The sequence below is a fragment of the Elephas maximus genome, chromosome 1, assembly GCF_024166365.1.
Source record: "Elephas maximus indicus isolate mEleMax1 chromosome 1, mEleMax1 primary haplotype, whole genome shotgun sequence".
In the NCBI taxonomy this organism is placed as follows: domain Eukaryota; kingdom Metazoa; phylum Chordata; class Mammalia; order Proboscidea; family Elephantidae; genus Elephas; species Elephas maximus.
This window is the reverse complement of record NC_064819.1, coordinates 160,678,291-160,822,469: the sequence shown is the minus strand read 5'-3', so window position 1 is coordinate 160,822,469 and position 144,179 is coordinate 160,678,291. Positions and strand designations below refer to the sequence as shown.

Below are 144,179 nucleotides of genomic sequence, written 5' to 3'. Positions count from 1 at the left end.
TAGGTTATTTCTCTTGATAGAGTCCCGCATGATTCTTAAGGTTTCTTCATTTTTTTTTAATTCTTTTATCTGATTTTTCTTCAAATATATTAGTGCCAAGTGATTTATCTTTGAATTCAGAAATTCTGCCTTCTACTTGCTCAATTCTGCTCCTCTGACTTTCTATCGAGTTGTCTAATTCTGTAATTTTATTGTTAATCTTCTGAATTTCTGATTGCTGTCTGTCTACGGATTTTTCAAGCTTATTAAACTTTCCATTATGTTTCTGAATAATCTTTCTAATTGCTTCATTTGCTTTATCTGTGTGTGTTTCTTGGCTTGTTCTGCGTATTGCCTCATTTCCTTCCTGATGTCTTGAAGGGTTCTGTATATTAAACTTTTGTATTCTGCATCTGGTAATTCCAGGAACACACTTTCATCTAAAAGATCCCTGGATTCTTTATTTTGAGAACCTGTTGAGGTGATCATGGCCTGTTTCTTTATGTGACTTGATATTGACTGTTTTCTCTGAGCCATCTATAAGTTATTGTATTAGTTTATGCTTGCTTACTGTGTTGTAGCTGCTTGCTTTATTTTGTTTTGGTATACCCCATGGGTTGCTTGAGTGAGCTAGCTTGATTATTTTCACCTTTGGAGCTCTGATGTCCTGTCCCCAGATGGCTAGAGCTGTTATCAGGTATTATCAGTCTAGGAGTCCATTCAAGTTTCTTGTATGAATTCAGCTCAGGTTTCCAGGTAGCTGATCATCAAGTGTGTGGTACAGGCTCTGTCCTACAGTCTTAGAGGGGCAGGGGTGATTGGTGTATATACCAGTATCTGATTGCAGCATGGGGTAACGCTCTGAGCATAGCAGGGGGCTGAGAACTGACCCCCAAATGTCTCTGAGGAAAACACATCTCTATTCCCTAGAGCATGCAGGTGGGTGGGTTCTGCAGAGGGACCATGGGCACCCAAAGTTTTTGGTTGTAAGGACTGGGAGGTACCATTTATCTTTGGACCCCTGTCACGGGTAGCTGGGTGACCTTAGGTCCCCGATGTGGGTAGGTGAGGACCTTAATAGGCAAAGCAATGTCAAACATCAAACACCTGCTTCTCCATCGCACAGCTGAAATGGTTGGAGTTTGCCAACAAGTGCCTATTCTCCTAAAATAGGCCCACACAGGTTCATGCAGAAGGGAAAGATGCTTGAGGTCCATGGATGGTTTATGCCTAGACAGGAGCTGCTTCTGTCCTGAGCTCCTCCAGTTAATAGAGCTAGCAAATTATCTTTTTCCCCCAATTGCAAATTTTTTCCTTCCTCAAGGCCATGGGGATGGCTCTAGGTGCTCCACAAGGTCCTATCTCAGGCCCAGGGATTCCAGCTTGGGGGCGGAGGAGGGGGGTACGGTAAAATATACGCAAGTACTTAGCTTTTTCTGAGAGCCATTCTTCTCAGGTTCCGGAGGTATGAGTAGGGTGTGTGGCTGGCTGCTTCTCCCTGAGGAAACAGCAGGCAAACGCTAGTACCAGCCCGCCACCGCAGCCACCGCTCCAGGAATGGTGCCTGAGGGCTCCCCACGGTTTGGTCCGGTAACTCCTCTCCACTTCCGAATGGTCTCTTCCTCCCCCGTCTCTCGGTTCATTGTCTAAGCTTGCCTTGGATGCTCAGGGCTCCCAGCTTGTCACAAATATACTCGTTTCCCTTGTTTTTTCAGGTCTTTGTTGTAAAGAGGGCTCACCGGAAGCGTCTGTCTATTCCGCCATCTTGGCTCTGTCTCTCCATCAGCCTTTTGTGTCATGTCTAGTGAATTATGTCCTTCTTGAACTCATCATTAGAGGAGAGAGCAGATGGCTGGGGCTTATTGTAAAATTATGTACCCGTTAAATAGTAACTTGTGCCTTCCTAGTGCCTACTGTCTTCAGTGAGGTGAGCCAACATTGAAATGCACTTGAAAAAATAAAAAGAGACAGAATAAAATACATTTTCTCTTCAGATTAACTTGCCATATACATCAGAATCACTTTACAATTAAGTTTCCAATTATTATGTGCTTACTGTATGAGATCTTTGCTTCAGATCCCTTTAATAGATATTGTGATACAGATATATTTAAAACAAAAGTTCTAAAAATACGGTCAGTGAATTTATCTCTATCCACTTTATTTTCAAACCCTTCCTCTGTGAAGATTATTTTCAAAGGTATTTGACTTACTTCATAGACAACTTAATGGTGCCTCTAAAAAAAGATATATTTGAGCATTTGCTTCTTCAGGGTTTCATCATCAGCTCGTCATTTCTAGATTCTGTTCTAATTCTATCCAGAAGAGGTGTTGAGAGTAACCTGATTCCAGAAGGTGTGTCTATTTCTCCTAATACCATCCACACATTCCAAGTCATTCCTTAGAGGCAGATCAGTGATTCATTCACTCATTCATTCTTACATACACACCACCCTTAAACACTTGTTGAAAGCTGATGTTTACCAGGCACTTTTCTTTCTATGTGCCTTTTGGGATTGCCTCAAGCTAGGGGTAAGTGAAACAAGTCTCCTAATTTTATGAGAAATGAGGTAATAGGGTAGTCAAGTGCAATCCTTTTGCAGAAACATCATTAAACCTTCAGTTTTCAACTTTCAATTGGCACAATTGTTAAATTATGGCTGTGGCATTACAGAGGCTATAACTAGAAGGAAGTTTTTGGAATGAGTCCCACTTTTTCTGCAAATCCAGACAGATTTCAGCTGGTATTGAAGCTCTACTTATTCTCTGCTTAAAATGTTCTTTCAGAGAAACTGTGGGGCCTCACCTGTTGACTGAGTGAGACAGGAATTAAAATCATGAATTCCATTTTTCATACTTGCTCTGTGTTTTCCTGTTAGCTAATTCTCTAACATTGCAATAATTTATTTTTGAAAATATAACCATGTCTTTTGTTGAGATAAAAGTATTTCTGGATTATTTCATGCAAACAATGAAAGTAATACAAAGAACGGTGTGATGTTATGTTTATGAGTAAAGCCTGTCTGGTCCTCATTGGTATTCCTAGTGGTAACAATCCTTAATTTTTTAGGACCACATCCTTAGTGGATCAGCTTTGAAAGCCGATCTACCTGGAGGGCCTCCTAATTGGCCTCAGTCCAGATCTTACAGGCCCTGCTTCACTCTATATGCTCTACATTTTTCACATTTGGAACCTTGAACTTTGGCCTTGAGTGTTTCTTCTATGGTCTCAGATATATGAGTTGGCCAGCACATTCATCTAGGCCTTGATTGATTCTAGGAAACAGCTAAGGATTCAGGATCAGAATTCTCTCCCTCCACACTTCTATGGGATCCTCTTTTAAATAAAGTTTTTAACAGAGTATTTTAGTAGAACTAACACATCCATTTATTGTTATTCTAAATGGGAGCTGTCCTTCTATGAAATGTGCCCCTCTGAACGTCATGACTTTTGTGTTTGTTACGCAAGATTTGGTCCATGAGTTAAAAAGAACCTTGGAAGTCCCTTAGGCATGAAAGAAGGGGGAGATCTGTGGCCTGCAGATCACCAGCAGTAATTGGTGTCCAAGTGAACATGTGAATCAGAAAAATAATTCAGTTGTGCTTTACAATAATTGTATTGACTTGGTAAAGATAAAAATATTTAGTTATCTTCTGCAGTGGGTGAGGTATTGCTCATAGGTTAGACTATATAGAGTATTTATAGTCTATATTAAAGGTGAACTCTTCCATTCTATGTCCCTGCTCGCTCATTCATTGTAATCAGAACATCGTATGATTTGCAATAATGTTTTGGACATTTTTAATTTTACTCTTTACCCTCCCTTGAGATTCTGTGATTTTTTCTTTTTGTTTTTCCATCTTCTTGTTCTAAAAATATACAAAACATGTTTTTATTTCCATAAGTTTCTCTTTAACCGCTCAGATACTACTATTATCTTTTTTTAAAATTCATTGTCTGCAATCAAGTATAATTCTATACATTAAGTTAACCAATATAAAAATGAAATTTATCTTTTCTTTTTACTTTTATTGAAATTGCTCTGGGAATTTATGGAAATTCGAATCTAACAGACATTGTGTGGTAGAAAAGTATATGTAAATTATGTTATTGGGGGATCTTTACTCTTCTAGTATCAAAAACATGGAAATATTCTGGGCTATTGTTGAATACCCGTTGCTGCTGAGTCAATTCTGACTGAGGGAAATTTGATAGCAGCCTCCTGAGGAGAAACCTGAAATATAGACATAAATTTAAATCGCTTTCCACTAGAAACAGCTGGGAATGCTAAGCTAAAACACAAAGGAATTTTACCTAAAGATTAATTTCTAAAATAGGAACATATGTATTTTCACTTGTCAGTTCTAAGCCTTCAGTTTGAGTATTCATTATACAAGCGTTGTTTCTGATAAACTTGTGATTACTACATGAGGCTATACCCCTGACCTTATATACATCAGGGTAAAGGGCTATCCATTTTTATCACTTTGGAAAATATAAATTTATAGAATACATTCATTTAAAAATCAATAACCTGGCCTCTATTCCCCCATGTGTCTGTCAATTTGTCCTACACTGGGGCTTGCATGTTGCTGTGATGCTGGAAGCTATGCCACCAGTATTCAAATACCAACAGGGTCACCCATGGCAGACAGGTTTCAGCTAAGCTTCCAGACTAAGACAGACTAGGGAGAAAGGCCTGGCAGTCTACATCTGAAAAGAATTGGTCAGTGAAAACTTTATGAAAAGCAGCGAAACACGATCTGATATAGTGCTGGAAGATGGGCTGCTCAAGTTGGAAGGCACTCAAAATATGACTGGGGAAGAATGCCTCCTCATAGTAGAGTTGACCTTAATGACGTGGATGGAAGTCAAGCTTTCAGGACCTTCATTTGCTGATGTGTCTAGTGAATTATGTCCTTCTTGAATTCAACATTAGAAGAGAGAGCAGATGGCTGCAAACAACCATTAATAATCGGAAGATGGAATGTACAGAGTATGAACCTAGGAAAATTGGAAATCGTCAAAAATGAAATGGAACACATAATCATTGATATCCTAGGCATTAGTGAGGAGAAATGGACTGACATTGGCCATTTTGAATTGGACAATCATATGGTCTACTATTTGTGGTGTTGGTGAAGAATATTGAATATACTATGGACTGCCAAAAAAACAAACAAATCTCTTGGAAGAAGTGGAACCAGAATGCTCCTTAGAAGCAAGGATGGTGAGACTACATCTCAAATACTTTGGACATGATATCGGGAGGGACCAGTCCCTGGAGAAGAACATCATGCTGGGTAAAGTACAGGGTCAGTGAAGAAGAGGAAGACCCTCAACAGGAGGGATTGACGCAGAGGCTGCAACAATGGGCTGAAGTATAACAACCGTTGTGAGGATGGCACAGAAATGGCAGTGTCTCATTCTGTTGCTATGAGTGGTAACCGATTAGATGGCACTTAACCCACAACAACTGTCTCTACTAGATTTAAAATCTACTAAGATGAATAGCGGAGCCCTGGTGGTGCAGTGGTTAAGAGCTATGGCTGCTAACAAAAAAGTGAGCAATTTGAATCCACCTCCCTGGAAACCCTATAGGACAGTTCTGCTTTGTCCTAGAGGGTCACTTTGAGTGGGAATGGACTCTGCAACAACAGGTTTGGTTTTTTTTGGTAAGAAGAATAGTATGAACTAAAAGCCTGGCTTTTTCTCTGGGAATTTCTGAGCATTTCCATTTCTGGCTTTCCTCCTTGTGCTGGGTACCATTTCAACAAATGACTTCCAGAAGTATATCTTAGAGGCACCCACCTTCCCCCTACAAAAACCATATCCAAGAGCATGAGGACCAAAGCTGGTCCCACCAGAATTATATTTGATTTTCAGTTTTAGGACCTAGCTCTTCTTTAGCAGATCAGTGTTTACTCAAATGCTAGTCAGTTTTGAGGTACATGACTTTTAAAAGTTACTTAAAAAAAACAAAACAACTAAATACAGACCAAAGCCAAAGAGGATATTTATCAAATCCATATAAAAATTAGGAAAAAAAAATACAATGTACCCACCATCTCACATATTTTGACATGTTATCAGGAAGAACCAGTCCCTAGAGAAGGACATCATGCTTGGTAAAGTAGAGGGTCAGCGAAAAAGAGGAAGATTCTCAATGAGATGGACTGACACAGTGGCTGCAACAATGGCTCAAACATAATGCCTGTGAGGAGACGCGGGACCGGGCAGTGTTTCATTCTGTTGTACAAAGGGTCATGATGAGTCAGAACAGACTCAATGGCAACTAACAACAACTTTCATACTTTGGATTTTTTTTTTTTCACTTTGATTTATTTCATATCCACAAACACTAAGTTGCTAAATCTTGAGCAATATTTTAAATTTCCATTTAATTGCCCTTTCTAACGTCATACCTTCCCTGATTCCCTTCTGTCCAGGGCCTCTCTCCATCCCAGGCATACACTTTTCTTGACTGTATATTGAGGCTAAAGAACACGATGCTAGTCAGAAATGAGTGGGGCAATGTGTTGATAATAATAACTTTTAAAATCATTAAAATTTAATTTTTATCAAGAGGCTCTTCTTTTTCAGTTTTACCACATAGTCATTTTAGATAAATGAAATCCCTTATTGATAAGCTATTTCAATTCTCATGGCCTGATGCTCTTTCCACGTACAAGCACACAAAACTTAGATGTTACCATATAATTTCCTGTGGTTGATTTGCCTGGCTGGGAGTACCTGAATTTTATTCTTTGTACCATTCCTATTTAATGGACAAAAATTGCTATTGCCACCGAGAAAGAAAGACAATCAGCAACATTTTCCTTCTCTACTTTCAGTTATTTTCTTAGAAGGGAGTTAATTCCCCTGGGATGATAATACTTTATAAAATGTGTGAGAGCTTATTGTGTGTCAGGGAAATGTAGTGGTGTCGTGGGGAGAAACTGAAGTAAATTTAACGGAGATTAGGAAAAGAGCTGAGATTTTAGCCAAAAGCAGAGGAAGTAATTAACTTCACAGGAGAGATAACACAGATCATATCTTAAAGCGTTATTAAGAATGTAATTTTTTTTTCTCATCGGCTGATTTAGTGCATTATATATGTTTTTTTTTATATGTCAAAAATAAATGGAACAAAGCTTAAAATGAAAATGCCTTACATTGCACACTGAGTAATTTTGATTAACACTTCTATGCTACTTATGTTTTAAAAGTAAAAACATAAGCTTCTTTTAGGAAGCCAAAGACTGTCAAACCCTGTTCTGTGAATCTGTAACTCTGTCCTCTTGTACAATATAGGCTTTGCTTTTGCAGATATTCACATTTCTTTGTAAGAATAAATACAGCAACATTCTAACATTTTACAGAAGAAATACCAGCCTTCCATTTCCACCCACTGCTGATATCATTCTATTATAGTATTACCTCTGTTAAATTTTAATACCTTATAGTGAAAAGCAAGAATTCCTTTTTATGTCCCTGTCCTTGTTTCTGTGACATACTGGGAAATTTCTCTTTGTAAACAAATTTGCAATGTGGTATTGAGAAGTATAGACATGAAAATAGAGTTAATGTATCTACTTCCCTTAAAAAAAAGCCTGGATAATAATTGAATATTCAGACTGGAATGCCATCCATGTCAGTTCATTAATCTTTTGGGCAGTGGGGATTAATCATATTCACAGGAGAAGCTAGTTTGGAAATAGAAAGGGAACATTCGTTGAGGGTGAAAACGCCTTTGTTTGGGCCAGCAGGCCTAAGCAATTGTACAGGGGAACAACATGGTGTAAACCAGATTGATAAGATGCATGGCAATGAAAATGCCCTGACAGCTATGCCACACTACCTGCTGGGTTACTTTGACATTACATTAATAATAACTTCATTTTTTCACTCCTTTTCTGAAAGATGCTGGAAGGTATGCCTGACCATTATACTCGTTGAGCATAGAAATGTATATGAAATATTTTGTGAAATTTTAAATACTATGTTGTTGTTGATGTTAGGTACATCAAGTCAGTTCCAAAAGAAACACTGCCTAGCCCTGTGCCATCCTTACAATTGTTGTTACGCTTGAGCCCATTGTTGCAACCACTGTGTCAATCCATCTCGTTGAGGGTCTTCCTCTTTTTCCCTTCCCCTCTACTTTACCAAGCATGATGCCCTTCTCCAGGGACCAGTCCCTCTTGATAACATGTCCAAAGTATGTGAGACAAAGTCTCACCATCCTTGCTTCTAAGACACATTCTGGTTGTACTTTTCCCAAGACCTGTTTGTTCTTTTGGCAGTCCATCATATATTCAATATTCTTCACCAACACCACAATTCAAAGGCATCAATTATTCTTTTATCATCCTTATTCACTGTCCAGCTTTCAGATGCATGTGAGGTGATTGAAAACACCATGGCTTGGGTCAGGAGCACCTTAGCTCTCAAAGTGACATCTTTGCTTTTCAACACTTTAAAGAGATCTTTTGCAGACGATTTGCCCAATGCAATGCTACTTTTGATTTCTTGACTGCTGCCATCATGGGTGTTGACTGTGGATCCTAGTAAAATGAAATGCTCAACAACTTCAATCTTTTCTCTGTTTATCACAAGATGCTGCTTGTTGGTCCAGTTGTGAGGGTGTTTGTTTTCTTTATATTGAGGTATAAACCATACTGAAACCCGTGGTCTTTGATCTTTATCAGTAAGTGCTTCAAGCCCTCTTCACTTTCAGCAAGCAAGGTTGTGTCATTTGTATAATGCAGGTTGTTAGTGAGTCTTCCTCCAATCCTGATGTCCCATTCTTCTTCATATAGTCCAGCTTCTTGGATTATTTGCTCAGCATACAGATTGAATAGGTATGGTGAAAGGATACAACCTGATGCACAAGTTTTCTAATTTTAAACCATGCAATAGGCTCTTGTTCTGTTTGAATGACTGCCTCTTAATCCATGTACAGATTCCTCATAAGCACAATTAAGTGTTCTGGAATTTCCATTCTCCCAAATGGTATCCATAATTTGTTATGACCCACACAGTCAAGTGCCTTAGCATAGTCAATAAAACACAGGTAAACATCTTTCTGGTATTCTCTGCTTTCATCCAGGACCCATCTGACATCAGCAACGATAACCCTGGTTCCATGTCCTCTTCCAAATCCAGCTTGAATTTCTGGCAGTTCCCTGTTGATGTACTGTTGCAGCCACTTTTGTATGATCTTTAGGAAAATTTTGCTTATATGTGATATTAATGATATTGTTCTATAATTTCTGCATTTGGTTGGATCACCTTTCTTGGGACTAGGCACAAATATGGATCTCTTTCAGTCAGTTGGCCAGGTAGCTGTCTTCCAAATAGACTTCCACAGACAAGCGAGCACTTCTAGTGCTGCATCCGTTTCTTGAAACATCTCAGTTGATATTCTTTCAATTCCCAGAGCCTTGATTTTCATCAATGCCTTCAGTGCAGCTTGGATGTCTTCCTTTAGTACCATCAGTTGCTTTTCATATGTTACCTCCTAAAATGGTTGACAGTTGAATTCTTTTTGGTATAGTGACTCTGTATTCCTTCCATCTTCTTTTGATGCTTCCTGTGTCACTCAATATTTTCCCTGTAGAATCCTTCAGTATTGCAAAAAAAAAAGTCTATGACCTGTTAAACATCATATATTACACTATTAATATAGAGCACTAGATAACTAGTATGACAACTGAGAAGTACAATGGTAAAATTGACTCAAGATAGATTCAGATATTCAAAGATGTGATCTGAGCTGTATCTCTCTTCATTTGCAGCCAATTTCTCCATATCTCTCTTATTCTCAGACTATCTCCATGTGGTGGAAATGATGACCACTGGCAATGTCTGGCTTAAGTAAAATTTACAGCTTATAATTTTAAATGAAAAGAAAGAGCCTTTCTTTCCTCTTACCTTGATAAATAGAATCTCTTTCATGAACTCTGAATAGTACTATTTGTGACATATGTCAACATTTGGACCAATCGCTTTGGACAGAGAGATGGACACCATGATTGGTCAGGCCAATGCCATAGGTTAGATACACTACCACTGAGGAAAAGATTTATGTTATGCACACTACCACTGGAAACATACTGATAACGGTTGGAATTTACCCAAGGAAAAGAGTTCTCGGCACTCAAACAACACATTTCTCACAGGATAGGTATCATGCCACAGAAAATAAAGATTTGTTATTCTGATGCCCTTTGTATTTTTACTAGGATAACAAAAATCTCAGACAGGACAGTTACTTGTCAGGTTGTAGAAACTGAGGGAACAGTGAGTTTTTTCTAAAGCACGGCTTATTATGTGCTACGGTGGGGGGCAACTGTACGTTTTTGATGAGGGCATCTAAAATTCTTTCTTTGTTACAGCATTAAAAATTAGTTTGCAACCAAACATTTTAGTTTGGTGGACAATCAAATCAATTCTATGAAAAAGTGGAATACATTATTTGAATTTATAAATGGTCCAAGGAGATCCTTCAGCCCCCTTACTATTATTCCCTTCCCTCACTGCAGTCTGGAGCACAGTTTGATAGAGGTCCTAGAACCTCATGTACTCTAGAAAATAATTCAGGTCCATGCCCTACTCTGCCACTGCTACAACATTGCTTAAGCATTCAGTCCCTCAAAGAAGAGGCTGTAATTACCACCTGCCTTTAAAAGACCCTCAGAAATAATTCCACCATGCCTGGAGTCACTGTTTACCTCAGTTACTATCAGAAATTCAATTCCCCAAAGGATTCAACACCACAGTACATAAGGCTTGGTTTCTTCTTGGTGTCTTTGGCTCACAACCCACTTCCAGTCTACCAACAAGACCTATAGGAAACACCTTCAAAATGTATCCTAAATTCAACCTCTTCTCACCACTGCCAGTCAATATTCTAGCCTAAGCCACCATCATCACTATCCTGGACTAGGGTGATGGTTTCTTAACTGCTTGTCCTCTTATTTCCCTAGTGCCAGCTTTCATCTAGCAGCAGGACTGCACCTCTAAACTAGTGCGGTTTGCTTATGCTGCCTCTAAACTTGCTATAGAGAACAATTTATATTAATAGGGAAACTGGTGAAATCCAAATAAGGTCTGGAGTTTTGTTAAAAAGAAAGGGGAAAAAAAAAAACCTCACTACTGATGCAAACAACAATTTGGATGCATCTCAAAAAATTAGGCTAAGTGAAAAAATCCAGACAGAAAAGAGTACATAGTGAATAATTTCATTTATATGAAATTCTAAAACACACAAAACTCTTCTACAATGACAGAGAGCAGATTCGTGGTTGCCAGGGTTCAGTGAGTAGCGTGTAGGTTGACTGCAAAGGGTCGAAGGCTTCCAGCAATGGCTGTAAGACTTTCCGTAAAACTATAGGAAAGAAAGACATTTTGGCAAAAGCAATAATCTAGAGACTAGAAGGTCAATTAGAGTTTCCAGAGGGACTCGAACTATACCAGTTTGGAGCAGTTGAGTCAAGGGTCCCAACACTCTTGGGCTGTGCGCTTTAGATGACATTTTGTACAACAAGCACAGAATTTCTGACAAAGAATTTTCATATGAGTTTAGCTATATAAACACTTTTATTTTAGTTTTGAGATATTGGAGCTATCCTTAAACATGAGCCACATTTCTTAATTCAAACCTCTTTATGTTGCAAGGGGAAACTAACTTACTTCAGGACTTCACTTGGAAACATTTGCAGCTATGTTATGTTCATCCTTACTGACATGATTACTTTGTATTTGTTTATGTTTCTGGTCTGCAGTAATTTGGGGAAACCACAATGAAACTGTCAGCATTCCCAGGAACTGAAGTAATTAGAGTGAATCCTGTCAAAGCTGTGCATTGAAATGGAGTTTCTGCTAAAAAGAGAAAAGGTAAAGATTGATACTTTTGTTGGAATTCTCATTTAAGCATTATTTCATGTCAGTGATCATTTTAAAAAATGATTTGCACCTTTGCATTCATCCTTTGTTTTCCATTATTCCAAGAGATTTTTTGATGGAAACCAGTTTCAAAGCAGTTCTTAATCAGCTCTGAAAATTTTATCTGACCTCACCTGTGTATGTTTTTCTGAAGCAGCCTGCCTAATAGTGTGGTGAAAAGTGGGCCAGCTATCAGTGGTTGAGATTGGCTGGTAACCAAAATATTGTTGTTATTGTTAGGTGCTGTTGAGTCGGCTCTGACTCATAGTGACCCTATATACCAAAAAACGAAACACTGCCCGGTCCTGCACCATGCTCACAATCCTTCTTATGCTTGAGCCCATTGTGGCAGCCACTGTGTCAATCCATCTTGTTGAGGGTTTTCCTCTTTTCCGCTGACCGTGTACTTTATCAAGCATGATGCCATTCTCCAGGGACTGATCTCTCCTGACAACATGTCCAAAGCATGTAAGACACAGTCTCACCATCGTTGCTTCTAAGGAGCACCCTGGTTGTACTTCTTCCAAGACAGACCTGTTTGTTCTTTTGGCGTCCCTGGTGTATTCAATATTCTTTGCCAACACCACAGTTCAAAGGTGTCAATTCTTCTTTGGTCTTCCTTATTCACTGTCCAGCTTTTGCACAGATATGAGGTGATTGAAAACACCATGGCTTGAGTCAGGCTAACCTTAGTCTTCAAGGTGACATCTTTAAAGAGGTCCTTTGCAACAGTTTTGCCCAATGCAATGTGTCTTTTAATTTCCTGACTGTTGCTGCCATGGGTGTTGATTGTGGATCCAAGTTAAATGAAATCCTTGATAACTTCAATCTTTTCTCAGTTTATCATTATGTTGCTTTTGGTCCAGTTGTGAGGACTTTTGTTTTTTTTATATTGAGGTGTAATCCAAACTGAAGTCTGTGGTCTTTGGCCTTCATTGGTAAGTGCTTCAAGTCCTCTTCACTTTTAGCAAGTAAGGTTCTGTCATCTGCATAACGCAGGTTGTTAATGCATCTTCCTCCAATCCTGATGCCCTGTTCTTCATATAGTCCAGCTTCTTGGATTATTTTCTCAGCATACAGATTGAATAAGTATGGTGAAAGGATACAACCCTAATGCACACCTTTCCTGACTTGAAACCACACAGTATCATTGCCTCTTGATCTATGTACAGGCTCCTCATGAGCACAATTAAGTGTTCTGGAATTCCCATTCTTCACAATGTTATCCATAATTTCTTATGATCCACATAGTCAAACGCCTTTGCATAGTCAATATAATACAGGTAAACATCTTTCTGGTATTCTCTGCTTTCAGCCAGGACCCATCTGACATCAGCAATAATATCCCTGGTTCCACGTCCTCTTCTGAATCCAGCCTGAATTTCTAGAATTTTCCTGTGGATATACTGCTGCAGCCCCTTTTGAATGATCTTCAGCAAAATTTTACTTGTGTGTGATATTAATGATATTGTTCAATAATTTCTGCATTCAGTTAGATCATCTTTCTTGGGAATAGACATAAATATTGAACTCTTCCCATAGACTGGCCGGGTAGCTATCTTCCAAATTTCTTGGCATAGATGAGTGAGCACTTCCAGTACTGCATCCATTTGTTGAAATAACTCAGTTGGTGTTCTGGCAATTCCTGGAGCCTTGTTTTTCACCAATGCTTTCAGTGCAGCTTGGATTTCTTTCTTCAGTACCATCAGTTGGTACCATCTTGAAATGGATGAACATCTACCAATTCTTTTTGGTATAAAGACTCAGTGTATTCCTTCCACCTTCTTTTGTTGCTTCCTGCAAAGTTTAAAATTTTCCCATAGAATCCTTCAGTATTGCAACTTGAGGCTTCATTTTTTTCTTCAGTTCTTTCACCTTGAGAAGTGCCAAGTGTATTCTTCTCCTTTGGTTTTCTATCCCCAGCTCTTTGCACAAGTCATTATAATACTTCATCTTCTCAAGCTGCGCTTTGAAATCTTCTGTTCAGTTCTTTTACTTCACAATTTCTTCCTTTCGCTTTAGCTGCTCAGCATTCAGAAGGAAGTTTTAGAGTCTCTTCTCACATCCATTTTGGCCTTTTCTTTCTTTCCTGTCTTTTTAATGACCTCTTGCTTTCTTTGTGTATGATGTCCTTGATGTCACTCCACAACTCATCTGGTCTTAGGCCATTAGTGTTCAATGCAGCAAATCTATTCTTGCAATGGTCTCTTAATTCAGATGGGGTACACTCAAGGTCATGCTTTGGCTCTCATGGACTTGTTCTAATTTTCTTCAGTTTCAAACTGAACTTGCATATGAGCAACTGATGGTCAATTCCACAGTCAGCCACTGGCCTTGTTCTGACTGATGATATTGAGCTTTTCCACCATCTCTTTCCATATATGTAGTCAGTTTGATTCCTGTTTATTTCATCTGGTGAGGTCCATGTGTATAGTCAACATTTATGCTGGTGAAAAAAGGTATTTGTAATGAAGAAGTCGTTGGCCTTGCCTAATTCCGTCAGGCAATCTCCAGCATTGTTTCTATCACCAAGGCCGTATTTTCCAACTACCCATACTTCTTCTTTGTTCCCAACTTTTGCATACCAATCACAAGTAATTATCAATGCATCCTGATTGCATGTTTGATCAATTTCAGACTGCAGAAGCTGGTAAAAATCTTCATATTTCTTCATCTTTGGCCTTAGTGGTTGGTGTGTAAATTTGAATAATAGTCGTATTAACTGGTCATCCTTGTAGGTGTATGGATATTAGCCTATCACTGATAGCATTGTACTTCAGGATACATCTTGAAAAGTTCCTTTTGACGGTGAATGGAATGCCATTCCTCTTCAAGTTGTTATTCCCAGCATAGTAGAACATATTATTGTCAGATTCAAAATGGCTAATATCAGTCCATTCCAACTCGCTAATGCCTAGCATATGATGCTTATGTGTTCCATTTCATTTTTGACAATTTCCAATTTTCCTAGATTCATAATTCATACATTCTAGGTTCTGATTACTAATGGATGTTTGCTGCTGTTTCTTCTTATTTTGAGTCATGCCACGTCAGCAAATAAAGGTTCCGAAAGCTTGACTTCATCAACATCATTAAGGCCGACTCTACTTTGAGGAGGCAGCTCTTCCTCAGTCATATTCTGAGTGCCTGCCAACGTAGGGGACTCATCTTCCGGCATTATATCAGACAATTTTCCTCTGCTATTCATAAGATTTTCACTGGCTAATTCTTTTCAGAAGTAGACTGCTGGGTCCTTTTTCCTAGTCTTAGCCTGGAAGCTCAGCTGAAACCTGTCTGCCATGGGTGACCCGGCTAGCATCTGAATATCGGCAGCATAGCTTCCAGCATCGCAGCAATACACAAGCCCCAACAGGGGAAAAAAAAAAACAACAGACACATGGGGGAAACCAAAAGGTAGGCAGTACCAATCCACCAGCCACTCCCTGGAAACCCCATGGGGCAGTTCTACTCTGTCCTCTAGGGCCACTATGAGTCAGAATCAACTGAAAGGCAATGGGTTTTTTTTTTTTTTTTTTTTTCCCCGGGTGAGGCAGACTCAAATTCTACTCTCAGCCCCACTTCGTGTTTCCATGCCTGGATAGACATATTATTTCCATTTTCACAGGACTAAAATGAGGCTAGTAATTTATTCTTCTAAACACATTGTGAGAGTTAATTGAGATTACATATGTTCACAATCTAAGGGAGTTCATGGTTCATAGCAGGACTCAGTATCTATACCTGATCACACAAGTGTTTTCACTCAGCCTCCAGAGTAAAAGGCTTGCCCCAGACTAGCCTTGGTCGCTAGCCTTTTTTTCTGGCTAATTGAAAATGCCTTGTACTCTCCTGTCTCAGGGATGTTGCAAATATCTCTTTCTGAAACTGTATTTTTTTCTGCATAGCTGTTGTAACAATTGGCAATTTCTATTTATTATGTGTCATTGTGAGTTTCTAAACCCTGGTGGTGCAGTGGTTAAAGAGCTTGGTTGCTAACCAAAAGGCCAGCAGTTAAACCTACTGGCCACTCCACTGGAGAAAGATGTGTCTACTTCTATAAAGATCACACCTTGGGAAAATCTATGGGGTAGTTCTTCTCTGTCCTGTGGGGTCGCTGTGAGTCAGAATAGGATTGACAGCTGAGGTTTTTTGGAAACAGTGTAAGAGAATCGGAATCAGGCTTGTTTTCCTCTCCATTTCATTGCCATTCTTTAGTTCTTGTCTGGCACTTTGGAAGCTCAGAAAGTTCTTACTGATCTTATATAAAGTTGAAAAACATAGGCCTTATATCCTAATATGGAGTCCTGCTGGCACAGTGGTTAAGAGCTCAGGCTGTCAACCAAAAGGTCAGCAGTTTGAATCCACCAACCACTCCTTGGAAACCCTATGGGGCAGTTCTACTCTGTCCTACAGGGTTGCTATGAGTTAGAATTGACTTGATGGCAATGGGTTGGGTTTTTTTTTTTTTTTTTTTTTTTTGTGGTTATATACTAATATAAGACACGTCTCTTGTAGAAAGAACCAGCATTGCTTAATGAATAAAGTATTTTCTTGGGGGTAAGATAGAGCTGGATTCTGCTCTGACAGGTAATTATCCAAGTACCTTTAGACAACCTAATTTCTCTGAAACTCAGTTTCTACATCAGAAGAGTGGGGCTTAAATATTCACAACAGGCTTTTTTCTTTTTTTTTCTAGTAATCAAGTAGGCTATTCTAAATAAAAGATTCAGCATAGTGCCTGTCAGGTATGTGCATAATAAGTGATAGTTTTAAATACAGGTAACAATAGTAACACCATACTTAAAATAAACAATATTCTAGATTGAGTATAAAAGCTATATTCTATATTAAAGTTAAATAAAATCTTCTAATAAATACTGAAATTGCATATAGAGCAGTAGCATTTCTGTATGAATAATTCAAGAGAATGCAGCCCAGGATTATCTGTTGAACCAAGTGACCAGTAGAACCAACATTCCCAGTGATTTGGTGGTAATTGACAGAGTGCGATGTCTTAAACATTATGGGGTAAAGAGTATTTGAAGACTAGAACTGAGATTACTTTATAGTGAAAGATTTGAGGATCAACTCCATTTTACTAAAGAGGCTTCTGGGTAATGGGAAAGCAAACTGCAAATGCATTTGAGAGCTGAAGACAGACTCGCTCATTCTCCATATAACCCTGCTCTTTGCAGGTTTATGAAACTTCATGTTCTTAGAAAGGATTCACCTCCTGTATTCTTTTGTCTCTATACTGCAGTCTCTTAGGCAAGAAAGAACCATTGATCAATTTTCTTCTTCTTCCGACTTCTATCAACATCTCTGTCAAGTAGACTGATGTGGCTGACAAAGAAACCTTTTGAGACAGCTTGTAAATAAGCTCATAAAAAATTTTAATAACAGAAAGAATTGTGGGCTGGGCAAGATGTTACAAGTGGAAGGCATAACTGAAAAGCCATCTGGGAAATCCTTGGCCATGCTGTGACTTTGTGTTACTCAGGTAAAAGGGGAAAATGCGTGTAACTCATGTTAGTTACTAACTCCCTAATGATGACAAAACACTCAGTGTAGAAAAGCTGCCAACCAGATAGCACTTTGATACTACTCAGTATGCAGAGCGCCTTACAGTCTTCCATTGGCAGAGAAGCCACATTGGAATTTATTGTATACATTAATTTGATTGCACAGTGATATATTTGTTAGACAAATTACCACAGGTCTAATTAAAAGGCAGTCTTAAAGCCACCTGATTACTGATTTGCATTAGGTTTATTCGATTCCAGCGTATTTGTGGAGATAAATTAGATGTAATTTCCAGGTAATAAAACTTAAGTGGTGCAGAATCTCAAGGTTACTAGATCAAAAATGAATGGAGAAACCCAAGCATGTTTCTGAATAATGAGAGCCATTGAATGGGATTTTGTGTTTTTTTTTTTTTTTTTTTCTGTACGTAAGCAGTGCAGGAGACTACTCTTCGTCTCCTCTTGGCTGTTGATTTGTGAATCCATACGCACTCTCCACAATTTCATTCGAAAATGAGTGATTCAAATTTACTCTTCAGGGTTGTTTTAAGAAAACTAAGATGCAGGTGTACTTTGCATTTCAAGTGATAACAAATAAGAGATGATACATACCATTTCTTCTGATGAGACTGGGTACCACAGGCCATCCTGAGCCAAAGGTTTGCTTTATATATTCTAGAGCAATTCATCGCTTGAGAATGTAGATGTTTCTGGGTTGTTTATCCTTGTCGCCTGCATGTAATGAAAATCTGTAAGCACTTCAATTATTTGAATTTATCATAATACAAATGAACATCTGGCAGAAATACACAATTACTAATTCTAGGATAATAATTAAATTAAACAGTATAAAAATAACCCACTATTTTTACATCTGAAAACATAATTTAAATTCTTTTCCAAATTCAGTAATTTTTGAATTTAGTTATTAATCTTTTTTTTTCAAAGTTAGAAAGAAGTGAGTGACAGAGAGACGTCAGTGTTGATATTGTTCCTTCATTCTGGCTCATTAGTGAAGCTGACTGTTTTACTCCTTTTAATGTTGTGACACTTGGTAGCATTGAACTGGCCTACTGGAACATGGACAAATCCTTAAAACTGTGACTAGTCCATGAGGTGGTGGACTGAAATGGAATGAGGAAGGGGACTAGATTAGGAGGAAGATGGTGAACTTGTTAAGAACTCTAGTAGCAAGAGATCATACTAGGCAACCACCTTCAATTGTTAGAAAAGTGTGTGTGTGTGTATTGTTGTTGTTGTTAGGTGCCATCAAGTCAGTTCCAACTCATAGCAACCCTATGCACAACAGAACAAAACACTGCCTGGTCCTGCGCCATCCTTACAATCATTGTTATGCTTGAGCTCATTGTTGTAGTCCCTGTGTCAATCCACCTTATTGAGGGTCTTCCTCTTTTCCACTGAACCTGTACTCTGCCAAGCATGATGTCCTTCTCCAGGGACTCATCCCTCCTGACAACATGTCCAACGTATGTAAGATGCAGTCTCGCCATCCTTGCTTCTAAGGAGCGTTCTGCTTGCACTTCTTCTAAGACAGATCCGTTCGTTCTTTTGGCAGCCCATGGTATATTCAATATTCTTCACGAACATCACAATGCAAAGGCATCAATTCTTTTTTGGTTTTCCTTATTCATTGTCCAGCTTTCACATGCATATGATGAGATTGAAAATACCATGGCTTGGGTCAGGCGTACCTCAGTCTTCAGGGTGACATCTTCGCTCTTCAACACTTTGAAGAGGTCCTTTGCAGCAGATTTGCCCAATGCAATGTATCTTTTGATTTCTTGACTGCTACTTCCATGGCTGTTGATTGTGGATCCAAGTTAAAAGAAATCCTTGACAACTTCAATTTTTTCTCCGTTTATCATGATGTTGCTTATTGGTCCAGTTGTGAGGATTTTGGTTTTCTTTATGTTGAGGTGTAATCCATACTGAAGGCTGTGGTCTTTGATCTTCATTAGAAAGTTCTTCGAGTCCTCTTCACTTTCAGCAAACAAGGTTGTGTCATCTGCATAACTCAGGTTGTTAATGAGTCTTCCTCCAATCCTGATGCCCCGTTCTTCTTCATATAGTGTGTGTGTGTGTATTTCTAACCTGAGTTGTTTGTAGAAGACCTTTTTTTCCCCTCATCTTGTCTTATCTGTGGTTCTGGGAACCCTAGGTGTATAAAAAGCCCTATGCTTACTGCTTTTGCCATCTGGTGCTTGAATAAAAAGTGACTTTCCTTATCTTTTATTAAAGATATCTTTTTAATCTTCATTTCTCTTTCCCATCAGAGCCTTGAGGCTAATTATATATGTGGAAGAAGATTCTCACTCTCTCTGTGGTTAAATCTTTCTTTGTGTTTTTGTTTCTAGTAAATTATGCTACTTGAGTTTCTCTTTGATTCCTTGCTACCACCCACCTTCATAATATATTTATGCCTTTTTAAAAAATGACTGTTCTATTTCTTACACATCAAGCTTCTCTTTACAAGATTTATTTCTACTTCTCACATTTTTTTATAATCACTCCTTTTTTATTTCAATCATTAGGTTTCTTCTGTCTTCCTGGATGGCACCTGGCTTGTGACACATGTTAATAAATTCAGTAAATATAGCTTAAGATGAAGTGCTGAGATAAGCTCTAGTGCCTGTGCCTAAGATCTTGTTTTATTTATTACATTCTCTAGTGTTAGATTATGAGATGGACTGACATAGTGGCTACAACAATGGGCTCGAGCATAACAATGATTGTAAGGATGGCCTGGACCAAGCAGTGTTTCCTTCTGTGGTACACGGGTTACTATGAGTTAGAATCAACTCAAAGATGCCTAACAACAGCTGTGTTAGATTAAATTTAGTTCCATTCAAAAACATGATCAGTCTACTGTTACGCAGTTAGCAATTTGAGAGCCCAGTCCTGGGGATCCAAATTTTCAAATACGTACATTAAAATATAGTGAGCCATCTTTGGAAAGAATGAGCATGGTCTAAGGATTCTATTTCTATTCTCACCATAATATGTTATGAACAAATCTCTGGGTCATAACTTCTTCATTTGTAAATTAAGATAATAAACTCAGTAATCTATACTATTTCTTCTAGCTCTAAAAGAAAGGTAGTTGGATTAATGTTTTGAACTTATCATTTTATTGTTCAGTTTCTACAGAAGATGTCCTTGTAGTGAGTAACTAACTGAATATTTCCTCATTGAATGAGTGTAAAATACAAATGTAAGACCTAATACTAATTAATAATCGAAGTGTGGAAGATAAATTGATAAATCAATTCACTATTTTGATTGAAATAGCAAATTAAAAAAAAAAAGAATCACTTAGGCATTAATCTTCCATCACAATTATATTCATATGGAAGTTTTGGCCCTGGTGGAGTACTGGTTAAGGGCTTGACTACTAACCAGAAGGTCGACAGTTTAAATCCAGTTCAAGGTGCTCCTTGAAAACCCTACAGGGCAGTTCTACAGGGTCACTGAATTGGAATTGACTCCAGGGCACCTAATAACAACAACAGGCTTAAAAGCAAGAAGAATAATAGTGATTAACATATAATATATGAAATATTTTAATTTGCCACTAGCTATTTATGAATATGGAGCCCTGGCTGTGCAGTGTTGAGAGATCAGCTGCCTACCAAAAGTTGGCTGTTCAAATCCACCAGCTTCTCCTTGGAAACTCTATGGGGCAGTTCTACTTTGTCCTGTAGGATTGCTATGAGTTGGAATCAACTCAACAGTAATGGGTTTGGTTTTGGCTATTCATAAATATAACTAATAAAAAAAAAACTCTTTTGAAATATCATCTGTGCTTTGGCTTATAGCTAATATTTCCCCTTGACCATGGCATACATTTTTAAACCATGCCTCATCTTGTGGTTTTCTTATTTGACATGATACTGAAGGTGAATGGGCACAAAACTAGGAATTAAGATACCTGTACTGATTCTGCCAACCATGAACCATGTAAACTTGAGAGCATCACTTGACTTCTCTGAACTCCAATTTATCTGTAATATGAAGGAAATAATCCTAGATGCTGGCTAAGATTATTTCCACATTTATGAGGCAGTGAATCTATTTCGGTTTTAATGTGATCATTTGGTATGTTATATTACTTATTTTTCTTTCTTTTTGCGTGTTTGTTGCATAATAACTTTTGAAAGCTATAACTTAGTGGAATACATTTGGCATCAAAATAGGCTTTAAGTGTGTCAAGATTCTCCTTAGGTTCTGTTTGTATCAAAGACTCGATTCTTGACTCTAAACTGAAATTGGTCACTGTTAAAATGAAGTTTTTATGTATTCTCAAGTTAGGTTCTCAGCTCATTTTAATAATAATTTTTCTGTGATAACTTTGTGCCAGGTACTAGTTTTTAGGCACTAATGGTAATATTACCTTGCCGTTGAGGCAGTTCTGACTCAGGGCAACCTCACGTGCTGCAGACTAGAACTGTATTCCGTAGGGTTTTCAAGGCTCTGACCTTCTGGAAGCAGATTACCAGGTATTTCTTCTAAGGTGCTTCTAGGTGGGTTTTAACCACCACCCTTTCTGTGAGCAGCAGCTAAGTGCTCCACCATTTGCACTACACAGGGACTCCAATATTAAAGTCTATAAATTCTCCTTAAAGAGCCAACTCCTTCCAAATATTGGAAACAACTGTTGCTTAGTCAGCATTTTTGACAAAGTAAGTTTTAATGATGCCGATAACCAAAATTTAAATTTCATGATAACGCTTTCATCAATCCATACCCAACATGGTAGTGTTTAAAACAACTAGCTAGCTCTGATAGTTTTTTTTCTTTTTTTTTTAATTGTGCTTTAGGTGAAAGTTTACAGCTTAAGTTAGTTTCTCACACAAAAATTTATACACACATTGTTATGTGACCCTACTTGCTATCCCTATAATGTGACCATACATTCCTCCTTTCCACTCTGGATTTCCCGTTTTTTTTTATTCAACCAGCTCCTACCCCTTTCTGCCTTCTCATCTCGCCTCTGGACAGGAGCTGCCCATTTAGTCTCGTGTATCTACCTGGACTAAGAAACACACTCTTCAGGAGTATCATTTTATGTCTTATAGTCCAGCCTATTCTTTGTCTGAAGAGTTGGCTTCAGGAATGGTTTTAGTTCTGGGTCCAGGGGCCATGTCTTCTGGGTTTTGTCCAGTCTCAGTCAGACCATTAAGTCTGGTCTTTTTACTAGAATGTGTTCTGCACCCCACTTTTCTCCCACTCCACTGGGGACTCTCTGTTGTGTTCCCTGTCAGGGAAGTCATTGGTGATAGATAGCCAGGCACCACCTAGTTCTTCTGTCCTCAGGCTGATGGAGTCTCTGGTTTATGCAGCACCTTTTGTCTCTTGGGCTCATATTTTCCTTGTGTGTTTGGTGTTCTTCATTCTCATTTGCTCCACGTGGGTTGGGAACAATTGATGCATCTTAGATGGCCACTTGATAGCTTTTAAAACCATAGATGCCACTCTCCTAAGCAGGATGCAGAAGATTTTCTTAATAAACTTTGTTGTATCAATTGACCTAGATGTCCCCTGAAACCATGGTCCCCAGACCCCTGCCTCTGCTACACTGTCCCTTGAAGTGTTTGGTTGTGTTCAGGAAGCTTCTTAGCTTTTGGTTTAGTCCAGTGGTGCTGACTTCTCCTGTATTGTGTGTTATCTTTCCCTTCACTTAAGATAATTCTTGTCTACTATCTAGTTAGTGAATTCCCCAACCTCGTAACCATCAAAGAATATTTTCTTCTGTGTTTAAAACTCTTCTTGAGTTCTTATAATAGTAGTCTCATACAATATTTGTCCTTTTGCAACTAAGTTCACTCAAAATAATGCCTTCGAGATTCATCCGTGTTATGAAATGTTTTGAGGATTCATCATTGTTCTTTATTGTTGCATAGTATTCCATTGTGTAAATATACCATAATTTGTTTATCCATTTGTCAGTTGATGGGCACCTAGGTTGTTTCCATCTTTATTGTGAACAGTGCTGCAATGAACATGGGTATGCATATATCTATTCATATGATGGCTTTTAATTCTCTAGGATATATTCCAAGGAGTGGGATGGCTGGATTGTGTGGTAGTTCTCTTTCTAGCTTTTTGAGGAAGTCCCAAATCGATTTCCAAAGTGGATGTACCATTTTACATTCCTATCAGCAGTGTATAAGTGTTCCAGTCTCTCCACAACCTCTCCAACATTTATTATTTTGTGTTTTTTGGATTAATGCTAACCTTGTTGGGATGAGGGGGTATCTCACTGTAGTTTTGATTTGCATTTCTCTAATAGCCAGCAATCATGAACATTTTCTCATGCATCTGTTAGCTGCCTGAATGTCTTCTTTGGTGAAGTGCTTATTCATATCCTTTTTTAATTGGGTTATTTGTCTTTTCATGGTTGAAATTTTGTAGTATCTTGTAGACTTTAGAGACTAGACCCTGACTGCAATGTCATAGCCAAATTTTTTTTCCTTGTCTGTAGGTTGTCTTTCTACTCTTTTGGTAAAGTCTTTCGATGAGCATAAGTGTTTGATTTTTAGGAGCTCCCACTTATCTAGTTTCTCCTCTGTTGTTTGTGCCTTGTTAGTTATGTTTTGTATTCCGTTTATGCCATGTATTAGGGCTCCCAATATTGTCCCTATTTTTTCTTCCATTATCTTTATTGTTTTAGATTTTATATTTAGGTCTTTGGTTCATTTTGAGTTAGTTTTTGTGCATGGTGTGAGGTGTGGGTCTTGTTTCATTTTTGCAGATGGATATCCAGTTATGCCAGAACGATTTGTTAGAGACTGTCTTTTTCCCATTTAGCATACTTTGGGTCTTTGTCAGATATCAGCCATTCACAGGTAGATGAATTTACATCTGGATTCTCAATTCTATTCCATTGGTCTATGTATCTGTTATTGTACCAGTACCAGGCTGTTTTGACTACCAGGGTGGTATAACAAGTCCTAAAATCAGCTGGACAATGAATAAGGAAGACCAAAGAAGAGTTGATGCCTTTGAATTGTGGTGCTGGCGAAGAATATTGAATATACCATGGACTGCAAAAGAACGAAAGAATCTGTCTTAGAAGTACAACCAGAATGCTCCTTAGAAGCAAGGATGGTGAGACTGCGTCTTACATACTTTGGACATGTTTTCAGGAGGATTGAGTCCCTGGAGAAGGACACCATGCTTGGCAGAGTACAGGGTCAGTGGGAAAGAGAAAGACCCTCAACGAGGTAGATTGACACAGTGGCTGCAACAATGAGCTCAAGCATAACAACGATTGTAAGGATGGCTCAGGACTGCAGTAGTGTTTCATTCTGTTGTGCATAGGGTCGCTATGAGTCAGAACCAACTTGACAGCACCTAACAACAACAACAACACAATCAGGTAGTGTGAGGTCTCCCACTTTCTTCTTCTTCTTTGGTAATGCTTCATTTATCTGGGGCCTCTTCCCTTTCCATATGAAGTTGGTCATTTGTTTCTCCATATCATTAAAAAATGTCATTGGAATTTTCACAATATTGAGTCTTTCTATCCATGAGCAAGGTATGTTTCCCCATTCATATAGGTCTGTTTTAGCTTCTAGCCATAGTGTCTTGTAGTTTTTTTAGTATAGGTCTTTTACGTCTCTGGTTAGATTTATTCCTAAGTATTTTATCTTCTTGGGGACCTTTGTAAATGGTATTGATTTGGTGATTTCCTCTTCGAATTTGTCTTTGTTGGTCTAGAGAAATCCAACTGATTTTTGTATGCTTATTTTGTATCCTGATATTTTGCCGAAAACTTCTATTAGTTCCAGTAGTTTTATTGTGGATTTTGGGGGGGGTTGTCTGTGTATAAGATCATAACATCTGCAAATAAGGATACTTTTACTTTTTCCTTACCAATTTAGATGCCTTTTTTTTTTTCCCTAGCCTAATTGCTCTGGATAGGACCTCCAGCACAGTATTGGATAAGCGTGGTGATAAAAGGCATCCTTATCTGGTTCCCGTTCTCAAGGGGAATGCTTTCATGCTTTCAGAATCTCTCCATTTAGGATGACATTGACTGTTGGCTTTGTATAAATGCCCTTTATTATGTTGAGGAATTTCCCCTTCTACTCCTATTTTGCTGAGAGCTTTTATCATGAATGGGTGTTGGACTTTGTCAAATGCCTTTTCTGTATCAGTTGATATGATCACGTGGTTCTTGTCTTTTGTTTTATTTATGTGATGGATTACATTGATTGTTTTCTAATGTTGAACCATCCCTGCATACGTAGTATGAATTCCATTTAGTGATGGTGAATTATTTTTTTGATATGTCATTGAATTCTATTGGCTAGGATTTTGTTGAGGATTTTCGTACTTATGTTCATGAGGGATATAGGTCTATAACTGTCTTTTTTGTGGTGTCTTTACCTGGTTTTGGCATCGGGGTTATGCTGGCTTCATAGAATGAGTTTGGGAGTATTCCATCCTTTTCTATGCTCTGAAATATCTTTAGCAGTAGTGGTGTTAACTCTTCTCTGAAAGTTCGATAGAATTCTCCAGTGAAGCTAGCTCTGATAGATTTGGCTTTTCTAGAAATCCATCTTTCCTCTACAGAAGTTAATGATAATGATAACAAATATTTTACTATTCAAAATACTATAAAGACATGTTCCCATGTAGTTTTCATATCAATCCTATGAGGAAGGTGCTAAAGTTTTATATTTTATGTGAATGGAAAAGTTTAAGAGGCTTGTTGTATGAAGTCGGCTAAAGGAGCCATGAACCTATAATGTATTATGGTAAAGCAGGTTGAGACCAATAACCTATTAGAATAGCTGAAGTGATTTCAATGTTTCTGTAATGTACGTTAGGTTATAGGTGATTTGTAGGTAAAAAAAAAAAAAAATTGATGTCAATATAAAAACAGGCAAGTGGGGTTGGTTCCTGATCAATTTTTCCTACTGTGCAAACATGTTTTGAAGCATGCAAGAAAAACGGTCTCACAATTAAAGAAAAAAAAATTGACGATATGCTGAAGTGTAGATGGTTTAGTGGTTTCCAGAACCACTAAGTTCTGTTCAAAGTTAAGCTGTTTGGTGAAGCTGCTCTGAGTGCAGATGAAGAAGCTGCAAAGGTATTTCCCTTAAGGGGAGCAAAAGAGGGAGGGAAGGAGGGAAGAAGAAAGGGAGGATGGAGAGGAGGAGGAAGGGGAAGAGGGAGGAGGGGAGACAGAGAAAGAGAGAGTAAGATATTGAGATTGAAATAAAAACAAACAAAAAGAAATCAAGGACCTACATTTCCAAGGAGGAGGATCAAGTGACTACTATTAGATGCAAATTTCAGTGAGTATTTCACTGTGTGAAGATTTTGCTTAGTATTGTTATGGCTTTTGTTAGTTTTCTCATAAGCCTTATTATTTGTAGTGTACAATGCAGAATGTAACCATCATAGCAGGAACTCCCTCCCCAAGGTCTCCCTGTTGCATTCATATTCATGGCCAGTTAGCTCAGCTGATAAGTGTCATGTTAATGAGATTAAATTCTACTCTGAGGCTTCACACTGTTCTGTGTCTGCAGTTTGTACTTCAGCTCCCTGATGAAATTAGTCAGAAAAAAAAAAAAAAGAATATAGATGAGGTAATGAAAATTAGTCATCACTAACAGAAAACCGGAGTCCCTGGGCAGTGCAAACATTTACGTGCTCAACTGCTAACTGAAGGCTGGAGGTTAAAATTTACCCGGTGGCACCTGGGATGAAAGGCCTAGTGGTCTCCTTCTGAAAAGTCAGCCATTGGAAACCCTATGGAGAACATTGCTACTCTTACACACATGGGGTTGCCAGGGACTGGAATCGACTGAACAGAAACTGGTTATAGAAAATATTTTAAAGATTTCACGATTTTTAAAGAGGGAGAATCTACCTTGTAAGAAAAAGACTGCCTTTTTTTCTATTAAAGCAAATAAACAGCAACATTAAAAAGTTTTTTTATCACCAATATTGTCTCCAGCGTAGCAAAACTATTTTTATTTTGACATATTATATCCAGACTTTGTTGTCTCTCTCATTCATAAACATACATTTAAAAATAGTTTATAATATACCCATAATGTTTTGACATCTGTGTTTTCACTTGTTCAATCGTTTCCTTTTTTTTTTTTTTAACTTCCAAAGAGTTTCATATCAACATACAAATCAGCAGCATGATTTATAAAATGTCTTTTACTGTTTGCTATTTAGATTGTTTCCATTTTTTTTTTTTCTGTTTTACTTAATGAAGTAAACATTTTGATACAGGTAGTTCTTTCTCTACTGTTAAACTCTTAGGACATATGAAATAAGCAAGTTTATTGGATAAATGAGTATAACTGATATATACCACTATATTGTTTTCCATTATGGGTGAAAAGTTTATAATTCTACCAGCAGTATGTAAATATACCAGCATCACAACAGCTTTGTCAGCGTTTACGTGGACTTTTTTTTTCTATATTAGTGACAAGTATAAAGCAATATTTTAATATTGTTTTTATTTCCATTTTCTTACTAAATGCTGAACATGTTCCCATAAAAATTGTCCACTGTCTATTTATTGGGGACATGATTTTTTTTTTTTTACTTTTAAAACAGCTTAATTGAAGTATATGTGACATAAAATAAACTGCATGTATTTACACTACACAATTTTATGTTTTAACATATTAGATACTTGTAAAACCAAAGCCATAGCCATAATCAAGATGATGAATTTATTCTCTTCAATTTCTGAAAGAGTTTGTATGGAATTGGTATTGCTTTTTCCTTAAATGTTTGATAGAATTTGCCAGTAAGCCATCTAGGCCTTTTCAGTTTTGTGGAGAGGTTTTTAACTACAAATTTAATTTTTGAAAATAGATATTGAGCTATTGAGATTATTTATTTCTTTTTGAATGAGCTTTAGCAGATTGTGGCTCTCTAGAAATTTTTCCATTTCATCTAAGTTGTGACTTCTGTTAGCATAAGGTTGTTCATAATATTCCTTTACTAGCCTTTACATGCAGAATCAGTGGTTATATCATTTCTTTGATTTCTGATGGTGGTAATTTACATCTCCTTTCTCTCTCTTTTCCCTTGATCTGTCTAGCCAGAGATTTATTTGATTTTATGAATCATTTTTAAGAACCAGTTTTTGAGTTCATTGAGTTTCTCTTTTAATTTTCCATTTTCTTTAATTTCTACTTTTACATTTATTATTCCCTTTACGCTACTTGGAAACCCTGGTGGTGTAGTGGTTAAGAGCTACGGCTGCTAACCAAGAGGTCAGCAGTTGAAATCCCTCATGTGCTCCTTGGAAACTCTATGGGGAAGTTCTACTCTGTTCTATAGGGTCACTATGAGTTCGAATCAACTCGACGGCAGTGGATTTGGTTTTTTTTTTTTTTTATTCTACTTAATTTGTGTTTAACTTTTTATTGAATACCAAACATTATATATTTTATCTTGTCAGGTAATAGATATTTTTATTGCTATGAAAAATCTTGATCTTTATTTTTTGTTTTGTACACAGTTTAGGTACTTGGAAACGGTTTGAATCTTCCAAGGCTTGCTTTTCAGCTTTGCTAGGCAGAATCAGAGCAGCCTTAGGCCCAAGACTAATTTTTCCCCTCCGTTGTTGTTGTTATTAGGTGCTGTCCAGTCAGTTCCAACTCATTGTGACCCTATGTACAACAGAACAGAACACTGCCTGATCCTACCCCATCCTCACAATCGTTGTTATGCTTGAGCCCATTGTTGCAGCCACTTTGGCAATCGTCTCTTTGAGGGTCTTCCTCTTTTTCGCTGATCCTCTGCTTTACCAAATATGATGCCCTTTTCCAGGGACTGATTCCTCCTGATAATACTTCTAAATATGTGAGACATAGTCTTGCCATCCTTTCTTCTAAGGAGCATTGTGGTTGTACTTCTTCCAAGACAGATTTGCTCATTCTCTTGGCAGTCTATGATATATTCAATGTTCTTCACTAACACCAGAATTCGAAGGCATCAATTTTTCTTTGGACATCCTTATTTGTAGTTCAGCCTTCACATGCGTATTAGGCTATTGAAAATACCTTGGCTTGGTACAGGTGCACCTTAGTCTTCAAGGTGACATCTTTGCTTTTTAAGACTTTAAAGAGGTCTTTTGCAGCAGATTTTCCCAATGCAATAGGTCCTTTGATTTCTTGACTGCTGCTTCTGTGGATGTTGATTGTGGATCCAAGTAAAATGAAATCCTTGACAACTTCGATTTTTTCTCTCTTTATCATGATGTTGCTTATTGCTCCATTTGTGATGATTTCTGTTTTCTTTATGTTGAGGTGCAATCCATAGTGAAGGCTGTGGTCTTTGATCTTCATCAGTAAGAGCTTCAAGTCCTCTTCACTTTCAGTAAACAAGGTTGTGTCATCTGCGTAACGGAGGTTGTTAATGAGTCTTCCTCCAATCCTGATGCCCCATTCTTCCCCATATAGTCCAACTTCTCGGATTATTTGCTCAGTATACAGACTGAATAGGTATGGTGAAAGGATACAACCCTGATGCACACCTTCCCTAACTTCAAACCATGAAGTATCCCCTTGTTCTGTTCCAACAACTCCCTCTTGATCTATGTTCAGCTTCCTCATGAGCACAATTAAGTATTCTGGAATTCCCATTCTCCCCAATGTTATCCGTAATTTATTATGATCCACACAGTCAAATGCCTTTGCTTAGTCAATATACCCCTAATCAGGCAGTACATTTTTAGTACTCTGACATCCTATGAATTTCAAAGTTTTATTTTCTGGCTGGTAGAACACAAACTATTCCCAGCCTTGTTTTCCTCTAATTTTTGCAGGTTTGTTACCTGATCAGGGTCTGTGCCCTGGAGCAATTGAGCCAATGAAACATACTCCAAGTCAGAAAAAGTGAGAAAGTTTATTAAGGAGATGTACACATTACCGGGGAAACCCTGGTGGCATAGTGGTTAGGTGCTACAGCTGCTAACCCAAGGGTCGGCAGCTCAAATCTGCCAGGCGTTCCTTGGAAACTCTACGGGGCAGTTCTACTCTGTCCTATAGGGTCGCTATGAGTTGGAATCGACTCAATGGCACTGGGTTTGGTGTTTGGTTTATACATCACTGGGGACCTGGTAGCAACACGGGCCGTCTCTATGAGGTCCCAAACAGCAATTTTACATTAGAGCTTATATAGAATCTTACAAGGGTTACAAATGTCTTTGTAGTCCCCTGCCAGACATTTCTTTACTAGGCTAGAGCTATACATATCTGATACCTGGGCTCCAACTTTCCTTTTGGGGTTGATAAGATTGTTATGTTTCTCAGTGTACATGGAGAGAGATGAGTCTTGAGTTTACAACTTTTATTCAACCATATATAGTGATTAACTGGCTATTTCCTCCTTAGGGTAACTATCCCTCTTCTAAGTGATGCTCAAAAATAGGAATTAATTGATCTGGGAAGGAATTCCTCAAATGGCTACTACACCGTAATCTCTGTAACTCTTCTCCCAAAGCTTGAATTCCACAGTGTTTGCAATAGTTCTTACTAAAAAATAAGTCCTGTGGTTGAATAAAAATGATAATAATAATAAATATATATTGAAGGCTTTCAGTGAACCAGGCAGTATTCTAAGTATTTCACATGCATTATTTCATTTAATCCTCATAACACTTCTTTTACATCAATTCTACTTTTATCTCTACTTTTCCCAACCAAAAAGTGAGCAAACTCACCCAAATTTATAGTTAGGAAATCGTGGAGCTGGATTTTGAGGCTAGGCGATCTGGCTTCAGAGCCTCAATGATTGACCACTAAATTCTAATGTTTGGAAATACTGAGTTAAACAAGCTTAAATCAATTTATTATGTTTTATTTATTTATTTTTTCTGTAGGATTTGTTACTAACTTCAATACGTTACTGTGAATTATGAATTACCTAGAGCAGAATATAAAATAAAGTTTCCAAAACTTATATAGCAATGGAAATGCCATTGCTATCAAATTACAGTGACTACAAAGAGAGTGTGTCTATGAATTCATCTATTATTTAGGAAACCATAGATGAATACCTGTAAAAGCTGTATAATATTTTCTGAATAATGCAAGTATAATGAATACTATAATATAAAATCAATGGACATTCTTTTTTTTTTTTTGATGGAATGAAAGTTTTCATCTGTATATTTCCCATTGTTTGGTAACTCTTAAGTCTAGAGTGCCAGAATTGAGGGATTTTAAATTTGAGACATTGAAAATTATCGTACTGTAGCTATATTCATTGAAAAATCAGAAGAGTCATTCTATAGTTTTCTAAAACACCAGGTGAGGAATACATTAGCATTTTCATTTCCAGGTCTGATTGAAGATATCTGTTTGATGATTGACCATTTTAGTAAGTAGATTCGGATGGGCACCTTATAGGCTGTGATAATCCGTAGACTTTAAATGTAGAAATGCAACCCTTAGAGGCTGAATTAAGAAGTCAGCACTATTCTGCACTTTCAGTTTCTAAATACACACACTCTACACACACACACACATACAGACATGCATACACACTCAAACACACACATTCATACTCACACTTACACACAGAAAAGAAATAGTTTGGAGTGAATTTACGCTAAAATGATATAGTATTGATGCCCGTTACTTTTTCCCACCGCTGAAGTAAGAAAAACAATTATCTTCGTAATTTATTTCTCTTGCTTAATTTGAATAGAAAGGTTTGTCTTAATATTCTAAAGTTTATTTAATGCAGAGAATAAAAATCGTATGCAAACTTTTAAAGGAACATTTTCTTGGGAAATATTGTAGATTATTTTGCTTTTGATAAAGCATTTTCTGCATATCTAATACGTCGCTACTTGGATAAAAATGTATTTCCAGTAAGTGGATTCTTCTCCAGTAGATAAATACTTGAGAATCTTGAATTTCTTGAGAAACATCTAAACAATTTGATGACGATGTATTTCTCAAAACTACCCTAGCCGTTTGTCTATAGCTTCACAAGAGTAATTCTTTGCAGCCAGGAAGTGTAGGTTACTTTGTCAGATACTTAAACTGGGAAATGTGAGGAAATTTAGAGTTCCTGGTCTTTTCTTGTCTAGGATCTCCTAGAGAATCCTGTACATGCTCTGAATCTTGCCCAAATTGAGGCCAGGTTGATTAAGGAGCTCTGCCAAAGATCAAAGCAGGTATAATCTTTGCTCTCAGTTCTAAACTCCTCGCTTCTGAGTTCTTTCTTTGGGTCCCTGATGTTACATAAGTGCTCGTCTCATAGAATCCACGTCTGCTCTTGATAAGCCATCTTTCAAGTGAATGGAATTCTGTTACTCTTTCTGTGGTGGCTAATTTTATGTGTCAGCTTGGCTAGGTATAGTTCCCAATAGTTTGGCCAATCACTAGACTAGTTGCCATCCTACAATGCAATGCAATGCAATACAATGTAATTACTTCCATAATGTAATTTAATCAATCAGTCCATTGAAATAGGAGTTTCTTTAGGGTGTGTTCTGTCTTCAGATTATAAATAGATATTTCGATCGAACTCACTTGGTCTCTCCAGCCTGTACCCTTTCCGTTGCCTGACCTAAGGATCTTGGGACACAAGCCTGTGGAAGCCTCCAGCCTGCTGCCTGGCCTACAGATTTCAGACTTGCAAGCCCATGCAATCATGTGAGCTAATCCCTTGAAATAAATCTATCTATCTGTCTGTCTGTGTGCTATCTATCCATCCATCCATCCATCTATTTATCTATAACAAATCTATTTATCTCACTGCTTCTGTTTCTCTAAATAACTCTAAGACGCCCTCCCTCAGTCTCTTCTTCCTGGTATCTGCCCGGTATTGAGTAACAGTTGCTCCTGCTTCAGTGTCATGCTCTGCATCCTGTTTCGATAGTCCATTACACACATAGATACAGATATAGTTGTTCCTTATTTCTTCTAATCACTTGTCTGTCCCTCAAATATCCTCTGTTGTTTATTGCCCTAAACTGTGGAAATCACATCATGCTTTTCTTTCTGGAACAAACTTCCTTCTAGCATTCAAAACGTGGGTCTTCCTCTCCAGCTCTGTCCTGTTTCAGCTGGCAGAACTGATTCTAGGTCTCAGCTTTTTCCCATTTGTCCCGTTCACATCAGTTAACTGGACCATATCTGTGAGCTGTTTGAGGCTTGAGATGATCACGGTAGGAAAAAAAGAAACAGGATCAAGAAATTTGCTTAATAGGACTTATCGTGGTTGTACAGTTTGTGCTGAAATCGGGGTTAATGTTATTTCAACTGTCAAAAATCCCAAGATATGAAATGAGCTTTTAGTTCCCTTGGAGATTTCATCTCATGTACTTGGGAGGCAGTTCTATTAGGAAGTTTAATGAGGAGATAGTATGGGCTCAGGTGTTTTGGTGAATAACTAACAGAACTATTGCTAAGTTAGGGTGAATCTTAACTGAGAGTCTGGACTAGAAATCCTGAAGCAGATTGAACGTTGTGAGTATGTACTTCTTTGTAATTTCCTCTAAAAAGACTGTTGATTTCCAAGGTGGGCATGGATTGAGAGTCTGGAGTCACTCCCATTCATAGGTCCAGCTCATACTAGAGTGCATCACAATCCAGTAGTAAAGACAAGCATCAAGATGGGCCTGCCAGACTCCAACGTCTTACCATATTGAACCCAGGTTTCATTAAAGTAAAAAGGAACTGGCCTTAAAGCAGCATTTTTCAAAGAGTGTTTCTCCTCAGACCACTACTTTTTTGGGATGTAAATTAGCATCATGGAAAAATGGAATTTTGCTGGTTTAAATAAAAGTAAACAAACTTCTTGGAGACATGAACATATGAAAGTGTTTTGTGAATCTGCAAAAAAGTAGTATTTTGTGAAGCATTTTTCAAATGTTTTTGACCATTGGTCCAATTTTTATTCAATGAGCACCACAAATAATGAGTGGTTGGCATTAGCTGTATTTGGGACAAAGGAGCTCTGATGGCGCAGTGGTTAACCACTAGGCTGCTAACTTAAAAGTCAGAGGTTTAAACCCACCAGCCATTCTGTGGGAGAAAGATGAGGCAGTCTGCTTCCATAAAGAATACAGCCTTGGAAACTCTATGAGGCAGTTCTGCTCTGTCCTACAGGGTTGCTATGAGTTTAAATCAACTCAGTGGCAGGTTTGGTTTGGTTTGGAATTTGGGACATAGATTTAAGGGACCCCATTTGATGCAGTGCTCAATCTGAGGAAACGTGGTCATTTACTAAAATAAATATTTGACAAACTTAATGAATGGCCAAATGGCCATGCAAATATTTTCTTATTATTCTGCGCTCATAGACCCTAAAGATAGTATTCCTGCTTGAAGCAATTGTATTTGAATAACTAAAATCTTGAGTATTACGTTCTGGCTAAAGCTTTGGGGCTTAATATTTAAACATACAGCAGAATCTCATAATAGCAGAGGCACGATGAACCTTGAAGAATAATCTCTGTTCTCTTTTACTAAACCGTGTTCTGTAGGGATACAGATGCCGGCTGGCTTCTGAGAATTGGGCTTATTTTCCTGCTGATTTATGACAACATGAACATTGTTAAAGTATTCAAAAAAAATATATATATATATATTTTAAACTCATCTTCAAAGTGTATGGTGGAGAGAAAAAAAAGATAAGGAGAGGTTTACGGTACTCAAAACTCCACTGTTCATTTGTAAAGGAGTTTTCAGTTTTTCCTAAGCAAGTTCTATGCTCAAGAAAAATTGTCAGACTGCTCACAATATAATAAATTCTGAGTTACCACTATCACCAGCTTACTTTAGATATGACAGTACCCAAAGCACAGTCTGCTCTACATGAATTTTTTTTGTTTGTTTTAGAGTACCTGAGCACTGCGAGTGGGTTATGAAAAATTCAGTGTTATTCCAGTTTGTAGGGTACATCCAGTCACAGCCAGTCATGTTCTCTGGCTCTGCTCGGTGATCAACCCTTCCCCCAAGTCCCTTCTCTGTGTACCCAGTAACATAAAAATAATTTGGAGATCTACATTTTTAACAAAAACAGTATTTTTTTTAGAAGATAGTTTAGTGGAGACCGGAGAATTGAAGAAAGTATGTATTAGGAAACTTTTTGTGTTGATTTTTAAAGTAATAAGCCAGTTGTTGTTCAGTCAACTCTGATCCAAGACGAGCCCATGTGTGTCAGGGTAGAAGTGTGCTCAGTAGGGTTTGCAACAGTTGATTTTTCAGAAGTAGATCGCCTAAGTTCTTCCAAGTTGTCTTTGAGTGGACTCTGTCTACCTCCAACCTTTTATTTAGCAGTCAAGCGAGTTAACTCTTCGTACTGCCCATATCGAATGCTTACTGTGACAGGCACTATTGTAAATTTTCTATGTGTACCAACATATTAAATTCTTACAGCAATCGTATAAGTGTTGTTATTATTCCTGTCTTCCATACAAGGAAACTGAGGTGAAAAGAGATTCTGAATTCTCTCTTCTCACCTTTTTCCTATTTCTCTCACTAGCGCCAGTTATCGCTTTAGGAAGTTATTGCTTTAGTCTAGGTAAGAAATGTCGAAGCCTTCATTGAATGAACAGGACAATATCAATAGACTAGAGAGAAGGGGACAAATTTAAGAGACATTTGATGGCCAACTGGATATGGGAAAAAGAGGAAGAATCAAAGATGACAATTTTTTACTTATGCATCATGTGTTATAAAACTGTCATTAAGTGGATAAAAGATTACAGGGGAATCTTTGGCTACTTTGTTTCTAAAATTCCCCCTCAGTGGGTTATCCAAGTCAGCAGGTCTATAGAAGACAAGCAATGGAAGGCAATTGTAAGACAGAGGCATATGGCTAAAGACAGAAGTCTATAATGGACATATACACTTGGAGCCTTAACCTATTGGTAATTATCAGTTCTACAAGTCTGAATCTGAACAATCAGAAGAGTATGTAGAGCACATATTTGAATTGAAAATGCAAGGTGAGTCATCCTCAAAGCTAGGATCAAAGTGGGCTGAAAAGGGTTGGGTGAATTATTTACGTCCCCCAGCACACAAGCCCAAATCATAAAGGGTCTAATTGGAGCTGTGAGTCCATTAAAACAAAATGAGATTAAGGAAACCAACTATTGTAGGACAGTTTACATATGCAGACTGACTGTCAGTTTTTCATTTGGTATCTTTAATGAATGTATAATATGTAAAAGCTATTTATTTAGTTTTTCAATTTCGATTTAATATACACAAGGGAATCCAGATTTGCATGTAAGTGAAAATAAATTTTCTCAACTGAATGATTTTGAATATAAACATTGTAAATAACCAGCACTAATTATTGTACATTTAAGTTGTATTATTTTATTTTAAATATTCACATTACAGGAATTCATTAGGCCTGAATAAAACATCATTATTTACACACCCAAGGAATAACTCCAGTGCTAAATCAGTGAGTTGCTTACACTGAATATAGAAAATGCCTCAAGAAAGAGATTTCTTCTTACACATACAAGCTCAAATCCTTTAAACATTTATTTCTGCCTTGGGACCTTAGCACAGATAGTAGAAGTCACTACTAATTGCTGAACAAAATTTCACAAAATTGTAGCTATAGCAATAACAACATGTATTTATAAGCCCAGAAAGACATCAATGAGCGGTAATCCATATTTTGACGGCATTTTTAAAGGAAAGAAATTTCAAATGACATCTCCAGTTCAATTTTTGGAAAACACAATTATCCAAATAGCTGAATATACAAATTTCCTATGGCATTTTTCTTTCCCTGGCTTATTAAAATATTTGCTTAATGCCATATCATACAGTGTTATGTTATCTACAAGTTGAGTCAATAAGGGAACAACATAGTGGCAAACTAAGAGCCCAGATCAGTGCTTGCTGAATGTTGTACACATTCAACATCCTGTTAGATAAACTTGACTTCTTCAATGCTAGGACTGACTACTAGTCATTTGGATTAATGCTTTATTCCCATGCTGCAGCAAGACTTGGTTGCATGATTTTCACTTGGAATAGTACCTAGATTAACTTTTTTACCATTGTACTAACTTCACTGAAGCTGTTAAAATTGAGCTTGAAGGAACCAATCTTCTGTAAATAAATAAATCGATGTGTAAGTAGGAACCCCATTGTTTTAATAGCACAGCAATGAAATTACCTTCCCACAGTGTAAATGCTTACACTGGAGTTTTCAGTCACCAAGGGCCATGTTCTAGACTTAATATATTTTGATGAATGACTAATTTCATTAGGAGTGGATGGTTGGCCCATACATATTACCTGTTTGAAATTAAGCTCTTTTAAAACCACAAGTATATTTTTTAAAAATAAAATCTTCACAGAAGTAATCATTCCTGTTATTGGCAAAGGCTATTGAAAATTGTCACCATAAAAACTTGGTCTCTGCAGCCAAAATTCGTTTCTTACACAGTCATTGCTTTTTGGGTTTTGGTTTTTTAATTACCCAGGTTAATAAGAAAAAGGCTGAGTCCACTTTTCCCCTGCTAATTACACTGATTGGCTGTCCACACTGCCTGGCTGTTCTACATTATTGCCCAATTTAGTGTTATGCAGACCTGGTCTCAAATGTGTTTTTTTCCTCCCTGGCAGTGATTTTGGCAGTGGAAAAAAAAAAAAAAAATACTTGCCATTCTTGATTGTAGAAAAAGCTGCCGAATATTGCATTCATAGTTTGGAATTGGCTAAGATTATTTTTTCGCATCATCATACCATATAATATTAAGTTGCTATGCAGCAAATTGTATCATTTGCCAACAAATGATTTTATTTGTTGTATTTTATTGCCAACAATCAACTCCAAGAAGAAAATTGGGGGGAAAATTTACCACAATATGCTGCAAAGTTAGAAAAAAGCAAAGCAGTGTTGCCTATTGGCTCCTTGGCACTAAGAATAACATTTGCACTTTATCAAATGTTTAAAAAAGGATGTTTAAAAGGATGTGAATCATGCACAAGAACTGAGACAAAGCCTTTGTGTGAGCTGGCAGTGTATATCCCCCGGAGTTGCGTGATTCACCAGTCACATGCAGTTTGTTCACCTAATATAAACATGACCTTAATATCTTCATATAATTTCTAACACATCTTATTTCAAACATGCATAAGGTTTTTAAAGAAAAGCTGATGTCTGATATAAAATAAATGTGTTTTTTTCAAGTGTGGAAAAATACTCTACAAAAAAATAAGTAGAAAAGTGATTTCTGATCAATGTGTGATTTTATCTATAAAAATCCAGATGACTCATTAGTGTGCTTACAACAATCCTATCAGGACTACATGGCAATAACACACACAGAGAAAGTTAACAGTATTAAACAACTATTAGTACAATGCAATTAAATTCTTATCAGAAATAACATGAACCTATGAACTGTACATTTGGCATGTAGGTTTCATGGTGTTTTTAAGTTTGCTTAAATATGATGATACAATAGTGCAAAATTACATTACATTAATAAAACATACAATTATTATCCAAGTGGTTTATGAATTACAGTACTGAGCCTTACAATTCACATATTGGCTTAGAATTGCCATATTTTGTTTCAGCATGGTAGTGTTGACCTTCTTTACTTGAGTGTACATCAAGTTTTATTCAAAGTTACACTTGAACTATGAAAAGAGTATTGGCATATGTGTGTCTAGGTGTATTGAGGGAATGAGGTCAAGGGGAAGCATGTAAAATCCCCATTCTGCATTTGTAGAACTTCTTTGCAGCTTTCTTCATCAGCAGACTTTTAACCAAAGCTCCTAGTAAGTGACTAGATGAAATTGTGTTTTGACTTCTTTCACCTCTTTGTTGTTCATAGAGCAGCAACATGGCCACACGGAAGAGAGCAGAAAGAACAAAAATTCTAGAGGAAGAGATGGCAGCCCATGTCCTGTGCCAGGCTAAACCAGAATTTCGAATCAGGATTTAGTATGAGCTTTTCAAGTGGTTCTATTGTACAGTCCATCATAGTTCTTTTATCCATGAGAAACTGGCAGCCCTGAAAAGCTAGTGAATTACACAGCAAATTATTAAAACTTGGACTCTGATTCTTAGTTTACTCTTTTCTTTGTCTCTCCTTTTTTTTTTTTTTTATCCTTTTTCTAATTTCTGCAGCTCTGTGAACCTGAATCTAGTGACAAACTTGTTAACTTTACTTTTTCCCGTTAAATACTTCTATCACGCACACATGTTGTTTTGGATTCAGAATAAACATCACATTATTTCAATGAAGATGATTCATCATAGTAATTTCATTCAAATAATTTTGATCGGTGGCATTTTCTCAAGCAAACACTTTTTCACATTCTTCTTAGGGACTATATAGAAATGCTATTTTTCATATTTTCACAATTACTCCATTAACCCTGACTCTTACCAAGCTCAAATTAAAAAAACAAACAAAAAAAAAGATATAAAGAAAGGAGACAAAAATCAAATGACAATTATCAGTTAGCATGGCACATAAATGCTTTGGCACAACCAATGTTTCTGAAGGCTGCCATCATGATAATGGATCTAGAGAATTAAATTCTTATTTGGGCGGAGTGCATCATTATTTTCACTAATTTTTCCTATCTCCATTTCCAATGGCACATAACCTGTTAATTTTTCATAGCAAGAGCTCTCACTGGTTTGAATGCAGGGCTTCGGACTGGTTGGCTCCTGTTGGAAACCCCTGCTGAGAATTTGAATTTCTAGCAAGTTCCCGGACATGCTGTTGCTGCTGGTTAGAGACCAATTCTGAGAATCACTAGTACAGCAGTGTTTCTCAAAATGTGTTATACCTAAGAGTCACCTGGGGATCTTGGTAAAATGTAGATTCTGATTTAGTGTATATCTGGGGATGAAAATGCAAATTCTCAGCAGGGCTTCGAACCAGAACCAACTGGTTTCAAGCCCTGTTTGAATGTAGAGCATCTAGAAGCTGACTTTTTTTTCCCCCTCATAAATAAACTCTTGGTTTCAAGTATGATAGTCTTTGTCCTTTGATTAATTATTCTATACTATAGTATATAAAATATTCAAGATAGGTCATCTGTTATTTGAAAAGTGGACTGCTCTCACTTTTAAATAGACAATCAGATATTCTTAGTTTGCTCAAGGGCTCTTAAAGAAAAAAAGACCTGATCTCATTACATTCTCTGGCCCTAGATGATTTTGAGCCCTTCTCCTGCAATCTCTCCTTGGGTGAGGATGGCATCTTCAGGATTGTCCCCTTTGAGAGTCTGAAGGTGGCTAACGAGGCCAAGCCGAGATTGCAGGATGCGCTGTGGTAGCCCCGGCACATATTTCTCACATAATGAGCAGTCCCAGGTTGTTAATTTAGTCTGTGGGCACCGTTTTTTGCCAAGCCGGCTTTTCTGTCTCCTCATTAATCAAAATGGAATGCAGCCTTGTGTAGAAAGAGTTACCACAGTTAACTTACCTCTATAGAAATCGTCAGAAAATTTTTTCAGATAAAACCCTTTTTTTCCCCACAATGAAATTCTAGCTAGCTCTAAGTTAACATACTTTACAGGTACAACTAATTCAACAATTAACTGGTTGCCAGAGAACTTACAAAAACAACTTAGTTTAATTTTTGACATTTTTAATGTTGTAACTGAAATAATAAACATTTCTAATGTTCCTTAAAGGAGCATAATTAAGAAATACTTAAAAATACTACTTTGAATATCATTCTTTTTTTCACAATTAACAGTAGTTTTTCCTTAAGTCTACCTTCTTGTTCTACCACAATATAACTTAAAAAATCATGCTTATAAACAGGACAAATTATTCATATCAAAATTCTATTTATTGTGCAATGAATTGGCTAATATCACTAAGAATTATTTTATTTCTGCACCACTAAACAAATACATTCTTGTTTGTTGAATGTTGAAGCCTAACATTTTAAAGTAACTTTTGTCATTTTTTTTTAACTTTAGAAAAAGTAGATTTGCTTCTGCTTCCTAACTTGTATCACTAATGAGCTCTACATCCGAGCTAGTGGACCAGATGAAGTGATGGATTAAGTCAAGTTGCTGATCTATCTAGGCCTCTTTTCTTTTCTTACCAGAAAATGATCTTTGAGAAGCTTCCTGCTAATCCATTCTGTAACTTGAGCTACACCAACAGATAATAAGCTAAATTAACTGTTAATTTACTGATCACTCATAACAGTGAAAAGAAATTAGGCCTGCTTGGGTTCTAATTATTTTAAGAAATAATGTATGTGTTTAGTAATGCAAACAATGCCTATTAAATATCACTGCCAGCTCCACACACCCCTTTCATTACTTAGGAATTAAAGAAGTGAATACATGCTTCCACATACCATATGTATATTTTGTTTCCCTCTCCTGAAGATTATTCCTTTGGCTCGCTGAAATTTGAGATGATTCTTAAAAGCTGTCTGCTTAACATTATCGAAGATTTTTAAGACAAAAATTAAGTAAAGAAAAGTAAATATCTTCATAAAAGATAACAATTGAACACTTTCTATCTAGTCCCTTATGTGTCATTTTATTTAGCCCTCAAAACAAACATCAGGGATATGCCACCTCCACTTACAGATGCCAAGTCTGAGTCTAAGAGAAATCAGGTAACTTGCACACAGCATGTGAGAGGCAGAGCTGGGATTTCATTCTAAATCTTATGCCCTCCAAAATCCGTGTGCTATAACTAATTGCCATAACCCAATTGCAAACTATCTTTCCACCCATTAAGCAAGGACTTTGGGACACAGGGGGAAGGAAAGTCTTTTCAAAACGTACAGCAGATAAGCAGATTACAGATGCAGAACGTTTAATGGTTGTAAAAGATCCTGGTAATTGTCTAGTCCAGTCTTTCACTCTATAAAGGATAAACAGGCAGTGAGAAACTAAAAAGAAAGGAAAAAATTTTTTTTCAAGGAATATAAACTTTTCTTTCCCTAACAGTTCCTCCAGGCCAAGAACTGCTCATGATTTTGTGTAGACTGGTGGTTCCCAGGGCTGGCCCCCCATTAGAATCACCTGTGGAGCTTTTCCAACTGTTCTCTAGCTGGGCCCTGCCTCAAACCAGTTAAGTCAGAGTCCCTGCAGGTGGGGCCTGGGCAGCAGCCAATTTAAAGTCTCTCTAGGTTTTTTTTTTGGTTTTTAGGTGATTCTAATGTACTTCCAAACTTGAGGACTACTGGTATAACCCACTCATGACTTGAAAAGTCTGGACACTGTATAAAACCTGCCCTAAAACTATGAGATTAGTTAGTGAGTTCACTGTTCATGCATGAAGCAATTAGGCATAAAGAACACCTTGAATCTTAAGGCCGGGGGCGTACTCTACTGAGAGAGTCAGGAAGAGAACAGTTGCATTGAAGAATGGCAATCATTGCTATCAATTGAGTAATAGAACACTTCATGCTTTAACAGGTGGGTAAAACTGCAGACCTCAAACCTGACAGCATAACAGAACCACCTGGGATGGCTTTTAAAATACAGACTCCAAGTCCCATCTCAGACTCAGAGAATCGGAAGCTGTAGGCAAGGACTCAAGAATTTGCATCACTAACAGTCCTTCAAATGACTCTTGTGCAGCTAACTGCTGGCCTAGAATGGTTTACAGACTGTAGCCTGGAATGGAATAACTTGGGAAATGTATAAAAAGCATGACTTCCCCCCGTCCCCACTTTGGTCTACTTAAAGAGATTCCAATTGCCTGGGGCACAGCCCAGGAATCAGTATTTTTAATAAAAAGCCCTGGAAATTCTGGGTCAGGGGATCTGGGAATGGTGCTTTGAGGGATACTGACAAAAGGTGGCTGGTATCAGAGAGGTGCTTTTTAAATCAAACTGTTTTCAAAGTAAATCAAATGCAAAAATATATAAACCCTGTTAAAAAATATTCAGATGTATTCAATCTGGTTTACTCGAATTATACTCACCATCTTATTATCTATTGGAAATTGAATGTGTGCCTCCGTTGCCTCCCTGAAAATTTTCATCAATAAATAACTTAGATAATTCTTATAAGAATATGGATGGTACAGAAAAATATTTAAAAAAAAAAATTTTAATGCCCTGTATGTGGCTGATTTTCTGCAGGCTAGCAAGGCCTCAGTAAACGTTTAGTACATGAATTGAAAAGGACACAGGTAGAGAACTAGGGGTGGGGTGAAAAGATAGAGGAGGGACATTAGTTAATTGAGCACTTGCTATATTCTAAGCACTGGATTAGGTTGCACGTTATTAGTTTAAATAATCAGTTTCACACTTTAAATACTCATACAGAGAAATGAGAGAGAAGTCTGTTTGGAATATTTACTTTGAAAAAAATTATTTTGAGATGGTCATTGAAATTTCATTTGTAAATGCATGCATGTATCAATTTAGATTCCGTACTAGAAAAGTAATAGTGCCAGAAGGAACCTTACAAACACCAAGGTCCAAAGAGGTTAAGTAACCCTTTCAAAATTAAAGTTTGTTGAATTAATAACCCAGGTAGCATTATTCATATTTCTGGTTTAGCAGGCTCTCTCTCATTTATGTTCTGTTAAGTATTTAATATAATGTGTATGAGTATGGATACATTAAATGTGAATTACTGAGAGAGAGGTAATTTCGGATAGTAGTAAAGCTTACTCATTGGCAAAATGCTACAAAACCTCTAGATGAGAGACATCCAAAAAAAGTATCACCTTAGTTGACTGATGTTTGCAGTACAAAAATGGAAAGAAACTTTATTTCTCTCCACACACAGTTTGCTAATAAATACCTGCCCTTCACAGTGCTTGCACTTTATATTCTCCTTAAACACTAATTTCCTTTCCTGTTAGAAACAGTTGGTATATTAATATTTTAATAGAAATTTAACATGTTTCAAATCCTCTTTAGTCTTTCTTGCAAGGTTGTGAGGGAGTGGAGTTTAGAGTTTAAAATGACTGAAAGGACTTAATCTGACTTCCTTCTACATCCAGGAAGCAAACTGACCAATTAAATAAATACAAAATATCATCCCCAATTTGTACCAATAGGCTGGAACTGTCACTTCATTAAAAAACATATTTTGTATGACCTCTAATGCTATTCCTTTATTCATTCAACAAATATTTTTTGAGACCTTCCTCTGCATTAGGTACTATGCTTATTTTTAGTTCTATTTGTTAATTAAACTGTTTACTTATAATTAATCTGTAAAGAGGAACCCTGGTGGCACAGTGTTTAAGAGCTATGGCTGCTAACCAACAGGTCCGCAGTTCAAATCCACCAGCTGCTTCTTGGAAACCCTACGAGGCAGTACAACTCTGTTCTATAGGGTCACTACGAGTTGGAAGCTACTCGATGACACCACCACCAACAACAATCTGTAAAGAAGCTGTCGTGAATGTGATCAAAGTTCAAGGAAATTTTACCATGTGGTCAAGCACGTACTCATAATATAAGGGCCTAACACTGGTTTGGATGAACCCTGGTGGTACTGTTGTTAAACCACTCGGCTGCTAACAGAAAGGTCGGCGGTCGAACTCACCCATTGCCCCATGGGAGAAGGATGTGGTAATCTGCTTCCATAAAGATTTACAGCCTTGGAAGCCTGAAAGGATAGTTCTACTCTGTCCTAAAGGGTTGCTATGAATCGGAGTTGACTAGAGGGCAATGAGTTTTAACACTAGTTTTGATAACGTTAATTCATAGAAAGACATTTCCAGGTGATTATCTTTAGACTCATGGAATCTAGTTTGAAAGCAGGCAGGCAAAAAATATCAATCCCAAAGTTTCCTAAACTTTTCATATTTAGCCTCCAATTGGAGGTGGGAAGCTAAAGGCTCAGCAAAGACTTCCAAAATATGATGCCACTTTACACCAAATGGAAACCCTGGCAGCGTAGTGGTTAAGTGTTACGGCTGCTAACCAAGAAGATGGCAGTTCAAACCTGCCAGGCGCTCCTTGGAAACTCTGTGGGCAGTTCTACTCTGTCCTATAGGGTCACTATGAGTTGCAATCTACTCGACGGCAGTGGGTTTGGTTTTTTTTTTGGTTACACCAAATACTCTAAGCTTTCTAAGCCCCCCCAAAAGAAAACATTTTTGCATATTCTAGGACATTTATAGTGAATATGTCAGGACTTTATAGTAAATATAAAAAAAATTAAGCTGACACTAGTTTTCTATTGAGATACATTTTTTCAGTCTCTACTTCATATTGTCAAATTTATGGCTATCATAAAATATATGACTGTCAAGTTTTTTTCAGAAAGTAATACTTTTGTGTATGGGCAAGTCAGTATATATTATCACTAATAAGGGCTATAATAATTAGTATTTAAATATTCATACCATTGAAGTTAATAGATTTTAGATATTTTGAAATAAAAAGATTTTAAATTTAAAATTGTTCTCCTTTTATATCCACAATTTATCCCCTGGCATAGTTATTTATTTTTATAACCAGCAGCAAGCAAATTTTGTTAAATCTTTCACCAGATATTCTTAATAAGAACTGCAATCCACAAGATTTATTAAATGAGTATCTGAGAGCCTTATACAACCTTGAGAGTGGCATTTTGCTTAGACTGATAGGGTAGGACATGCAATTTGAAGAGCCCAAGGAAATGACTCAACTGAACTCTAGGAAAGAGTCCACACAAACTTACTATATCTTGATGCACTGTAGTTAGAAGAGATAATATGGAGGGGAACTATGTCAAAGCAAATGAACAGAGAAAGTTTGAAGCTGAGAAGAAAACCAGCTCAGAAACATGTCAAATGTCTAAGCAACCAGGAAAATTTGCTTTCTTTTTTTCATTAAATCAGTAGTCACCCATATAAACTCTATCAAAAGTAGCACATGCATAAACACCGACTCAGGCTGGAATATGTGTCTTATATGTGTCTCTCCACTTAATTATAAACTCTTTGAGGACAGTGATAATACTTTGTTCATCTGTATCTTTGTGGTGGTTAGGGCATTGTCTGACACAGAGTTCAATCACGAATAAAGCAGTGATTTGGGGGATCAAACAAACTTCCATCTAAAGCTGGCGTGTACCATGGTCATTTAGCTTCTGCTTAAATCTTCCCAGTGCTATGGAGAACTCATTCCTTCACAAGGCAGTCTTCATTGTTGGGCCTATCTCCTTAACCACCCCCCCACCCCAAAAAACACTGCTCTTGAGTCAATTCCAACTCATAGTGACCCTAAAGGACAGAGTAGAACTGCCCCATAGACTTTCCAAGGAGCGCCTGGCGGATTTGAACTCCTGACCCTTTGGCTAGCAGCCGTAGCACTTAGCCACTACGCCACCAGGGTTTCCATCTCCTTCCTATGGAATTGAAATTTGTCTCTTTCTCTAATTTCCATCTGTTTGAGAAGATTTATGGGTTTGGTTCTGCTCATGTCAACATGTATAAAATGATTATTAGACTAACTCACAAATAGACCCAAATGGATGTCTTCAGAACATGCTAATTCTGTTGATAGGCTTTTGGCCTGAATGGCACAGTCATTAAAGATTCTTCTGGGGAATGCTTTCCTTGAACAATCCTTAGCATCCCATCTTTTTTCACCTACTGTTGTAAACTGCCATCGAGTTAGCTCTGACTCATGGAGCCCTTATGTATAACAGAATGAAACATTGCCGAATCCTGTCCATTTGCATGATCTTTGACATGTTTGAGCCCATTTTGGAGGCTATTGTGTCAATCCATCTCGTTAAGGGTTTTCCTTTGTTTTGCTGACCCTCTAGTTTTCCAAACATGATACCTTTTTGTAGCAACTGGACCAATTTCACTCACACTCTCTTATATCCAGCTCTCCCCTTCTCTAACCTTAGAGAGGAGAAACGGTGTGTGGCAACTGCAAGTTCAGGGGTGAATTCTCTTAAAAAGTAGGGTATTAATGGGTTTATTTTCATTTTATAAGTCCGATGAAATCCATGGTCATCTGTGCTGTGTATATATAATTACTAAAATGGAATATAAAACATCATCTCCAATTAGTATCTATTGGCTAGAACTGTCATTTCATTGAAACAAACAAAAAATTTCCATGACCTTCCATGCCATTCATTTATTCATTCAACAAATATGCATTGAGACCTTACCCTGTGTCAGGCACTGTGTGTTTCCTATAGATCTCCTTTTTATTGTATTTAACATGTTATATTTAACACCTTGATGATAATTTTATTTAGGTTCTCTTGATGATAAGATAAACTGCTCAAATGTTATATCTATTTACTTCTCTGTATGAAAAAAATCAAGCTGTTTAAAATATTGGGCCTTCAGAAAGATATTTTAAATTGATATGTTATTAAAAATTGGACATAAATAGTATCATTCATAAACATGATTTGGATCTATAGATACTATTTTTTTGTTGGTATTTGAGGAAATTATTTATTATAACAATGAGTATCATCAGAATCAGGAAGAGATTCTTAGTTTTCCTTAAGCATTATTAGGATTATTTCTCAGGTATTGAAAATCTCAACAAATTGGATATTTAAAAATATTCAAATATTTTATCTTAAGATCATGAGAATAAATGCCTATACTTGCAAGTCAGCTTAATTAAAATAAATGGGAAGTTTAATACCTTCCTGAATAGAATAGTTATGCTTCACTGTCTTTCTTATTCACTACATGAATAATTCTGCCTTCATAAATGTAGCAAAGAAGTAAGAAATAAAGCAAATAGAGACAGTTATATACTCTGTTCAACTTTGAAGTCAAAGAGGTTAGAATTCAATTACTATACACTCTTCCTTTGTTATATTATGCCAACTTGAAACCAGAGATTATAGTATTTAGTGAAAATCCTTTGTGGTATTTTAAGAAGTTCATCTTCATTTCCCATAATAAAGATATGATCAATGTAGAAACACAAGAATCAAATCACAAACTTAGGTTACAGACAACTACAAAAATGTGAGGGAAAAACAATGTTTAAAAATGATAGCGAAGAATAAATTATTTTCAATACACATAATTAGGTATATACAGGATAATTTAAAACCAAATGGAATGATTGCTAATGCTGAGCTCTTAAAAATCTCCATCAAAATATACATGTTAATCCAACAGAGGGTGGTAAAAATAAGTTGTGACAGAAAAGCAGAATGCTTTCTTCTTATCCTGAAAATTTGGATCACATCTCAACAAAATATTTTAGCAAGTGTGAAAATTATGGAAAAGTTTAATTCCAAAACCATTTCTCCAAGTTACCAACAGACTTATACTCTTGATGCCTTTTTACATGATCACAAGCCAAGCATGCATGTGATTCCCAAAATCGTGGAAGATTCACAGTGAAGTCCTTCCTCCAGTTAAAGTAACTAAGGTATAACTTATTGTTTTTGTCAACTTCCTTCAGGTACCTTGCTAGCTCACTGGGAGAGTTATAATCTTCCACATGAATGAATGAATCTGCTGGAATATAATTCTCGTAGTTTTCCCTAGATGGCCCCAGCACAACAGGTACAGAGCCAGCCAGAAAAGCATTGTAGAGCTTTTCAGTGATGTAATCTTTGTGAATTGAGTTTTCAAAGGAAAGATAAAATTTGCAAGTAGATATGGTAGGAATCAAATTTTTATCATTCACATACTCTCCAAATGCTTGCCCATAGGTATGGATTTCAATGCTTTTGCTTAGTTCATTGTAATACTTGACTCTGGCATGCTCAGGGTTCCAGTTACTTACAACCCAACACACCAACTTCTCTTTGCTTGGCACTTCAAACACAAAGGGGTTTGTGCTCACCGTCAAGAAGCCATAAGGCACTTGGATATCTGAGTCTCGGCGGTAAGTCAGAGTCAGGTTGAATAGGTGCTCGATACCACTCTTTTGGGGAGTGTGAGTTGGTGATTCCAAATTCATCCAAATCCATTTCTGGAATGGGGGCCTAGCCTGCTGAGGTAAATTAGTCAGATCCCAACTAATATCTCGATGATGGATCAGGACAGCATGGGATTTGTTGTAGAAGGAACGGTCAGTTGTGAGATGGCATCCCTGGATGTTGAACATTGCTTGACAGGATGTAAGATCAAAGGTCTGCCCAAATGGCCACACCCAAATCAGAATAGTAGTTTCATTAAAATAGTCAGTTTTGGTGGAGAAGAAATTTTTCATTTTCAGCACTGAGCTGGCTGACTCCATTGGGCTGAAGATCCAGCTGTTGGTGGGCTTGATGTAAATGAGCAGACAGGCCATGAAGCAGCCCAGGATAATGCAGACGATTAAAAATGGGCGGAGAATTCCTTTAGATGCTGAGGTCATAATTTTTTCCTGTGAAACAGAGAAAGTTACAGGAGTAAGTTGGGGATAGGGATGGAGAGACAATCATTAACACAATTTCAAGTAAACAGGTAGTACATCGTCATATATATTTAATTGTAAAATCAACTGCATTTTTCCATTCGGTGTTATAAACCATTGCGAGAAACAGAGCTTTCCTTTAAGCCATGAAACTGATTTTAGAAAATTTCCCATAAATTCTTCTCTACATATAATGATTCGGAATTTGTTCTAAGAGTACCAGCATATCTTCATGCCAAGTTGCATTTTTTCAGTGCCGTCCTTACCTATTATATTTTTATTTGCTTGTAGAAAATTGGCACAATGTTGACTGTCCTCACCAAAGCCATGATTAAAATTTTTAGTACATTTAAACCATATCAGATCAATGAATATTTCCCAGCTGATATATCCATTTATTTATTAGCTTATTGAGACTGTAATATAATTTTGCTTTCAGATGGAATTCAATAGGACATAAAAACTTTTTAAAGGAAAATGTTGTGTTTTGTTTCCTGGTACAAATAAATCTTCATTGTTTACAAATGTATCAGGGTAGTCATCTGGTAAAAAATGGCATCTCTTGAGATATATATATATATACTGGTGCAAAAGTTTGATAAATTTAAACCCCTCATTGATTTATTTTTAAATTTTTTTCTTACAATTTTCTTTGTTTACTTTTAGTAATCTGTTAGTAAGCACAGTATCTACCAGGATGCGATGACCAAAAGTCCCATTGGCATTAGAACAATATTCTCACTTGTTTGGTATTGGGGTATTAAAAAGTGTGATTTTCTTGGCATTAAAATTAGTATTATAAAAATCTAAATAAATGGATTCTTAAAAGAAAAAAAAAAAGAAACCTTGAACAGAGTTATAATTCATAAAGAACAATCTTGACCTTGTAAACTTTTGCAGACTGTGGCTAAAAAGATGAGTCAGTGCTTGGATTTTTTACAAGTGTCTTCAAGGTTCTTCCTCTTTTACATTCACGCCTCCTTGTGAATTTGATCACAAATATATAACAGATTTGCATGGTCAAATTCTTACCCTCTGAAACTCAAATTGTTCTTCTCACCAAAACAATATGGTCTATCAATTTCATATTCATCAAAGTATTTTAGAATCCTGTTCTAAACTGGTGTGAAAACATTAGACGTTTCCATCCAGAAAAGGGAAAATTATCTTTCAATTAATTACCTAAAAAAAACCCTAAAAAACAAACCCATTGCCATTGAGTTGATTCCCACTCACAGTGACACTATAGCACAGAGTAGAGCTGTCCCATAGGGTTTCCAAGGAGTGGCTAGTAGATTTGAACTGCCAACCTTTTGTTTAGTAGCCGAGCTCTTAACCACTGAGTCACCAGGGCTCCATTAATTACCTATATTTATGTAAATGTTTAGAAATTACACCATGGTTGTTATGTATTTTTTCTTAAAGTATATGACATTCTCTTAGTAGTAAAGTTTAGTTTTGTGAATACAAATATTCTAGAGATTTAATTTTAGAACACAACCAGAATTATTGTAATCAAAAACTGCAGTTTACCATCAAAATTAGCTCTAGGCCTGTCCATTCAATAGCAAAACAGTATATTTTAAATATGTCCAGGAACTAAATTAACTCTGGGGTTACGGAGAAATTAGGAAGGAATTATGAAGGAAAGCTAAACATTTAGAACTAAGCGACGCTGAGAGTACTGTATGCCAAATTTTGTGGTATGTGTTTAAAGTTGTATTTAGAAGGAAATTTGCAACTTTGCACAGTTTTCAGAAAATTAATTGAAAAATTATTTCATTCAAGAAACTGGAAAAAGAAGCTTGGTAGAAAGCTAAAGAAATAAGAAGGGAAAACTACCTAAATTAAGGTAAGGACAGAAATCATTGAAAATGAGAGCAAATATTTGAGATGATTAATAACACTACAAGTTTCAAAAATACCAAAGCAATGGTAATCAATAAAAATAAACTGAAATTGTAAATTAAGCATCAAAAAGGATAAATAACTGTTCATTTAACATAAATAAATTAGAAATGAATACTTTGAAAAATTTTATGTTAATAAATTTGAAAAACTTGATGAAATAAATGGTTTTATTTCTGCACAAATAGAAAAATACCAATACTGGCACAAGAAGAAATAGGAATTCTGATTAGACAAATAATAATTAAAGAAATGGAATTCATAAGCAAACAAACAAAAGAAATACTAGGCCTAGATCGTTTTGCGGGAGTGAAATCTGCAACTCAAGGGATAGAGAATACTACTCCACCCCCCCTTTTGTTTTTTTAACAGATTGTTCTAGACTATAGAAAATAAGAAGTTTAACTCATTTTACAAGGCCAATTATAATCTCATTACCCAAACTAAATATGGACAGTTAAAAATAGAAGCCTATTTCATTTATAAGCACAAGGTAACATTTCAAAAAATTTAGCAATAAAGAGCATTGTAACTATATCCAGATGCAATTACCAAGTATGTATATAGAAGATTTGGAGGCCCTGGTGGCTCAGTGCTCAGCTGCTAACCAAAAGGTCAGCAGTTCAAATCCACCAGCCACTCCTTAGAAACCTTATGGGTCAGTTCTACTCTGTCCCATAGGGTCACAATGAGTCAGTCAGAATGGACTCAGTGGCTATGGGTTTGGTTTGGTTTTTTGTTATATGGAAGTTTAGTTACACTTGGTCAGATAAATCTTAGTTCTTTCTGGGCCTGCGGATCATGTGTCTACAGACTGAGCAAGCTTAACTGGAAGGATCTCCTCTTCACTGGAACAATAGTAAACTTTCATATACATGACTCGACTGAGAGCCACAATGGTTTCTTTCTATGAGACCAATGCTTAATGGCTTGTAGAAACTCTCCCTTTGAAAGTTTTTTAAACCCTTTTTTGAATTGAGATGAGATAGCATTTATTATCTAAATAAATGCTATCAATTCAATAGAATCTGGTAACAATGTAGAGCCACTATTTGATAAATCCTCACTCTCAGCTAGGTCTTATGCCAAACACTTTGCACAAATCACTTACTCACAGATGCTCACAGAACATCTATGAAGGGAGGTCCTTTATCATCCCTTCCTCAGAGATGAGGAAATGGTCAGAGATGTACGTAGCTTAACCTCTGGGTTATGCTTTCTCTTACCAACCACAAATGTCTTTGAACAAATAATACAAACATCAGTAATTTATTTGCATCTGGCATCTTTTTTTGTTGTCTTGATTTTCCTGATTTCCACCCTTTACTCTGTAATTAGACTAGTTACCCACAAGTGCAATTAGATCAATTTCTCTTAAAAAGAATAATGCTTGACACTTATATAGTGCTTATTAGTGCCAAGAAATCTAAGCATTTTATATATATATAAATCAATTATATTCTCATTTTATTGATGAAGAAACTGAGGCACAAAATGGTTAAGAAGCTTTCCCAAAGGTTACGCTGCTAGTAGGTGATAGAGCACACTTTCAAAGCTGGGTCATCTGGGTCCAAACTTTGGGCACTTGATGACTACATTTTATGCTGACCGATTCTCTAAGTGTGGAGCTAGAGAATGTAATCATCTTGGTGATACTGGAATGCAAGCTGCACAGGGGGATTTGTTTTCTTCACTGCTGTAACTTCATCACCAGAATATAAACAAAACAAAACAAACCCCATGCGTGTCAGAGTGGAATTGTGATCCATGGATTTTTCAATGGCTAATTTTTCAGCAGTACATTGACAGGCCTTTCTTCTGAGGCACCTTTGGGTGGACTCAAACCTGCAACCTTTTGTTAGCAGATGAGTACGTTAACTATTATACCAGAATATGTTGTTGTTGTTGTTAGGTGCCATTGAGACAGTTCCAAGTCATAGCAAACCTATGGACAGCAGAACAAATACGGCCTGGTCTTGAGCTATCCTCACAATTGTTGCCATATTTCAGTCAATTGTCCCAGTCACTGTGTCAATCCACCTTGTTGAGGGTCTTCCTCTTTTTTGCTGACCCTCTGCTTTACCAAGCATGATGTCCTTCTCCAGGGTCTGGTCCTTCCTGGTAATGTGTCCAAAGTATGTGAGACAAAGTCTCACCATCCTCCCATCTAAGGAGCATTCTGGCTGTACTTCTTCCAAGACAGATTTGTTTGTTTTTCTGGCAGTCCATGGTATATTCAATATCCTTCAAAACACCATAATCCAAATGCATCAATTCTTCTTCGGTCTTCCTTGTTCTTTGTCCAGCTTTCCCATGTATATGAGGTGACTGAAAATAACACACCTTGGGTCAGGTATACCTTAGACCTCAAGGTGACATCTCTGCTTTTTAACACTTTAAAGAGGTCTTTTGCAGCAGATTTGCCCAATGCAATGCGTCTTTTGAATTCTTGGCTGCTGTTTTCACGGGCATTGACAATGGATCCAAGTAAAGTGAAATTTTTAACTTCAATATTTTTTCCATTTATCATGATGTTGCTTATTAGTCCGGGTATGAGGATTTTGTTTTCTTTATATTGAGGTAAAATCCGTACTGAAGGCTGTAGTCTTTGATTTTCATCAGTAAGTGCCTCAAGTCCTCTTTGCTTTCAGCAAGAATGGGTATGTCATTTGCATACTGCAGATTGTTAATGAGTCTTTTCCTCTAATCCTGATGCTGTGTTTTTCTTCATACAGGCTAGCTTCTTAGAGTATTTGCACAGCATACAGAATGAATAAGTATGGTGAAAGGATATAACGCTGACACACACCTTTTCTGATTTTAAGCCATGCAGTATCTCCCTTGTTCTGTTTGAATGACTGCCTCTTATCTATGCACAGATTCCTCATGAGCATAATTATATGTTCTAGAATTTCCATTCCTCCCAATGTTATCTATAACTTGTCATGATCCACACAGTCAAACGCCTTTGTATAGGCAATAAAACACAGGTAAACATCTTTCTGGTATTCTCTGCTTTAAGCCAAGATCCATCGGACATCACCAATGATATCCCTCGTTGCACGTCTCCTGAACCCAGCTTGAATTTTTGGCAATTCCCTGTCAATGTACTGCTGTAACAGTTTTTGAATGCTCTTCAGCAAAATTTTACTTGTGTGTGATATTAATAATATTGTTTGATAATTTCTGCAGTCTGTTGGATCACCTTTCTTTGGAATGGACATAAATATGGGATCTCTTCCACTTGGTTGGCCAGGTAACTGTCTTCCAAATTTTTGGGGCATAGATGAGTGAGCGCTTCCAGCATTGCAACCTTTTGGTGAAACATCTCAGTTGGATTCTGTCAAATCCTGGATCCTTGTTTTTCGCCAATGTCTTTAGTGCAGCTTGGACTTCTTCCTCTAATACCATCGGTTCTTGATCATACGCTGCCTCCTGAAATGGTTGACCATTGACCAATGCTTTTTGATACAGTGACTCTGTGTATGCCTTCCATCTTCTCTTGATGCTTTCTGCATTGTTCAACATTTTGCCTATAGAATCCTTCAATGTGGCAAATTGAAGCTTGGATTTTTTTCTTCAGTTCTTTCAGCTTGAGAAATGCCGAGCATGTTCTCTTTTTGTTTTCTAACTCCAGGTCTTTACACCTTTCATTATAATACTTTACTTTGTCTTCTTGAGCCACCCTTTGAAATCTTCTGTTCAGCTGTTTTACTTCATTTCTTCCATTCACTTTAGCTACTCTATGTTCAAGGGCAAATTTCAGAGTCTATTCTGACATCCATTTTGGTCTTTTCTTGTCTTTTTAATGACTTTTTGTTTTCTTCACATATGATATCATACCATAACTCCTCTGGTCTTCAAGCATTAGTCTCTAAATTCAGGTGGGACATATTCAAGGTCATACTTTGGTTCTCGTGGACTTGTTTTAATTTTCCTCAGCTTCAACTTGAACTTGCATTTGAGTAATTGATGGTGTTCCTCAGTAAGCCCTTGGCCATGTTCTCCATCAACTCTTTCCATAGATGTAGTCAGTTTAACTCCTGTGTATTCCATCTGGCAAGGTCCATATGTACAGTTGTCATTTATATTGTTGAAAAAAGGTGTTTCAGATGAGTAAGTTGTTGGATTTGCAAAATTCTATCATGCGATCTCCAGTGTTGTTCCTGTCACCAAGGACATACTTTCTAACCATTGGTCCTTCTTCTTTGTTTCCAACTCTTGCATTCCAATCACCAGTAATTACCAATGCATGTTGATTGCATGTTTGATCAATTTTAGACTGCAGAAGTTGGTAAAAATTTTCAGTTTCTTCATCTTTGGCATTAGTGATTGGTGTATAAATTTGAATAATAGTTGTATTAACAGGTCTTCTAGAAAAAGTTGCATACCGGCATATAGTAGGTGCTTAATAAATGCTGTATGTGTCACATGAATGAATGGTGAGTTATTGCTGATTCCCTACTATATGTGAGGTGCTGTGAATGGATCTGTGAACCAGGTGTGAATGAGTGAATAAATACTTCTTGGTGTATTTAACATATATCTCTCGAAGGAATAACTGTCATTAATTTTGCCATACAGGTTTCACCACTACATGAAAGAAATCTCCCAGTTTTGCCTCTTTTTATGGTGTCCCAAAGTTGGCATCTGTGCAATACATTTTAGTCCTCTGAATCTTTTTCAGCTAACTCAGGAAGAATTGGCTGCTAAGCATAAACAATGTTCCTTCTACTGTATGCTTTACAGTTTTCCTACTTCCTGGACATTTTTTATTACCTGAGGTACTTCTTGTTAACTTTCTGCACACCTTTTCCCTCATCTTTTCATTGCTGTCGGGGTCAATTACTAAACAACAGGGGCAGTTACTGGTACCCCCTGCTTTATACAGAAGCTGTCAGAAAAACTGCCTCCTGGAGCAAAATTGATATCCTGTTGACAGGAACCTTTTCACCTCTTGCTTATAACCAAATTCAATTGGATACCCAACATGTCTTGAACTGTTTTTTTTTTTTGTTTTTGTTTTTTGTTAATCAATACAGTCTATTTTTAAAGAACCTGCAGTGGTGTTACTATAGCTATAGTTCTCACCAGAGATAGCAATTAATTTATAGCATAAAGTAAATTATAATATTAAATAAAAAATTAAACTTTTTCAGCAAAATGTTTTAATAATTTCAAATAGCATAACACAATGAATTTAAAGAATTAACCATTAAAAACAGCAGAATCTTTATACTATTTGATAAAACTTGGAATGTAGATGATTCCATTTTGCATTAAGAAACTACCTTCAGTCATTCTTTAAGAATGCACTACTGGGAGGCGGGGCCAAGATGGCTGACTAGGTAGAAGCTACCTCGGATCCCTCCTGCAACAAAGACTTGGAAAAACAAGTGAATCGATCACATACTTGACAACCTATGAACCCTGACCATCAAACACAGATATAGAGATGACCTGAGTGACAGAGACTGAGAACGAACAACCACGGGGAAGCAGCGACTGTTTTTGGAGCCTGGAGCCAGCATCCCAGTCAGGAAAACTTGGTGCCAGGCTTTGGACTGGGCACAGGGGAGCTGACCATGGCATCCTGAGACGGCACAAACATGGGACACAACCCTAGCCCCCAGAAGTGACCTTGGGGGAAGCCCAGCCAGTGCACGCAGACAGCGCAGTGATGTGGCTGACAGGAGGAGAAGTCACCAGGAGGCAGCGACTGGTTTTGGAGCCTGGAGAGTGGCATCCCAGCCGGAGAAACTTGGTGCTGGGCTTTGGACTGGGAGTGGAGGAACTGACCACGGCTTCTGAGACAGCGCAAGCCCGGGAAGCGGGCCTGACCCTCGGGGGCAATCTCTACCCAGCCAGCACACACAGCCAATGCGACCCTTGGGAATCTCAGATAACACAGTCATCCCAAGCAGGATGAGTAACTTTGTCTATATATTTCTTTCCTTTTTTTTTTTTTTTTTTGATCTTTTCCTAACCCATTCTCCTGGCCTGAGCGAAGCAGCTACAAAAAACCCAGGGACCAAAAATCCTTCCCTAATTGGACTAAAAACACAGAACCAGCTCCAGCCAAACATATGTGATCCACAGTCTTGGGCTTTCATCCCTACAGGGAACAAGGTGGCTATTATAACACAAAGACATTTCTGATAGGGATCTGACTGTAATTGTTTTAGCGGATTACTGGCAAGACAAGTTTCCCAGGTCTGATATCTCTGCATATTCAACAGAGCCCTCACTGACCCACAACAGGGAACTGAGGGCTGAAGCTCCCTCCAGACCACCTAGCCTCCTGCCTTAGGGGTCTAAGGAGGGTGACACCTACCAATCTGTAGAGGTACTTGCATTGGGGGCCTAAGGTACAGCTGCAGAGCCCACCCACCAAAGTGCTTTAGGAATAGAGACACACCTACCTCATTGGCACTTGGGGGAAGCCTGTCAGCATCCTGCCCCCCACCCCGGAGTGTGAAACCCTGCCACTACTAGAATCTGGTGCACACAACTATCACAACTACTTCTCTAGGTGGATAGGTGACAGTCTGCACCACACACTTGGTGACCCAAAATCAGATTCTGCTCAAGAATAGTGAACAGACTCTTAGGCTTATATATCTGGTAACAGCCCAAACAGCTGGTAATAGGACATAAGTGATTCAAGGGCTACAACAATCAAGGCAGCGCAATCTAGTAGCCCATCTATGTATATTGAAAGAAAACAAAACAAGATAAGACTCAGTGAGCAAATATAGAATAAATCACTACAATATCTTATAGATGGCTCAGAGACAGCAGTCGATATCAAACCACATAAAGAAGCAGACAATGATTGCTTCTACAACTCCCCAAACTAAAGAATCAAAATCTTTCCCAAATGAAGATACAATCCTGGAATTGCCAGATACAGAATATAAAAAACTAATTTACAGACTGCTTCAAGACATCAGGGATGACCTCAGAAATGAAATAAGGCAATCTACAGAAAAGGCCAAGGAACACACTGATAAAGCAGTTGAAGAAATCAAAAAGATTATTCAAGAACATAGTGGAAAAATTAATAAGCTGCAAGAATCCATAGAGAGACAGCATTGAGAAATCCAAAGTTTTAATAATAAAATTACAGAATTGGGGGCTACAGAATTAGACAACGCAATAGGAAGTCAGAGGAGCAGACTCGAACAGTTGGAATGCAGGGTGGGGGATCTGGAGGACCAGGGAATTGACACCAATATAGCTGGAAAAAAATCAGATAAAAGAATTAAAAATAATGAAGAAACCCTAAGAATCACGTGGGACTCTATCAAGAAGAATAACTTGCGTGTGATTGGAGTCCCAGAGCAGGGAGGGATAACAGAAAATACAGAGAGAATAGTTGAAGATCTGCTGGCAGAAAACTTCCCTGACATCATGAAAGACAAAAGGATATCTATCCAAGATGCTCATCGAACCCCATTTAAGATTGATCCAAAAAGAAAATCACCAAGACATATTATCATCAAACTTGCCAAAACCAAAGATAAAGAGAAAATTTTAAAAGCAGCCAGGGATAAAAGAAAGGTCTCCTACAAAGGAGAATCAATAAGAATAAGTTCAGACTACTCAGCAGAAACCATGCAGTCAAGAAGGCAATGGGATGACATATCGAGAGCACTGAAGGAGAAAAACTGCCAGCCAAGGATCATATATCCAGCAAAATTCTGTCTAAAATATAAAGGCAAAATTAAAACATTTACAGATAAACACAAGCTTAGAGAATTTGCAAAAACCAAACCAAAGCTACAAGAAATACTAAAGGAAATTGGTCAGAAAACTAATAATATCAGATACCAGCACAACACAAGGTCACAGAACAGAACATCCTGATATCAACTCAAATAGGGAAATCACAAACACAAATTAAGATTAATTTTAAAAAGAAAAAAATGCTCAAAACAGGGAATCATTGAAATCATTATGTAAAAGATCACAATAATCAAATAGAGGGACTAAATAGAGGTGGCATAGAACTGCCATACGGAGAGGGATACAAGGCAATATAGGACAATACAAGTTAGGTTTTTACTTAGAAAAATAGGGGTAAATATTAAGGTAACCACAAAGAGGTATAACAACTCCATAACTCAAAATAAAAACCAAGAGAAACATAACGACTCAGTAAAGATAAAGTCAAATACTATGAAAATGAGGAACAAACAATTTCCAAAGAAAAACGTCTCCGCACAAAAAAGTAAGTGGAAAAATGAAATTGTCAACAACACACATGAAAAACCATGACAATGACAGCACTAAACACATACTTATCTATAATTACGCTGAATGTAAATGGACTAAACACACCAATAAAGAGAGAGTCTCAGACTGGATAAAGAAACATGATCCGTCTATATGCTGCTTACAAGAGACACACCTTAGACTTAGAGACACAAACAAACTAAAACTCAAAGGATGGAAAAAAATATGTCAAGTAAACAATAAGCAAAAAAGAGCAGGAGTGGCAATATTAATTTCTGACAAAATAGACTTTAAAGTTAAATCCACCACAAAGGATAAAGAAGGACGCTACATAACAATTAAAGGGACAATTGACCAGGAAGATATAACCATATTAAATATTTATGCACCCTATGACAGGGCTGCAAGATACATAAAACAAGCTTTAACAGAACTGAAAAGTGAGATAGACACCTCCACAATTATAGTAGGAGACTTCAACACACCACTTTCGGAGAAAGACAGAACTTCCAGTAAGAAGCTCAATAGAGACACGGAAGGCCTAATTGCTACAATCAACCAACTTGACCTCATAGACTTATACAGAACACTCCACCCAACAGCTGCAAAGTATACTTTTTTTTCTAGCACACATGGAACATTCTCTAGAATAGACCACATATTAGGTCATAAAACAAACCTTTGCAGAATCCAAAACATCAAAATATTACAAAGCATCTTCTCAGACCACAAGGCCATAAAAGTGGAAATCAATAACAGAAAAATTAGGGAAAAGAAATCAAATACTTGGAAACTGAACAATACCCTGCTGAAAAAAGACTGGGTTATAGAAGACATTAAGGAGGGAATAAAGAAATTCATAGAATGCAACGAGAATGAAAACACTTCCTATCAAAACCTCTGGGACATAGCAAAAGCAGTGCTCAGAGGTCAATTTGTATCGACAAATGCACACATACAAAAAGAAGAAAGAGCCAAAAGCAGAGAACTGTCCCTACAACTTGAACAAATAGAAAGTGAGCAACAAAAGAATCCATCAGGCACCAGAAGAAAACAAATAATAAAAATCAGAGCTGAAGTAAATGAATTAGAGAACAGAAAAACAATTGAAAGAATTAACAAAGCCAAAAGCTGGTTCTTTGAAAAAATTAACAAAATTGATAAACCATTGGCCAGACTGACTAAAGAAATACAGGAAAGGAAACAAATAACTCGAGTAAGAAACGAGATGGGCCACATCACAACAGACCCAACTGAAATTAAAAGAATCATATCAGATTATTACAAAAAATTGTACTCTAACAAATTTGAAAACCTAGAAGAAATGCATGAATTCCTAGAAAAACACTACCTACTTAAACTAACACAATCAGAAGTAGAACAACTAAATAGACCCAAAACAAAAAAAAGAGATTGAAACGGTAATCAAAAAACTCCCAACAAAAAAAAGCCCTGGCCCGGACAGCTTCACTGCAGAGTTCTACCAAACTTTCAGAGAAGAGTTAACACCACTACTGCTAAAGGTATTTCAAAGCATAGAAAATGATGGAATACTACCTAACTCATTCTATGAAGCCACCATATCCCTGATACCAAAACCTGGTAAAGACATCACAAAAAAAGAAAATTATAGACCTATATCCCTCATGAACATAGATGCAAAAATCATCAACAAAATTCTAGCCAATAGAATTCAACAACATATCAAAAAAATAATCCACCATGACCAAGTGGGATTTATACCAAGTGTGCAAGGCTGGTTTAATATTAGAAAAACCATTAATGTAATCCACCATATAAATAAAACAAAAGACAAAAACCACATGATCTTATCAATTGGTACAGAAAAGGCATTTGACAAAGTCCAACACCCATTTATGATAAAAAGTCTCACCAAAATAGGAATTGAAGGAAAATTCCTCAACATAATAAAGGGCATCTACACAAAGGCAACAGCCAACATCACTCTAAATGGAGAGAGCCTGAAAGCATTTCCCTTGAGAACGGGAACCAGTCAAGGATGCTCTTTATCACCGCTCTTATTCAACATTGTGCTAGAGGTCCTAGTCAGAGCAATTATGCTAGACAAAGAAATAAAGGGCATCTGGATTGGCAAGGAGGAAGTAAAATTATCTCTATTTGCAGATGACATGATCTTATACACAGAAAACCCTAAGGAATCCTCCAGAAAACTACTGAAACTAATTGAAGAGTTTGGCAGAGTCTCAGGTTATAAGATAACATACAAAAATCACTTGGATTCCTCTACATCAACAAAAAGAACACCGAAGAGGAAATCACCAAATCCATACCATTCACAGTAGCCCCCAAGAAGATAAAATACTTAGGAATAAATCTTACCAAAGATGTAAAAGACCTATACAAAGAAAACTACAACGTACTACTGCAAGAAAGTAAAAGGGACCTACATAAGTGGAAAAACATACCTTGCTCATGGAGAGAAAGACTTAACATAGTAAAAATATCTATTCTACCAAAAGCCATCTATATATACAATGCACTTCCGATCCAAATTCCAATGATATTTTTTCATGTGATGGAAAAACAAATCACCAACTTCGTATGGAAGGGAAAGAAGCCCCGGATAAGTAAAACATTACTGAAAAAGAAGAAGAAAGTGGGAGGCCTCACTCTACCTGATTTTAGAACATATTATACAGCCACAGTAGTCAAAACAGCCTGGTAGTGGTACAACAACAGGCACATAGACCAATGGAACAGAACTGAGAACCCAGATATAAATCCATCCACATATGAGTAGCTGATATTTGACAAAGGCCCTGTGTCAGTTAACTGGGGAAAAGATAGTCTTTTAAACAAATGGTGCTGGCATAACTGGATATCCATTTGCAAAAAAATGAAACAGGGCCCATACCTCACACCATGCATAAAAACTAACTCCAAGTGAATCGAAGACCTAAACATAAAGACTAAAACGATAAAGATCATGGAAGAAAAAATAGGGACAACGTTAGGAGCCCTAATACAAGGCATAAACAGAATACAAAACATTACCAAAAATGACAAAGAGAAACCAGATAACTGGGAGCTCCTAAAAATCAAACACCTATGCTCATCCAAAGAGTTCACCAAAAGAGTAAAAAGACCACCTACAGATTAGGAAAGAATTTTCAGCTATGACATCTCCAACCAGCGCCTGATCTCTAAAATCTATATGATTCTGTTAAAACTCAACCACAAAAAGACAAACAACCCAATCAAAAAGTGGGCAAAGGATATGAACACGCACTTCACTAAAGAAGATATTCAGGCAGCTAGCAGATACATGAGAAAATGCTCTTGATCATTAGCCATTAGAGAAATGCAAATTAAAACTACAATGAGATTCCATCTCACTCCAACAAGGCTGGCATTAATCCAAAAACACAAAATAATAAATGTTGGAGAGGCTGTGGAGAGATTGGAACTCTTATACACTGCTGGTGGGAATGTAAAATGGTACAACCACTTTGGAAATCTATCTGGCGTTTTCTTAAAAATTTAAAAATAGAACTACCATACAACCCAGAAATCCCACTCCTCGCAATATACCCTAGAGAAATAAGAGCCTTCACACGAACAGATATATGCACACCCATGTTTATTGCAGCTCTGTTTACAATAGCAAAAAGCTGGAAGCAACCAAGGTGTCCATCAACGGATGAATGGTTAAATAAATTGTGGTATATTCACACAATGGAATACTACGCATCGATAAAGAACAGTGACATATCTGTGAAACATTTCGTAACATGGAGGAACCTGGAAGGCATTATGCTGAGTAAAATTAGTCAGAGGCAAAAGGACAAATATTGTATAAGACCACTATTATAAGATCTTGAGAAATAGTATAAACTGAGAAGAACACATACTTTTGTGGTTACGAGGCGGGGAGGGAGGGAGGGTGGGAGAGGGTTATTTACTGATTAGTTAGTAGATAACTACTTTAGGTGAAGGGAAGGACAATACTCAATACACGGAAGGTCAGCTCAACTGGACTGGACCAAAAGCAAAGAAGTTTCCGGGTTAAACTGAATGCTTCAAAGGTCAGCGGAGCAAGGGCGGGGGTGTGGGGACTATGGCCTAAGGGGACTTCTAAGTCAATTGGCAAAATAATTCTATTATGAAAACATTTTGCATTCCATTTTGAAGTGTGGCATCTGGGATCTTAAATGCTAACAAGCTGCCATCTAAGATGTATCAATTGATCTCAACCCACCTGGATCAAAGGAGAATGAAGAACACCAAGGTCACAAGATAACTATGAGCCCATGAGACAGAAAGGGCCACATGAACCAGAGACTTACATCATCGTGAGACCAGAAGAACTAGATGGTGCCCGGCTACAACCGATGACTGCCCTGACAGGGAGCACAACAGAGAACCTCTGAGGGAGCAGGAGATCAGTGGGATGCAGACCCCAAATTCTCATAAAAAGACCATACTTAATGTCTGACTGAGACTAGAGGAATCCCGGCGGTCATGGTCCCCAAACCTTCTATTGGCTCAGGACAGGAACCATTCCAGAAGACAACGTATCAGACATGGAAGGGACTGGCCAATGGGTTGGAGAGAGATGCTGACGAAGAGTGAGCTACTTGTGTCAGGTGGACACTCGAGACTGTGTCGGCATCTTCTGTCTGGAGGGGAGATAGGAGGGTAGAGAGGGTTAGAAACAGGCAAAATTGTCACGAAAGGAGAGACTGGAAGGAGGGAACGGGTTGACTCATTAGGGGGAGAGTAAGTGGGAGTATGGAGTAAGGTGTGTATAAGCTTATCTGTGACAGACTGACTTAATTTGTAAACGTTCGTTTAAAGCTCAATAAAAATTATTAAAAAAAGAGGCAAACAAGTGGCAAACGAAACAAAATAAAAAAAAAAAGAATGCACTACTGAATGTTAAAGAAAGGAAGAAAGCTTCAAATAAAAAAGAAGGCTGGAGCTGTATTCTCAAGCCATAGATATATTTCAAGGTGTTGGAACAGAAGTGTGAAACCAAGGAGAATAGGAGGTTGCCCAAGGACTGGTAATTTTACTCTGTTTGCTGAGAATGGGAAAGAAAAGTTTTATCCTTCTTTTAAAGTCAAAGAAACAGCCTTATACTATAGATTTGTGTTTGTAATTTGCCACTTGGAGCTTGATTCCTAGGTTAAAGCTATCACCCTATCCCTTCGTACACTACCAGGATTGTGGGGTGGGAAGAGGCATTCCTGTATTCTACTAGGAGTTCTTAGATCAACACATTGGACAATCACTATGTAGTACACTTATTCTATATTTGTTGATTAGATGCACAATCAAACCATTCCTGATAAGGTAAGATTGTTTTCATCCTTGGTAAAAATACGTACAAGGCATAGACTGTTTGAATATAACTTTTGATCAACTTGGGGATCTTCAGATCAACTGAGACCAACTTCAAAGACAAGAAATGGATCAATGACAAAATCAATATAAATAGTTTTAAAAAAATGAATTGCCACATATAGCCCATTGACTTCTTCCCTGTTAAAAAAATTGTTAAGTTTCAGATAGTGCCTGGAACATCATAAGCATTATATAAGTGTTTGATATTATGATTATCATTCCCTGATGAATAATCAGGAATCAGAATTCTTAGCACACCTGCAGATCTTTGGGAATAAAAGATTCCTTCTGATTTCAATGCAAATTATTATAATTTTTAAGCACACACACACAATTCTCAGCTAAATAAAAATACAACTCATTACTATGATTTCTGGATAAAATGTAAAAGAAAAAAATTCTTAAGAAATATAAGCAGGATCTTTTAACAGTTCATAGAAGCATCCCTTTTAAGAATGGTTACTATATAAGCAAAGATCCCTAGATAGCTCCAATGGTGTGCACTCGACTGCTAACCTAAAGGTTGGTGGCTCAAACCCACCAGGTGGTACTGCAGAAGAAAATGCCTGGAGAAGATTACAGCCAACAAAACCCTATGGAGTAGTTCTACTCTGTGACAGGCGGGGTCACCATGACATGGAGCTGAATCGATGGCAACTAACAATAACTAAGCATATTATGCTTAAAGTAGTCTAGTTTTAAGCACCTGGCAGTCACTCCCCCTTCTTCTGATACTAGCACTCCAGTTTCCTCTCGGGATATAACATCTCCCGTCCTGTGCGCAATCTTTGAAACTGACGAGTAAGAGGCTCTACTTTTTTCCTAACCCAAAGTTGGGCAGGAAATCCTGGATAGGCCAGTCGAACATTCTTTATGACTTTGTAACTTGAGTGAAGGGTGCCAAAGCTGGAAACAACAATATTGGCGTTGATTCATCACAGTGGTGTTCCCTGGAAAGATAATTTTGTAAACCCTGCCACCTGGGTCCACAGAATACCTCTAGATTTGGCCTTTTCTGGGCTTGGTTCTTTAGTTACTCCTTCATTCCAAGAGCTACTCCATTACCTTCCAATAATTTCTTTCTTGCTTGCACTAGGTTTACTTGATTTTGTTATTTGAAACAAACTCAAACAAAAAACAAACTCTAACCAAATCAAAACCAAGAAGCAAAAATCCCAACTGATGCGCTCTCCCCTTCTTTTTTTCCCCCTTCGGGATCTAAAGTATATAACTTGAATCTTTCACAATATGGCCGTTCTTTTCTGGATTAAAAAATGAAACAAATATACAGGCAAAAAATCCGAAAATAAAAACAAAAGAACAACAACAAAATCCTAATGTATAAATCCTCAAAGCTGCAAACAAATCTCTTTGTTTTGTGTCCGCAGCCACTGACTGCACTCAGAGTTTACACGGCTGTGGTGTTCGGCTTCAGGCAGGCTCAGAGAGCAATTTACGTATTCTCCCATAGGTGTTTAATTGCGTGGGATTAGTATGCAATTTTTCAAAGCCTTCTAAATGCTACATTGTTCATAATTTTAATTGCCTGGTTTTTACGATTTTTTATTTTTTGGTTATTTGTTTTTGTTTTGTTTTGTGTTTACTTTTCTCTACAATTTTTATTCCAAGATTCCCTATGCAAGAGTAAAAATGAAAGCCTTATATTTTTCCAGACTAAGTCATCCTTTGGAGTAGTGTAAAATTTTATATATTCATTACCTTGCTTTCAAAGGTATCCTCTGAAACTTCAAATTTCGTTGAACCTTTCTTATGGGCATTTCTGCCCTAAGTTCCCACAATTCTGTCCGTTAGATACTAAAGAAAATGCCTCCCGCCTCCGGGAGACACGCCATTCACTTTTTGGCAAAAAAACACTGCTTGATCTCTGGAACGCTATCAAATTTGTATTTAAAGAACCTTTTCAAAGACCCTTGGATAGAGTCTCTGGTATTACTGTGGGTGTCTAACTTCCTACCATGTAGAAACTGCCACCAGAATATACCAGTTTTGGTCACCAGCAATTTTCTCGATTTCTTTTTCTGAATATCCCTTGGAATATTCTCCAGTACATACCTAAAATTCCCCGGCTTATTGCTTCAGTGTCTTCATCTTTAGGCAGCCCAATGAATGTCTTTTTTTGCCTTCATTTTTGTCTCAGACATTTGCTTCCTTTGGCGTGAGAGCTGCCAACTGCCACTTTTCCTACACTGCAAGCTCCTTTATCTTGGCAGCTTCTATATTCACTCCCTTTGAAATTTCCTTTTCAATTCAGGGATTAACCTTTTTCAGCTTGATCTTTCATCTGTTCTCTCCTCTCTGTACTCAATCACTAGTTCTTAATCGCTGTCTTTATTCACTTTAAGAAGCTCTATTTACTGGCTTCAGCTGCGGCTAGAGCAATCAGATCTGACACTGAGCCCAAATGTAATCCGGTCCATGCGCCACCCACCCATAGGAAATGCCACAGACAGGGCCAGTGGGTGCCTTTCTGGCATTTTCCCAGAATATGCTTTCTGGCTCCCCTTGAGGCCAGCAGTATTTCTTAACTTGGGTATCCAGCCCAGAGCTTTCCATGAATATTGTCAGATTTTAGCCCATAGCAACCAATCAATGAAAGTCAGGATAACCTTTTTTAAAAAAAAAAAAAAAAAAAAAAAATTTGGGCTGATACATTACTATCTCCTCCTGACTCTGAAGATGAGAGTTTCTCTCAGATGACAACGTAGAGCAATTAACTCAGTGGATTTTTCTTGACATAGCTCTGTCCTTCATATCCTGAGCCAATCCAACACCAAATCCTGCCAACTTTACCTGTAAATATTCCTTAGGTTAGCTGACTCCTCTAAGTTTCTTTAGGTCAAACTTCTACCATCTCTTATACAGACTACTGGCATTGCTGTCTAACTGGTCCATTGGCATCCACTTTTGATCCTTCCAATTCATTTACTATAAAGCAGGAGATCAATGGCTTTTTTCAAACTGTGGTCCTCAGACCAGCGTCAGCATCACCTGTTGTGATGCAAAGGGGGCCAGAGCCAGATAAGGAAAGCCACGGAGAGAAACAGAGAACAAACACAGCCATGCTACATCTCACCTGACCTGACAACATACCTGCTGAGAGAGAGAGACATCTACTGACATCTGGTCCATGGTGTGCCCACTGAGTGACACAGAAATGGACATGGGCAATTTGAGAAGTCAGTGATAGGATAATATCCATACGTCTACAAGGAAGACCAGTTAATATGACTATTATTCAAATTTATGCACCAATCACTCAGGCCAAAGATGAAGAAATTGAAGATTTTTATCAGCTTCTGCAATCTGAAATTGATGAACATGCAATCAGAATGCACTGATAATTACTGGTGATTGGAATGAGAAAGTTGGAAAAGAAAAAGTATCGTTGGTTGGAAAATACAGCCTTGGTGATAGAAATGATGCTGAAGATCCAAAGGTAGAACTTTGCAAGACCAACAACTTGTTCACTGCAAATACCTTTTTTCACCAACATAAACAGCGAGTAAAAAAAAAAAAAAAAAAATTTTTTTTTTTTTTTATATACATGGACCTCGCCAGATGGAATACACAGGAATCAAACCGACTACATCTGTAGAAAGAGGCGATGGAAAAGTTCAATATCATCTGTCAGAACTAGGCCAGGAGCCAACTGTGGAACAGACCATCAATTGCTCATATGTAAGTTCAAGTTGAAACTGAAAAAAATCAGAGCAAGTCCACAAGAGCCAAAATACGACCTTGAGTACATCCCACCTGAATTTAGAGACCATCTCAAGAATAGATTTGACACGTTGAACATTAATAACAGAAGACCAGATGAGTTGTGGAATGACATCAAGGACATCATACATGAAGAAAGCAAGAGGTCATTGAAAAGACAGGAAAGAAAGAAAAGACCAAGATGGATGTCAGAGGAGACTCTGAAACTTGCTCTTGAACATCGAGCAGCTAAAGCAAAAAGAAGAAATGATGAAGTAAAAGAACTGAACAGAAGATTTCAAAGCGTGGCTCAAGAAGGCAAAGTAAAGTATTATAACGACATGTGCAAAGAGCTGGAGATAGAAAACCAAAAGGGAAGAACACACTCGGCATTTCTCAGGCTGTAAGAACTGAAGAAAAGATACAAGCCTCTTGTTGCCTTAGTGAAGGATTCTATGGGAAAATATTAAATTACGCCGGAAGCATCAAAAGAAGATGGAAGGAGTACACAGAGTCATTACACCAAAAAGAATTAGTCAATGTTCAACCATTTCAAGAGGTAGCATATGATCAGGAACCAATGGTGCTGAGGCAGGAAGTCCAAGCTGCACCAAAGGCACTGGAGAAGAACAAGGCTCCAGGAATTGACAGAATATCAACTGAGATGTTTCAACAAATGGATGCAGTGCTGGAAGTGCTCATTCATCTATGCCAAGAAATTTGGAAGACAGTTACCTGGCCAACCGACTGGAAGAGATCCATATTTATGCCTATTCCCAAGAAAGGGTATCAAACCGAATATGGAAATTATTGAACAATATCATTAATATCACACTCAAGCAAAATTTTGCTGAAGATCATTCAAAAGCGGCTGCAGCAGTATATCTACGGGCAACTGCCAGAAATTTGGGCTGGGTTCAGAAGAGGACATGGAACCAGGGATATCATTGCTGAGTCAGATGGATCCTGGCTGAAAGCAGAGAACGGCAGAAGGATGTTTACCTGTGTTTTATGGACTATGCAAAGACATTCGACTGTGTGGATCATAAGAAATTATGGATAACATTGGGGAGAATGGGAATTCCAGAATACTTAATTGTGCTCATGAGGAACCTTTACATAGATTGAGAGGCAGTTGTTCAAACAGAACAAGGGGATATGAGTGGTTTAAAGTCAGGAAAGATGTGAATCAGGGTTGTATCTTCTCACCATACCTATTCAATCTGTATGCTAAGCAAATAATCCGAGAATCTGGACTATATGAAGAAGAATGGGGCATCAGGATTGGAGGAAGACTCATTAGCAACCTGCATTATGCAGATGACACAACCTTGCTTGCTGAAAGTGACGAGGACTTGAAGAACTTACTAATGAAGATCAAAGACCACAGCCTTCAGTATGGATTACACCTCAACATAAAGTAAACAAAAATCCTCACAACTGGAGCAATAAGCAACATCATGATAAACAGAGAAAAGACTGAAGTTGTCGATGGTTTCATTCCACTTGGATCTACAATCAACGGCCATGGAAGCAGCAGTCAAGAAATCAAAAGATGCACTGCATTGGGCGAATCTGCTGCAAAGGACTTCTTTAAAGTGTTGAAAAGCAAAGATGTCACCTTGAAGACTAAGGTGCACCTGACCCAAGCCATGGTATTTTCAATTGCATCATATGCATGTGAAAGCTGGCCAATGAATAAGGAAGACCGAAGAATTGACGCCTTTGAATTATAGTGTTGTCAAAGAATATTGGATATACCATGGACTGCAAAAGAATGGACAAATCCGTCTTGGAAGAAGTACAACCAGAATGCTCCTTTTTGAAGCAAGGATGGTGACACTGCATCTTACATACTTTGGACATGTTGTCAGGAGGGATCAGTCCCTTGAGAAGGACATCATGCTTGGTAAGTACCGGGTCAATGGAAAAGAGGAAGACGCTCAACAAGATGGATTGACACAGTGGCTGTAACAATGGGCTCAAGCATAACAAGGATTACAAGGATGGCACAAGACCAGGCAATGTTTTGTTCTGTGGTACATAGGTTCGCTATTAGTTGGAACCGACTCTACAGCACATGGCAACGACAACAATTTGGGAAGAGTGAGTGGGTCCCCTGTTAGACTTAAGTGGGTTCGCCCCTACAATGCTAAGTATGGTACTCCTAGAGGGAGAAGAATCAGTTCACGTGAAATCTGTCCCTGTTGTTTACTGTTTGCTTTCTATAAGTAATCTGTTCTTGTTGTTTACTCTTTAAATAATAACAATAGCTTTCAATGGCTAACACTGTATAAGTGTCACATGTGTACAACCCAATCAGACTGGATAGCAGAGTTCCCCTACAAGCAATCTTATCACTGCTAGTAATTTTGGGCAACTGGTGTTTATGCACACAGTTCACCTGGGATCTTGATAGCAGTGCACACTTTCTCACCCTACCCCAGACGTATGGATCAGAACCTCTAGGGTAGGGCCCAGTAATTTGTTTTAACAAGCCCTCAGGTGGTTATGATGAACACCAAAATTTGAGTGATCTTTTCAACCCACACTTTACTCACATGTCACTCTTCTGTTTAAAACCCTTCAATTAATTCCGATTGCTTTTAGGATAACCAAAAATGTCTTAATGTGGCTTAAACAGTCCTAGATGATGGGGACCCTGCCTCTGTCTCCAGCCTCAATGCATACCAAACTCGCCTTTGCATTCCCTAAATGGCCATGCTTATCCCTCTTGTGCAAAGTCACTGCACCAGCTCTTCCCTTTCCCTGGAACTGTTTACCTCTTCTCTTTGCTGAGTTACTCTTTCTTACTTGTCATGTCTTGGCTCCACTGGCAGGTGCTTAAGTTTTCCTGACAACAACTCAAACCCTTTCCACACATTAAATCAAAACTGCCAATACATGTCTCATAGTACCATGTGCCATTTTTGCATAGTGCTACCACAGTGGCAATTTTCCTTATATTTGTGTGAGTATTTGACGAATGTTGTCTTCCCTGTTAGATTGTAACTAGGCTCACAAGGCAGAGACTGGGTGTTCATTCCCTAGGGCTTAAGTCATACGTAACATATACGTACCTTCAACAAAACTTCTGGGTGACCATATAGCTAAAAATTATGGAGCATTTATAATGTTTCTAGCACCGGTCTAAAGCCTTTATATAGATTATATCATTTAATCATCAGAATTTCTTTCTATTCATTTAAAAAATACGTATGTAGTACTTCCTATGTACCAAGAAGGGTTCTAAATACTTTATATATCTTAACTCTTTTAAATCTCATAACAACCAGATGAAATACACAATACAATCATATCCAGTTTTGCAGATGAGGAAACTGATATGCATCTATTTGCCTAACTCAGAGTTGTAAGTGGTCAACCAAGATTTGGACACTGGTGGCCTGACTCCAAAATGTTTTGCATTAAAAAATATTAAAATATATTAAAAAATATATGTTAAGATTCCAGCTTCTAATTGCATATTTTATATATATATATATATATAATTTGAATTATATGAATAAAGGCTTATTTTATGGCTTATCCGCTACTAATGGAGCCACTTTTACCATTTCCATCATTAAAACAAGCTAGATTCACCAACACTCCCCTCTTTGCTCCTACTTTGGGAACCAATGACCAGGAAAAGTGGCTTTGGAATATTAGATGTTTGGGGTAATGCTTTCTCCCAACCCCAAGCAGGTATAGCAAGGTGAATCAGAACAGGGCAGGAGGCTAAGCTTTGTTTTATTTTTTGGGCATTTATAAAACAATTCAAGGAATACCAAGGATTATTGACATATCTGCAATAGCAATTGCACCTCAAAGGCGCCTCTCGTAGTTGTATTCCCTGCTAACCCATTCTCTTTCAAATGGATTCCGTATTTGCTGCTTTGTTGAGTCCGCTATGAAAATTAAACTCAAAGAGCCAGGTTGCAAAAAAAGCGTAAGTGTGGAGAAGAGGAAACATTTAAATAATAATTTCACTTATGCCCTAGAGTTTGTCCACACAGTGTCATTAGTTAATATCTTTAAAGATTTACAAGTATTTAATCTGTTACTTAAGAGAAAATAAATAATTCCTTCTCAATAAATTTTTATATTCCAAATGCCCTGGATCCTACCTGGATTAGACTCGAAGGTAATGGGTTTAGTCTGGGAATCGAAAGGAGCTCTGGTGGCACAGTGGTTAAAGTGCTCAGCTGCTAACCAAAAGTTTGGTGGTTGGAACCACGGGAGAAAGATGTGGCAGTCTGCTTCCGTAAAGAGGTACAGCCTTGGAAACCCTATGGGACAGTTCTACTTGATCCTACAGGGTCGCTATGAGCTGGAATCAACGTGAGGCAACAGGTTTACTAGTTTGGTTTTAGTCTGGGAATCAAGGAGTCCTTTTGGTGCAATGGTTAAACCTAGGCTGCTAACCAAAAGATCAGCAGTTTGAACTGAGCAGTAGCTCCTCCGGAGAAAAGACCTGGCGATTCTACCCTGTCCTTTAGGATTGCTATGGGTTGAAATTGATTAGATGGCAGACTACAACAACAAAGTCTGAGAATTCACTCGATGCAACACCACTTCTGTTCCTATCCGTGTAACGTAAGGGCCTAGAGACCTAAATTCAGCTGATCCCAAACCTCTATAATCCTCTAGGTGCCAGGGTTTCAGGGTTCATGTTGTGGTTGGGAAGCTGGCTCTCTGAATCCAACTCTGTCACTGACTCCTAGCAGCACTGGATTTGCCCAGACACTCAGAACCTTTCTCCCAGAACGTTTCCTTTAATTTCTGGTCCTCTGTGTTTTTAGTCTGCTAACAATAGAGGCTTAAATACAGTTTACAGTGCAAGGGAGTGAATCCATGAGAAATCAACCACTTTAATCTCTTTGGCTCCTTTCTACAATCCTTTCCCACATAAAACACTTGCTCTTTCAGTTACAAATTAAACACCATCATGCATGCCAAAGAATGTTAACATGTATTAGGAAGAAGGATGCTGGAGTAAAAGAGAAAATATCTACCTACAAAGGTAAACACTTTATTAGATGTGGCATTGCCATGACAACAGTTTCTGGATCAGACCAAATTTTACAGGCTGATCATCTTTTGAAGTCCTCTGAAGCTAATTAGCACCAGCTTTACTGAGATTAAATAAAAACACATTACTGTAGTTAATGAGGAGCCCCTGAAACTTCAAGTTAAATCTACAATAAGAGATCAAACCAGTAAGTACCAAAATAAAAAAAATACAAGCCACAAAGGAGTCAACGGCCTACAAGACAGTGTGATAGAAGTGCAGCTAAAGAGATCTTACGGAAAAAAGCAAGTTTAGCCAACTTGCAAGTGAATAATTTGAAAATGAACTAATTGATTAACATACTTAAAATTGTATTAATAGAAGAGAGTGAAAAGGGAAAGTTCAGAAATAAAAATATAAGGGTGAGAAACCTTTAATCCTACAGATAAAAATACTCTGGGGGAAGACTTTTCTTGTATCAGGGTAATTCATCTGGTTCCTTAGTCTTTTTTTTCGCCATGGTCTGAATGAAACATCCTTAAGGGTCACATAACCCTTCTGCTCTCATTTCATTGACAATAAGGAATCTTTGACTATTGAATTTATCAAGTAGTTGTATACTCAGAAGAAAGTGCCACACTTGGTGAACACAAAAGAGAAAATATACCAAAAAAAGACCCATTGCCGTCAAGTCAATTCCGACTCATAGTGACCTTACAGGGGAGAATAGAACTGCCCCATGGGGTTTCCAAGGAGCAGCTGATGGATTCCAAATGTCGACCTTTTGGTTAGCAGCCGAATACTTAACCACTGCACCTCCAGGGCTCCATTCTTAAAAGAGAATGCTCCACCACAGTGGAAAAGACAACTGTCCTGGTACCTGTCTTAGTTACTTAGTGCTGCTGTGGCAGAAATACTACAAGTAGGTGGCTTTAAAGAACAGACATTTACTTTCTCACAGTTCAGCAGGCTAGAAGTCTGAATTCAGGGCACCAGCTCTATGGAAGTCTCTCTGTTGGCTCTGGGGGAAGATTCTTTTTTCTTTTAGTTTTTAGAAGCCCTGTCAGCATTCTTTGGTGATCTTCATGTAGCATATTTCTTTTCCCATTACTGCCTGCTTCTGATTCTAATCTCCTCTTTTTATAAGTCAGAAACAACTAGGTTTAGGACACACCCTACACTGATATGGCTTCATTAACATAACAAAGACAACCCTATTTCCAAATAGGATTATACTCACAAGTAAAAGTAGGGGTTAAGATTTCAACACATATTTTTGTGGGACAAAATTCAATCTATAACAGTCTTCTCAAACTTGAAATCAAACAGACTCTAGTTTTTCTTTTTTTTTTTAATTAATTGCTTTTTTCATCTACTAAGAGTATCCTATGATTTTTCTTATTAAGTTTTAGATGTGTTATATTATCAATAGATTTTCTTATTTAAACCTTCTTTAAATTTTTTTTTTTTAAATTACTGGCATAACATAATTTGGGGGGGGTAAAAATTAATGCTGATATTTATTTAGGTCATTTTGCATACATGCCCAGATGTGACTGCATATTTTTGTTTTGAGGACACTCTTAATTAAGTTTTGGTATTAGGGCTAGGCTATCTATACAAAGGGCAAGGTGAAATAATACAGGCAATACCCTATACCTAGCAAATTATAAGTGTAAAATAAATGTTAATTGTTGTCATTAATATTTATTCCATGCATTAGATGGGTGTTAGGGTTGTATCATTTCACCATACTTATTCAATCTGTGTGCTGAACAAATAATCTGAGAAGCTGGACTATATGAAGAAGCATTTGGCTACAGGATTTGAGGAAGACTCATTAGCAACCTGCAAATGCAGACGGCACAATCTTGCTTGTTGAAAGCAAAGAGGACTTGAAGCACTTATTGATGAAGATCAAAGACCGTAGCTTTCAGGATGGATTATACTTCAACATAAAGAAAACATAAAAATCCTCACAACTGGGCCAATAAGCAACATCACGATAAATGGAGAAAAGATTGAAGTTGTCAAGGATTCGTTTTACTTGGATCCACAATCAAGGCCCATGGAAGCAGCAGTCAAGAAATCAAACAATGTATTTCATTGGGCAAATCTGCTTCCAAAGACCTCTTTACAGTGTTAAAAAGCAAAGGTGTTACTTTAAGGACTAACCTGTGCCTGACTCAAGCGACAGTATTTTCAATTGCCTCATATACATGGGAAAGCTGGACAATGAATAAAGAAAACTGAAAAAAAAATTATATCTTTGATTTATGCTGTTGGTAAAGAATATTGAATACACCATGGACTGCCAAAAGAACGAACAAATCTGTCTTGGAAAAAGTACACCCAGAATGTGCCTTAGAAGTAAGGATGGCAAGACTTTGTCTCATGTACTTTAGACATGTTGTCAGGAAGGACCAGTCCTTGGAGAAGGCCATCATGCTTGGTAACTAGAGGGTCAGTGAAAAAGAGGAAGACTTTCAAGGAGATGAACTGACACAGTGGCTACAACAATGGGTTCAAACATAGCAAAGACTGTGAGGATGGCGCAGGACCTGGCAATCTTTCGTTTCTTTGTACATAGGGTTGCTATGAGTCAGAATGGACTCGAGGGCACCTAATGAAAAATAACATGATGATTATCTTTTCTTAAGAGTTTGAAGCTAATTTGTATCCTGAACATTTTTCAGAAAGTTATTTGATATCATTTCGAATTTGTTTAGATATATAATTTTTTTATTACTTAATTTTGATCATTTATATTTTCCCAGAATTGCACATGACACAAAGATTTTCACATATATTAACATCACACTGCTTATAGTGATCTGCTCCTTGAGATTAAAAAACTCATTTTAATAACAACAGCAAAAACAACTATTATTACCTCGTCTGATTTTGTTCTTACGCCACTTCCCCTGGGTCTAATTTTGCTCATTTTTCTTAAAAGAATCAGTAGCGGCATTCTTCCCTCCTAGAAGTCTTCTACACCTCCACATCCCTGTTTTCAGGAAAGTCTGTTATAGCACTTACTACACTGCCTTTCTCAATAAATATTTGTGTAAAAATGAAATCAACAGTCATATCTACCTTTCTAGATGAATAAACTAATTGTTCAATTACCTGTGTCCAGTTACCTGTGTGTGTATGTTGATATGAGTTTTTCTTCAAGACCTGATTACTGCTACACAAAATCTATTTCCTGAGCTTGGAAAGCAGACAAGTAAACCCTAATTATCTTCCTTTTGGTGCCTGGGGTACCAGGAGGCCTTCTCCAAAGACATCTATTTGTCTATCACGAACTTTAAAAAGAAGTGTAAGTATACTAGAGAAAGACATAAGTAACTTGTTTGCTCAGTAGCCAGATGTTCATCTACCACAAAAAACAATACTTTGTCTTTACTTATATGCTATGTGGAGCCCTGGTGGTGCAGTGGTTAAGAGCTTGGTTGCGAATCAAAAGGTTGGCAGTTCGAATCCACCAGCTATTCCTTGGAAACATTATGAGGCAGTTTTATTCTGTCCTGTAGGGTAGGGTCATTTATTATGATAAATGGAGAAAAGACTGAAGTTGTGAAGGATTTGATTTTACTTGGATCCACAATCAACACCCATCGAAGCAGCAGTCAAGAAACAAAAGACGCATTGCATTGGGCAAATCTGCTACAAAGGACCTCTTTAAAGTGTTAAAAAGCAAAGATGTCACCTTGAAAACTAAGGTGCGCCTGACCAAAGCCATGGTATTTTTAATTGCATCATATGCATATGAAAGCTGGTCAACGAATGAGGAAGAGACCGAAGAAGAACTGATGCCTTTGAATTGTGGTGTTGGTGAAGAATACTGAATATACCATGAGCTGCCAAAAAAACGAACAAATCTGTCTTGGAAGAAGTACAGCCAGAATGCTCCTTAGAAGCAAGGATGGTGAGACTGTGTCTTACATACTTCAGACATGTTGTCAGAAGGGAGCAGTCCCTGGAGGAGGACATCACTCTTGGTAAAGTACAGGGTTGGCAGAAAAGAGGAAGACCCTCAATGAGGTGGCTGCGACAAGGGGCTCAAGCATAACAACAATTGTAAAGATGGTGCAGGACCAGGCAGTGTTTCGTTCTGTTGTGCACAGGGTTGCTATGAGTCGGAACCAACTCGACGGCACCTAACAACAGCAACAGAGGGTCGTCATGAGTTGGAATAGACTCAACAGGTTTTATGCTATGTGAAATAAGTGCTAGATGGTATCCTAAGAAATACAAAAAGGAAGAGGACCCACTGGTCTCTGGGCTATGTGGGGCACAGCACACTGTTCAGTAACAGAATAACTGATCTCAGTACAGCATGACTGGGTTCAAATCCTGGACCTATCTCTGGCTCTCAGTGAAACTTTTGGCACCATCCTTCAACTCTCTATATCTCAGTTATACATCTAAGAAATAGGGAGAATGCCTACCTGGTTGATTTGTGTATGTAAAATGAAGTGATGTAAATCACCTGAAACAGTCCTTGGCACATAGCAAGCACTCAGTAAATGTGAACTCTAGTAACAAGTGTTCATGTGTATGGCTTAAAGGGTACACCTTTTTCAATACTGAATATGAGATTTCCATATATTGCAGTAGCAGTCATAAACTTTGCACTTTGAGAGATAGGGTTGCAGAAGACTTTACATGGGGTTAACCTAGTTAGTTCACTACCAAGCTATCAGTCACCTCTCACAAAAAGAAAATGGTATTTTGCAGCATGAATGTGACACTACTTGTCATTGGCCACAATACAAAAAGCAGTTTGCTCCATTTTAATTTGATTTTGTTCCATCTTTTAGAGTAATTACTGGACAATTATTTTGTCATAAGCTATATGCTCAATTGGCGAATCTGGATTCTTGAGATTAGGAAACTCATTTTCTCTAATGTGGTTGGCTCCTCTTTGACCTTCAGTTTTTGAAAACATGTTTTTCAGGTGTTCTCCTCTTGGAGTACATGACTTTTCACTCAGTTTCACTTTCTTAATTTTCATTGTTTTTCGGTGCTGAAATTACATTCTTTCTTTTAAGTCAGAAAAGTAACCAACCCAGTGCTTTCCATATAACAGATGTTCATTCAATATTTTTTAAGTTACGGTGTTTAAGTGGTGTAATTTTATAAATGGACATTACAAGAATATAAACTCCCTTAAAGAACTCATAAACAAAAATGAAGTGGTAAAGCATGATACAAATCCTGCTGAATATTAGGTATTTTAAAGGATTTAATCTTAACAAGATGCTCCTTCTCTGTGGTCCTAAAGCTGCTGTGTGCCTCTCTGATACAGCGCTTGCATTATGATGAGACTGTAGTTGATCTGTCTGTGTTCCTCTACTATTATACCCTAAGCTTCATGGTGGCATGAGCCAAGTTTATTTTGATTTTTCATTCTTAGTACTCGGCACAATTTCCTGTACATGATAGGCATACATGTCTCTTCAATGAGAAAATGAATAAATACATAAATGAGTGAAAGTTCAAGTAACATTCTGACCATATGGCTTTCTTTGTTTGGAGTGGAGAGAGGCAATTCCTCTATGGTCATATGCTATATGGTATGAAGATACCCAAGTTCCCAGTATCTGGAAATTTCCAACCATAACAATTTCAATGTGTTGACAGAGTAGAGTTTCTACTCCTTGTGGTATGGAATAAGCCATGGAATAGGCCCAGGTCCTATGGAAATCTCAGAGCTAGGGCAACTACAGAAGTTATTTTTCAATGTTAACTGTGAATTCCAAATATAAATGAGATCCTTGAAGCAAAAGAATCTAATATCGTGAGTCCTTTTTTTTCCACCACACGATTCTATGAACTGCTAATAGTAGACGCTGATATAAAGTAAACTTAGGCACAGCTCAAAGGTCAAATTACATGTAGCAGTAAGAAGAGATTTATGGACTTTCACTGAGTTTATTATATTAAATCATTAACATATTGATAAAGGTCCCTATGTGATGCAGTTTGCACATGACTACTAACCCAAAGACTAGAAGTCTGAAGCCACCCTGGAGTTCCATAGAAGACAAGGCCTGGTGATCTGCTTCCTTTAAGATTACAGCCAGGGAAGCCCTGTGGAGTAGTTCTACTCTAACATATGCGGTTACCACGAGGTGGAATTGATTTGATGGCAACCAGCAACAACAACAGCATACTCATAGGCTTGGAAGACCCTTAAATATTGTAGTTCATATTCCTTCCATTTATATTTCAGTTAAATAATAAATAAAATAAGGAATTGAGACCCATAAATATATATATATATATATTTTTTTTTTTTTTCAAAAAATGATAGCATTATTTAAAGCCTAGAGATACATGGGAAACCCTGGTGGCGTAGTGGTTAAGTGCTACGGCTGCTAACCAAAAGATCGGCAGTTTGAATCCACGAGGTGCTCCATGGAAACTCTAAGGGGCAGTTCTGTTCTGTCTTACAGGGTTGCTATGAGTCAGAATCGACTCGATGGCAATGGAACGGGAAGAGATAAATGCTTTTTAATTAATGATTGTCAAGTGGTTGGCAATAGAGGAGAGTCCTTAGCATTTGTGTTGATGGCAATAAAAAATACTTAAACAATTTTTTAGTGATCATCTCATCTTACATTCTCATTATATAGCTTGATCAAATTACGAAGTTAGGTAAGTAAAGATGAAATTATATAACTAATGTCACATAGTGAAACAATGAGAAATACAACTCATGTATTTTGGCTTCTGGTCCAGGACTGTTTCCATAATACAATCTCTTTGTTTTTATGATATGGGGACATATTATTGTGATACTAAAAGTTTTTTTTTAAAAAAAAGTCCAAATTCAGTTCATCACATGGATTAGGATTAAAACAAACCAAACAGAAACCTAAATTCTAAAAGGAAAAGCCTTGTCTGGATATTTAATCAACCAGCACTGGTCATGGACATCCTGGGACACATCTTTTCACCTCCTCCTCCTTTAGGACACTAGCCCTTTGTCCTGGATCCCTGGATACTGGGAGGTCCAGAAGCAAAGGAGTCGAGTAGAATGTCATTGTAGGTAGACGTAGTCTTCTCTTCTTGATTCTGACACTCTTTTAGTACTTTTAAAAATGGGGTGCCTTGCATTGTGAGCACACAGTCTGCTATCAAGAATTGCTTCTGTTGTGGGGAAATGTCTACATAAATTTTCTTGGTTGGTATGATCTGATAAAATAATAATAAATAAGATAATAACTAGTACTACTGAGTTTTACTATGTGGGAGACACTATGCTGAGGACCTTATATTCATAGTCTATAAAGCGGGAATACTTTTAATACTCATAGGGTTGTTTTGAGGGTTAATGATATAGTCAAAGTGCTTAAAAACTGCCTGCACAGAATTAGGGCTCAGTGAAAAACAGCTGTTACTATGGTTATTTTATTTAATCCCAATGATTGTACTAAAAGGGCTGAGAGTTTATTAATTTGGTCAAGTGGTCAGAACTAACATTTGGAGGCTTTGGGGCTGGAACCCAGACCCATACTCTTAACCACTAGTCGTCTCTCTGCATCCTTCAGGGACTGCAATTGAAAAAGAAAGGGCATCAGAGTCAGAAACCTGGGTGTGTCTCCTGCTGTCTTACTTAGTAGTTGGGCAAACTTCAGCATGTCCTCTGAGCCTCAGTTATTTATCTCTAGATCAGAATAACAATACCTAGAAGAGTTGTTGTGTCAGAAATATAAGGTAACCTGTAGCAGAGTAGTAGTCTGAGAACTACTCACATACATGTTTTCCTTTCTGAATGAGTGACTTTTCTCCTGACCTGTTTCCCTGATCTATCTTGGGAGTGAGGAAGGGTAGATAAATTAGGATATATTAGAGAAGAAATAAAACAGAAAGGAGAATAGCATATAATATAAGATATAAGCTCAGTTACTATTTTGAGGGGGATTTTTCAAGTGCCTTTATTCCCTTTTTGATACATCAAGGTCTAAGATTGAGGGAAGCTCTCCGGGCTTTGGCCAAATGGGAGGTGTAAACTAAATGAGGGCAATATGAAAAGCAGAGGGGAGCAAGGAGGCCCCTTAACGACTTCAGGAGCAGCTGAAGTAAACTTGGGCCAGTGTGGTCTGACACCGGAGATCTTGAGAGACAGCTTCCGGGGCTGCCTTTGGTTTACATGTGAGATGTGTGGGAGGAAGATGTGCCTGAGAAGCTTGTCTGAGGGGACTGCCATAAAGCATTGAGGAGGCTCAGTGGGGCTGCAGAGCTGATCTTGTCCTGAGGTGGGTGGCAGCCACAGCCAGAACCCTGAAGAGAGAGGCCCAAGGCAACCAGGTAACTCCACTTAATCAGTGCCCAGGGTGGTAAATCTCAGACTACAAATTATGCTGGCTTCAGAATTTAAGCTAGCCTTGCCAACAGAGCAAGCCCAATCAATGTGGGCAGGTAAGCCGACGCAGTCCTGAGGTTAGCAGGTTGGCCAAGAACATGATTCCCTGAAATTTCTCTGACTTTATCTTGGGGAGAAAATCAGAGACTGTCTCAGAGAATAAGAAATTTTAAAATTACTAAAATGGACTTTTTAAATTAGGGGTCAGCAAACTATGGCTAGTGGCCAAATTCAGCCTACAGCCCATTTTTGTACATGAGGTTTTATTGGAAAACATCCACTCTCATTCATTTACATATTGTCTATGGCTGCTATTGTGCTACAGTGGCAGAGTTGAGTCCATGGCAGAGACTATATAGCCCTCAAATTTAAAATATTTACAACCTGGACCTTTACAGAAAAAGTCTGCGATCCCTGCTTTAAAGCATCAGAGAGAACTAATTTTAAACTGTAATGTCCATGCATTTATTTATTTTTCTTTATACTTGATAGATCAGTGAAAGGCAGAGAAGTTTTAAACAAGGAAATCTACACTTTTTCTTCACATGACAGCTTAGATAGATGCCCCACTGAAAACAAAACAAAACAAAAACCATTGCTGTTGAGTTGATTCCAACTCATAGCAATCCTACAGGACAGAGTAAAACTGTACCGCAGGGTTTCCAAGGAGCGACTAGTGGATTTGAACCACCAACCTTTTGCTTAGCAGCCATAGCTTGCCGTAGCTCTTAACCACTGTGCCACCAGGGCTCCCTGATGGCCTACTATATCTCTACAAATAACCTATCAGTGCTAACCACGGTGTAGGTGCAATATTTGATGACTGAATTTATATACTGAGCATCCAGTCCACTAATTTTTCTGTTTATTTATTTCCAAAGTGACCATATTTCTTAGCAGACAATGTAGAATTGTAGACACACTTAGTTGATACAAAAGGGGAGAGTGCAGAGAGGAAATAAACACACAATTCCTTTCACTTACTCAGTAACCACAGAGCTCAATGTGCTAGCTGGGAAAGAGAACCAGTGAGGGGGCTGTGGCCTCGGAGAGGCACTGTTTCTTTCCTTTTAATGAAATCTAAGACTTACCTCCTAAACTGTAATGTCACGAAAGGACATTCCTTTCCCTTTAAATAGTTCCTGAGAGAGTCTTGATACCTTGTAGAGAACACATTCTCAGTCCAGCTCCAGGAAGGAAGTCCTGCAACCTAGTTAATTTTTAATTGATAAGGCAAAGGAGTGATTTGCATAGCAATATGATTAGTCTATGGCAATGTCTTGTCTAAGATCCTAAAATGTTTTGGGGTCAACCACCTCTACAAGAACAGACTCTCACTCTGCAAAAATAAATAAATAATAATAAAAATGCACGTACATGACATGGTTTGTATTAAATTTCAAGGAGCTTTTGTTGGGGATGTTTTCTAGGTCATCTTTTCAGGCTTTCAGACTGGGTATGTATAGAAAATGTCCTTGAGTTTCCTACTATTCTAGGATCACTTTCTAACTGTACATTCTTATTACCTTCCCTCATTTATTTCCATCTTCCTTAGCCTCTCTAACTTGGTCACACTTCTGGTATTCACTTTGTCATTTTTTTCTTTCTGATTTTAAGTAAAAGCATAACAATAAGGTGAGGGGGGTGGAATCATAACACATATATGTTGTTATCGTGGTAGTGGTCATCCTCTTGTATTAGCAGATCCTGTGTCTACTTCTGACAGGAGGAAAACCTTGGCAGATACCATCTTGTTCATCCTTTGCCTCCAAGTAGAACTATACTTAACCAGTGAAAACCTACTCTACTCCTATAGCCTCTTCCAATGAAGTAGCTTTTTTAGGTATAATATGCATCATTCTTATTGTAATTTGTAACTATTTAATTTGATTCTGCTTGCCATGTACATGGAAAACATCTGGTCAACCTTTTAACAGAATTTTTTTATATGCTAGAAAACAGTTATTAACAACCCTCAGCTTTTCTTTAATAGTAATCTAAGTTTTGTTTGTTTGTTTTTAACATTTCTTCTTAATGATATGCTGCTCCTTAAAAGCTGAAATGGTTAGGACATCAATGTTGCATTGTTTCATGCACGTGGTAAAGAGTCTGCACGTAGCCAATCACACCTCTTTCACTTCAATTCCCAATATGTTGCTTGTGCTTCTATCAGGTGGCCAACCAGGGCAAGAAGTGAGAGTGAGAGATTTACTGTGCCAAAGGATTCCAGGTTTTATGTCTCAACCAGTGGAGGAAATTCCTCATCTTAGAAGTTCTAAAAGTACTTCTACCCCTTTTAATCTTGATTCACAGAATAAAACTTCACATTTCCCTTTAAACAATCATCATCACAAATAAATTATTAAGTACATTGTCATGCAAAAGGGTTTTTTAAAAGAAATTTTAATGACAGTAATATGGCAAACACATTTATTTAAAAACTTAAATTCTTTCAGCAGTGCAGATAGTAGATTTGATGAAATAGTATGAAAAAAAACAAAAGACATTCTGTAAGAATTTTCTTTTTAGATGTCCACAATACATGTTAAATTACTCTATTATAAATATAAAAGACCAGGTGTTGCATGTTACCAAATTCACACTTTTAAATGGCAGATGCAAGAATATTTTTATCTCATAAAATATTCACCAATTTCCTTTCTTTTGTTTTTATCGAATAGACTTTAAGTGAAGTAAGAATATGAATTAAGAAAACCTTTTTTTTTTTTCTAGTGAACACAAGGCCTTTGAGAGAAGGACATGCTCCAGTCCCACTTCCCACTAGAAAAAAGGTAAAGTCATGTGATGACTATCTGTGGTAGATTCATCAAGTCATTCAATAAATACGATTGATTACCTGCTTCATGTTGAGCACTGTTCGAGTTGCTGTAGATGTGGCGGGTAAAGAAGATATTAAGTCTCCCTCAGTCACGTAACTAACGTTTTAGTGGTGGATGACAGACAATGCAATAAAGACAAGTATATAGAGAAGACACTATCAGTTAAGGCAAGTTTTTTGAAGAAGATAAAATAAAGTATAGTGCTAGACAGTGACTGATGCCTACACAAATAAGATGATATGGAGATATTTAAGGGAGATACAGCAACAAGAGTGAAAAAGCCACGCAAGTATCTGGGACAAAAGCCACAGAGAAGTGGGGGAAATGGAAAAATACCATTGTGATTGGAAGAATGCTCATGTACAACTCCTCACAAGGAAGATATTTTGTGCTCTTCTCTACCAGATCAAACTCAAACCTCCCATTTTCTAGATGTCTGCCCCCAAATCCCTGAAGTCATCATTTTCACTCTAGCCCAGAATGGTCTTTCCCTGCTTTAGTTTTCTTTCAGTGGAACGGGGAAACTTCACACCTAATTATGTATAATGATTTGTGCCTGATTCTCCTATGTTTTCAGAGTGTCTAACTCTTTAAGAAAGAGAATCATATCTATTTATTTTGACTTCCATAGTTACAATCTTAGACGAACAGTATTGAAAAAAAAAGAATCTTGAGGTTTGTTAAAGATGTATTTGGACTCGTGACTGGAGGCTGGAATTGTGACTCACTAATTATACTTTCTACCTATAAAAAGGATCTTATAAAAAGAAAGTAAAATTCCCCCTGTGGATAATAACCACAGCACTTTGCACAATATTGACTAAAATATGTTAAATAAGAGCAAAGCAGTTGAAGTTTCCCAGATCAAACTCTTTTACCAAAGTAGGGACTTAATCCTTACTTTGCTGAATAACCTGCTTGTTCGCTGCTACTTGTCAGTTGTTAACCTTAAAAGTTCAGTGCCTGTTCATTTTTTTGTAATAACAGGAGTCCTTTCTCTCTTGCCTTGATTTTTGTCCTGATCTATGAATATTAGTGGTATGATACAGAAACCTACATATTGAGACTGTAGTGTTCAAGAAAGGGGGTGAAAGATCTTAAGAGTCAAGTAGCTAATAAGCTAACTATGACTCAGGCATGTAGTGTTGCCTCCCAAAAAAGAGAGACAAAGCAATCACTTAAAATTATATTCAGACCCCTAACAAGCATTTTGCAGGAATAAACTAAGGCATATGGTGGGGAATGGCAGTGTCCCCAAAGAACATGGTAAAGGAAATTTTTCATTCAAGTTAGCTCACACTGATGTTCAGAGGGACTATTTTCTACCTTTATAATTATAAATGATAGTAAAAGTGGCCTAAAGTATTAGAAAGACTATTTATTCTCCTCGAAGTTCTGGGGCAGTATCTCACAACAGTGTTTTAGAAAGTTTGCCTAGAATTTTTTTTTTTTTTTTTTAAGGGCTGGGATGAATAGAGCGAAACCAAGAATGAGACGCTGTAAGTTAAGGTAGAAGGTTTCACAGATTTGCTGCATGGGGCCCTCTTTGAAGTCGCTTTTTAGATTTCTTAGTTATTTAATGTTGAAGACGTCTCTATTTTGCTCATTTCCAACTCCAGACAAATATGAGTTATGCATCCCAGATAAAATCACCTTGGGGTGCACAGAGAGTGGCAACAAGAACAAAATGTTTGGGAGCCCTAACTGTGGAGTTTGGGGAAGAAAACGGGGAAGAAAAGTGTCTCGGACACTTCTTGTACCTCACCTCACCACATTCTCAGTCCCACCTCACAGTCCGCTCACTGTTGTGGTGAGGTGACAGGCTCCAGTTAGACTTTTATCAGCTATTGCAGACACAACACTGCCTTTCCTCATACAACATACTGCCCTCAGACATCTCTGACACAGTGAGTTTGGGATATCCTTGGGATCCAGGAAAGCACTCATGCATGAACACCCAAAGGTGCTGTGCAGTTAATATCGGAGGAGCCAGTTTTATCCAAATGGAGGGTGAGGGAGGAGTGGGGACAGAGAGATAAATGCTATTCCCTTTCATTCCTCAAGTAAACAGCTCTGAGATACATATCATAAAGCTCCTCGGAAGGAGCGGTGGGCTTGAGTGCCAGTCACCTGTTTGGTGATGAGCTTGATAAAGCCTCCTAGAAATTTTTGCTTCTCTCCTCTTTTGCTCATCCTGTTAGGTCCTTCTCTTCCCTGGGATCACATTCCCCCTAACATACTGGCAATCAAGGCTTTGTCTCAGGCTCTGTTTTCAGGGGGACTGAAGCTAAATAAATGAGAATTTGGGGGCAGAAAGGAGAAGTAAACCACGTGTTGTCCACAAAGCAGTAGACGGTCACTTCACTTTTTTCCTAAATCATTTCTCTCAGTAATTTAAAGAAAGAGAGAGCACTAAGGAGAGAATTTTTCAGATAACTGGAATTTTCTTTGAGTACCTTCTTGACTAGGGCATAAGTCCTGAGTGGCACAATCCCGAAATACCCCGCTCTCTAGGGTTTCAAAAGTGTGGTCTGAATGGAGAGCTAGAAAAAAAATGTCTTTCCTTCTAAGGCCAGGTCAGTGGCTCTTTTGTCATTGTTACAAACTTTATGGACTTTTACTAACAACAGAAATCATAGGAAAACCATTTTCTTCAACCACTAAGGAAATGATCCTAAGTGACAGTACTATTATTTTCTTATTTTTTTCCTATTCAAAAGCATATATATAAGAGAGATGTTGTTCCAATTTGACTTGTTTTTACTAGTTCAGTTCATTGGCTATTCTTTTGCAAGAAAGAAAGGACGGTCTGATTTTGATATAATATAGTTCATCATCTTAACAAACATACGAATGAGGGTTATTTTCACTTTATGGTTAGCATAAATCTCTGCTCTAACATTAAATCTAATTTATATCCTATTTTAAACTTTTGCCAGAGGCAATCATGGATTTCTGCATCTATCAAATAACACATTTCATTCTCAGGGATCACAATATCAATTCAACCTACTGTGCACATTGTAAACCACTTATACTCAATCCTGTGAAACTTAGTATCACTATGAGATTTGGGTAGAAACTCAGTTTTCCTACAAAAGTCTCCTTCTCTGAGCAAAGCATTTATTCTTATTCTTTGAAATAGTATACTTGTAATTTCATTAGACATTTCAAAACACATCAGAATGCAAGTGTTTTTTTGGTATCTAATTTAGTTGGAAATGCAAATGAGTCCCATTTGTTTTCTGTATTGGTTTTATTTCATTAAGTCAGAATTACTTGTTTTATAATTACATGTGAAAATAAATAGCATTTTACAGGCTAATGAAAAAAAAAAAACACTCACTCAACTTTATTCCAAATTTATTTGTTTGGTAAAAGGAAAGTAATCTCTCATTCATCTTTACCATAAGAAATCAATTCTCTTTTCTCATTACAATAAAAACATTGTTTGAAACTTTCCCAAATGAGTCAAAATCATAAACAATTTTAAACAGCAAAAAAGGGAGATTTAATAAACATATAGCATTAAAAAGAAATTTGAATATAAGAGAAAAGATTTCATTTAAATGCCTACTCGTTTTAGAATAGTTCTTCAATTAAAAAGGAGAAAATAGACTGCCTAAATTTAAAGTGATTGGGCACTACATGCACACCCCTGTTCATCGCAGCACTGTTTACAATAGCAAAAAGATGGAAGCAACCAAGGTGCCCATCAATGGATGAATGGATAAATAAATTATGGTATATTCACACAATGGAATACTACACATCAATTAAGAACAATGATGAATCCGTGAAACATTTCATAACATGGAGGAATCTGGAAGGCATTATGCTGAGTAAAATTAGTCAGTTGCAAAAGGACAAATATTGTATAAGACCACTATTGTAAGAACTCAAGAAAGAGTTTAAACACAGAAGAAAATATTCTTTGATGGTTATGAGAGTGGGGAGGGATGGAGGGAGGAATGGGGTATTCACTAATTAGATAGTAGACGAGAACTATTTTATGTGAAGGAAAAGACAACACGCAATACAGGCGAGGTCAGCACAACTGGACTAAACCAAAAGCAAAGAAGTTTCCTGAATAAACCGAATGCTTTAAAGGCCAGAGTAGCAGGGGCGGGGGTCTGGGGACCATGGTTTCAGAGGACATCTAGGTCAACTGGCATAATAAAATCTGTTAAAAAAACATTCTGCATCCCACTTTGGTGAGCAGCATCTGGGGTCTTAAACACTACCAAGCAGCCATCTAAGATGCATCAATCGGTCTCAAACCATCTGGAGCAACGTAGAATGAAGAACACCAAAGACACAAGGTAATTATGAGCCCAGGTGACAGGAAGGGCCACATAAATCAGAGACTACATCAGCCTGAGACCAGATGAACTAGATGGTGCCCAGCTACAACCTTCGAAAAAAAAACTAGTGTTTTTTTTTAAGCGTTGGGTTTATTCAGGAAACTTCGTTTTTGGTTTAGTCCAGTTGTGCTGACCTCTCCCGTATTGTGTGTTGTCTTTCCCTTCACCTAAAATAGTTCTTGTCTACTATCTAATTAGTGAATACCCCTCTCCCTCCCTCCAACCCCACTCTCATAACCATCAAAGAATATTTTCTTCTGTGTTTAAACTCTTTCTTGAGTTCTTTTAATAATGATATCATACAATATTTGTCATTTTGCAAATACTGACAGTCCTGACAGGGAACACAACAGAGAATCCCTGATGGAGCAGGAGAGCAGTGGAATGCAGACCTCATATTCTTGTAAAAAGACCAGACTTAATGGTCTGACTGAGACTAGAAGGACCCAGAAGTCATGGTCCCCAGACCTTCTGTTAGCCCAAGACTGGAACCATTCCCAAAGCCAACTCTTCGGACAGGGATTGGACTGTGCTATAAAATAGAAAACAATACTGGTGAGGAGTGGGTTTCTTGGCCCAAGTAGACACATAAGACTATGTGTGCAGCTCCTGTCTGGAGGGGAGATGAGAAGGTAGAAGGGGACAGAAGCAGGCTGAATGGGCACGGGGAATACAGGGTGGAGAGAAGGAGTATGCTATCTCACTGTGGGTACGGCAACTAGGAGTACATAAAAAAACCATAGCAAGGTGCATATAAATTTTTCCATGAGGTTCTGACTTGATTGGTAAACTTTCACTTAAAGCACAACTAAAAAAAAAAAAAGAAGAAGATAAAGTGATCTGCCACGTCAATAAATAAAACTTCCTGAGAATTAGATGTCTAATTCTAATCTTCACTAGATAAAACAAAGACCGAAAATGAAGTACAAAAACAAAACACAAAGCACAATAAAACCAAACACACACACACACAACCTAGCAACAATAAAAAAGAAATTATGACTTTTTACGAGCTATAATGCTTAAACTTACAAAATGGATGGCATTTATAAAGTATTTATTATATGCCATAACTGTTATGAGTACTTTCTTCACTATTTCATTGAATCCTTAAAATAGCTGTATTGAGCTGTAAAACTGATTTTATAGAAAAGAAAACTTTAAGAGTTCAAATATTTAGTGATCTTAATAAATAAATGGCATGTTTAGAACTCAAACCCAGATTTGTCTATTCAACCCCGTTTGTTTTTATATTGTCTCTTGCCTTTTGGTTGAAGTTTATAATAAACCAAATATTATGGTGACCAGAAAACCAAGCACCCTCCACCACAATAATTACATTACTTTATTACATTTAACTGTGGGTAAATTTTAAAATGCAACTGAAACCACAAACACAGCTTAACTTCAAGTTAAAATTTAAATGACCATATTTGCTACTTATTCATCAGAATTTCCACATGCAGTACTAAGTTGTCTATCAGCAGATCAGTTATTCACTACTAAGTGGAGCACTCTAGTGGGCGCTGTGGGGCACCACCCAGTTGCCTCTCTCAGGATCTTCGCACTCCCTTATTCCCCCAGCTCCTGGGGTTGGGATGGGGAGTGGTTGGCTGCTGCCAGCTCATAGCTGAGTCCCTTGGTAGCTGAGTGACTCACCCAAGTTTGCTCTCCCACCTAAGGAGCTCTCCACACCCACTGTCTTGTAAAGGTGAGGGTACAAAGGCCCTGCCCCCTTGCCTTACTGTAGGGCATCTCTGAAGGGCCATATCTTCTCGGAAGCTCCCTGTGGGTTCAGCTGACACCTCCAGAGTGACTGCATTGCCGATCCACCTCTCACTCTACCCAGTCTGGCTTCACTTACTCCTTATGAGCACTATCAAGAACACTCCCCAACAGAGCTCTGCACAGTAGAGGCTTGTCAGTAGAGGGAAGTGAGCTCACTGTTTCCTTCTTCATATCCCTGCTCATTCCCGACTTTATTGACTCCTCCACAGGTTTATTGACTCATGCTACCAGCTTCTCTAGGCATTTGATTTAAGAACGGTCAAGATCTGTCATTTTTATCCTCAATTTTTAAAACCAAAGAATACACAGTTTATTGGGGATCAAGGAGCACATCCCATAATTTCTAGTTCCAAAAATAGTCTTTAAATTCTTATTCATTTTGTCTCCCTCAAATTTAAAAGCAACCACTTTACATTTTCAGGAATTTTGTTTTACAGACCCAGTAATTAAAGCATTTAAACAGGGAGTAAAAAGGTCACAGGTATTTCTCAGATATTAGCTCAAATATCACATTTTAAAAAATTAATAGTACAGGAAATATTTTATTGTCATTCCAGGGTTCATGCTTCTTATTTACTGATAAAAATAAAACAAAAGATAGAAAAGCAATAAGCCTTACATTAAAAAACAAATAAACAAAAACAGATTACTAAAAGTAAACACTATGACTCCTACAAGGAACCCAGAGTGGCCTGTCAGAAATTTTCAGTCAAATGTGACATTACTTAGAAAACAATATGAAAAGCTATTTTAAACTGCTGTTATACTAGTAAGATAATTTTTGAACAACTGACAATGTACAAAATATGCCAACATCACTATTATTCACCAGTGTAATATTATATTGTCATGCTTAACTGTCCCAGGAAGTATAACTGCAGCCCTAGTGGTGCACTGGTTAAGAGCTTGGCTGCTAACCAAAAGGTTAGCCGTTTGAATCCACCAGCAGCTCTTTGGAAACCTTATGGGGCAGTTCTACTCTGTCCTATAGGGTCATTATGAGTTGGAATCCACTCAATGGCAACAGGTTGATTTTTTTTTTTTTATGGGTAGTATAATTACTTCAAATGTTTGATTCATTAAATCTGTCACTTACATTCTTTAAAATGAAAAGTATTGAAGCTATTTTTTTTTTTCCCAGTGTTTCACAGCTAAGCAGACTGTGTAGTTTTTTTTTTTTTTTTAGATTGTATGCTTTTGAAAATAATTCCTAAATGGTTCATGGGACCAAATCATCATATGCCCTTGAGGCCTTTTTTTTACACTCTCAAAATTATAAGCCGTATCTAAATTCTTTTTTATCTTTTTTAAATTTTAAATTTTATCTAAAATTTAGTAGCTAATTAAAAGTTCTGAAAAGAAAAATATGCAAAATTGTACAAAGACAGTTTTAAATCCACATGTGACAGCCACTTATAGATAATTAAATTTCAGTTCTTGCTATATTGTAGAAATGATAAAAGTCTTTAGCTCAGGGTGGGTCTTTTTTTGTGTCAAGTATTCTTGGATCTTAATTCAGATTTTTAACCTTAACCTCATTGCCCAATCAAGTATAGATCATTTCTTATCTTGGTTACCATAGACTATTGTGATTACCGTCAGTTTGCTACACTGTGGTGGCTTATGTGTTGGGTACTAGAAGCTATGCCACTAGTATTTCAAACAGTAGCAGGGCCACCCATGGTGGACAGGCTTCAACAGAGCTTCCAGACTAAGAAAGACTTGGAAGAAAGGCCTGGCAATCAACTTCTGAAAATTAATTAATGAAGACCCTATGGATAATAACAGAATATGGTCTTACAAAAAAAAAAAAAAAAAAAAAAGAAAGAAAACAAACCTGTTGCCATTGAGTTGATTCTGACTCAAAGTGACCCTATAGGACAGAGTAGAACTGCCCCATAGTGTTTCCAAGGAGCAGTTGGTGGATTTGAACTGCTGATCTCTTAGTTAGCAGATGAGCTTTTAGCCATTTCACCACCAGGAGCCCCCTAGGATGGAAGGCACACAAAAAACACAGTGGCTACAACAATGGACTCATATCAGTGATTGTGAAGATGGCATAAGAAACATTTCATTCTGTTGTGTACTGGGCTACCACGAGTTAGTGCTGACTCAATAGCAAGTAACAACAATAGTGGGTCAATTCTTTAGCTATCTCCTATTGTGACTTTTTTTCTCATTGTCTAGTGATTGTTCAAGGTGAACTTGAGACAAAGAGCTACAGCTCCATCCTAAAAGATCTTACTTTACACTCATGCATTTTGTCTCAGGAGATTTCCTTACAGGATTTCTCTAGACCAGCCTTGTCTAATAGAACTTCCTGTGATGATAGAAATAAATGTTCTATATCTATGCTGTCTAATATAGTAGCCACTAGTCTTAGTCACACATGACTTCTGAGCACTTGAAATGTGTTTGGTATAACTGAGTGACAGAATTTTAAATTTTACTCAATATGTTTAGTTCAAATTTAAATTTAAATAACTACAGGTGGAACTTCTGGTTTCAGCTACAACCTATAAAGAGCTTGGAAGCTGTCATTACTGCCCTTACAACAAGGAAAATGTTGAACAAACTGAAAAACAATGATTTTTCTTGGACCCACAAGAGAACTGAGGTCACAAGGAAAACTGCCACCCCAAAATCTGGAGGAATAGGCAAATCCAGAGAATTACAGCTGATATGTTCTTACCTGGAACAGAAGATATGGGCTCCATCAACTGGTGGAAACGCTTAAATGATAATTTTGATGAATTGCTGAAGACTGAGTGTAGACCAGCATGAGAATGAGAAACTTGTGAGGGACGCAGACTGAGGGAGAGCCCACACACTTTCATGGATTTTACCTCAACGAACCTACCAGGTTATCACAAATGATAAGCAAAGACACCCTCCTGGGTCTGGCAGGTGGAGGGGAAAATTAACCCTTGTGGAATACACCTAGAACATTCTCCATAGCAAAGGCTATCTAGTAAAAGACTACTAGAGCCTTCTCTGATCTGAGGAAAGAGCATTTTCCCAGTTCCAGCCCCTCTAGCCTTCCTGTGTCACCTAAGAGGGGGAAAGGGGAAGGCTAAGAAACACGTCTAATGGCGACAACCTAGGAGCATAGACCTACTGAAAGACTGAGATTTAGTCATGAGATTATAGAATACTTCCCCTTCATCCACATTTTACCACCATGTTAATAGGCTCTAGTATAATTTCAGCTGAAAGAGACAGAAGACCCAGGCTCCATATAAGGAGTTGCACTTAGAGAAACCCAAAGACAACAACAAAGACAAACGGACACTAGAAAAATGTAAAGTCCCTGGCAATGCAATTACAGCAAACTTTAAAAACAGACCAGCTCCCGAACAGATTAACATGAACACTCACGCTAAAGACTTATTTATCTCATAATGTCCAGCTTGCATCAAAAAATTAGAAAAGTACAAAGATTTTGTCATATCAAAAAGATTTTGAAATTATCAGAAAGGGGATTTAAAATAACTATGATTAGTATGTTAATGAATTCTAATAAAGAAATGGACAGTATGCAAGAACAGATGGATAATTTAAGCAGAGAAATGAAAACTCTAAGCAACAATAAAAAGAAAATGCTAGAAATCAAAATAATTATAACATAAATGAAAAAAGCCTTTGATAGGCTCATCAGTACACTGAATAGGGATGAGGAAAGAATCAATGAGTTTGATGATATGTGAATAGAAGCTTCCCAAAGTGAAATGCAAAAGGAAAAGAGGATGAGAAAAACAAACAGAATATTCAAGAACTACAGGACAATTTCAAAAGGTACAATATATGCATAATGGGAATACCAGAAGAAGAAGAAGAGAGAATTGAGCAGAACAAACATTTGAAGTGATAAAATTGAAAATTTTCCAAACTCCTGACAGACACTAAACCACAGATGAGGAAAGCTCAGAGAACACCAAGTAGGATAAAATGCCAAAAAATCGACATGTGAGCAAATCAAATTCAAACTGCAGAAAATCTTGAAAGAAGTGGGGTGGGGGTGGGGGAGGAGAATCTTCTTACTTATACAGAAATAAACATAAGAATTACATCAGAATTCTCATCTAAAAGTATGCAAGCCCTAAAACAGCAAAGTATTTAACGAGAGAAAAAGAAGAAAAACACTACACACTAAAATTCTATACCAAGCAAAATTATAACCCAAAGTAAAGGAAAAATACAGATTTTCTTAGATAAACAAAAACTGAAGGAATTCATTGCCAGAAATCTCGCCCTACAAAAAAATATTAAAAGAAGTTTTACAAGAAGAAGAAAAATGAGAAGTTCGGAAATTTAGATCTACATTAAGAAAGGAATTGTGTCACAGAAAGAACAAATTAAGGTAAAACAATATATTTTATTTGCTTATTCTTAGTAATTAATTCATCTAAAGATTTATCTACTTTTGTTTAAAGTAATAATAAGAACGATATATTGGGTAATTATAGCATATGGATAAGTGAAATAATGACAAAAGTGGCATAATGGATGGGAGGAAGGAATTGGAAATAATCTTACAAGGTATCTACACTACTCATGAGCAGTATAGCATTATTTGAAGGTGGGCTTAAATTAGTTAAAAATGTACATTACAAGATCTAGGGCAACCACTAAAGCAATTTTTAAAAAGAAGCATAATTGATATATTAAAAGAGGAGAAAAAAAAAATGAAATCCTACATGTAATACAATATAATGCTCCAAAAAGAAAAAAAAAAAAAAAGCTGAATGGAAGATTTCAAAGGGCAGCTCGAGAAGGCAAAGTATTATAATGACATGTGCAAAGAGCTGGAGCTAGAAAGCCAAAAGGGAAGAACATGCTCGACATTTCTCAAGCTGAAAGAACTGAACAAAAAATTCAAGCCTCGAGTTGCAATAGTGAAGGGTTCTATGGTGAAAATATTAAATGACACAGGAAGCATCAAAAGAAGATGGAAGGAATACACACAGTCACTATATCAAAGAGAATTTGTCGATGTCCAACCATTTCAGGAGGTAGCATATGATCAGAATGGATAGCACTGAAGGAAGAAGTCCAAGCTGCCCTAAAGGCATTGGCAAAAAACAAGGCTCCAGGAATTGACAGAATACCAACTGAGATGTTTCAACAAACGGATGCAGCGCTGGAAGTGCTCATTCATCTATGCTAAGAAATTTGGAAGACAGGTGCCTGGCCAACTGACTGGAAGAGATCCATATTTATGCCTATTCCCAAGAGTGGTGATCCAATGGGATGTGGAAATTACCAAACAATATCATTAATATGACATGCAAGCAAAATTTTGCTGAAGATCATTCAAAAGTGGCTGTAACAATACCTCAACAGGGAACTGCCAGAAATTCAAGCCAGATTCAGAAGAGGACGTGGAATGAGGGATATCATTGCTGATGTAAGATGGGTCCTGGCTGAAAAAAGAGAATACAAGAAAGATGTTTACCTGTATTTTATGGACTATGCAAAGGCATTTGAATGTGTGGATCATAACAAATTATGGTTAACATTGTGAAGAATGGGAATTCCTGGCACTTAATTATGATCATGAGGAACCTGTACATAGATCAAGAGGTAGTCGTTCAAAAATAACAAGGGGATACTGCATGGTTTAAAGTCACGAAAAGTGTGCATCAGGGTCATGTCTTTTCACCATGCCTATTCAAACTGTATGCTCAGCAAGTAATCCAAGAAGCTGGACTGTATGAAGGAGAATGGGGCATCAGTATTGGAGGACGACTCATTAACAACCTGCATTAAACAGATGTCCCAAACTTGCTTGCTGAAACTGAAGAGGACTTGAAGCACTAACTGATGAAGATCAAAGACCACACCCTTCAGTATGGATTACACCTCAACATAAAGAAAATAAAAATCCTCACAACTGGACCACTAAGCAACATCATCATGAACAAAGAAAAGATTGAAGTTGTCAAGGGTTTCATTTTACTTGGATCCACAATCAACACCCATGGAAGCAACAGGCAAGAAATCAAAAGGTACATGCATTGGACAAATCTGCTGCAAAAGACCTCTTTTTAAAGTGTTGAAAAGCAAAGATGCCACCTTGAAGACTAAGGTGCACCTGACCCAAGCCATGGTGTTTTCAATTGCCTCATATGCTTGTGAAAGCTGGACAGTGAATAAGGAAGACCAAAGAAGAACTGACGCCTTTGAATTGTGGTGTTGGCAAAGAATATTGAATATACTATGGACTGCCAAAGAACAAACAAACCTGTCTTGGAAGAAGTATAACCAGAATGTTCCTTAGAAGCAAGGATGGTGAGACTATGTCTCACATACTTTGGACATGTTACCAGGAGGGATTAGTCCCTGGATAAGAACATCACGCTTGGTAAAGTAGGCTGGGGGGCAAAAAAGAGGAAGACCCTCAATGAGATGGATTGAGACAGTGACTGCAACAACGGGCTCAAGCATAAAAATGATTGTGAGGATGGCCCAGGACTGGGCAGTGTTTCATTCTGTTGTACACAGAACGGACTCCGCTATGAGTCAGAATCAACTCGACAGCACCTAACAACAATATTATGCTCATTTCAAGCTAGAGAAGGCAAGAAAAAAGGGGATCAAAAAAAATGAACACCATAAGTCAGATAGAAAATAGTCACACAAATATGGAAAATATTAATTCAATTATATTGACAATTATTCAATTATTTTCACTGTGAATGGTTCAAATACACAAGTACAAACAGAGATTGTAAGACTGGATTAAAAAAGAAAAATACACTACTATATGTTGCCTAATACATCGAATGCTGCAGGATGCATCAAAAGAAGATGGAAGGAATATACAGAATCAGTGAACCAAAAAGAATTGGTCGAGGTTCAGCCATTTCATGAGGTAGCATATGATTAAGAACTGATCATACTGAATAAAGAAGCCCAAGCTGCACTGGACGCATTGGCAAAAATAAGACTCCAGTAATTGACGGAATATCAATTGAGATGTTTCAACAAACAGATGCAGCTCTGCAGGTGCTCACTTGTCTATGCCAAGAAATTTGCAAGCTAGTTCCCTGGACTACTGAATGGAAGAGATCCATATTTGTGTCCATTCCAAAGAACAGTGATTCAATAGAACATGGAAATTATCGAACAATATCATTAGTATCACATGCAAGTAAAATTTTGCTGAAGATAATTCAAAAATGGTTGTAGCAGTGCATTGATAGGGAACTGCCAGAAATTCAAGCTGGATTCAGAAAAGGATGTGGAATGAGGGATATCATTGCTGATGTCAAATAGATCTTGGCTGAAAGCAGAGAATACCAGAAAGATGAATCAGAACTGACTTGACAGCACCTAACAATATATGTTGCCTCAAAGAAAGACCACTTCAAATATTATGACTCAGGTTAAAAGTAAAGAGATGGAGAAAGATACACTGTATCAACATTAATGAAAATAAGACAAAGCAGACTTCAGAAAAAGGAAAATTACATAATGACAAATGGGTCATTTATCCAAAAAGACATTAAAATCTATAACATGTATGCAACTAACAATAAATAGAGTATCAAAATACATGAGGCAAAAACTGAGAACTGCAAGGAGAAATGGACAAATACGTGTTTATAGTTGGAGACTCCAAACACCTCTGTTTCTGTAACTGATCGATCAAGCAGGCAGAATATCAGTAAGGATATAGTTGATCTGAACAGCATTACAATTAGACATCTGTGGCTAGTGGCTACTGTGTTGAAGAGTGCAACTCTTGTCTCTTACTACCCAAAATGTTGTTGTTGGGCCAACAGCATTTCTTTAGCCCGGGAACTTGTTAGAAATGCACACTTTCAGGCCACATCGTAGAGCTACTGGATAAGAATTTTCATCTTCATCATAATACTCTGGTGATTGTATGCATATATATGCATTGGACTAAACAATCAGCAAAAATTATGTGGAGTGTTTCACCTGAATATTTCACATACCCAGAGTGGTACCAGAGTCAGAGAAGAAGCTTAGGGATTAGGGTTTGGAGTTGATAAAAACAGCCACCAGTTTACAAGAGATTAAGGAGCCCTGGTGGAGCAATGATTAAGCATTTGGCTGCTAACTGAAAAGTCGGTGGTTCAAACACACCAGCAACCTATTTCTGTAAAGATTACAGCCTTAAAAACTCTATGAGGCAGTTCTTCCCTGTCCTGTAGGTTCGCTATGAGTTAGAATTGACTTGATGGCAACAGGTTTAATTTTTTGCTTTATTCATATAATTGAGAATTGTGGAAGAGTAGATAGCCCAAGTAATATCTGTAATATGCTATCGATGATCACTTTCCCAAATAAAAAGAAAAAGGATACTTTCAGTGACTGGTTATGACTAAAATGCCAAGCCCCGCAGTAAGAAGAACCAAGAAAAAGTGCAATCGTAAGAGATAAGGAATGGGGAAAAAGTGAAGAACTGTGGCATTTGGCCCTTATTTATTGGTACAATTACAGCAAGAACAGACAGAGCACACTCGGAAGAAAAGAGCTGAGAGGAGCAGGAGAGAAGTTGAAAAGTTCTGTGGTAAATGAAATTGCCCAGAAGACCTCAGTACCCTCAGGGGAGTCACAGAGTCATAGGCTTATACTGAGACTATTTGATGAGATAAGCAAACTAGATCTTTTTACTCCATGTCCCTCAGAGAATATCACTACTTTCAGGAATGGGCATGCTGAAAACTGCTCTCATTACTGATTTCCAGGCTGGGTGCATCAAAATGGTGCAGCCCCAGTGACACTGTGATTTATCAAGCACACCGTCTGTACCTGCAGTGGCACCTGCACATATGACACAGCCCACCTATTTGCCAGTGATGCCACAGGTTTATGACTTTTTTCCTAGTGTATGTATCAAAGGGTACCCTACCCTCTGGGCATGATGTTAAAATGTTTGCAAAATATTTTAATAACCACATGATGTTGAACTAAGCCATGAGCCTCTTCTGCTGGGTTTCAATGACTTTTTTGTTTTACATTGAGACTTCCTTTTAGTTGTTGGATGAACCTGCTAAGAAACCATCAGCAAATCATGATACTACAGAATTATATTGCAGCTCTTTAAAGAAAACTAATTTCTAAATACAATGTCCCCTGAATAGTGTTAGACTGCCAAAGTATCCAGTCTGCAAAAAATGTTTAAACATTTTACCCTAGGAAGAATTTCTGAGTCAACTGCTGTAAGCGTAAGCAAAAGGACAGATTGACTTCTTGGATATACTAACACTGCTGTTTGCCTTCAAGTAAGACATTTATTGACTGAAAACATTTTGTCATCCTGAATTTTTGGCACATTTTACTTGAGGTGTACTAAAAAACCAAAAAAAAAAAAAAAAACCCATTGTCATCGAGTCGATTCCAACTCATAGAGGTGTGCTGGATGCAAACAAATGTTTCAAAAGCCAAAGACATTGTGTTCTAGCTGGTACTGCCAATTGCTTGTGCCCCAAATAAAAATTCTGTCAGTATAATGTTCTTATTTCAGTTCAGCAAGGCCACTCTTTTGCTGCATCAGCTGAAGAGCTTGGCCGAGGAGGCAGTGCTAGTACTTTGTGATATGTCACTATCTTGCTGCATCACCTCATTGTTCAGCCTGTGGAACTGAACGTTACTGAATATACAAAGTTAGTACAAAAGATATTTAATGAGACATTTAACTCATTATGCAGACAACATATAATCATTTGAAATGTTAAAGGTACAATCTTCAAATATTGCCTGAACTTGAATTCTCTTTAAAGTCACAAATTAAGAAAAACTTGGAGAATCTTGTGACCTGCTAGGATATCAACAGAATTGTCACTTTTAGGATTACAAGATGAACAAAATGAATGAAAAGGTGCAGAATTTCAACAATTGGAATATATAAGAAAATAATCAAATGAACATTCTAGAACTCAAAATAAAAAAAAAAATACTGTCTGAAATTAGGAACTCATTTGGTATGCTTAAGAGCAGACTCTGCTTGGAGAAGTGTTTGGAGTAAGCAATTGAGAAAATCCACTAGCATAAATTCTTGGAAAGGTGAACTCCCCTCCTTCACATCCCATGATAAAAAGCATATTAAAGTAGGAGCACTTTTTGAAGCTGTCTGTCATTTGCTGTATTAGTAATATAGAAGCTATGAAACTGCTTTTTTATCTACACAATGCTGTTTTTTTTTTAAAAAAAAAAAAACAGAAAATGTTAAATACATAGTATAGCTAAAGGTCTGAGGCTGTGTTCTAAATTCCACAGAGATTTGTGTGTCCATAGATTTACTTTATCGTACATGGAAAGCATAGTAAATAGTTTCAATAGTAGAAGTGCCTACACGAATGTGGGCATGAATGCTCACAGATTCACAAATCTCTATGGGATCTAGTACACAGCCTCACACCTTTAGCTATACTGTGAATTTCACATACTTTCCATTTTCTATGTTTGTGTCTCTACTACTCATCAGTTTGTTGTACTGTGGTGGCTTGCATGTTGCTGTGATGCTGGAAGCTATGCCACCAGTATTTCAAAAACCAATAGGTTCATCCATGGTGGACAGGTTTCAGCAGAGCCTCCAGAATAAGACAAAGAAGAAGTATCTGGCAGGCTACTTCTGAAAAAACTGTCCAGTGAAAACAATAGCAGCAGAACATCATCTTCTATAGCGTCAGATGATGAGTCCCTTGGGTTGGAAGACACTAAAAAATATGATTAGGGAAGAGCTGCCTCCTCAAAGTAGAGTTGACTTTAATGATGTGGATGGAGTAAAGCTTTGGGGCCCTTTATTTACTGATGTGGCATGATTCAAAATGAGAAGAAACAGCTGGAAGTATCCATTAATACTCAGAAGGTAGAATATACAAAGAATCAATCTAGGAAAACCAGAAGTTGTCAAAAATGAAATGGAAGGCTTGAAGACCAATATAGGCATTAGGGAGCTGAAATGGAGTATTACTGGCCATTTTTAATTGGATAAGCAAATGGCCTACTATGCTACCAATGACAAATTGAAGAGAAATGGTGTCAAATTCATTGTCAAAAAGAGTATTTCAAGATCAATCATGAAGTGCAATGCTGTTAGTGGCAGGATAATATCCATAATGCCTACAAGGAAGACAAGTTAATATGACTATTATTCAAATTTATGTACCAATCACTAATGTCAATGATGGAGAAATTAAAGATTTTTCCCAAATTCTGCATCAGTATTTCAAACACCAACAGTCTGAAATTGATCAAACATGCAATCATGATGCATTGATGATTACTGGTGATTGGAATGTGAAAGCTGGAAATAAAGAAGAATGATCAGTAGATGGAAAATATGGTTTTGGTGATAGAAACAAAGCTGGAGATCACATGACAGAATTTTGCAGAGCAACCACTTCTTCATTGCAAATACTTTTTTTTTTCAACAATATACAGAGCAGCTCTATGCATGGACATTGTCAGATGGAATACACAGGAATCAAACCGACTACATCTGTGGAAAGAGATGACAGAAGCTCAATTTCATTAGTCAGAGCAAGGCCAGGGTCTGACTGCAGATCAAACCATAAATTGCTCATATGTAAGTTCAAGTTGAAGCTGAAGAAAATTAGAACAAGTCAACGAGAGCTAAAGTTCGGCCTTGAGTATATCCACCTGAATTTAGAAACCATCTCAAAAATAGATTTGGCCCACTGAATACCAATGACTGAATACCATATAAGTTGTGGAATGACATCAAAGACATCACACATGAACAAAGCAAGGGGTCATTAAAAAGACAGGAAAGAAAGAAAAGACCAAAATGGATGTGAGAAGAGATTCTGAAACTTGCTGTCAAATGTTGAGTAGCTAAAGCAAAAGGAAGAAATGATGAAGTAAAAGAACTGAACATAAGATTTCAAAAGCAGTTCGAGAAGACAAAGTAAAGTAGTATAATGATATGTGAAAAGACATGGAGTTAGAAAACCAAAAGGGAATAACACTCTGGGCATTTCTAAAGCTGAAGGAACTGAAGAAAAAATTCAAGTCTCAAGTCACACTCTTAAAGGATTCTACATGGAAAATATTAAATGACAGAGGGAGCATCAAAAGAAGATGGAAGGAATATACAAAGATGCTATGCCAAAAAGAATTGGTCAGCATTCAACTATTTCAAGAGGTAGCATATAATCAGAAACCAATGGTACTGAAGCTGCACTGAAGGCATTGACAAAAAACAACGTTCCAGGAATTGAAGGAATGCCAATTGAGATGCTTCAACAAACAGATGTACAGCTGAAAGTCCTCACTTATTTATGCCAAAAAATTTGGAAGACAGCTACCTGGCCAACCGACTGGAAAAGATCCATATTTATGCCTGTTCCAATGAAAGGCGATCCAACTGAATGTGGAAATTATCAAACACTGTCATTAATATCACACACAAGTCAAATTTTGCTGAAGATCATTCAAAAGTGGTTGCAGCAGTACATCGACAAGCAACTGCCAGAAATTCAAGCTGGATTCAGAAGAGGACGTGGGACAAAGATATCATTGCTGATGTCAGATGGATCTTGGCTGAAAGCAGAGAATTCCGGAAAGGTGTTTACCTGTGTTTTATTGACTATGCAAAGGCATTCGAATGTGTGGATCATAACAAATTATGGATAACATTGTGAAGAATGGAAATTCCAGAACACTTAGTTGTACCCATGAGGAACCTGTACATAGATCACGAGGCAGTTGTTTGAACAGAACAAGGGGATACTGCATGGCTTAAAGTCAGGAAAGGTATGTGTCAGGGTTGTATCCTTTCACCACACTTATTCAATCTGTATGCTGGGCAAATAGTCTGGGAAACTGGACTGTATAAAGAAGAACACGGCATCAGGACTGGAGGAAGACTCATTAACAATCTGCTTTATGGAGATGACACAACCTTGCTTGCTGAAAAGTAAGAGGATTTGAAGCACTTACTGATGATCACGGACCACAGCCTCCAGTATGGCTTATGCCTCAACATAAAGAAAACAAACATCCTCACAACTAGACCAATAAGCAACATCATGATAAATGGAGAAAAGTTTGAAGTTGTCAAGGATTTTGTTTTACTTGGATTCACAATCAACACCTATGTAAGCAGAAGTCACGAAAACAAGTGACCCATTGCATTGGGCAAATCTGCTGCAAAAGACCTCTTCAAAGTGTTAAAAAGCAAAGATGTCACCTTGAAGACTAAGGTGTGCCTGACTCAAGCTATGGTGTTTTCAAGTACCCTTATATACATGCGAAAGCTGGACAATGAATAAGGAAGACCAAAGAAGAACTAACGTCTTTGAATTGTGGTGTTGTGAAGAATATTGAGTATACCATGGGCTAGCCAAAAGGATGAACAAATCTGTCGTGGAAGAAGTGCAACCAGAATGCTCCTTAGAGGCAAGGATGGCAAGACTATGTCTCAGATACTTTGGACAATGTTATTAGGAGTGATCAGTTCCTGGAGAAGGACTTTATGCTTGGTAAAGTGGAGAGTCAGCAAAAAAGAGGAAGACCCTCAATGAGATAGATTGACATAGTGGCTGCAACAATGGGCTCAAGCATAAGCAAGACTGTGAGGGTGGCATAGGACCAGAGAGTGTTTCATTTTGTTGTACACAGGGTCGCTATGAGTCAGAGCCAACTCAACAACACCTACCAACAGCAAGAAAAACACTAGCAAAATATCAAATGATGCAGGAAGCATCAAAAGAAGATGGAAGGAATACATATTCACTGTACCAAATGGAATTGGTTCATGTTCAATAATTTCAGGTGGTAGCATATGGTTAAGAACCAACAGTATTGAAGGAAGAAGTCCAACCTGCACTGAACTCAATGGCAAAAAGCAAGGCTCCAGTAACTGAGGGGATACCAATTGAGATGTTTCAAAACACAGATGCAAAGCTTGAAGCACTCACACTTATATGTCAAGAAATTTGGAAGACAGCTGCCTGGCAAATGAACTGGAGGAGATCCATATTTGTGCCCATTCCAAAGAAATGTGATCCAACAGAATGAGGAAATTATCAAATAATAACATCAATATTGAACACAAGTAAAATTTTGTTAAAGATAATTCAAAAATGGTTGCAGCAATACATGGACAGGGAACTGCCAGAAATTCAAGTGGGATTCAGAAGAGGATGTGGATTAAGGGATATCATTGCTGATGTCAGATGGATCTTAACAGAAAGCAGAGACTACCAAGATGTTTCCCTGTGTTTTATTGACAATGCATAGATCAAGAGACAGTTTGAACAGAACAAGGAGATATTTCGTGCTTTAAAGTCAAGGAAGGTGTGCATCAGGGTTGTATCATTTCACCATACTTATTCAATCTGTATGCTGGGCAAACAATCTGAGAAGCTGGACTATATGCAGAAGAACACAGCATCAGGACTGGAGGAAGGGACTCATTAACCACCTGTTATATGCAGATGACAACCTTGCTACCTGAAAAGGAAGAGGACTTGACATACTTACCGATGAAGATCAAAGGGTACAGCGATCAGTATGGATTACAGCTCAACATAAAGACAACAAAAATATTCACAACTAGTCTAACAAGCAATAACATGATAAAGGGAGAAAATATTGAAGTTGTCGAGGATTTCATTTTACTTGGACCCACAGTCAATGCCCGTGGATGCAAGAGTGAAGAAATGAACTGACATACTGCATTGGGCTAATCTGCTGCCAAAGACCTCTTTAAAGCGTTCAAAAGCAAAAATGTCACTTTGAGGACTAAAGCGCACCTGACCCAAGCCATGGTATTTTCAATTGTGTCATATGCATGTGAAAGCTGGACAATGAATAAGTAAGATCCAAGAAAAATTGATGTATTTGAATTATGGTGTTGACAAAGAACACTGAATATACCATGGACTACCAGAAGAACAAGTCTGTCTTTAAGAAGTAAAGCCAGAATGTTCTTTAGGAGCGAGTACGAGGAGACTTCATCACATGTACTTTCAGCATGTTATCAGGGGGACCAGTCCCTGGAGATGGACATCATGCTTGGTAAAGTAGAGGGTCAGCAAAAAAGAGGAAGACCCTCAATGAATTAGATTGACGCAGTGGCTACAAAGGTGGGCTCAAACATAGGAGTGATTGTGAGGATGGCACCAGACCATGCAGTGTTTTGTTTTGTTCTTCATGGGGTCAGTGTGAGTCAGAACTGACTCGATGGCACCTAACAACAAAAACAACATGTCTACATCAAAGCATGTGTATATATGTATATCTATCCATAAAGTTTCTCCCTTGAGACTTTGTTTTGAAATCTTTGTTTCTACTCTGTTACAAAGTTAAACTAGTCCTGCTTCCTCTACTGAATGAATATCTCTCTCTTAATTTACCCTATAGAAAAAAAAAGTAGATGCAAATTATCCAGTGTTGATAATTTGCCTTTCATAATTTAGAAACAGAATATTTTGCTTCTCCGTCTGTGTGCCCATCTCTCTGTTTTTCTCTCTGTAACTTGCCCATACACACTAATGACTATCATCATTTTCATCATTATTGTTATGTCTACCACATTAAATACATACGCACAAGTAGGGAAGCATCTAAATGTACTAATTTTGCCATTGAAAAAGACAATTTTTAAATGCAAATGCATTTAAAGATATATCTGCACTTTCATTTTCCAATGCTGTCACCAAACCTCATTTCTACAGATAATTAAGAGCTAGCTATATATAATAAGTAACTCTGATGGCACAGTGGTTAAAATGTTCAGCTGCTAACCAAAAGGTCATTGGTTAGAACCTACCAGCCTGCTCTTTGGGAGAAAGATGTGGCAATCTGCTTCTGTAAAGATTAACAAACCACCAAACCCTATGCCACTGAGTCATTTCTGACTCACAGTGACCCTACAGGAACTGCCCCATACAGTTTCCAAGGAGCAGCTGGTGGATTTGAACTGCCAACCTTTCAGTTAGCGGCCATACTTTTAACCACTGCACCACCAGGGGTCCTCTGTAAAGATTACATACAGCCTTAAAAACACTATGTGGCAATTCTTTCTGTCCTGTAGGGTCTCTGTAAGTTGGAATCAGCTAGACAGCAATGGGTTCTATATACAATAATACAGTTATTAAAAATCATTATGCATTGTTATCTTTTCTACATTTTTAAATTGACTTGGGACAATTCAGTGAATCAGCAAGTTGGACAAATTTTTATTATTACATATGAACAATCTAATAAAGAATGCCTTGAAAGTTTATAGCCCTTTATACTTTTTAAAAAATAACTTCATATACATTATTCCAACTACAATGACAAATTATTTCACTGCGTTGACCTGAGTCAAGGTACTGGGTCATCCAGAACCTTTTTCAAAGATCCTTTCCCATTCAAAAATACCACTTTTATAGAACCACAATCCCACCATTGACACAGGTTTCAGAACTCCCAATTTTAATTCAGTGTGTGAAAAACTAAATTAATAGTGCTCACAGCATTTTTCAGCTTTCAGCCATCTTTTAAATTGGAAACACAGGACACGGCAGCACTTTAAAGAGCTTAGTCAGAAAGACTATATGGGCAAACTCCTGAATAGACCTTTTATGTCTATGTAACTAAGAAGTGTCCTGATAACTCTTCTACCCTTCTCTGATTTTATCTGATATTTAGCCTAATTAATCATTTCTCTTTTATAAAATAAATTTAAACCAGTGGAAAAAATTATATCCAAGGAATAACCAGTAGATATAAAGTAGGACAGTGAAAAATAGCTGTGGTATTTCTAAAAAATATATATGCTGATTTTATCACTAATAAATCATGAATTAGTAATTGACAATTTACCAAGACTAACCATGACTTCTGGAGTTCCTGAGTGTTGTAAAAGGCTAATATCCTTGGTGGCCAACCTAAGGTTGGATGTTCGAGTCTACGCAGAGGTGTCTCAGGAGACAGGCCTGGTGATCTGCTTCCAAAAACAAATCAGCCATTGAAAACCCTATGAAGTACAGTTCTACTTTCAGACACTTGTGTCACCATGAGTCAGAAATGCCTGGAAACCTGTTCATATGAGACTCACTTCAGACACTGTAACTCTTGATTCATCCAATTATTCATTCAACAAATACTGTCCTCCTAGTATGCCCTACATTAAGGTACTTTGCTAGGGACTGAGATGATGCAAGGATTAATGGAACTTGGGTTGGATCTTGGCCCAAAAGAATGCTGTAGCAGACAGTTTAAACACAAAAGATAAATTGAAATACCATGGATAGATCTTAGATGAGTGATAGAGAACAAATCAAAAAGATTTCACCAGTGTAATTAGCCTGACTCTGAAAGCCTGTTTCAGGAGAAATTTCTACAAATTATAAATTTTTAAATCATCTTACAGACATGTAGGTCTATCAATGCATTTGGTCATGTAAACTCCATCTTGATCCTTCTCTAATTTTTCATGCCTTATTCCATTCTATAATTTTTTGGAAGGGAGTTCTAGAGAAGAGTTGCTTTTAATGATTCCCTCCCCCACCCCGCCCCTTTGGCTCAAATTAATGGTTAATATATCATTATCCAGAGTACAAAGCCAGGGACACAGCAGATAATAAATGAGCAAGTGCTTAAAAATAAATTTAAAAAATGATGAAATTCTGAGGATTCAAGCCTGGTTGGCTGATACAGGAAACAGGAGGGAGAACTTGAATTTTAGTCATTAATGGTGCAAAATGAACTCATGGGCACTTGGGATGATGACCCAGCAGATCTAGTGTTTTGGGAGCATTAGAGATAGTTAGCAATTCTTTAAGTCTCCCCAGAGTGTTTTGTCTCTAATTCCTTAATCACTCCTGTGACTCTAGGAACAGACACTCATTAATCAACTCTCAGACCAAAACCTTGCTTTTTTCTTTGATGATCAATCTCTTTTGTCTTACTGTAAAAATGGTTTCCACTTGAGAGGAGTTAATAACGTCCCTTGCCAGATCATGAATTGACATAGATTAATATTTGACACCTAATAAAATGCTCCTCAGAAATAATTTCTTATTAAAATATTGCTTAAGGTCTTAAGTAAGATACATGTGACAAAGTTTAACTTACATTGTACAATGTAGTGTTTACTGTGTGAATATCACACACCTACACAGTGGGGCAAATCCTTCTTTCCAGCCTGTCTATATATGAGGATGATTAAAGGGCATTAAGCCGTCGTCACCTTGTTTTGAAAATATGCATTAGAAATGGAGTCAGTGAAATTGTATCTGCTTATGTTATTTAAAACATGACACAAGGATTATAAAATTATAAAACAACATTGTGGAAATCATGGTAAATATTCATCATATTTTCTTGATCAGCAGATTTCAAAAGTACTAGATATAAGTCATCACTGTTGAGCCTATATCTAATTATTTCTTCTAAAAATGTTTGCTCAAAAAATCAAACCCACTGTAACCGGGTTTGATTATACTGGTGGTCATATAGACTTGTGATACTAAAAGACTAGAATATTGATATAAATAAAATTTCAGGGTTTGAGAGAAAATATTTATGGAAATCATATTTATTACAAATATATTTATTTTACTTTCATCATATTGTTCCGGAAAACTATATATTTTTTTATGAGCATGTGGCTAAAAAGAAGGGAGTAGTAAGTTTTAAGACAAAATCTTGGAATTATCAACAGAGAAAAAATATAGGGCAGGGTTGCTCTATGTTGATATGTCAGTGGTTCGAATTATAATTGTAGGACTGAGCAGTTTTCACTAAAAAGGGGACTCATTTCCTGTTTTGGAAAATATGTATATGAAAGTAAGTTCTATGAGATTTTAAAATAAGTAGCTGAATTAGCTTCACAGTTCTCACTGGCATTTTTGAGATTTAAACATTTAATTAAATCCTTCCACATTGCTTTTACATAAGCAAAAGAAATGTTAAAACCTCGGTCGATTTTTAAATGTCATTATTTTTCAAGGAAAATTTCTAAACTAGATCTTTTCTTATGACATCTTCACAATCCTTGCTATGTTTGAGCCCCTTGTTGCAGCCACTGTGTCATTCCGTCTCGTTCAGGGTCTTCCTCTTTTTTGCTAATCGTCTATTTTACCAAGCATGATGTGCTTCTCCAGGGACTGGCCCCTTCTAATAACATGTCCAAAGTACATGAGACTAAATATCGCCCTCCTCGCTTCTAAGGAGCATTCTGGCTGTACTCCTTCCAAGACAGATCTGTTAATCCTTCTGGCAGTTCATAATATATTCAGTATTCTTTGCCAACACCATAATCCAAAGGCATCAATTCTTCTTCAGTCTTTTGTATTCACTGTCCAGCTTTTGCATGCATATGAGGCAACTGAAAATACTATGGCTTGGGTCAGGTGCACCTTAGTCTTCATACTGACAGCTTTGCTTTTCAACACTTTAAAGAGGTCTTTTGCAGCAGATTTGTCCAATGCAATACATCATTTGACTTTTTGACTGCTGCTTCCATGGGCATTGATTATGGATCCAAGTAAAATGAAATCCTTGACAATTTCCATCTTTTCTCCATTTATCTTGAAGCTGCTTATTGGTCCAATTGTGAGGATTTTTTTTTATTTTTCCTTTATGTTAAGGTGTAATCCATACTGAAGGTTGCAGTCTTTGATCCTCATTGGTGTTTCAAGTCCTCTTCACTTTTGGCAAGCAACGTTGTGTCATCTGCATAAAACAGGTTGTTAGTTTTCCTCTAATCCTGATGCTAAATTCTTCTCCATATAGTCCAGCTTTTCAGATTATTTGCTCAGTATAGAGACTGAATAAGTATGGTGAAAGGATACAACCCTGATGCACACCTTTTCTGATTTTAAACCAACACAGTATCCTCTTGTTCTGTTCGAATGATCGCCTTTTGGTCTATATACAGGTTCCTCAGGAATACAACTAAGTGTTCTGGAATTCCCATTCTTTGAAATATTATCCGTAATTTGTTATGATAATATAAACACCCCCAAATCTAGGAGTATTGTTCATTCTGTTTCAGTACACATTCCTCAAGTAGTTTTATTAGGCACTCATTTCCAAGAACTGAGGTGTAAAGCTTAATTCAGGGAAAAAGACAAAAAGAAATACATCAGAATAATAGATTATGGAAAGACTCAAGCATCTTTACATTTTACCTTACTTAATGTTTATTTTACATATTTTAAGGCACTCACAGCCCTCCTCTGTAATATCCTTAGTGATTTAGATAACAGAGTATATGGTAGAATTGTTACACCCATTTCACAGCTACATGAGGAAATGAAGATGAATGTAATGATTCTATTATATATCACGAAAGGGCTAATAGCAGAACTCCTAGAAGTTACTAGCACTCATTTAAACTTTTTAGCCAGTCATGATTTCATAATGCCTTTCTCTTGGGCTATGTATAGTTAGCCCAGTTCCTTTGGGGACAGGTTCTAGGCAAAGGCTTTTCCTTCTGTCTCTCACTTTTCTATAACAATGAACTAACCTAACTTTTTTTTTTTTTTTAATAACTTTTATTAAGCTTCAAGTGAACGTTTACAAATCCAATCAGTTTGTCACATATAAGTTTACATACATCTCACTCCCTACTCCCACTTGCTCTCCCCCTCTTGAGTCAGCCCTTTCAGTCTCTCCTTTCTTGACAATTTTGCCGGCTTCCCTCTCTCTCTATCCTCCCATCCACCCTCCAGACAAGAGTTGCCAACACAATCTCAAGTGTCCACCTAATATAATTAGCTCACTCTTCATCAGCGTCTCTCTCCCACCCGCTGACCAGTCCCTTTCATTTCTGATGAGTTGTCTTCAGGGATGGTTCCTGTCCTGTGTCAACTAAAGGTCTGGGGAGCATGGCCGCCGGGATTCCTCTAGTCTCAGTCAGACCATTAAGTTTGGTCTTTTTATGAGAATTTGGGGTCTGTATCCCACTGATCTCCTGCTCCCTCAGGGGTCCTCTGTTGTGCTCCCTGTCAGGGCAGTCATCAATTGTGGCCGGGCACCAACTAGTTCTTCTGGTCTCAGGATGATGTAGGTCTCTGGTTCATGTGGCCCTTTCTGTCTCTTGGGCTCTTAGTTGTCGTGTGGCCTTGGTGTTCTTCATTTTCCTTTGCTCCAGGTGGGTTGAGACCAATTGCTGCATCTTAGATGGCCGCTTGTTAGCATTTAAGACCCCAGACGCCACATTTCAAAGTGGGATGCAGAATGATTTCATAATAGAATTATTTTGCCAATTGACTTAGAAGTCCCCGCAAACCATGTTCCCCAGACCCCCGCACTTGCTCCCCTGACCTTTGAAGCATTCATTTTATCCCGGAAACTTCTTTGCTTTTGGTCCAGTCCAATTGAGCTGACCTTCCATGTATTGAGTGTTGTCTTTCCCTTCGCCTAAAGCAGTTCTTATCTACTGATTAATCAATAAAAAACCCTCTCCCACCCTCCCTCCCTCCCCCCCTCGTAACCACAAAAGTATGTGTTCTTCTCAGGTTTACTATTTCTCAAGATCTTATAATAGTGGTCTTATACAATACTTGTCCTTTTGCCTCTGACTAATTTCGCTCAGCATTATGCCTTCCAGGTTCCTCCATGTTATGAAATGTTTCAGAGATTTGTCACTGTTCTTTATTGATGCGTAGTATTCCATTGTGTGAATATACCACAATTTATTCACCCATTCATCCGTTGATGGACACCTTGGTTGCTTCCAGCTTTTTGCTATTGTAAACAGAGCTGCAATAAACATGGGTGTGCATATATCTGTTTGTATGAAGGCTCTTGTATCTCTAGGGTATATTCCTAGGAGTGGGATTTCTGGGTTGTATGGTAGTTCTATTTCTAACTGTTTAAGATAACGCCAGATAGATTTCCAAAGTGGTTGTACCATTTTACATTCCCACCAGCAGTGTATGAGAGTTCCAATCTCTCCGCAGCCTCTCCAACATTTATTATTTTGTGTTTTTTGGATTAATGCCAGCCTTGCTGGTGTGAGATGGAATCTCATCGTAGTTTTAATTTGCATTTCTCTAATGGCTAATGATCGAGAGCATTTTCTCATGTATCTGTTGGCTGCCTGAATATCTTCTTTAGTGAAATGTGTGTTCATATCCTTTGCCCACTTCTTGATTGGGTTGTTTGTCTTTTTGTGGTTGAGTTTTGACAGAATCACGTAGATTTTAGAGATCAGGTGCTGGTCGGAGATGTCATAGCTGAAAATTCTTTCCCAGTCTGTAGGTGGTCTTTTTACTCTTTTGGAGAAGTCTCTAGATGAGCATAGGTGTTTGATTTTTAGGAGCTCCCAGTTATCGGGTTTCTCTTCATCATTTTTGGTAATGTTTTGTATTCTGTTTATACCTTGTATTAGGGCTCCTAGGGTTGTCCCAATTTTTTCTTCCATGATCTTTATCGTTTTAGTCTTTATGTTTAGGTCTTTGATCCACTTGGAGTTAGTTTTTGTGCATGGTGTGAGGTATGGGTCCTGTTTCATTTTTTTGCAAATGGATACCCAGTTATGCCAGCACCATTTGTTAAAAAGGCTATCTTTTCCCCAGTTAATTGACACTGGTCCTTTGTCAAATATCAGCTGCTCATACGTGGATGGATCTATGTCTGGGTTCTCAATTCTGTTCCATTGGTCTATGTGTCTGTTGTTGTACCAATCCCAGGCTGTTTTGACTACTGTGGCTGTATAGTAGGTTCTGAAGTCAGGTAAGGTGAGGCCTCCCACTTTCTTCTTCTTTTTCAGTAGTGCTTTGCTTATCCGGGGCTTCTTTCCCTTCCATATGAAATTGGTGATTTGTTTCTCTATCCCCTTAAAATATGACATTGGAATTTGGATCGGAAGTGCGTTAAATGTATAGATGGCTTTTGGTAGAATAGACATTTTTACTATGTTAAGTCTTCCTATCCATGAGCAGGGTATGTTTTTCCACTTAAGTATGTCCTTTTGAATTTCTTGTAGTAGAGCTTTGTAGTTTTCTTTGTATAGGTCTTTTACATCCTTGGTAAGATTTATTCCTAAGTATCTTATCTTCTTGGGGGCTACTGTGAATGGTATTGATTTGGTTATTTCCTCTTCGGTGTTCTTTTTGTTGATGTAGAGGAATCCAAGTGATTTTTGTATGTTTATTTTATAACCTGAGACTCTGCCAAACTCTTTTATTAGTTTCAGTAGTTTTCCGGAGGATTCCTTAGGGTTTTCTGTGTATATAATCATGTCATCTGCAAATAGTGATAACTTTACTTCTTCCTTGCCAATCCGGATACCTTTTATTTCTTTGTCTAGCCTAATTGCCCTGGCTAAGTCTTCCAACACGATATTGAATAAGAGCGGTGATAAAGGGCATCCTTGTCTGGTTCCCGTTCTCAAGGGAAATGCTTTCAGGTTCTCTCCATTTAGAGTGATATTGGCTGTTGGCTTTGCATAGATGCCCTTTATTATGTTGAGGAATTTTCCTTCAATTCCTATTTTGGTAAGAGTTTTTATCATGAATGGGTGTTGGACTTTGTCAAATGCCTTTTCTGCATCAATTGATAAGATCATGTGGTTTTTGTCTTTTGTTTTATTTATGTGGTGGATTACATTAATGGTTTTTCTGATATTAAACCAGCCTTGCATACCTGGTATAAATCCCACTTGATCAGGGTGAATTATTTTTTTGATGTGTTGTTGGATTCTATTGGCTAGAATTTTGTTGAGGATTTTTGCATCAATGTTCATGAGGGATATAGGTCTATAATTTTCTTTTTTTGGTAATGTCTTTACCTGGTTTTGGTATCAGGGAGATGGTGGCTTCATAGAATGAGTTGGGTAGTATTCCGTCATTTTCTATGCTTTGGAATACCTTTAGTAGTAGTGGTGTTAACTCTTCTCTGAAAGTTTGGTAGAACTCTGCAGTGAAGCCGTCCGGGCCAGGGCTTTTTTTTGTTGGGAGTTTTTTGATTACCGTTTCAATCTCTTTTTTTGTTATGGGTCTATTTAGTTGTTCTACTTCTGAATGTGTTAGTTTAGGTAGGTAGTGTTTTTCCAGGAATTCATCCATTTCTTCTAGGTTTTCAAATTTGTTAGAGTACAATTTTTCATAATAATCTGAAATGATTCTTTTAATTTCATTTGGTTCTGTTGTGATGTGGTCCTTCTCATTTCTTATTTGGGTTATTTGTTTCCTTTCCTGTATTTCTTTAGTCAGTCTAGCCAATGGTTTATCAATTTTGTTAATTTTTTCAAAGAACCACCTTTTGGCTTTGTTAATTCTTTCAATTGTTTTTCTGTTCTCTAATTCATTTCGTTCAGCTCTAATTTTTATTATTTGTTTTCTTCTGGTGCCTGATGGATTCTTTTGTTGCTCAGTTTCTATTTGTTCAAGTTGTCGGGACAGTTCTCTGATTTTGGCTCTTTCTTCTTTTTGTATGTGTGCATTTATTGATATAAATTGGCCTCTGAGCACTGCTTTTGCTGTGTCCCAGAGGTTTTGATAGGAAGTATTTTCATTCTCGTTGCTTTCTATGAATTTCCTTATTCCCTCCTTGATGTCTTGTATAACCCAGTCTTTTTTCAGGAGGGTATTGTTCATTTTCCAAGTATTTGATTTCTTTTCCCTAGTTTTTCTGTTATTGATCTGTAGTTTTATTGCCTTGTGGTCTGAGAAGATGCTTTGCAAAATTTCGATGTTTTGGACTCTGCAAAGGTTTGTTTTATGACCTAATATGTGGTCTATTCTAGAGAATGTTCCATGTGCGCTAGAAAAAAAAGTATATTTTGCAGCAGTTGGGTGGAGAGTTCTGTATAAGTCAATGAGGTCAAGTTGGTTGATTGTTGTAATTAGATCTTCCGTGTCTCTGTTGAGCTTCTTACTGGATGTCCTGTCCTTCTCCGAAAGTGGTGTGTTGAAGTCTCCTACTATAATTGTGGAGGTATCTATCTCGCTTTTCAATTCTGTTAAAATTTGATTTATGTATCTTGCAGCCCTGTCATTGGGTGCATAAATATAATATGGTTATGTCTTCCTGATCAATTGTCCCTTTTATCATTATATAGTGTCCTTCTTTATCCTTTGTGGTGGATTTAAGTCTAAAGTCTATTTTGTCAGAAATTAATATTGCTACTCCTCTTCTTTTTTGCTTATTGTTTGCTTGATATACTTTTTTCCATCCTTTGAGTTTTAGTGTGTTTGTGTCTCTAAGTCTAAGGTGTGTCTCTTGTAGGCAGCATATAGATGGATCGTGTTTCTTTATCCAGTCTGTGACTCTCTGTCTCTTTATTGGTGCATTTAGTCCATTTACATTCAGGGTAATTATAGATAAATAAGTTTTTAGTGCTGTCATTTTGATGCCTTTTTATGTGTGTTGTTGACAATTTCATTTCTCCACATACTTTTTTGTGCTGAGGCGTTTTTCTTAGTAAATTGTGAGATCCTCATTTTCATAGTGCTTGACTTTATGTTGGTTGAGTCGTTACGTTTTTCTTGGTTTTTATCTTGAGTTATAGAGTTGTTATACTTTTTTGTGGTTACCTTATTATTTACCTCTATTTTACTAAGTAAAAACCTAACTTGTATTGTTCTGTATCGCCTTGTATCACTCTCCATATGGCAGTTCAATGCCTCCTGTATTTAGTCCCTCTTTTTGATTATTGTGATCTTTTACCTATTGACTTCCATGATTCCCTGTTGTGTGTATTTTTTTTTTTAAATTAATCTTAATTTGTTTGTTTTTGTGATTTCCCTATTTGAGTTGATATCAGGACGTTCTGTTTTGTGACCTTGTGTTGTGCTGATATCTGATATTGTTGGTTCTCTGACCAAACAATATCCTTTAGTATTTCTTGTAGCTTTGGTTTGGTTTTTGCAAATTCTCTAAACTTGTGTTTGTCTGTAAATATCTTAATTTCTCCTTCATATTTCAGAGAGAGTTTTGCTGGATATATGATCCTTGGCTGGCAGTTTTTCTCCTTCAGTGTTCTGTATATGTCGTCCCATTCCCTTCTTGCCTGCATGGTTTCAGCTGAGTAGTCAGAACATATTCTTATTGATTCTCCCTTGAAGGAAACCTTTCATTTCTCCCTGGCTGCTTTTAAAATTTTCTGTTTATCTTTGGTTTTGGTGAGTTTGATGATAATGTGTCTTGGTGTTTTTCTTTTTGGATAAATCTTAAATGGGGTTCGATGAGCATCTTGGATAGATATCCTTTCGTCTTTCATGATGCCAGGGAAGTTTTCTGTCAGGAGTTCTTCAACTATTTTCTCTGTGTTTTCTGTCCCCCCTCCCTGTTCTGGGACTCCAATCACCCGCAGGTTATCCTTCTTGATAGAGTCCCACATAATTCTTAGGGTTTCTTCATTTTTTTAAATTCTTTTATCTGATTTTTTTTCAGCTATGTTGGTGATGATTCCCTGGTCCTCCAGATGTCTCAGTCTGCATTCTAATTGCTCGAGTCTGCTCCTCTGACTTCCTAGTGCATTGTCTAATTCTGTAATTTTATTGTTAATCTTTTGGATTTCTACATGTTGTCTCTCTATGGATTCTTGCAACTTATTAATTTTTCCAGTATGTTCTTGAATAATCTTTTTGAGTTCTTCAACAGTTTTATCAGTGTGTTCCTTGGCTTTTTCTGCAGTTATCCTAATTTCATTTGTGATATCATTAAGCATTCTGTAAATTAGTTTTTTATATTCTGTATCTGATAATTCCAAGATTGTATCTTCATTTGGGAAAGATTTTGATTCTTTTGTTTGGGGGGTTGGAGAAGCTGTCATGGTCTGCTCCTTTAAGTGGTTTGATATGGATTGTTGTCTCCGAGCCATCACTGGGAAACTAGTTTTTCCAGAAAATTCGCTAAAAAAAAATGCAGTCAGATCCCTATCAGAGTTCTCCCTCTGGCTCAGGCTCATCAGATGTTAATGAAGCCGCCTGGGGAGGGTGGGGGAGGGAACAGAGAGATAGGAGAGTAGCACCTCAGAATATAGCCAGAGTTGCTTGTCTTGCTTGGAATGACTATTATATCTGAGATTCCCGCGGGCGCCTCGCCTATGTGTGCTGGCTGTGTGGAGATTGCCCCCGGGGGGGTCTGGCCCGCTGGAGTCACGGTCAGATCCTCCGCTTCCAGCCCCACGCCCAGCGTCAAGGCTCCCCTACTGGGACGGTGCACTCTCGACTCCAAAATCAGTTGCTTCCTCCCGGGGACTTCTCGTCCCTCCAGCCGCGTGGCCGTGCCACACCCAAGAGCCAGTTGGGCCTCCTCCTGGGGTTAGTTCAGATGGGTGGAGCAGCTCCCCGTGCTTGTGCCGTGACCGAGTGTCCCGGCTGGGACGCTGTTCTCCCCGCTCCAATACCAATCGCTGCCTCCCGGGGACTTCTCCTACCGGCTGCGTCCCACGCCGCCCGTGGAACCGGCTGGTCCCCCTCCCAGGGTTAGTTCAGGGGGGTGGAGTAGCTCTCTGTGCTTGTGCCGTACCTGACTGGTACGCTGGCTCCAGGCTCTAGAAACAATCACTGCTTCCCCGTATTAGTTCGTTCTCTGTCTCTAAATCTGTGTTTGTTGTTCAGGGTTTGTAGATTGTTATGTATGTGATCGATTCACTTGTTTTTCCGTGTCTTTGTTCTAAGAGGGATCCGAGGTAGCGTCTGCCTAGTCCGCCATCTTGGCTCCGCCTCATGAACTAACCTAACTTTAATGGGAATGGGGAAAAAAGAATGTTTCAAATTAACATTTCCTGTCCTTTTTTTTTTGTTTTTAGTTTAATGGTAACATACTTCAACTCTTTAGATATAAGCAGTCATAATTTATACATTCAAGACCCAAAATTCTTAGCTTACTTTAAAATACTGAGTAAATATTTTATCTATATTTTATGAGAACTGGGTTTATGGTGAGATGAAATGAAAAGAGATACAGTGCTTAAAAAAAAAAAAAATGCTTCCAAGGCCCTATCAGGTAGAAGTGAATTAATAAACAACTACAACAAATAAGAAAGAGACTCATTGTGATAGGTATGCTGGTTCATAGATCTGATCCTCAAAGTACTTGCAGGCTGGAAGGAAAAAAATCACTAGTCTTGGAGTAGTGTAAAAAACTTAAAAACTTTCTAGTAGCATCCCATAATCCTTTGGTGAGGAGAAATACATCAGCCTCACCAAGTACACACCCTTTGAGCACCCAGAAAGTAATTATTTCCATCTGTGAAATCGGTTCTCCTTACTGCAACCGCAAAACCCAAAATTAAAAGGCTGGAAGAGGCAGATTTGTTTTATAGCTTCCAAAGGGATACAACTATTTCAAAAGATGTTACTAGCTGCAGGAGGAAGTCTTGGAACAGAAATAGTTAAAACATGCAGAACAAAGGCAAGTTAAAAAAGAAAACCAATTGCTTCAACAATCTGATATTTAATGGCACAAAAAGCAAACAACCCCCCTCCCAACAAAGAAAATAAAAGAAAGATCTCTTACAATAAATCATTTGACACCATGTCTTTTCTTTTTCTTCCTAAATCACATAATCTATAACTTTCTAGATTTGAAAGAAATCTAGAAATTAGGTTTTAAAATCCTTATAGGCTTGCTAAGAGTGTTACAAAAAAAGACAGGTGCTATAGAGACACAATCCCAACTGCTATAGAATTGAGAGACCCTTTGTTGTGTTGACTGTGGGCCATTTTCTTATATAATGGAAAGAAAGTTTTTGCTATTTAAAAAAGAGCCTATAATCTCTATGTTAACTATTGATTTTTTTTTTCCCTGTTGGAAGAAGCATGCAGGAAAAGAAAAGCCAAAGGTGAAATAACTTGCTAAAGTTTGCTTAATATGTTTTGAGAATTATGAACAAAAGTTTGACTTCCTTTCTAAAAACAAAATGTTAAGAAAGTTTGAGTGAGTGTTGGGATTGTCACTGCCTTCTCAGCATGCATCCCATACCTCTTTTGGTATAGCAGGAATGCACTTTGGAAGACTGAACCCACTGGTGAGAGAGTTCTCATTGACCTATGCCTATCTTCCAATTTGCATATATAGCAGTTGTCTAGCTACAGTGATTGGTTCAGTAGTGGTCACATGAACTAATTTGGTTCAATCAGAAGGAAGAGCAAAATTTTTGGTATGTGGAAAAAGAAACACTATCTTTTCTTCCAATGTGGCAGTAGATATGATGCCTGCAACTGCAACAGCCATTTTGCAACCATGAGAGAAGTAAGTCTAAGAATAAAGCTTTTCATGAAAAAAGGAAGAGCTGATAGAATTGTAAAGAAATTAGGTGAGACTTGATCAAGCTGTATGCAAATTCCACATAACCTCTGGACTTCTAAATTGTGTAAGCCAATAAACTGCTTTTATGTAAAGAGAATTCAAGATGTGCATTGTATGATTTACAACTGAAAGGATTTTTACTAATACACTTTATCATTTGCAACAAACAACCTAAGTACTGTTTGTTTGCTTTGTTATTACTGTTGCAATCCAAGAAAAGGAATAATTTTTAAAAACAGAACTGGGCCAGTTAATTGTGGCTATGTAGACCACTACAGGGAATTAGAAGAACTGAAAACTCAGCATTAACAATGGATTGTCATTTGGGAAAATGATTCACTACTGTGCGTCCTTACATTCCTTTCATTTTTTGCTAATATTCAATTCCAAGAAGCATGATGAAGATTATTAATGTGATAATTATAAAGCACTTTGAGCTCTGATTTAGAGAGTAATATCAAGTACCATCATTATTACGTGGAAGTAAATGTTGTGCCAAACAAGATTAACCATCAGATTAAAAGCAGCTATTCTACTTTCTCCTATCACTCAGACTGAAAACTAATCCTGAAATAAGGTTAATATGGCAGAATCATACTGTCTGATAATCAAATCCAAAAATAAAAGATACATGTAGTAGCATCCCCTCCAGAAGAATTAAGAATTCAATCATTCGCATTTCCAGGTTGAAATTGGCTACTGGTCATTGCTAGAAAAATGTTTCTAGAAGGGGCAGGGAATTAGAATGCAAATGTTATATAGGAATAGATTCTTTTTACTTTTGATGACAGCAGTGTTTGTAGCATTCATAATTGAAAGATATGAAGAAGCTCTGAGGAAGTGAGACTCAAGCCACAACGATAAATGAGAGACTTCAGGAGGTAGATAGGAGTCCCAAATTCTCATTTAACAAGTTACTTTTTTTTTAAAAACATATGAAAGCTGGACAATAAAAAAGGAAGACGGGAAACGAATTGATGCATTCGAATTTTGGTGCTGGCAAAGGACACTGAGTATACTGCCAGAAGAATTAAAAAATCAGGTTTAGAAGAACTAAAACCAGAATGATCCTTAGAAGCAAGGATGGCAAGACTTTGGCTCACTTATTTTCGGTGCATCATCAGAAAGATCAGTTGCTAAAAAAAATGACATCATGTTTAGTAGAGAGTCTTGTCTGAGCAAAGAAACTTGTAGAGATCTGAGATGCAATGGTCATTATCAGGATACAGGGATGTTTCTAGAGGAAATCAGATGACTTTGCTTTTTCTTAGCTTAATTCATCTTAATACCCCATTTTTTCTGAATATTCCTCAATTTCATACTTAGAAGGATATTCATAAAGTATTCATAACTCTTTCTCACATTGCCTACTCATAGAGAATCCAGCACAGTTAGAAGAAATGATAAGACATCTGTTTTCCCAGCAATTCCAAAATGCAGATTAATGTGAGATACCAATTTATGCTTAACATCCTTTTGTGCTTCTAAAGAAAAGAGAGCAGGGAGAATTGAAGCAGCATGCTTTTATAGGACACAGGGCTACATCATGGATGAGTTGAAAGGAATCAAGTCTCTGACGGTCCGATACGATGCTTTTCAAAAATTGTTTACATATGTTTCTTTACAGAATTTTGATCCTTGAAAATTTACCTTGCAATTGCCTATGCCAGTTAAATACTTTTTTAAGTGCCCCAGTTTTTTGGTATCCACTTATTAGAGAGGAAAAAATGACTGGCTTGCTTTAAGGCTCTCACTTCCCTTTAATGGTGAGAAGAATGATCTCTCTGTCATACCTAAAAATTCTGTGTCCATTCAGTGACGTTCCTTATTAGACGTCTCCAACTTCCCCAGAAGGTACTCAGATGCAGCTTGCCTGCTCTCTGTGAGGCAGAGCCCAGTTTTCACCAAACTGTGCACGTAGAAGTGAAAACACTTCTTTATATTATGCTCTTAAGGTAGTGCTTTAAATGCATGAGCATTTTTAGCAACTTTTTTTTCTGAAAGGTAATAATTCTACACTTTTAGCTCTATTAGCTGAATGGTCAGTAATATTAAATTACTTGTACTTGACAGAATATAGGCAAAATCGAACAGGAAATCACAGTCTAAAAGGACAGGATACAGTGAATCAGCACGCGGTGACCCCTAAGTAGACAAGCACTTAGACAAGTCCTAATGCAGTTCTTTCATCCTAAATGGCAGAAGCTGGATGGAGAACAGCTCACTTAGGAAGCACATTTTATGAAAGTTTGATTATCCAGAATAATTCTAGCCCTGGTCCATTGATTCATTTATTCAAGGAATACTTATTGAACAGGTACTGTGTACCAGGAGTCAGGCCTCCAAGGATGAACAAAATAGACATAGCCTAGCCCTCCAAGGGCTTCTGGTCCAGTGAGAGAGACAGGCAGTGAAAGATACACTCTCTGCAAGGAGTGTTACCAGAGGTGATAGTACTGTAGAAGACAGGGTGGGCAGAAGATGCCTCTGGTAGGGACATCCATGTATAAATCTAGGAAACTTCAAATCTGAACCTTAGGGATTAGGTCTGGGTAGAGCCTATAGACTTGGGTGTCACTAGCATTTACAGTGTATAATTACTAAATAATGACAGAGGAAGAGATGATCCACCGAAAGGCCAATGGCCAAGGACAGACTCCTGGGTAGTGCTAGTCTTTATAGGACAGGCTCCTTCCCTGTGATTTCTCGAAATTTAATGTTGATCTCCGCGTATGGAATGATGGTAAAAGTTTCAATGTCATTAGATAATATCTGTAAACTTTTTCTTCTACAAGTGGACCTGTGAATAATAGTGTCCTCTGATCCCTTTGGAAACCCTGGTGGCATAGTGGTTAAGTGCTACGGCTGCTAACCAAAAGGTCAGCAGTTCGAATCCGCCAGGCACTCCTTGGAAACTCTATGGGGCAGTTCTACTGTGTCCTATAGGGTCGCTATGAGTCAGAATCGAACTCGACGGCAGTGGGCTTTTTTTTTTTGGTCTGATCCCTTTTGGAATGTTTTCCAATTTCATCTCTCTAATTCATTGTTTGTCTTTCTTAGAGAAATTACAGAGTTTGAGAGATCGCCTTATGATAAGAGGCAGGTTCTGGGAGATTAAAAAGTTTTTTTTTTCAAAACTCACAGTTATGTCTCCATTATATGATTCCTTTTATATTGGATGGTTGGTTCCTGGAGAAAGAGAAAGGATAAAATATTCCATAGGTCCAAAATATCCTAGTTGGATCTCAAAGATCATGAGAGGTGGGAATAGTGTATCTGTATCCAACAGACCCGTACTCATAGCTTTGTGTAACCAGTCTCTTGACAATTTAGGAAAGTTTTGCTCTGCATAACTTCACGATATGATTCTTCTTAAGTAAACTAGCGTACAAACGTGCTCTGAGGTTATTTGCTGTGCCCTTAAGCAAGTAAGAAGTCAGGAACGATGTTTTTAGTTGATAAAATCATTAAGAAAGGCTGGTCTCCTTAACGAGTCCCTGGGTGGAGCAAAGGGTTAAGTGCTTGACTACTAACTGAAATGTTGGCATTTGAACCCAACCAGAGGCTTAGAAAAAAGGCTCGTAATCTGCTTCCCAAAGGTCAGGGCCAGAAAAACCCTATGGAACAGAGCTCTATTCTGAATCACATGGCATTGCCATAAGTTGGAATCAACAGAACAGCAACTGGTTTGGTTTCATTTGGTCTCATTAAAGTATGTGTATCATTGGCCTGATAGCAGGCAAACAATTTCACTTCACCTTAAGCAACAAAACAAGAAAGGCAAGTAAAATTTCTTCCACTCTCTTTTGACAGATTTTTTTTCCTCTCTCTGGTAAAATGAGATTGTCTTTCAGGCACTGTAATGTATTTTAGGGGAAAAAAGTATCTATTATAGATAATCTACAGTGGTCTAGCTCATGGAATGAGGCTCATGCTGCAAGTAAGTGTCTCCCTCAGGATAACTTGAAATCTAGTTTAATCAAACATTTAAGCCTCAAGGAAGCAGGGCTCTCCTGCTGTTCCTTCAGTCTAAATTTAACATCTATTTTAGCCTTCAAAACGACTTTTAGGTTAAACATTTTCTTGCTGTTACCAAAATCATATTTCCTAAATATCATTTGGCATTCTAATTTGATATCTGCAAATCATGATATCACACTCTTCCTTTATGAAGCCACATTGATAAAGATAATTAAAAAGCTGATATCTGTGGCATAGCTCAAGTCTCAGGAGGAATAAGTACTCTGTTATTATAAAACTTCAAAACCTAATATAGGAACAAAGTTGGAGTGCTAGAATATTATCTTGTCCCCTACCTTGAACCGTAGGGAATGATATGTGCACTAAAAAAAAAAAAAAAAAAAAAAATATTATTACCAGACCAGCTCTACACAGCTCATGTGAAGAAAAGGTTTCAATTGTTAGCAGATGGGGTATATTCTGGAAAGAGGTTGTTGCTGTCTGCCGTCCAGTCAATTCTAACTCATAGCAACCCTTTAGGACAGAGTGGGACTGTCCTGTAGGATTTCCTAGGCTGTAACATTTATAGGAGCATGTTGACAGGTCTGCTCTCCCGAGGATCCGCTGGTGGGTTGGAAGAGAGGACCTCTTGTTTAGAAGCCAAGTGCGCTTAACCATTGTACCCCCAGGGCTCCTCTGGAAAGAGGCAGGCAGTCCTATTGCACCTTGGAGATGGAACCAAAAAATAATCCAGTGCTGTTCAGTTGATTCTGACTCACAGTGACCCTATAGTACAGAATAGAACTACCCCCTAGTGTTTCCAAGGAGTGGCTGGTGGATTCAAACTGCTGACATTTTGGTTAGCAGCCAAGCTCTTAACTACTGCGCCATGAGGGCTCCAGAGATACACGGCATGCCAATTTTCAGTGACTAGTTGCTATTGCTGTGCTTTCTCTCCACTCTAAGGAGTTGATGAGCTGGCATCATCTCCTTAATCCATCCTACACACATCTGCCAGAATAAATCTCCTGAAGTACAGCTCTTATCCTATCATTTCCCTTCTCAAGAGCCCCTATACCTCTTCCAAGATGGCTGATTATAGTCCTTGCCAGACATTCAAGGCCCTCCACCATCCAGCCCCTGACTTACTGCCCACTCTCCTCTTTCATAAACTCGAGGCTTGCTTCATACTTTCCTCACTCTCTGCTCTTCCTCCTGCTCATTGTTCTATGTACTAGGAATCCTGGATCTATCACTCCTCTCTAATTTCCACATTTTAAAAAGTCTAGGTCTTTCAAAAACACCACTTCCTTTACAGTGACTCCCCTGGTTGTTCCATCTGGATGTATTGGCTCCTACTCCTGAATCCTCATAGCACTTTACCATAATTTCTCTAATTTACATGTTTTCCCTCCTATATGTGGTTATTTCTGGCTACATTTTATCCCTTCTAGGAGTCCCAAGGCCCAGGTGGCAGAGATTATCTTTTGCTCTAGTAGTTATTAAAATTTCAGACAAAGAAATGTTTGCTTTTGATGGAATTGCAGCTATATTTTTTCTCCAGTAATGTTCGTATTTCAATATGGTTTATTTTCTGCTGATAACTGTACACAAGTGGATTTTGCTTGATGTTGGTAAGATAGCTCTGATCTGAAGCAAGAGATTTTCTGAGACTTAGTGAAATGAGAGTACTTTTTTCAGAAAGGTTATACTAGGAAGCCATATTTTCAGGCATTACATATGTTTTCCCAATCTGGGTTGAACGGTATAATGGGAGAAAAATTAATTCAATATTTTTATTCTCAAAATGTTCCATTGTCATTTCTAATATAGACATTTTTAAAGTCTGTCCTAAACTGAGTTACATGTCATTTAAATTGGTAACCATGTTCTGCATTAAAGGAAATGCACTCTGGTAGTCGAAGAATTAAATTTAATTTAACCTAACAAAAATGCGTGGACTGCTGATTCTGTAAGGCAATGTTAGGGAATTATATAATGAAAGCAGTCTAGACTCTCAAGTAGTTCAACACCTAACAGCCCAAGTTTTAAGACACAGTCACATAACAGAAAGCATTTTGTCTGGATTTATATGCATGTTTAAAAAAAAAAAAAAAACAAATCCAGTGCCGTTGCGTCGATTCCGACTCCTAGCGACCCTATAAGACAGGGTAGAACTACCCCATAGAGTTTCCAAGGAGCGCCTGGCAGATTTGAACTGCTGACTCTTTGGTTAGCAGCCATAGCACTTAACCACTATGCCATAGCGTTAGAATAATGCAATATATTTCTTTAAATTTTCATTTATATCACTGTGAGAGAAGTTTTCAAATTTTTTTCATTTTAATGTTTTTTCATCCCTATTATGAAATATACATCTCAGGCAACGCAAAAATTTTAATCTGACCTTCCCTAAGATCATTCCAGGCTTTGGAGAATTTAATTGTTCTCATATGGTCAGTGAAGGTATCGAGAACCTAGAAGCCAGGAATAAATTGCCTTCGTAGCACATTTCCACAGCCTGACCAAGTAATTTTTACTGAAATCAGGAATAAGCAAAGATATAAAATTTGAAAAAGCTAGAAGTCTGCATCTGTTTTGATACACCACAGGGTACTCACACATTTTAATTATCCACCTCAACGAAGGGGTTTGTTTGATGGTTGTTTATTTATGTTTTGATTATTTGCTTTTTGATGGTGGTTGCTGACTGGCTTCCATCTTCTAAATTCTCTCCAGAGCTCTATAATGCCTTAGAATCAAATAGTTAGGAGACAGACAGGACCTTGGTGATATATCTAGCCCTTATTTCCCATTCCCTACTTTTAAGTAAGAATCAGGAGCCTGGTGGTGCAAGGGTTAAAGTGGTCAGCTGCTAATGGAAAGGTTGGCAGTTGGAACTCGCCAGCAGCTCCACAGGAGAAAGATGTGGCAGTCTGCTTCCGTAAAGATTTACAGCTTAGGAAATCCTGTGGGGCAGTTCTACCCTGTCCTATAGAGCTGCTATGAGTTGCAATCAACTCGACGGTAATGGGTAGGTAAGAATCTAGGGAGGCTGGGTGGCACAAATAGTTAAGCATTTAACTACTAGCGGAAAAGCTGGTAGTTTGAACCCACTTAGAGACGCCTCAGAACAGGCTTGGTGGTCTGCCTCAGAAAGATTACAGCCTTGAAAACCCTATGAAGCAGTTCTCCTCTGCACACACGGGTTGCCATGAGTTGGAATCCGTTCAATGGCAACAAACAGCAACATAACAGGGTAAGAATCTGAAACCCAGGTGGTTAAGTGAATTGCTCAAGTTCACTAGTCATTGTGCTGTGACTACAGCCCAGATTTCCAATTCCTAGTGATTTGTCTATAAGCAGTTATCACTAGAAAAGGACATCATGCTTAGTAAAATAGAGGGTCAGTGTAAATGAGGGAAACCCTTGGAAACCCTCCATGAGATGGATTGACACAATAGCTGCAACAGTGGGCTCAAACACACCAATTGTGAGGATGGCACAGGACAGGGCAATATTTTGTTCTGTTATACGTTAGGTTGCCATGATTGGGAGCAGACTCTACAGCAACTGACAACAACATAAACCTGTTGTCATTGAGTTGATTCCGGCTCATAGCTACCCTATAGGACAGAGTAGAACTGCCTCACAGGGTTTCCAAGGCTGTAATCTTTCAGGGAGTCGACTGCCACATCTTCCTCCTGCGGAGTGGCTGGCGGGCTCAAACCACCAACCTTTTGGTTAGCAGTCAGGCACTTTAACCACTCTGCCACCAGGGCTCCTTAACAACAACATAAGCAGTTATAAAATATTCTAGTTTTTATCAGCTTTGCGAGGCATCTGGCAGGTTAAAAATGGTTTGTAACGAAGGCCTGCCTTTCAATTAATTGCACATGGGCTGCCCAGCTTACACAATTCTTCCCCCCCACCCCTACCCCAACATAGACGTTTCTTTCAAAGACTTCTCTTTGAAGTTGTCTGTAAAACTAATTTTACCTTCAGTATTCTTTATCCCCATGTTCAGTGGTTCTTTTACCTTTATGGCTCATCTCTGATATGGAACCATACCAAATCGACTTTTTTTTTTTTTTTTTTTCTAAAATATTAACTATATATCAGCCACTGAACATCTTTTACCTAGTATGGCTGTGATATCTTCAAAGAACTCCTGCATATTAGTTATGCAAGCCTGGATTCATCATAGCTAGCCAGTATCCAGGTCTGTGTTAGTGTGATTTGCTTGACCAACCCCCTGGGGTCTCCCTCATTTCAATTAGCACAAGGAGGATGGAGAGACACGAATCTTCACTCTAGGTGCTACTTGTAGCAAATGTTCATATTGTTTTAGATATATGAAGGAGGTGGTAAAGATAAAGACCAAATACATATATAATCCACTAAATATCAAATGCACTTTTTCTGTTCAATTCTGACACCAGCTGCTCATTCAGCACTTCTTCCGCTGACCACAACCACCAATAGCTGGGTCAGATCTCTCAAGTTAAAGGACACGGTCCCAGTTCGAAAATTCAAAAACACCCTCACTGCTGACCTGCTGACTACAAATTAGGGGTTTTTCCACTACCCCATGAGGATGCCAGCCTGTGAGCTCAGAGACCTCCCTGGGTCCCTTACTTCTGACTTGCTGGCTACAAATTTGGGGGTTCCCTCTATGCCCTCAGGATACCAGCTCCCCCTTACTTCTGACTTGCTGGCTTTCACTACTCCCTCAGTTTTGATAATTCACTGGAATGACTCACAGAACTCACAGGAAGTGCTATACTTACAATCATAGTTTCATTGTAGGAAAAGCATGCAAATGAAAAGATGCGTAGGTCAGTGTCTGGGAGGGTTCCCACCGAAGAGCTTCCATATCCCAAAAAGTGATGTGCTACCCGCTCACGTGCATGGGTGTCTTTCATCAACCAGGAAGCCCAGGGAGCTTCTGTGTCCAGGACTTTTATTGGGAGTCATCATTATGTCATGCAAACTCCAGCTACTCTCCTCTGAGGTTGGCTGTTTTCACAAGGTGATCGTGAGGTGGAGTTTTCTGGGTCATCATGAGGTGGAAATCACGATGTAGTTCCCTCTGGCATTGCTAGCCCCCACCCCAGAGTGGCCTTTCCTCAATAACCCGCCAGGTCTGGGGTTCTTATCGAAGACACTTAAACCATTAGGGAAATTCCAAAGCTATAGAGATCATCTCTTAGGAATTGAAGACTAAATGCATAATTTCTTTTATAAAGATCAGCACAAAGCTGGTTCCTATGAGGCGGAGGTTAACATGTCCCAAATGTTCAACTTTTCCAAGCTGCTGTGCCACTCCATCATCTCTAACATCAGCTACTCCCTCCCCCCTCTGTACTCTCCCTCCCATCTTTGGGTTCCCTAATTCACTGCAAAGTCTTAGAGAACTCATGAACCATCTAAAGGAAATGGCTCACGTGGTTGTGGAGGCTGGCAAGTCCCAAATTAATGGATCAGACATAGACTTCTCCCTGGTCCTAAGTCTCTGCTCAAAGGCACTCAGTTTTCTCACTCTGTGGGCCAGGAAGCCCAATGTACAGTCTCCTGCAGGTCTCTCCTGCTAGTCTCTCCTTCCTTGGTGGTGGCGGGATCTTCAGGGTTACAGCTTTCTCTCTGTCTCCTGGTCCCAGGATCCTCCCAGAACTGGGAGCCCAGGTCCAAAGGATACACCAGCTCCTGGCTGTTCTTACCTGGTGGTGGTGGTATTCTCTCCCTTTCCCACCTCAGGGATGGCTCCTTTCAAGCCCAGAGGATGACAAAACTGGCCAAATCCCCCCTCTTTCAATCCTTATCTTCACAGTCCTGCCCAATCACCTGTGTGGGAGTTACAAGACCATGGCTAGAAAAGCCACACAAAAGTAATCAATCGTACCACAAAGACAAAGACGAAGTTTTTTTGGGGGGGTAAAGTTCATGTACACCTCACTAAGGCTTACTTTTATTTTTACACTTAAGATCTATCTACAATTAAAAACTTCTCGAAGGCTATTTTTTCTACAAAACAAAACAAAACCAAGAGTGGGTTTAAATAACTTCAGTATTTCTATATCCCATGGTTGCTCTTTTTTTACTGTTGCTGTTTTTGTTTAAGTATAAAGATGAGGATAATAGTTACCAGTACAAGTTGGGAATTAAGACTGCACTACTCTGATATTGGGTAAAAAAAAAAGAGGTGCTGTATCTTGTATGTGAGAAGGTAGTTGTGTTTGTACTGATTGTTACTCTTTGGCCTGTGAATACTTTGCTTTCTATTTCATTTCTGGAAGAGAGGCATTTGTTTGTAAGATATTTTGCATTTCATTATGAACTAATATGGGAGCTAAAACAAGCAGCTTGATTAAATTACATCTATCCAAAGATAATGAATTTTCAGTTCCAAATTTAGTGTTGTACAATTGGGCTTATCAATTAACAGCAATAAAATCATGGCTGGAGAAGACCCATGAGCATATTTAGCTGCTTGCTGGATGCATCCTTTGAAATAAATTTGAAATTCATTTTACCATTTTATAATAAAACAAAACTTTCACCAAGTAGTAAGTAACCTGTTGTTTTATGTAACATGGAAAAGACTGAGAAGGTATCAAAAATAGGAACTTAGAGATATCCCTTTGGACTTTTTCTGTGACAAAGTTGCACTCCAGAATGAATTTATTTGTTTTTAAATTTAGTCCAAAAAGGATAAAAAGAAAAGAATATTTACATATGCATGATTCATCAAGGAAAAAAAAAAAAATAACCCTCATCAAAGTAGCCTAGAGGGGCAAGTATTTAAACTGAACTCAAAAAATAGATCCTCTCATTTTTTTCCTTTGCAGTTTCCAAGTTTGTCATATTTGTGTTTAAATTCAAGCCACATTTTAGATTTGGGTATAAAATGTAATCTGTTAAAAAACAAAAACTCATTGCTGTCCTGTCGAATCCAACTCATACCAACCCTACAGGACAGAGTAGAACTGCCCAATAGGATTTCCAAGGACTGACTAGTGGATTTGAACTGATGACCTTTTGGTTAGCAGCTGAGGTCTTAGTGTGGACTGCATATTACATAATAAACTAGGTAAAAACACCCTCAAGCTCTCTACTAACTGGTAGAGAATGATAGGACTTAAATACAAATGGAAATTGGAATTATCTTTGAAACTATGATTTGATTAAAACATATTTTTGAACTGATCCTAAGTAGAAGGCACTATGTAAGGCCACCAGGAAGGGTACAAAGCTGTATGACCCAGAACAGCTCCTGCCATTTAGAAGCTCACAGTCTAATAAGATAGGTTAGTTCATTTGTCTTCTGTTCTTAATCAGCCAGTGCCTCCCATCTCCCTTTGACCAGAAGTCAAAATCCTTACTGCAACTTTGTGGTCACACATGGTCAACATGATTTGCAATGCCCATGGCTGCTTCCTCCACTGTTGCCCCAACAAGCCAGGTGCATGCCCACCTCAGGGTCTTTGTACTTTTTGGTTCCTCTGTCCCAAAACCTTCCCCAAATATCTACAAGGTTGTCTCTTAGCTTCGTTTACATCTTCATTCACAAGCCTTCTCAATACAATGTTCTTTGACTGCTCTCACTACAATATTACATATTTATTTTCTGTAGCACGGATTGCTATCCAACATACTATATATCGTTCTTGTTAATCTTTGGCATTATCCATTTTCAAAGATAATGCAGGATTCTTGACGTAGGGAATTTTTTCTCCTCCATTCCTCGCTGTACCCCAGTGACTGAAACATTGTCTGCCACACAGTAAATGCTCAATAAATATTTGTTTAATGGATGAATAAGCAATGAGGCAAAAATGGTGTGCCCACTAATATCTATGATTTAATAAAGAATTAAAAATACTTTAAGCAGATAATGCATGAAACCCTTAAATGATGGGACCCTAAAGATCTGCGTTTCGGAATGGCTTTCAGCAAGTGAAATTCTTCTAATCCCTGTCTATTTGTAAAATGGGCTGTGTAATTAATCAACTACCTTCTCTCTCTCATAAATACTGATGATACGGTGGTATTATTTCTTTATATATATATATAATATTTTATTGAGTTTTTGGTATCAGTTTACATAGCAAGATAAGTTCCCCTTTGACAATTATTGCACAGATTGTTCAGTGACATTAGTTACATTTATCACAATGTGTCAACATTCTCTTTAATTGTGTTCTATTTGTCCTATTTCCAGTACTCTAGTTTCCTTGCCCCCTTATCTTCTCATCTTTGTTTTTGAATAATTGTTGACCTTTTGTTCTCATACTGATAGTTTTTAAGTAGAGCACCAACCTTGTGGGTAATATCCATTATTTTGTGTGCCACTCTGCTATTTCGCTAAAAGGTGATCTCAGAGGATAGGCTTGGTTCTAGGTTTAAAGAGTGCCTCAGGGTGATAGTTTCAGGCAGTCCTCTGTTTTCTACTGTTTCAGTTTGTCTGGCCTTTTTTTTTTTTTTAAATAAGAATTTGAGTTCTTATCCACATTTTTCTCCCATTCTATCTGGGACCATCTATTGTGACCCCAGAAGAATGATCAGTGGTGGTAGCCAGGTGCAATCTAGTTCTTCTGGTCTCAGGGTAGGTAAGGTTGTGGCTTGTGTAGACTTGTTTCTTCTCTGAGCTTTTGATTACCTTCTTACTGCCTTGTTCTTGGTGAATAGAGGCCTGTAATTGTGTCTTAGATGGCTGCTCACAAGCTTTTAAGGTCCCAGATGCTACTCACTTCAGCAGGATGCAGATCATGATTTCTGTGAACTATGTTATGCCAATTGACTGAGTTGTACCATTAGACTACAGTCCTAAGCTTTCACACCCAGAAAACCAATCTTGGAAGGTGTTTGGTTATGTCTGTGGAGTATCTGTATTTGTGTTTTCAATGCATATATACGCATGCAACCACATATTTGTATTTACACATGACTTTTTTATAGATACTTCTTCCCACATGTCTGTCAGTTGGTCATACTGTGGTGGCTTGCATGTTAGTGTGATGCTAGAAGCTATACCACAGGTATTTCAAATACCAGCAGGGTCACCAATGGTGCATAGGTTTAAGTTGAGCTTCCAGACTAAGATGGACAAAGAAGACCCGGCAGTCTACTTCTGAAAAAATTAGCCAGTGAAAGCCTTATGAATCGCAGGGGAACATTGTCTGATATAGTGCCAAAAGATGAGCACCTCAGGTTGGAAGGCACTCAAAAGATGACTGCGGAAGAGGTGCCTCCTCAGATAGAGTAAACTTTAATGACATGGATGCAGTCAAGCTTTTGGGACCTTCACTTACTGATGGGGCATGACTCAAAATAAGAAGAAACAGCTACAAACATTCATTAGTTATCAGAACATGAAATGTATGAACTATGAACCTAGGAAAATTGGAAGTTGTCAAAAATGAAATGGAGCACATGAACATAGATATCCTAGGTAACGGCTGAAATGAACTGTTATTGACCATTGGCCATTTTCAGTAGGACAATCATATAGTATACTATGCTGGGAATGACACATTGATGAGGGATGGGATTGCATTCATCATCAAAAAGAACATTTCAAGATCTATCCTGAAGTATAACACTGTCAGTGATAGGAAAACATCCATATGCCTGCAAGGAAGAATATAACAGTTATTCAAATTTACACACCAACCACTAATACCAAAGATGGAGAAAACTGAAGATTTTCACCACATTTTGCAGTCTGAAATTAATCAAACATGCAATTTGGATGCATTGATAATTACTGGTGATTGGAACATGAAAGCTGGGAACAAAGAAGAAGGATCAGTAGTTGGAAAATATGGTCTTGGTGATAGAAACAATGCCGGAGAATGCGTGATAGAATTTTGAAAGATAAATGACTTTGTCATTGCAAATACCTTTTTTCACTAACATAAATGGCGACTATACATGTGGACCTCTCCAGATGGAATACACAGAAATCAAATCAACTACATCCGTGGAAAGAGACGATGCACAAACTCAATATGTCAGAACAAAGCCAGGGGCCAACTGTGGAACAGACCAACAATTGCTCATATGCAAGTTCAAGTTGAAACTGAAGAATATTAGAACAAGTCCACAAGAGCCAAAGTACAATCTTGAGTATATCCCACCTGAATTTAGTGACCATCTCAAGAATAGATTTGACTTATTAAAAACTAATAACCAAAGACCAGAGAATTGTGAAATGACATCAAGTACATCATACATGAAGAAAGCAAGCGGTCTTTAAAAAGACAAGAAAAAAAGGAAAGACAAAAGTGGATGTCAGAAGATACTCTGAAACTTGCCCTTGAATGAAGAGTAGCTAAAGTGAAAGGAAGAAATGATGAAGTAAAAAAGTTGAACAGAAGATTTCAAAGGGTGGCTTAAGAAGACAAAGTAGAGTATTATAATGAAATGTGCAAAGACCTGGAGTCAGAAAATCAAAAGGAAAGAACACATCTGCATTTCTCAAGCTGAAAAAAGTGAAGTGAATATTAAAGACTCGAGTTGCAATATTGAGGGATTTTATGGGGAAAATATTAAACAACTCAGAAAGCATCAAAAGAAGACAGAAGGAATAAACAAAAATAATTGGTTGACATTCAACCATTTCAGGAGGCAGCATATGATGGAGAACTGATGGTACTGAAGAAAGAAGTTGAAGCTATACTGAAGGCACTGGTGAAAAACAAGGCTCCAGGAATTGACAGAATACCACTTGAGATGTTGAATTTTATCTAATGCCTTTTCTGTATCAATTGATATGATCCTATAGTTATTTTCCTTTCTTTTAATTACATGGTAAACCCACTGCCGTCGAGTTGATTCTGACTCATAGCGACCCTATACATGGTAACATTAATTGATTTTCTAATGTTGAACCACCCTTGTAATCCTGGATGAATCACACTTGATCATGGTATGATTTTTTTGATATGTTGCTGAAGTCTTGGTTAGAATTTTCTTGAAAAATTTTGCATCTATGTTCACAAGGGATATTGGTTGATAATTTTCTTTTTTTGTGGTGTCTTTGCCTGGTTTAGGTATCAGGGGTATGCTGGCTGTATAGAAAGAGTTTGGTAGTCCTCCTTCCTCTTTTATGTTTTTGAAGTGATTGAACAGGATTGGTGTCAACTTTTCTCTGAATGTTTGGTAGAATTCTCCAGTATAGCCATCTGGTCCTGGGGTTTTGTTGTTGTTGGCAGTCTTTTTTTTTTTTTTTTTTTTTAATGGCATCTTCAATCTCTTCTTTTGTAATGGGTCTGTTTAAATTCTCTACCTCTATTTGTGGTAATTTGGGTATGTAGGGTGTTTGGAGAAATTTGCCCATTTCATCTAGTTTTTTCAAGTTTGTTGGAGTACAATTTTTCACAGTAATCAGTTATGATCTTCTTTATCTCTGTTGGATAAGTTGTAATGTCACCAGTTTCATTTCTTATTTGCCTCTTTTTTTTTTTTTTCTTTTGTCAGTCTAGCCAGTGGTTTGTCTATATTATTTATCCTTTGAAAGAACCAACTTCTGGCTTTGTCTATTTGTTGTATTTTGTTTATTTCTGCTCTGATCTTTATTATTTTCTTTTTTTCCTGGTAGCTTTTTGGCTTCTTTTGCTCTTCCTTTTCTATTTGTTCAAGTTGTTGGTTTAAGATAATGATTTTGGTTCTTTCCTCCTTTTTAGTATAGGCATTTATTGCTATGCCTTTCCCTCTGAATACTGCTTTTGCTGTTTCCCAAAGGTTTTGATATGTTGTGATTTCACTTTTGTTTGATTCTAGGAATTATTTTCATTTCACTTTTGATTTCTTCCATGACCCAATAGTTTTTTTTAGTAGTGCATTATTTAGTTTTTATGTATTCATTTTTTCCCCCTTATTTTTCCTATTCTTGATTTCTAGCTTCATACTGCTATGGTCAAAGAGCATGCTTTGTATTATTTCAATCTTTTTAAATTTGTTGAGACTTGTTTTGTGTCCTGGCATGTTGTGTATTCTGGAAAATGATCCATGAGCACTGGAGAAGAATATGTATTGTTCTGATGCTGGGTTAAGTGTTCTATATATGTCTGTTAGGTCCAGTTGGCTTATGGTTTCATATAAGTTCTCAATATCCTTAGTGATTTTCTTTTTAGATGTTCTGTCTATAACTGAAAGTGGTGTGTTGAAGTTCCCTATTATTATTGAAGTTATCTGTTTCATTCATATTACTCAGTAAGTGCTTCATGTATTTTGGTGCATTGCTGTTAGGTGCATATATATTTAAAATTGTTATGTCTTCTTGCTGGATTGACCTTTTTATTATTACATAATGTCCTTTTTTATCTCTTGTAATAGGTTTTGATTTAAAGCCTATTTTGTCTGATATATGGCCACCCCTACTCTTTTTTGTTTACTGGTTACATGGAATATTTTTCTCTATCTTTTTATTTTTAGTCTGTTTGTGTCCTTATGTCTAAGGTGTGTTTCTTGTAGACAGCAAAGGATGGATTTTTTTTTTTTTTTTTTAATCTATCCTGCCACTCTGCCTTTTGCATGGGGCATTTCGGGTTATAACTGAAAATGAAGTATCTATCTCATTGATTTTGCTACTTGTTTTTTTAATGTTTTGCATCTTCTTTGTTTTTTTATTTTGATTTTTCTGTTCTTGTTTGTATTTAAGTTGTCAATGTTCTTAGTGATTTTCTTTTTAGATGGGCAGTCTATAATTGGTTGCTTTCTTGTAATGAGCTTTTGTGCTTTCTTCCTTCTTCTGAAAGTTTTTTTATTGGCGATTTCTTAATGGTTACCACATACATTACATACAACAGCTTACAATTGCAACAACACTTAACATATGAACAACAGTTAGCATACAACCTTAAAATAATAAATCTATACTGGTATGCTCCTCCCTCTTTCATTTCTGTTGGTTTCTCTCCATTAATATCAGTATACAACCTATACTCCATACATTTACTTTGTGCTTACTTCTTATAAACTTGATATTATATTATTTTTGTGGGATTGAGTTATTGAGTTTATTCCCTAAAAATATTATGTACTTGGTCCTTATGATTGCCTGTGTTGTTGCATTTTGGGGGATCTCTTTATCTTAGTTTTTAATTTGTTAATTTTTTTCCATGTATAGATAATGTGCTTGCCTTTTCATTTGGAGTAGTCCTTTGAGTAATAAATGCAAAGCTGGTCTGGTAGTGGCAAATTCCCAGAGCTTCTGTTTGTTTGTGAATGTCTTGATTTCCCCCTTATTTTTGAATGATAACTTTGCTAGGTAATGAATTCTTGGTAGGCAAATGTTTTCATTCACTAATTTATATATGTTGCCCCATTGTCTTCTGGCCTTTAAAATTTCTAGGGAGAAATCTGTAATGCTTTATGAAAGACCCTTGGTATGTTGTATTGCATTTTTCTCTTGCTGCTTTCAGAATTCTCTCCTAGTCATTGGTTTTTAAGAATTTTATTAGGATATGGTGTTGCATTCATAGTCAAAAAGAACATTTTGAGATCTATCCTGAAGTACAATGGTGTCAGTGATAGGATAATATCTATATGCCTACAATGAAGACCAGTCAATACGATTATTCACATTTAAGCACCAACCACTAAGGCCAAAGATGAAGAAATTGAAGATTTTTATCAGCTTCTACAGTCTGAAACTGATCGAACATGCAATCAGGATGCATTGATAATTACTGGTGATTGGAATGTGAAAAGTTAGAAACAAAGAAGAAGGATTGGAAGTTGGAAAATGTGGCCTGTGTGATAGAAACAATGCTAGAGATCGGAAGATACAATTCTGCAAGAGCAACTACTTCTTCATCGCAAATACCTTTTTTCACCAACATAAATGGGAACTATACACATGGGCCTCACCAGATGGAATGCACAGGAATCAAATTGACTACATCTCTGGGAAGAGACAATGGAAAAGCTCACTATCATCAGTCAGAACAAGGCCAGGTGCCAACTGTGGAACAGACCATGAATTATTCATAGGCAAGTTCAAGTTGAAACTGAAGAAAAAACAGAGAGAGTCCATGAGAGCTAAAAATATGATCTCCAGTATATCCCACCTGAATTTAGAGACCATCTCAAGAATAGATTTGATGCATTGAATGACTAAAGACCACTAATTGAATGACTAAAGACCACTAATGACTGAAGACCAGACAAGTTGTGAAATAACATCAAGGACATCATACATGAAGAAAGCTAGAGGTCATTAAAAAAAAAAAACAGGAAAGAAAAGACCAAGATGGATGTCAGAGGAGAATCTGAAACTTGCTCTTGAACATCGAGCTGCTACAGCAAAAGGAAGGAATGATGAAGTAAAAGAACTGAACAGAAGATTTCAAAGGGCAGCTCAAGAAGAAAAAGTAAAGTATTATAATGACATGTGCAAAGAGCTGGAGATAGAAAACCAAAAGGAAAGATCGTACTTGACATTTCCCAAGCTGAAAGAACTGCTGAAAATTTCAAGTCTTGAGTTGCAATAGGGAAGGATTCTATGGGGAAAACAGTAAATGACCAAGGAAGCATCAAAAGAAGATGGAAGGAATACACAGAGTCATCATACCAAAAAGAATTAGTCCACGTTCAAACATTTCGAGAGGTAGCGTATGTACAGGAATTGATGCTACTAAAGGAAGAAGTCCAAGCTGCCCTGAAGGCATTGGCAAAAAGCAAGGCTCCAGCAATTGATGGAATATCAATTGAGATGTTTCAACAAACGAATACAGCACTGGAAGTACTCGCTCAGCTACGCCAAGAAATATGGAAGACAGCTTCCTGGCCAACTGACTGGAAGAGATCCATATTTATGCCTATTCACAAGAAAGGCTATCCAATCAAATGCAGAAATTATCGAACAATATCATTAATATCACATGCAAGCAAAGTTTTGCTGAAGATCGTTCAAAAGTGGCTGCAGCAGTATATTGACAAGGAACTTCCAGAAATTCAGGCTAGATTCAGAAGAGGACATGGAATCAGGGATATCATTGCTGATGTCAGATGGATCCTGGCTGAAAGTGGAGAATAGCAGAAGGATGTTTACTTGTGTTTTATTGACTACACAGGCATTTGACTGTGTGGATCATAACAAATTATGGATAACATTGGGAAGAATGGGAATTCCAGAACATTTAATTGTGCTCATGAGGAACCTTTACATAGATGAAGAGGTAGTTGTTTGGACAGAACAAGGGGATACTAAGTGGTTTCAAGTCAGGAAAGGTGTGCATCAGGGTTGTATTCTTTCGCCATACCTATTCAATCTATATGCTGAGCAAATAATCAGAGAAGCTGGACTATATGGAGAAGAATGGGGCATCAGGATTGGAAGAAGACTCATTAACAACCTGCATTATGCAGATGACACAGCCTTGCTTGCTGAAAGTGAAGAGGACTTGAAGCACTTACTAATGAAGATCAAAGACCACGGCTTTCAGTATGGATTACACCTCAACATAAAGAAAACAAAACTCCCCAAAACTGGACCAATTGGCCACATCATGATAAACAGAGAAAAGAGTGAAGTTGCCAAGGATTTCATTTTACTTGGATCCCCAATCAACACCCATGGAAGCAGCAGCCAAGAAATCAAAAGATGCATTGCATCGGGAAATCTGCTGCAAAGGACCTCTTTAAAGTGTTGAAAAGCAAAGATGTCACCTTGAAGACTAAGGTGTCCCTGACCGAAGCCACGGTGTTTTCAATCACATCATATGCATGTGAAAGCTGGACAACGAATAAGGAAGACCGAAGAAGAACTGACGCTTTGAATTGTGGTGATGGTGAAGAATATTGAATATGCCATGGACTGCCAAAAGAACGAACAAATCTGTATTGGAAGAAGCACAACCCAGAATGCTCCTTAGAAGCAAGGATGGAGAGACTGCATCTTATATACTTTGGACACATTGTTAGGAGTGATCAGTCCCTGGATAAAGACACCATGCTTGGTAAAGTACAGGGTCAGCAGAAAAGAGGAAGACCATCAACGAGGTGGATTGACACAGTGGCTGCCACAATGGGCTCAAGCATAACAACGATTGTAAGGCTGGCATAGGACCAAGCAGTGTTTGTTCCTTTGTGCATAGGGTTGCTATGAGTTGGAACTGACTTGACAGCACCCAATAACATTATGGTGTGGAGTTAACCGTTTTCTGTCTCTTCTGATTGGGTTTGTGTAGTTTCCTATATCTGCAGGATTGGTTCACCATTCAGGTCTGGGAAATGGTCTCTGATTATCTCTTAGAAAATTGTTTCTATGCCTTTATTGTTGTCATGGTGCTCTGGGATTCCAATAATTCTAATGTTAGGTTGCTTAATGGAATCCCATATTCCTTTTTGGGTTTGTTTGCTTTTCTTTTTCTCCTGTTTTTCTCAAGACTTGATAAGTTCAGTTATTTTGTGTTCTAGCTCATTTATTCTATCTTATATATATTTAACTCTATTGTTGAGTGTTTCTCTTGCTTTTCTAATTCGGTTGCTTTATTCTTCAGTTCCAGTAGTTCTGTTTGCATTTTTTTTTTCAATTTCCTTGTTGAGTTTCTCATTTTGTTCTTCCATTCATTTCCTGATCTCTGTTAGTTTGTTTTCGGTGTGCTTTTTTGCTATCTTTAAACATGTTTAGCACCATAGTTTGAAAATTATCAAATCTTTGTGTTAGTCTGGACTCTCCATAGGAGAAATTTCTTCTTCTTCATATTTTGCTTTTGATTGGTCCTTTTTCTCTCGTGATTTTGTGTTTTAGTATTTCTTCGTTGAATGTGGGCCATTTGGAAAACCTGGTGGCGTAGTGGTTAAGAACCATGGCTGCTAATCAAAAGGTCAGCAGTTCAAATCCACCAGGCGCTCCTTGGAAACTCTATGGGGCAGTTCTACTCTGTCCTATAGGGTCACTATGAGTCAGAATTGACTCAATGGCAACAGATTTGTTTTTTTTTTTACCGGTGGACCATTTTGTTTTCTTTTTTTGGTGGGAAAATTTTCCGATTGGGTGCCCTTGTGGCTCAGCAGCCAAGTGCCTGGTTGCCAACCAAAAGATGGAGCCAGCACCCACCAGCTGCTCTGTAAGAGAAAGATGCAGCAGCTCACCTCCACAAAGACTCACAGCCCTGGGAGCCCCAAAGGTCAGCTTCACTCCGCCCCACAGGGTCACTATGAGTCAGAATCAACCCAGAGGCATTGGACTTGGTATCTTCTCTTGAGAGCCACTAGAGGGCACTCTTATCCTTAGGTCTTTTTCAGTGTTTACTCAGGAATTCTTGATGCTAGCTCTGGAATTCAATATGCATGCATGGGAGGGGGAAGTTAAGCTGGTTTCAGATGCTGATGTAAAAAGGGAGCCTTGATTTTCCAGTGGCGAAGGTAGGGGGCTCTCTATGTCTTTCCCTGACAGGTGTTGCTGCACAGGCACTCCCATGGTGCCCCACTGTGGGCCGAGAGCCAGCCATTTCTCTCTGTGTCCACCATCAGTGGACACAGAATACCAGAAGTAGTCCCTTCACCCAGCTGCCCTTGCAGTTTCTTCTGGTCCTAGTGCACACCCAACTTGGGTTTCAGCGAGTTTCAACAGCACTCTCTTACATCCCAATTGTGTGCCTGGAAACACTCACAATTTGAGCCATCTTAAAAAAAATTTGGGCTGCAGCTTCCTCAGATTAGCTCCCTTTCTGTGCTCTCCATTTGGGGTGTGGTCCAGCCCCATCCCAAAATGCCTGCGATGAGTAAGTCCTCCTGATGTTAGCAGGTAGGTTCTTCCAGCTTCTGTGCTGTCTCTGCTCTTCCTCTCTCACATCTGGGCTTACCTCAACTCTCCAACACCTCAGCTGCCATCCAGAGTTCTAAGATTTCAATCTATGCTTGTTTTTATTCATTGTTCAGTGGGTTAGTTGCTGGGGGAGTAAATGGGAGCATCCACTCATTTCGCCATCTTGCTCTGTCACCCAGTATTATTTTTTATTTTAGTTATTATTATTTTTTTCATTTTAAAGAAAAACTAGGAATATATCTATTCTTTTCTGAGAGCAATTATGAAAATGATTCCTTAATTGTTATGAATAATTTCACTTTAAAATATGCAATGGCTGATAATAGATATCAAATATGAAATTAATTTCTCCTTTTCTAATCAGCCTCCTCCTATTTGGAGTCTTACTAGCTGAAATAACATAGATCCATTGTGTTTTTAATCAAATTAGCAGGCAGATTTCCTCCTTTATTACCCTTCATAAAAATCTATTTAGCATAAAATAAGGATACAATAGCATTTCTAGACAAAATTTGATTATGTACAGACTTAAATGCTTCCAATTTCAACCAATTATTGGAGGGTGCATCTAATTATATCTTTACTTCTAATTCAGCAATCTGTTTTTTCAGTTGTTTCAATTTGACATATCATTCCTTTCCCCTATCAGCAGGAAAAAGATATAATAGCCCTGCATAGCATCGATCAAGCAATTTCCCTGAATGAATAACTGGCGTTCTTTACGGGCAACACTGGAAGCTGCAAATACCATCATTCGTTCAACTAATTAGAAAACAAAATCACTAAGGATGAAAGAGGATTTAGAAACTAACTTTTCCCAAAAACAAGAGTCACAGATGAGGCAATAAGCAGTTTCCCATTATTGTGTCTGTGTTGTGTGTGTGTGCTCACATACGCTCACACAGCTGAAGGCTCCATGTTGAGAAAAAACACCCTCTTGCGAACGTTGAACAAGGGAGGGCTAAACAGGAGACCAGTGTGTGGAGAAATTGCACACTGATTTTGAGGTACCGTTCATTGTTATCCAGAAAGACTCAACTCTTCACTCCCTTAGTCAGATGCACAACCATAATTTTCCAAGTGGCAAAAAACAAAGCAGAGGTGGGGAAGTTCACTTATATTATTTAAATGATGTCATTTTACTATCCTTTCCTATATGGTCCCTTTAGCTCCTAGCAGGGCAGGGAGATTCCCACTTATTTTGGGGCAAAAGAAATACAACTAGGACACTGTACCTAAAATTTAAATACCCCCACAAAGTTCATATCTTTATATTTTAAAATAATATTTTTTAAAACAAATATCAGTGGCACGATAGCTGCTAATGACTCTGTGCTCAGAACTGGATATGGTATGCATAAGGGTTGGGAGTTGAGACATGGAGAAAGGGTATAGTGGGATGCAAAAAGGAAAAAAGAGAGGGAGAAAAGGAGGGAGAGTAGGAATAGAAAAGCAAGAAAGAAGGAAGGGAGCAAAAAGGGAGGAAGGAAGGAAGGGAGCAACCAGAAAGAAAGGAAGGAAGGAAGGGAGTGACGAAGGAAAGAAATGATTTTATTGGCTTTTAAGAAATTATCTCCTTGGCCAACCATTAGTTTCTATCTTATTGGGAACATTATCATGCTTACTTTCTAGACTTATTGAAATGCTTACAGTTTTCTAATGATTCAAGGTGGTTCCTCTTTCCTCCCTTTGTCTGGAATGCCACATTTCTAGGCAAGTTCTTTTAAACCTTCAGACATTTACGGGCTACATCTTCCTTGATTTTGACAGCATCCCCTCTCCACTGTTTCTGTCTTAGTGACTGAAATACTTTTAAGTACTTTTTGCAGTATTGGTTTACATGTG

General features: G+C 37.7%; 1 protein-coding gene across 1 annotated transcript; it reads right to left on the bottom strand.

Moving 5' to 3' along the window:
• Nucleotides 1–48,631: 48,631 nt before the first annotated feature.
• On the bottom strand, nucleotides 48,632–130,301 carry FUT9 (fucosyltransferase 9). Its single transcript, XM_049897543.1, has 2 exons — nucleotides 130,276–130,301; nucleotides 48,632–49,720 (listed from the first exon to the last, which is right to left on the bottom strand). Exon 2 carries the CDS (start codon nucleotides 49,709–49,711, stop codon nucleotides 48,632–48,634), a length of 1,080 nt encoding a protein of 359 aa, XP_049753500.1. The 5' UTR covers nucleotides 49,712–49,720; nucleotides 130,276–130,301.
• Nucleotides 130,302–144,179: the final 13,878 nt, after the last annotated feature.

What these genes read in the sequence shown, in the direction of transcription:
- FUT9 (XM_049897543.1), bottom strand. Translation starts at nt 49,711, where the DNA reads ATGACCTCAGCATCTAAAGGAATTCTCCGCCCATTTTTAATCGTCTGC.